At 35.2% G+C, this 144,179-nt stretch overlaps 7 protein-coding genes and 1 non-coding gene across 12 annotated transcripts; 5 read left to right on the forward strand and 3 right to left on the reverse strand.

The window, feature by feature from the left end:
* Window positions 1-17,327: 17,327 nt before the first annotated feature.
* LOC116142548 (phospholipase A1-IIgamma-like) lies at window positions 17,328-77,401 on the forward strand. 4 transcript variants are annotated; one of them, XM_031427985.1, is made up of 3 exons: window positions 17,328-17,392; window positions 75,838-76,452; window positions 76,551-77,401. In XM_031427985.1, exons 2-3 carry the CDS (start codon window positions 75,889-75,891, stop codon window positions 77,178-77,180), a joined length of 1,194 nt encoding a protein of 397 aa, XP_031283845.1. In that variant the 5' UTR covers window positions 17,328-17,392; window positions 75,838-75,888; the 3' UTR covers window positions 77,181-77,401. The 4 variants fall into 4 exon arrangements, with proteins under 4 accessions (XP_031283845.1, XP_031283844.1, XP_031283843.1 ...); XM_031427984.1 differs by having other exon boundaries at window positions 75,841-76,452; XM_031427983.1 differs by lacking the exon at window positions 17,328-17,392 and adding an exon at window positions 75,517-75,579 and having other exon boundaries at window positions 75,841-76,452.
* On the forward strand, window positions 43,876-45,820 carry LOC116142549 (phospholipase A1-IIbeta-like). The gene is made up of 3 exons (XM_031427986.1): window positions 43,876-43,939; window positions 44,227-44,848; window positions 44,992-45,820. The coding sequence occupies exons 2-3, from the start codon at window positions 44,282-44,284 to the stop codon at window positions 45,610-45,612; spliced, it is 1,188 nt and encodes a 395-aa protein (XP_031283846.1). The 5' UTR covers window positions 43,876-43,939; window positions 44,227-44,281; the 3' UTR covers window positions 45,613-45,820.
* Window positions 51,969-53,060, reverse strand: LOC116142591. The gene is made up of 3 exons (XM_031428021.1): window positions 53,013-53,060; window positions 52,814-52,919; window positions 51,969-52,471 (listed from the first exon to the last, which is right to left on the reverse strand). Exons 1-3 carry the CDS (start codon window positions 53,058-53,060, stop codon window positions 51,969-51,971), a joined length of 657 nt encoding a protein of 218 aa, XP_031283881.1.
* Window positions 56,695-58,498, forward strand: LOC116142550 (phospholipase A1-IIgamma-like). 2 transcript variants are annotated; one of them, XM_031427988.1, is made up of 3 exons: window positions 56,695-56,731; window positions 57,031-57,648; window positions 57,796-58,498. In XM_031427988.1, exons 2-3 carry the CDS (start codon window positions 57,082-57,084, stop codon window positions 58,414-58,416), a joined length of 1,188 nt encoding a protein of 395 aa, XP_031283848.1. In that variant the 5' UTR covers window positions 56,695-56,731; window positions 57,031-57,081; the 3' UTR covers window positions 58,417-58,498. The 2 variants fall into 2 exon arrangements, with proteins under 2 accessions (XP_031283848.1, XP_031283847.1); XM_031427987.1 differs by having other exon boundaries at window positions 56,705-56,731; window positions 57,027-57,648.
* Window positions 77,402-78,674: 1,273 nt separating the features above from the next.
* Window positions 78,675-80,362, reverse strand: LOC116142560 (berberine bridge enzyme-like 13). Its single transcript, XM_031428001.1, has one exon. It carries the CDS (start codon window positions 80,350-80,352, stop codon window positions 78,790-78,792), a length of 1,563 nt encoding a protein of 520 aa, XP_031283861.1. The 5' UTR covers window positions 80,353-80,362; the 3' UTR covers window positions 78,675-78,789.
* Window positions 80,363-90,345: 9,983 nt separating this feature from the next.
* LOC116142592 lies at window positions 90,346-90,915 on the reverse strand. Its single transcript, XM_031428022.1, has one exon. It carries the CDS (start codon window positions 90,913-90,915, stop codon window positions 90,346-90,348), a length of 570 nt encoding a protein of 189 aa, XP_031283882.1.
* Window positions 90,916-91,462: 547 nt separating this feature from the next.
* Window positions 91,463-91,569, forward strand: LOC116142599. The gene has a single exon (XR_004130012.1). It is a non-coding gene; the product is annotated as a small nucleolar RNA R71 (small nucleolar RNA).
* An 18,983-nt stretch (window positions 91,570-110,552) lies between these two features.
* LOC116142593 (probable LRR receptor-like serine/threonine-protein kinase At3g47570) lies at window positions 110,553-134,285 on the forward strand. Its single transcript, XM_031428023.1, has 6 exons — window positions 110,553-110,660; window positions 112,204-112,356; window positions 130,986-131,064; window positions 131,452-131,673; window positions 131,827-132,930; window positions 133,930-134,285. Exons 1-6 carry the CDS (start codon window positions 110,553-110,555, stop codon window positions 134,283-134,285), a joined length of 2,022 nt encoding a protein of 673 aa, XP_031283883.1.
* Window positions 134,286-144,179: the final 9,894 nt, after the last annotated feature.

Below are 144,179 nucleotides of genomic sequence, written 5' to 3' on the forward strand. Positions count from 1 at the left end.
TCTCTCAATTTCCATGTCCAAAATGCATGAAACACAACAAATATCTCTCTAGGGTTGGCAGCGGCTAGGATTTTTGGGAGAGTTAATTTTGCTATTAAATTTGCAAAATTAACTTCATGAGAATTGCTCTTTACAAATAAAAAAAAAAAAAAACTCTCCTCATTTTATAGTGCTATTCCAAGTAGGAATTCAACTAGGATTGCAATCCTTGAATTCCTATCATGGAAGGATTCCACTAATCCTAAAAGGAAATGATAATATCTCTATCCTATTTAAATATTAAATACTAAATTAAATAAATAATACTATTTATTTAATTCCATAAATATATATAAACTAATTAAATAAATACATTTATTTAATCCATATATATAAAATATTTGGGTTTTTAATATATATATATTAAATTAAATATATTTCCATATTAATTAAAATTAACATGATTCCAATTTTGCTAAATTCTCTTCCAATAAATTGGATAATGGCATCAACCCCTTAGCAAAATTACCAAAGTGTCCTTTTTGCCCATAATAAAGAAAATGCCCCTGGACTCCCAAATTACCAAAATACCCTTTTTGGCCCAAGGACAAGATTGTCCTTTTATTTTCGTTTCTCACTTAACTATCTTCTATGTGTGTGACCCGAAGGCTTTTTATTTTGTCAGTAGTGTCCTAATAACTAATTAAGCATCAAGCAATTAGTTTTTTCGTACACCAATCAAGATTGGCCTCTAGCAAGATATCATAATTCCTCGGTAATTAAAGAATCAGCAATTTAAGCTTACCTTTTCTACGGTATGATTACTGTGCAATTCGATCCATTTCATCATCTTATATCTCATCAAGGTTTGAGGTATAGAAATAGTGATTACCTCAAAATGCTACCTTGACATATTCTATATTTGGTTCTCGAATCTAACGACTATATAAAATTGGATTTGAGCACCAACTCGATTTTACCGTGGCCACAGATTTGAGGTCGTAGTTCTAAGCTAAATATCTCGCGAAGATAGAATCTCCTATAACCAGAGTGATAAATCTTTTGTTGATCCACCATAGCCATAAATTCTCTTTTATCACCTTCTCACTATATGAAAAGATAAAGAAAACAATATCATACATAGCACCATCTCAAGAAAATTTGTGACTCTAGACAAGAGTTACTTTAGGGCCTTCTAATAATATAAGCATGTATTAAAAAAAAATATTTCAAATTTACTTTTCTTGCCTTTTGAGATGCAAAATCACTAATTAAATTTTTGTATTCAAATTTGGAAACCAAATCTTTTTCAATTGATAATATAGCTAAATTACCTAATCTTTCTTGTGACATTATTGAAAGTAAATAAGATTTTATTAACCTTAATTTGAAAAACTTCTTTCTGCTAAAGTTATAATAACAGGAATAGTTAATAATATTCTATAAGCTATCCATGCATTTGGAAAAGAATTCACATTTTTTACAAAATCTAATATCTCAAGTGATGTTTTAATTTCCATTTATAATTTCTTTTAAATTTTTCTACTCTGAATATAAATCTAAACTATCAATATCAGATATCATGTCATGTTTTAAAATTTTTTCAAGATTTAAACAAATTTTCTTCAAATTATCATCATCAAGCAATTTTAACTTTTGTATATTATAAAGGAAACCAAAATTATCACTATATATTTCAAATTGTTCAAACATACTTTGAAGGGAAGAAATGACATGATCAACTAAATATGTGAAATAATTTTAACTTTTGTATATTATAAAGGAAACCAAAATTATCACTATATATTTCTTTTGTTGATTCAGTTTTTGTGAAGATTGGAGCTACAGAGAGTTCTCTGTGATTCTGAGAAGCAGTTGTTGATTATATTTTTGTGAAGATTGGAGTTACAGAGAGGTGATTTTGAGAGGTGTTTATGTGAGGTGGTTGGTTTTTGTTTATGCAGTTCTCAAGTTTCTATGACTTTTCAGAAGTGGTCTGTAATTTTTTTTTTGGAAGAAATGTGTTAGAAGATTTATAAGAGGTGGCTTTAATTCGGTTTAGTTTTGGTGTTATTGAGAAATGACTTGTTTTGATTCAGTCAAAAGTTGAAGCTATCGAGAAATGATTCAGAGTAGTAATTCAGCTAAGCAGATCATCTATCATTGTCAATCTTTCAGTCAATGTTTCAGCTCAGCTAAGCCAGGGTGCTGTCAACTTTTCCCTGGTCCAGCTTAAGGGAAGATGTTAGTAAAGGAGTGAAAATGTGATATCTTCACCCAGGTTCAGCTTAAGGGAAGATGTTAGTAAAGGGGTGAAAGTGTAATCTGTTAATGTTGGTGGTTAATATTGTTAGATGGTTACGTTTCTGTTAAACGTTTGTTAAGTTGTAACAAGGTTAGTTAGAGATTATTTTTACTCATGTAAACACACTATAAAGGTGTACAGTACAGCAAAAAGAAATAATAAGGAAAAACAAAGAAGTATTTCAGCTTTACTCTTTCACTCGTGTTTACTTTATTTTCTCTCTGTTTTCTTTACGTTCTTTACTCAAAGATTTACAAGCCAAGATATGGTTGTTATTGACCATCAACGACTAATAACCAAACGCGACAAGATCTAGCCATAGATCTGATTGGAAAAGGCCATATCGGTGCACAACTGGTCAGATTTAGCAGGTCGTGTGCCGATACGATGACTCTGGCCACCCTTTGATAGTGGTGGCCAGTTGCCGATATTTAATGGATGAATGGGGGTGTTTTTGTTAATTTTTAATATTTTATTACAAGGGTGTTTAGTAAATTAACAAACCTATGGGGTGTTTTTGTTAATTTTTAAATCCTACCTCGTAATAACCACCCAACTCTTATTTTTCAAAAATTCTATCAAAAATAATAAAACAAACAGTACTATCTGTTGTTGTTGTTATTATTGTTGTTATTGTTATTATTTAACAAAATTAGAGAGAGGAAATAGGAAGAAGTCAATTCTAGAATTCAATATGTTGACCAGATTTTTGCCGGGCCTCAGTTAACATTGTTTGGGCTAGGATGGACTACACTTTGGGCTTGGTCCACAATGAAGAACGTAGATATTGGAGATTGTGTGGGCTCAAATGTCTACAAATGAGTTAAAAGAGTAAGGCTCTAATGTCTGCAAAAGAGTTAGAGTGAGTCAGTGGTTTTTCTCACAAAAGTCTTTGCAATGTAGTGTATATATTGTGAGAATTACGTTTCGTTTTTATTGTTCTATTTTCATTTAGAATAAGGTTATGGTGGAAATGATAATTAAAGCTTGATTTTCCATTATGATGCTACCATGCTAATGTTTAGTTAAGTATATTTCTTTGATTAGCATTCTAGTCAATGGTTTTTTTATACCTAGTTTATTAGTTTATTAATCAATGCTGGTTTATATTAGTTAAAAGAGGTTTACTAAAGAACCTAAGTCTAATAATAACTCCAATTATAGTCCATAAATCAATTGGCTTATTCTTTTAATATTGTAAGGAAACATTGTCATAAACCATTCCAGATTTTAAAGCTTCTAAGGTCAATTTTTGTTATATGCTCAAAATAAAGTTCTTTGTGATTTTAGACTTTTCAAATGGAAAGTGTTATGACAATCAATTACTCATAAACACAAATAAATATAACATTAAGATAAAGAATTGAGGGATAAGAAAGGCAAACATGCAATGTGTTAGAGTAGGTGCACTAGAGCCAACATTTTAGCTCTTGTAAACTCATTTTATAAATGAATAAAAGGCATCGCTTATTTATGAGCATATATACTATAACATCTATTTACTGTGCATAAAGAAAATAGTATATGTCTTTAGAAAGGTTGAAACCAATGACGACGGAATTAAGCATTATAAATGGTGGCCCTTCTGAAACCGTTCATAGTCATAGTATAAATCTAACCAATGACACAAATTATACGAAGAGAATATCATCGCGCTGAACGACCCTACCGAAACGTAGTAACAGATCTCTTATGTCAAGGTTGTGGGCATCAACCTAGTGCAATGCATGGATGCTTGCTTTTGCAAGTCTACTAGATTGACCCATCGAGGATTTCATACAAGATGGTAAACCTAGTATCTATGGAATGTATCCTCTTACGAATGGTGGTGCATGTGGTTCTTCGACTTGAGGTAAATATCGATGTGATTTGACACCAACCCAATGTCGTCTCTCTTTGGGATTACCAGAATGGTGATGATTGGTTACATTGAGAAGTACACTATGACTATGGTTGATCAATAAAAGATTCATCACTATTGGTTACAAGAGATCTTATCTCGGCGAGATATTTGGTTAAGAACTAAGACCTCAAATCTGTGGCCATGGTAGAATTGAGTTGGGGCTCGAATCCAATTTTATATAGTCGTTGATTCAAGAGCCAAATATAGAATACATCAAGGTAGCATTTTGAGGTAAACACTATTTCTGTACCTCAAACCTTGATGAGATATAAGATGATGAAATGGACCGAATTACTCGATAAACATACAGTAGAAAAAGCATAAATCGTTGATTCTTTACTTGTTGGGAAGTCATGATGTCTTGCTAGAGGCTAATCTTGATTGGTGTACGAAAACACTAATTGCTTGATGCTTAATTAGTTATCGAGGCATTGTTGGCAAAGTAAAGAACCTTCAGGTCACACACATAGAAAATAGTTAAGTGAGAAACAAAAATGGAAGGACAATCTTGTCCTTGGGCCAAAAAGGATATTTCAATAATTTGGGAGTCCAAGGGCATTTTCATCATTATGGGCAAAAATGGTACTTTGGTAATTTTACTAAGGAGTTGATGCCATTATCCAATTTATTGGAAGAGAATTTAGCAAAATTGGAATCGTATTAATTTTAGTTAATATGAAAATATATTTAATTTAATTAAATATATATATTAAAAACTCAAATATTATATATTATATATATATGGATTAAATAAATATATTTATTTAATTAGTTTATATATATTTATGGAATTAAATAAATAGTATTATTTAATTTAGTATTTAATATTTAAATAGGATAATATCTCTAGATATTATTATTTCCTTTTAGGATTAGTGGAATCCTTCCAAGATAGGAATTCAAGGATTTCAATCCTAGTTAGATTCCTATTTGGAATAGCACTATAAAAGGAGGAGGATTTTTTGTTTGTAAAAAACAATTCTCATAAAGTTAATTTTGCAAATTGAACAGCAAAAGTAACTCTCCCAAAAATCCTAGCCGCCGCCAACCCCAAAGAGATATTCTCTCTCTAATTTCCGCCAACTCTCGAAGCCCTTTGATTGGTCTAACAATCAATCCTAGGGTGATCCCAAGCCTATTTTCGTGTGGATACCGTCGTGCTCGATCCTACTTGGGATTGATAGCAAAGTACTTGTGAATAGTACTCGTGAATAGCACTCATGAACAATACCCATGAACAGTGTTGGTAAACAGTATCTCATAAATAGTAACAGTGAAAAGTACTCGTGAACAATGTCATGAATAGTGCCAGTTAACAGTGCATGAACAATACTGAAAATTCTAATCCAAACAAAGAGTTGCCAATGGGAGGTAAAAATACTATTCTTGTATGGTTTAATCTAAATATATTGTGGATTAATTTATTGAGTCATGATCTTGGGTAAGGGGATCTTGCTATGGCAAGATTTTTTTTTTTTTTTTTGTTATTTTTCGCTTGCCACAACACGATTCCTACAAGTGGTATCAGAGCTTCGATTAGATAATTAATCTCCTATATGTGATTGTGTGCTAGTATGCGTGTTTACGGTTTAATTTTATTATATTAAACCTGCTATAATTTTAATTTAATTTTTTTGAATGAGTTAATATAAAATTGGTTGGGATTAGGGTTTGAAAAACCCTAAAAATTGGTGGCTCAAATATAGAGGTTGTGTGCAGTCCCTGGCTGCATGCTATTGCATGCAGTCGCGTTGCCTTGCACAGCTAGGTCTCACCCCTGGCCCTTGGCCATGCATTGATGCATGTTTGGCCTACCACAAGGCACGCGTTTCACCGCGTGCAGCTCTGTCCAGATGCCTGAGGTAGGTGCCTATCCCAAGCACCTGGCATTGGCCACACGCAACCAAGTGTGCCGCTGTGTAGCCTACCACACGCTGCCTTGCCACTGCAAGCTAGGGGTGGGCATTAACGTGTCGAGCTGCCCTTGCACTATGTGCACAGGCCTGGTGGGAGTGGTCCGTTTTGGGCTACCATGTTTCAATGGTCATTGCCATTAATGAGGAATCCTTGTGAGCTTTTGTGTGGGAATTAGAGGGTTGAAAACGTATTTCCTGTTGTTGCGGGATAAGGGTGTTTTAGGGATTCTTGTAAGTGTTTTGAACTTTTACTCTAAGCCAATAAAGAAAGAATAAGTTGCCACTATTTTGGACTGTTTAGTTAGTTTTAAACTAGATAGGGACTAGGCTATAATTTTACAAGTTTAGGGACCAATAGAAACTCTACAAAATTAAAGGGGTAAAGCAAAATTTACCCAATAATTCAAGTGGTAAATTTGACTTTATGCATTATATGATTGGTGTCTATTTTGCATGGTGTTTGGTACTTGGCCATTAACCTTAGGATTTTATTATTTTATGGATTTCTATTTTAAAATAGAACCTGTGTGTCCTGCCACTCTCTAATCTCTCAATGTAATTCTTTTCTCATCTAAATCCTCTCGAATGTAACTCGAGGTTTCTATGTATTTAAATATAAAATAGAATAGGCGTTGAAGATGAATTGAAGACATGACGAATCCCGAGGATTTATTTTCCTTGTAATAGAATAATAAACCTAGGGTGACCTACCAACTTCCTCTAAGCTCGACGAAATTGGTGTTAGAATGGTCATGTACCAACACAAGTTTATTTCACTATCTTATTTGTAGAAGCATGTTAAGGTTGAATGTCAAACGATAACATGCTAAATAAGAAAATAAAATGGTGAGAATATTAAGGCTTCGTTTGGTTCACATATTGGGAAAACTATTCTAGTTTTCCCAAAAAAGTTAACTTTGGTTCACCTATTTTCAAAATATAATTCTAAATTATTTAATTTCCTTTAAACCCTATAAATTTGTTAATTTAACTAAACAACCCCCAAAAAAATTTTAAAAATTGACAAAAACACCCTAACAACCCAAATTTACCAGATTCCGGCCACCACTGTTGGAAGCTAGTCGGAATCTAGTGTAATAGCGCACTACAGGCTGAATCTGGCCAGTAGTGCGCCGATCTAGCCTTTTTCGACCATTAGATTGTGTAATTGATTTGTTTGCTTTACTTACATTTGAGTTTAATAAGTTGGTGCAGTTAAATGGTGTAAGCTAAAGTTTGTGGCCTACCTACTCATCCTAATTTGGTCTATTAGTCCCTGTGAGAAATCAAATTAGAATGATGGGATTTCGACCCACTAGTAAGACCAACAGGCCTTCCCAAGTTTAATAGTGAAGGCTATAACCTTAAGTAAAAATAGTGGGAGCATATTAATTAATAAAAGGCCTTATTAATTAATAAAAAGAATTTTAACTCTGTAAATTTTGTAATTGTAGAAATCCATTTAATGGGTTGACGCCCATAGCGATCGATCATCAAAATGAAACATGCCAGATGGTAGTAATTTTATGGACATGTATTGATTGTACTGAAATTATACGATTGGGCAGGCTCTGCCTCAAGAGAAAGGTGATGATATCACTTGGAAACAACAAGATAGATAAGGGTGCCAAAGTTGGTCCTCATGTACTCAACATGATTGGGTATAACGAGAGATTTGAGACTCTGGGTTCTGGTTTGGACAGTGACTTGACAGTTGATTTAGTCCTTACCAGATTCTCAATTCATATATAACATGAGCATGAATGAGAGGTCCCTCCCTGAGCTCGTTTAAGGACTATAGAGCAAAAGGTTGAAGCCAGTAGTGATAGTAGTCGCTAACACTTAATAAGGGGCGGACAAGAGTAAGGGTGAGGCTAACACCAATCCCAAGCTCAAATCCAAACCTTAGGATACTCTAAAGTATGTATGCAAAGATGGAAAGGTTGTTTGCTTCCATTATGACAAGCCTGGCCACTAGAAGAAACATTTAAGGCTTTCCTAGCAAGCAAGCAAGAGGAAGAAGCCTATATCTTCCTCTAAAAGTATGTACATGATTGAAATCAATGTTGAACTTGAGCTCCACTGAGTTTAAGTCGAGCTCAAGCCGGCTTGCGAGCCCTAATCGAGCCAAGCTCTTTAAGGCTCGATCAAACCCAGGTTTGACCGAGCCAATTCCATCGCTATAGCCTATCTTTTTGGTCATGATTCTGTTTTAATATAGAAATTTGCATCAAAAAAATGGCTATTCCATATTTTCAACCACATTAACCATGATAGTTTCAGACTTTACAAAAATGGCTATTACTTTACAAAATCAAAAAACAATTCTGAACATATACAAATAATAGTCCAAGACATGAAAATTCAATCCAACAATCAAAATAATTGTCTAGTGGTAGTCTATAGTAGGGCTATCTTCTACCAAAACCACCATTTCCCCCTGTAATGCCCCACTTGAGATACGTAGCCATTGTTTAAGGTATGGCCTAAAGGGTTACTGAATTGTTCCTAAATGAGTTGGTATATTGTTCATGTTGTTTGGTTGGCCTTTGGTTGAGTTTATGTTTCAGGTTTGGTTGAGTGTGTACCATGGAATTGATCAAGACTTGGCAGATTTTGGAGTTGCAGCCTTCACCGAGGCGAGGGAAAAGCTTCACCGCGGCGATGTTGGTTTTGTGTTGGCGGTGTCGGTTCTGGAATGTTTCGCCGGGGCGACGGAAAGTTCTTCGCCGCGGCGACGGAAGGCAGAAAATTTTCTTGAGTTTTCTAGAGAATTCTTCATAGGGGTAAAATGACCATTCTACCCCTAATTAGCAGGAAAAGTGGGGAGTAAAATGTAAGGAAATTTCATGGAGAATAGTGTAAAATGGGGGTGAGTTTGTAAAGAATCAAAGGATAAAAGTGGAATTTTCAAAAAAGAGTAAGGGTAAAATGGGAAAGAGTGTTTATTATATGAGCTAATAAGGGTTGAATTCTCTTAACCCATTCATTTTCACCCATTTCCACCGCCTCTTCATCTCCCATTTTCTCTCAATTTCCTCACTCAATCTTCCAAGGGATTTGTAAGAGTTTTGAGTTGGAATTTGACAAAGAAGTGATCCTAAGCAAGAAGAGGTAAAAATCCCTACTCTAGAGATGAGTTTTATTTATGTAAGGGTTAAATTCTTACTAAGTTTATGCTTAGGAAACAAGGGAAAGTTATGATCCAACAAGAGTAGAGAGCTTTAGTGGAGACTACTCAAGTATGAGGTAAGTAAATCCAACTCAAGCTAAAGTTTAAGAAATTCTTAAGTAGAGATTTATTTATGCATGTATATATGATGCTTATTGAGAAATTGAGTAGAGATGTATGTCTATTTGTTGAGGAATTGAGTTGAGAAGAGTATTTATGTTATGGTTGTTGGATATTTCCTTTATGGGAAGTGTTAATGTGTGATAAGTTTGAGATGAAGTTGGAGGAGATTGAGTAGATATTTTGAGAGTGTTCTTCTATGATAGGAACCATGTCCATAGAAGGGAGTTTCTTCCCATTTTGGATGGTTAAAAAGAGAAGGAGAGTGGTAGTTAGAGAAGAGTTTTTGTATGCACATGAGTTGCTTGATGAAATGCCTAAGTGAAATCTGCCCTGTCACAGCCGTGACTTTCTAAGTGAATTTTGGGCATCTTAAGGATTGAACTGTTCTGAGACCAAAACATAGAAGTTGTAGCCCTATCTCTAAGATTTAATTTGAGACCAAAACCGTAGCAATCCGAGGTATATAACGCAAGTTATGTCCTTTTTAGTGTGATCTGTGCAGAATGACCGTTTTGATGCAATATTGCGTATTTGGCATTTCAAAAGTGCATTAATGAGTATGAACCATCCATATGCATTAATTGTGCATTGAAACGTAGCTTGAGAAAGAATAGAGAGTGTTGAGTATGAGCTACATTATGAGTACTAGCTTAAGAGTAGAGAATTTTGAGTAAAAGTTATACTATGAGTAATAGTTTGAGTGAGAAAGAGTAGAGAATGTTGAGAATAGCAACTCCTAAGAGTAAAGAGAATGAGAACACTCTGATAGTAAAGAGAAAGAGGGATTGAGCACTAGTGAATAAAAGAGCGAAAAGTGCTAAGGAAGAGCATAGAGTAGGTTATGCGATAGGGAACCTGTGAGTGATGAGTAGAGTCACGAGAGTGGGTGCTTTGTGATCCCCAACCGTGCCTCTGGTAAGATAAGGCCGTGACCGTCATGCAGAGTGGAACATGAGGTTCCAGCCGTGCCTCCGGTAAGATGGGGTCGTGACATTTAGAGAGAGAGAATACACTCACATGGCCAAAGGTTCCGAATCCATGCATGACCAAATCCGATTGGTAGAGAAATGAGCGGAAGTCACGTAGAGTGGTAGCGCCCAGCCGTGCCTCCGGTCAGATGAGGTCGTGACATTCCAATGAGTGAGAATGAGAAAGAATAGAAATAAAAAGAACAGAGATGAGAAAAGCTAAGAGTTAAGCTATATTATGAGTACTAGCTTGAGTATGAGTACTAGCGTGAGAAAGAGATGAGCAAACATGAGAAAGAATAAGAAAGAGATAAGAGCATAGAGTAGGTTATGCGATGGGGAACCTGTGAGTGATAAGTAGAGTCACGAGAGTGGGTGCTTTGTGATCCCTAGCCGTGCCTCCAGTAAGATGAGGCCGTGACCGTCACGCAGAGTGGAACATGAGGTTCCAGCCGTGCCTCCGGTAAGATGGGGCCGTGACATTTAGAGAGAGAGAATACACTCACATGGCCAAAGGTTCCGAATCCATGCATAACCGAGTCCGATCGGCTAGAATGAGTAGAAGTCACATAGAGTGGGAGTGAGTCCCGGCCGTGCCTCCGGTAAGATGAGGCCGTGACTACTAAAGAGCGAGTTAGTAGAAATGATTTATGAGAAATGAGAATGAGATGATAGAGAGAATTACAGAATGAGAAAGCTTGAGAAAGCTTGAGAAAGAATGAGAGAGAAAGAGATAGAAAGTATGAGAATGAAGGCGAAAGTTTGAGCTAAGAAGAATAGAGAGAAGAAGAAAGAAACATGCAGTTCTTTTGTATTAATTGCATGTAGAGCTTATATAGGCGAGAACCATGATTTTCCTTCATGGTGAGTATGATGAGAATAAGAGAGAACCATGATTGTCCTTCATGGTGAGTAAGAATAAGAGAAAAAGAACAGAGAATAAGAACAGAGAGAAAGAATAAAAAGAGCAAAACAGAGTTAAAGGAGAATAAAAGTATCAGAAAGAAAGAGAAACAGTGAGAAAAAGAAATAGAAGAACGGTAGAGTAAGGAAAGAACCAATGAGTGAGTTACGGGGATAGGTAGTAGAGGACTTACTTATTGAGCATTGTTGTGCTCACCCCGTTGTTCTTCTCTGTTTTGCAGGAAATAGGAGTAGTGGTTTGATGGACTTCGAGGAGCGAAGAGTATTGGCACCACTGTCCACCAGCTATGATATTTTGTATTAATTAGAAAGTTTTTAAATACATAGTCTTTTGTATTTGTAAAGAATTTTATTTTATGAGTAAAGAAAAAGAAAAAAAAAATTTGAGCCCACTATTTTCCATACGCTATGTATATTTATAATTTACGTAGTATGCATTTTAAAAATAGTAGTAAATAGGAGGTGTTACACCCCCTGGCTGCATAAAATGTTCAATTTAGTAAGTATCTTTTAAGGTAACTATGACAAAAGAAAAATATGCATAATCATGAAACAAAAGCAAAATGAATCAAACTTTTACTTGTGCATGCCTTCTGCCACAGCCAAACCATGTACTGAATCCCAAGAACTTACGGGATAGGAAGGTTGATCTCTAACGATTGCTGCTCTTCCTAAAAATGACAAAGGAGGAGTAATTGAAGTTTAGTTAGTATGAATATAAAGTAATTATTAAATTTAATAAAAACAATATTCAATGTAAGTATATAACCTACTTTGCATCCTTTCTTCACCTCATTCAAAGTCCGACACCAATCACATCAACATAAGAGCATCTCCACTGTGTCGGGGGACAACGATGATCGATACATGTCAATAACTCTACTACCAACATTGAAAGCAGACTCAAAAGCAACCATAGTAATAGAGATGGCTAATAAGTCATAAGCCATGGTAAACAAGATAGGGAACTTCGTTGAATTTGCCTTCTACCACGTCAAAGAATCAAACGCCATAGGGTCCCCCACACATTTATGGCATCCCTCTCCCAAGTAACAGTCTAACTCTGATTTACTTGGCTCAACCATCTCGACCACGTCCAAACTGACTAAAATCATCCCAATCCTCTGCCCTCTTTACTGCTATCCCCGACCCCTCACCAACAACCTCAACTTCATCCCCTCTAGATGTAGAACCGCGGGCAGCAATCAATACTTTATTAGCATCAACATACTGCTTATATACCTTATACAAGACATCTCGAACAACATCAGTATTTGCCCGCACTTCAGGCTCAGAATATATCTTAGGGAATGACCACTGAATCACCCTCATCTTCTGTCTGGGGTCCAAAACAACAACATAACCATCAACATATTACATTCCTCCTAATATCTGTCAAACTTTTCTTTCATTTTCCAAATCATGGTCTATATAAATTCATCTTCATCCTCACTCTTACTATCCAACCTAATTTTGATTATACAAACTGTTTTAGAAATAAGTTTGATTTCAAATAATCACTCCTTGATATGAGATTCATTGCACCACTAAATACCTTCAAAATTTCACAAATTTTCTCTACTTTGTCCCAATTTTCCTCTTTGGGATAATAATGATAACTCAAATCTCTCTACTTCAAATAAGGAAAAACACGTCTAAACTTCATTGTTGTTGCCAATATATCATATGTTGAATTCCACCGTGTTTTGCAATCAAGAATAAGCTTGCGAAATGGCAATCGCCGATGCTGAACAATCTCTGCAAACACCTTTAGCCTCCTCTCTGATGAATTGATATATACCACGTTGTCACAGATGTCCTCAATAATGTGTCTAATCTGATAAAGACCATCTTGAACAACCAAGTTCAAGATGTGTGCACAACACCTCACATGAAACAACTTGCCCCCACCTATGAGCTTCCCCGTAGTTTGGAAATTTTCTTTCAACACTTTGATTGCAACATCATTGCTTAAAGCATTGTCCACCAAGATCTTGTGGACCTTAGCTTCAATTCCCCACGCCATCAAACACTTGAAAATTGCATCAACAATGGCAACACCAGAACGGGGAGGAGGGAAAAATGAATAAAGTTCAAGATCTGTCTATTCAACTTCCAATTATCATCAGTCCAATGCCCAACCAACATCATGTATTCCATCCTCTGATTGCTTGAATTCCATAGATCTGTGGTAAGTCTTATCTTCCTAATACCTTTCAATATGATCTTCAACTTTTGCCTCTCATTTTCAAACACTTTCACACAATCATTCTTATAACGATTATGGAAAATTGGAGTCCATTCAGGAATCTCGTACTTCATCATGTTGTTCAGGGCCTTTTTCTGCACAATAGAAAATGGATGCTTGTGCATCAGCACCCAATGCGCAATAAGCTCCCTCATCTTAAGGATATCGAATTAGCCCTATAGAGCAGGCAAGATGGTAGAGGTACCCTAAGAACTGGAAGCAGGGAAATTTATTTGTTGTTGCCTCAAGTTAGTAGTTCTCTTCGCATAGCTCTTCAAATATCTATTGAATTGTGTAGTGCTTCCAATGGTAGTCTTTTGTAGCTTTGTTTTACAATTAATGCTCTCTGCCTTCCTTGTACCACCAGGGAGAACCACCTCCCTAAATTCTGACTACATAGTTGATGTCTTAGCTCTCTTCTTCCTCCATAATGGATTGTCATTGTCCTCTACATTTTTGGGGCTACTCACACTTTGATTCGTACCACCTATGCTTGCATAAATGTTACGGCGATTGACTACTCTTACTGTAACACAACCATCGACATTATCCAATGTGGGGATGCTTGAGGAACTGTCTCTCCAGGCCATACCTATAATTGAAAAATAAGACACCATTAATAAGGGAATATAGGCATATAGCAAGTAAATATCATCAGGATGAGGCCATAATTAGCGAGCTGTGTGCAACTGAAAATAAATTTTTCATGTACTCAACAAATTACAAATGAAATGTTTGAGTTATACTTTGTCAGATTCCAAAAATGACTCAAAAAAATATGTAACTACATTATGGTAGGACATTATAAATTCAAGTAGGCATTTTATAGTATACTTAAAGCATCACATCAAGATAATAAAAACTTCATACTGATCCTAGCAGGGAATCTATATAAAGCAAAAGAAGAGGCAAAAATACACATGAACCAACTAGTTGATCTAGATATAGCAAATTAGAAGTAGTTTTCTTTCTCAAAGCATATTATCTGCACTATCCTAGAAATGAAGATAACTACCAAGATCACAATACATCCCAATACATTATACATCCGAAGAATCTTTTATTTCTCAATTAGTAAGTAGTTAGGACATATGAATCCCATAACCTTATCCATTAGCAGAGATAATCGACATCCATGCCTAAAGAAGAGAAGCCATAATACCAAATAAGGTATAGTTTAATGCTTAGCTGAATGGTTGCTAATGAGGTTTTTATATTCCATAATCAAATATGAATTAAAAAGCAAAACAACTCATAAGCGTAAAAAAACAACTCTAAAAATATTGTGGCAAATAAATGAACTTCTTAATCCTATTTAATGCAGCGTGAAAGGAATGAAAGAAGAGATATAAAATTCATCGATTACTGCAAGAACATAGGATGAAGGTTGTCACTTTCACGGTGATGAGATTTCTTGATTTGAGGGTTTAGGCTTCGGTGGTTTGAGGGATGAAATTGCTGTTTGTGTGAGTGTTTTCACGATCGACGAGATTGGTGACGTCACTAGTTTGGGGTTAGGATTCTTCGTGTGAGTGTTTGCGATTTGGGGGAAACTGATTTGGGGTTAAATTATGTCGTTTTACTATTTTGCACTTTGGGGGGGGGGGGGGGGGGGGGGGGGTAAATGTCTGTTTTTTAAATTTTTTGAACTGCTATATAATAGTTCAGTCCCTCTTGGTTTATAAAACTCACCAAAAGCACTCTTCTTACGCTAGCCAGCCCGAACTCGCGAGCTCACGAGCTAAGCCCCCTAATGATCGAACTTTACTCGATTTATATATTGAGTTCAAGCTGAGTCAACTCGACGATCGCCGAGTCGAGCTACAAACAAGCTTCAGACAAGTCAAGCCAAACCGGCTCGCGAGCAGCTTGACTCGTCTGACAGTCCTAACAGGGATTGCGATAGAGTAGACTGCTCGGTCGAGCAAAGGTGGACCTACGAGTTGGGAATGGAGCACACATTGCTAAATTAGCCGTAGGGGATTATTATTTAAGTTTGCCTTTAGGCCTTGTACTAGAACTTTTAAATTGTTTTTATGTACCTTCGATTTCAAAGAATATTATTTTTGTGTTGGCTTTGGAGAACATTGGATATCAATTAATGATAACTAATGGATTGCTTTCAATTAGTTTGAATAGTATTCAATATGTAATTGCGATATTACATAATAGTTTGTATGTTCTAGATTTAAATAATAATGAGATTTTCAATATAGAGAATAAGAAAGCCATGGTTGATGGCTTTAATCAAACTTACCTATGGTATTGTAGGTTTGGTCATGTGAACCAGACTGCATAGCAAAAATAATTAACAGACCTAGAGGGTTTAAAAATAATTGAATAAAATATAATCGGATTTTCAGAATAGAGAAACAAATATGTATTTTGGGTAGGATAGGGATAGGATAGTGCAAAAATACTTAAATAAATGCACTCAGCCTATTTTGTTTTTCTCTCCAAATTATAGAGATTTAATTTTTATAGCTTAAATACTGCTGTTAACAGTGCTCCTAAATTATAAAATATCATCACTAAGAACTTTTTAACTTCTTGGACTAAACATGCATTAATTCAAAGAGTAGAGAAAAAAAAACCAATTTTGATATTTCTTGAGGGGGTCTGAAATTATTTTAGGCAGAATTTTTATAATCAAACCGAAATCTTAGGGTATTTGTAATTTTTTTTTTAAAATGTTGATGAAATTAAATACTTCCCATTTTATTATTCGAATGCTGTTTAATGGAAGGCGGATCAGGTTTTGGTCAAATAATAACCTTTTCCTGGGCACCAGAAGCTTGGAAGAGTATCAGGATTTTTTTTTTTTTTATTTTTTATTATTTTTTATTTTTTACACGTAAAGAAAGTTCAATCAAACACCAAATAGAATACTGAATATTCCGCACGTTTGTGTTTAATTTTGTGGCTGCATGTATCCGAATATGAATATTGAATATTACAAGTCAAACGAATAGGATTATGAATAAGTATTGATCTTTTTTTCAGAGCCGAGTTGCTTACTAAATCAAAGAGTGAACAGAAGAAAGAAAATTACTGACAGAGAGACTTATTCCAAAACAAATTCAAAGGAAAATGGAAGAAACAAATAAATTAAGAGTCTCTCAGTTTTAGGTATAAAGACGAAAAACAAACATTTTATGCATGCGGAACTTTGAGGGAAAATGATAACCAAAGAAGCAGAATAAAGCAAAAAAAGATTATTCTTTGGTTTTGTGAATTCTAAGAAAAAACGAAAATTCCACACGTTTAAGTTCTTGCCACTGCTTGTATACAAATGTCAACTTTTTGAAGCCATGCTTTATCTTGGTAATAAATCGAAAGGCAATAACATTTGAACTCAATTAAGGAGATATTGTTTATTTTGGGTTTACAATTTTCTTATTTGGACTTTATGTAATAGTTTTAATTCCTGAGTGGTTGAATCTTTGTATGCATGTGCATGGACATTGAAAAAGTTTAATATGAAGCACATTAAACTCCTGTTGACAATAAGTTGAAGCTTATACGAGAGCACATACAGATGAGTTAACAGCGGCGGTTAATTTGATTATTTTGACACAACGACAATTCTTTTGACAGAGACAGCTACCTACTCGGCCACTTAATTCCAGACTCTCGATTACTTTACCAAGATTTTCAAAGCAACTTCCTTCTAAGTAATTATCGTCTAGCTTTTGTTTGAATGTGTCAATGATTAATAGTCTCTTGGTCAATTTGACTGAAGTCTATAAATATCAGCTGGCCTCTCCTTGAAAGAGCACATTACTGCATTCTTAATTCTAAAAAAATTTCAGCTTCGAAGTCGCATTATTGTTTTCTTTTGGGCACCAAAAGAGGTGAGGGATTTCATCTAAGTTTCTGTTGTTATATACTTTCAATACCGCCTGCTAAAATATTAAAATTTTGGTTATACTAATTCATGTTAATATCATAAAATCACCTCACACTTAAAGACCAATTTTGATTAATTTATAATAACCACTTGACATTATATTTTTAATCATACCAATTTTCCATTCAATGATGCAAGGCTAAGTGCTTGTAGTCCTTGGAAATTCTATTTCCAGTTTACTAATCATCAGCTGATGTTTCTTTCTTGCATTTTTATTTATTTATTTATTTTTTTTTATAGATAGCAGGCACTATAAAATTCTTCACTAGATCGTTGCAAAAGAAAAAGTAGAGTAATGGGTGACATAGCAAAGAATTGGAAGGAGTTAAGTGGCGAGAATGATTGGGAAGATCTATTGGATCCTCTCAACATCAATCTCCGCCAGTATATAATTCACTACGGCGAAAGGGTTCAAGCTGTTTATGACTCCTTCAATCAAGACAAGTCCTCTCAGGTGTATGGATTTCCTCATCTCACCCAAAGGTCTTCCCAGTGTCGGGCCTAGAGAAAGGGAATCCTTTCAAGTATACCTCACCAACTATCTGTACGCAATGACAGATATCGATTCCGCATTGATTGGATTGTCAAGGACCAATCTTCTTGGATCGGTTATGTTGCTGTGGCCACGGATGAAGGGAAGGCTGCATTAGGAAGGAGAGAGATTCATTTCCTGGAGAGGGACTCTTTGACCGGCGAATGGTTGAAGGATGTCAATTGGCTCTAACTTCAGCTTCAAACTTACTTGGGGAACTCATCCGGATCCTCAACCTCATGTGCACCAGGGATTTCTTCGCTCTACACATCGCCAACCCCAAATCACAATACAATAACTTAGTGCCAGAGATCAGGTATCCAGAAAAGCTCAGATCATGAGAGATTAATCCTAATCTTAATATATAGTCGTCTTGTTTCAAGTCATTAATGAGTAGTTTATTAGTTAACAAGGAGTTTTTTTATTTTTTTTTTATTTTTTATTTTAATTATTTTTTTTTTTTTTAATCTAATAAGCATATGCAGGTTCTGAGGTGCTGTTAGAAAATTGGTAGATAAATACAAAGACGGGAAATCAGGATAATAAATAATAGGTCATAGTTGGGTTCAGCGCTTGCGACATTGAATGCAGCAGACATAGTTCCGGAGGATATAATAAGCCCACGGGATCGGATAAAGCATGCATTGTTACAGCTTTTGTGTTTGCGAGTCCCAAGGTTGGAGACAAAGGCTTCAAGACTGTATTCAACAAAACTCAGCATCTTCATCTCTTGCCATCAGAAACATCAACGACATAGTTTCCTAAATTGCCTTTATTTTCTACTGTAAAGTGGGGGAACAGGTAAAATTTGATTCTACCAAGTCAACGTACTTAAAGGCTGAAAATGCTAAACAAATAGCTGATCTGCATAATTTGGAGAATTATCTTCGGAATTGCAGGGACGACGTCTGAGGGGAGTGGTAAATTGAGTGATAATTAAACGTGATTTGCATGGTGAACAAAGGATTAGATATTTTGAAGAGCGAATTTGGTTGTACCACCTAATGGTGGGATCCAGTTGTAAACAAAAGAATGGTTTAAGACAACAATGGCTATTGGAAGCTCGAGTATTATGTTCCAGAGTGTCCTAGTGCTTAATTATCCTGGGAAATACAAGCACTAATTAAGAGCCTGAATTTATGTGGGAATTATAAAAGTAGATAGGACTCAACGGCTTAGGGTACCTTTGCTACTTAAAGCTTTGTTTATTGTAATTTTTTGCTATTTATATTATTTATTTATTTTTTGACTATATTTGGTGTAACATTAACTAACAAATGGCCATTTGTCTTCTCCTACGGTTATTAGATGTTATATTAATCCAAAGGTTCTCTTTTACAATTACAAATATGGCTAAGAATTGGGATCCCACAACTTTTGGAAACAAATTTGGCCATTCATTAAATTTTCAGATACTACATTTGCACCACTGCCATATGTGACCATTAAATGTGTAAGCTAATGGCTAGTGACTACTCCAATAAGAAATTTATACGTATACATTCCCATAATTATTTTTTGAATTTCCTACTTAGATATGCTTTTTTCTTTTCATTAAAATTCCATAATGTCAAAACTCTCAAATTTAAATCCTAAATACCGAAATCTAAAATTTTAACTCAAAATGCGTAAAGTTTTACATGTACAAAGTCCAAAATCCATCAACGGGACTCTTATCATTGAACTCAATGGTGGCTCAACACCAACCGAGATTGTGGCATGATTATAAATTGTAATAAAGATTGTGGTGGTTATCTCGAATAGCCCAATCTCCGGTAGCCTCTGTTAAAGAAATTCCGCAATCAAACTATGATTTGTGATAGCTTCAATCTAGTGGCCAAATAATAAGGTACCGATTTTTCTTTTCCATTTGTGGTTTTGACCTCAGAGAGAGAAAAGCGGAATATGGGTTTTTTTTTTTTTTGTTGCAGATGAGGAAGATAATTTAGAAATATTTTATCTTATAAAATTTTCAATTTGCCAAATCTATTATTCTATTTTAACCTTCCTCTAATTAATATCAATGGCCTGAGAAATTGAGAATAGGTGATGCTACTGGTAATATAAAATACCCCTATGGTAACATCAATCGTTTCTGGTGTATTGATAGCAGAAATATATGGTCTCATTATTTTTGCTGCTTCTGTAAATTCATCAAGCATTTGATTGGCAATATTTTGCAAATGTGTTATTATTTGCACTTCATTTTCAAATTGAGATGTGCGAGGATCAAAATGAGACATAGAATCACTTTCCAAGAAAGTTCAAGCCTCACTTCAGGAGGCTTTACCTTTTTATGTAAAGACGGGAATGTTGTCTTGTCAAAATGGCACTCCGCAAAACGTGCGATAAACAGATCGCTTGTTAGGGGCTCAAGATATTTGATGATGGATGGTAAGTCATAGCCAACATATATTCCCAAATGACATTGGGGTCCTATTTTGATGCATTGAAGGGGTGCAATTGGAACTTGCACAATATAACCAAAAGTTCTTAAATGGGATATATTAGGCTAGTGTTCAAATACAAGTTGCGTTGGAACGTATTAATGATATATAGTGGATATTAGGCGAATTAATGTCGTAGCATGTAAAACAACATGAGTCTAGGAAGATTTCGGTAATTACGTACGTAATAGCAAAGTTCTTCCAATTAATTGGATATGCTTTATGAATGACTCTGCATGCCATTCTGGGTATGTACATGCGGTACTGGGTGCTGAACATCAATTCCCATTGCTGTACAATGGTCATCAAATGTCTTTGAGGTGAATTCACCAGCATGGTCCAAACGGATTGATTTAATTGGGTAATCTGGAAAGTGTGCCTGTAATCTGATAATTTGTACCAACAATCTAACAAAAGCAAATTACAGGTAGATAGTAGACAAACATGTGACCATCGTGCGTCGTGCTGATGAATCAATCAATACCATAAAGTAGCGGAAAGTCCACTTGACGGACGAATAGGTTCACATGTGTCCCTATGAATCCTTTGTGAAAATGATGGGGATTCTATACCAACGTTTGTGATAGATGACTTAAGTGCCAATTTGCCTTGTGATCAAGCAGTACAAGCACTCATTAGGCTAAAGAATCTTCAAGTTCTTTAATGGGTGCCCATGTGAGTTTTCTATGATTCTATGCATCATAGTAGATCCTAGGTGACCAAGACGGTTGTGCCAAATTTAAAAAGTTCAGGATCAGTGAACTTATGGTTCATGACTACATATATTTTAACATTCTTCAGGAATGTGTTATATAACCCTGGTGAGAAAGCAGAGAGTTTCTCCAGTACATACTTCTAGCATGAAATATTAGCAATGATGCATAGAAACTCTCCATCCTTTTCACTTATAGTTTCAATGTGGTATCTATTGAGCCGTATATCTTTGAAACTAAGCAAATTTCTTCAAGATTTGTTAGAATATAAAGCATTATGGATACTTAATTTAGTTCCACTTGGTAACCAGAGTGTTGCTCTTCCAGAGCCCTCAATTATGTTTGCAGATCTTGATACGGTATTTATTTTAACCTCAGTAAATGTCAAACCTGAGAAATATTTTCCATCCCGAAGGATGGTGTGCGATGTTGCATTGTCTACTATACAAATGTCTCCACCATTTCTGGATATCGTTTTCAGGGGTCTTATCAGATTAGAACATTATTGAGGACATCTGTGATAGCGTAGTATATATCAATTTATCGAAAGTAAGCTAAAGGTGTTTGTAGAGATTGTTCAGCCACGGCGGTTGCCGTTTCGCAAGCTTATCTGATTGCAAAACACGGTGGAATTCAACTATGATATGTTGGCAATGACAATGAAGTTTAGACGTGTTTTTCCTTGTTGAAGGAGAGGGATTGGTATCATTATTGTCCCAAATAGAAGGATTGGGACAAAGTAGAGAAAATTTGGGAAATTTTGAAGGTGTTTAGTGGTGCAACGAATCTCATATTAGGGAGTGATTATTCGACATCAAACTTGTTTCTAAAACAAGTTTGTACGATCAAAATTATGTTGGATAGTAAGAGTGAGGATGAAGATGAATTATACAGACCATGATTTGGAAAATGAAAGAAAAGTTTGACAGATATTAGGGGAAATGTATATGTTGATGGCGGTGGCTGTGGCTGTGGCTATTGTTTGGACCACCCTAGACTAAAAATAAGGGTGATCAGTGGTTTCCATAAGATGTATTAAGCTTGAAGTTGGGCAAATACTGGTGTTGTTCAAGATGTCTTGTATGAGGTATATAGGGAGTATGTTGATGCTAAAAAGTATTGATTGTTGCCGCGCTTTTACATCTAGACGGATGAAGTTGAGCTTGTTGGCGAGGGGTCAGGGGCAGCAGTAAAGAGGGCAGAGGATTGGGATGATTTAGTTAGTTTTGACATGGTTGAGACGGTTGAGCAAAGTAAATCGAGTTAGACTGTTACTTGGGAGAGGGATGCCATAAATGTGTGGGGGACCCTACGGCGTTTGATTCTTTGACGTGGTGGAAGGCAAATTCAACGAAGTTCCCTATCCTGTCTACCATGGCTCATAACATATTAGCCACTCTTTCACTACGGTTGCTTCTGAGTCTGCTTCAGTGCCGACAATAGAGTTATTGACACGTATCGATCACCATTGTCTCCGACACGGTAGAGATGCTCTTATGTGGATATGATTGGTGTCGGACTTTGAATGGGGTGAAGAAGGATGCAAAGTAGGTTATATACTTTATTGAATATGTTTTTATTAAATTTAACAATTATTATATTTATACTAACTAAACTTCAATTACTCCTCCTCTGTCATTTTTAGGAAGAGCAGCAATCGTTGGAAATCAGCCTTCAATCCCGTATGTTCCTGGCATTCAGCATGGTTTGGCTGTGGCAGAAGGCATGCATGTAAAAGTTTGATTCATTTTGCTTTTGTTTTATGATTATAAATTTTTTCTCTTGTCATAGTTACCTTAAAAGAAATTACTAAATTGAACATTTAATGTAGCCAGGGGGAAATGGTGGTTTTGGTAGAAGACAGCCCCACTATAGACTACTGCTAGACAAATATTTTGATTGTTGGACTGTATTTTCATGTCTTGGACTGTTAATTGTATATGTTCGGAATTGTTTTTTGATTTGTAAAGGAATAGCCATTTTTAAAGTCTGAAACTATCATGGTTAATGTGGTTGAAAATATGGAATAGCCATTTTTTTGATGCAAATTTTGTATTAAAACAGGATCAGGACCAAAAAGACAGGCTACAGGGGTGGACTTGGCTCGGTTAAACTTGGGTTTGATGAGCCTTAAAGAGCCTGGGTCGATTCGGGTCGTGAGCTCGAGCTCGACTTGAACTCAGTTGAGCTCGAGTTCAAGTCACTTTTCCCTGGCTCGACTGGCTCAAGCTTGAACTTGAGCTCGACCTTTTAGCAAACGAGCGAAGCTCGATAAGTCGAAAACTTGACTCGGCTTGTCGTTTATAGGCTAGTCCCTGCACAGAAGTGCAAATATGAGAACCAAATCATGTGTCAATAACCCAAGATGTAACAGGAGATACATTGATTTCAATCATATACATACCTTTAGAAGAAGATATAGGCTTCTTCTTCTTGCTTGCTTGCTAGGAAAGCCTTAAATGTTTCTTCCAGTGGCAGGCTTGCCACATGGAAGCAAACAACCTTTCCTTTTTGCATAAGACTTTAGAGTATCCTAAGGTTTGGATTTGAGCTTGGGTTTGGTGTTAGCCTCACACTTACTCTGTCCGCCCCTATTAAGTGTTAGTGACTTCTATCACTAATGGCTTCACCTTTTGCTCTACAGTCCTAAACGAGCTCAGGGAGGGACCTCTCATTCATGCTCATGCTATTTATGAATGAGAATCTGGTAAGGACTAAATCGACTATCAAGTCACTGTCCAAACCAGAACAACCAAAGTCTAAAATCCTCAGTATACCTAATCATGTTGAGTACATGAGGACCAACTTTGGCACCCTTATCATCTTGTTGTTTCCAAGTGATATCATCACCTTTCTCTTGAGGCAGAGCCTGCCCAATGGTATAATTCAGTACAATCAATACATGTCCATAAAATTACTACCATCTGACTTGTTTCCTTTTGATGATCGATTGCTATGGGAGTCAACCCATTAAATGGACTTCTACAAGTACAAATTTTAGAGAGTTAATATTCTTTTTATAATTAATAAGGCCTTTTATTAATTAATATGCCCCCACTATTTTACTCAAGCTAATAGCCCTCGCTATTAAACTTGGGAAGGCATTGTGGTCTTCTTAATGGGCCGAAATCCCATCATTCTAATTTGATTTTTTTACAGGGGCAAGTAGACCAAAGTAAGATGAGTAGGTAGGCCACAAACTTTAGGTTACACCATTTAATTGCACCAACTTATAAACTCAAATGTAAGTAAAGAAAACAAACCAATTACACAACCAATGGCACCAACCATTAGCCTCAAGTGTAAATTGTGGATAGGTGAGTTTGGACAACAGGCCTACTTGTGCATTTTAACTATGCACTGCTCTATCATGCCTCTGGTTTTCTTATCAACCTTCAAGGAGGCGAATCCAACAAGTACGACTAGTCAAGTCATAACCCATCACCATTAAGGAAAAGCTCCGATGAGATTAACCTCCCAAAGTTAGAAGTGGCTCCTTGTGGGGGCAAGTGAGACTACGACGAACGATGGTTTGAAATCCCATTGGATGAAAGACTCGATTTATTTTTACTTAATATTTTATAAGGGGTTATGCTTTAATATTCTCACCATTTATTATCTTATTTAGCATGTTATCATTTGACATTCAACCTTAACATGCTTATACAAATAAGATAGTCAAATAACTTGTGTTGGTACATGACCATTCTAACACCAATTTCCTTGAGCTTAGAGGAAGTTGGTAGGTCACCTAGGTTTATATTCTATTACAAGAAAATAAATCTTCGGGATCCGTCATGCCTGCCTTGTCTTCAACGCCTATTCTACTTTACATTTAATAAATAGAAACCGAGTACATTCGAGGGGATTTAGATGAGAAGAGAATTACATTGAGAGATTGGAGAGTGGCAGGACACACAGGTCCTATTTAAAATAGAAATCCATAAAAAATAAAATCCTAAGATTGATGGCCAAGTACCAAACACCATGCAAAATAGACACCAATCATATAATGCATAAAATCACATTTACCATATTTGAATTATTGGGTAAATTTTGCTTTACACCCTTAATTTGTAGAGTTTCTATTGGTCCCTAAACTTGTAAAATTATAGCCTAGTCCCTATCCAGTTAAAACTAACTAAATAGTCCAAAATAGTGGCAACATATTCTTTCTTTAGTGGCTTAGAGTAAAAGTTCAAACACATTACAAGAATCCCTAAAACGCCTTATCCGCAACAACGGGAAAAACTTTTTCAACCCTCTAATTCCCACACAAAAGCTCGCAAGGATTCCTCATTAATGGCAACGACCATCAAAACATGGTAGCCCAAAACGGACCACTCCCACTAGGCTTGTGCACGTAGTGCAAGGCCCACAAATCCCGGTAGCTCGACAAGTTAATGCCAAGCCCTAGCTTGTAGTGGCAAAGCAATGCCGCACGCAGGAGCGCGCGACAAGCCATACAGCGGCACACTGGGCGCGTGTGGCCAGCAGCAAGCGCTTGGGATAGGCACCTGTACTAGGCATCTGGACAGAGCTGGACGCAATGAAGCGCGTGCCTTGTGCTAGGCAGACATGCATCAATGCATGGCCAAGGGCAGGGGTGGAACCTAGCTACGAAAGGCAACGCGACTACATGTGGTAGCATGCAGTCAAGGACTGCGCGCAGCCTCCAGATTTGAGCCACCAATTTTTAGGGTTTTGAAACCCTAATCCCAACCAATTTTATATAACTCATTCAAAAAATTAAATTAAAATTATAGCAGGTTTAATATAATAAAATTAAACCGTAAACATGCTACTAGCACACAATCACATATATGAGATTAATTCCAATTGAAGCTCTGATACCACTTCTAGGAATCGTGTTGTGGCAAGCGCAAAATAACAAAAAAAAAATCTTGCCATAACACGATCCCCTTACCAAGATCACGACTCGATAAACTAATCACAATATATTTAGATTAAACCATACAAGAATAGTATTTTTACCTCGCGTTGGCGGCTCTTCTTTGGATTAGAATTTTCAGTATTGTTCATGCACTATTAATTGGCATTGTTCACCAACATTGTTCATGGGTACTATTCACTAAAACGTTTTTGAGATACTATTACCAACACTGTTCATGGGTACTATTCACGAGTGCTATTCATGGGTACTGTTCACAAGTACTTTGCTATCAATCCAAGTAAGATCGCATGACGGTATCCACAAGAAAATAGGCTTGGGATCACCCTAGGATTGATTGTTAGACCAATCAAAGGGTTAAGGGAGTTGGCAGAAATTAGAGAGAGAATATCTCTCTAGGGTTGGCAGCGGCTAGGATTTTTGGGAGAGTTAGTTTAGCTACTCAATTTGCAAAATTAACTTTGTGAGAATGTTTTTTTACATCTTCCTCCTTTATAGTGCTATTCCAAATAGGAATTAATAGGATTGAAATCCTTGAATTCCTATCTTGGAAGGATTCCACTAATCCTAAAAGGAAATAAATATCCAGAGATATTATCCTATTTAAATATTAAATACTAAATTAAATAAATAATACTATTTATAATTCCATAATATATATAAACAAATTAAATAAAATATTTTTTAATCCATATATATTGTATAAAATTTGAGCTTTTTAATATATATATATAGATATAGATTAATTAAATTAAAATATTTCATATTAACTAAAATTAATATGATTCCAATTTTGCTACGATATGATTACCGTGCAATTCGATTCATTTCATATTGGCCTCTAACAAGACATTAGATTTCCAACAAGTAAAGAATCAACGATTTATGCTTACCTTTCTACGGTATGGTTACGTGCAATTCAATCCATTTCATCATCTTATATCTCATCAGGTTGAGGTACAGAATAATGTCTACCTCAAAATGCTAACTTGATGTATTCTATATTTGGCTCTTGAATCTGATGACTATATAAAATTGGATTCGAGCCCCAACTTGATTCCACCTGGCCATGGATTTGAGGTCTTAGTTCTTAACCAAATATTCACCGAGATAAGCTCTCTGTAACCAAGATGATGAATCTTTATTGATCCACCATAGCCATGGTATACTTCTCAATGTAACCATCATCACCGTTCTGGTAATCCCAAAGAGAGATGACATTGGGTTGGTGGTCAAATCACATCGATATTTACATACAACGCTTTGGTGATCTCAAGTCGAAGGACCACATACAACCAATCTGTGAGAGGATATATTCCATAAACATTAGGTTTACCATTTGTATGAAATCCTCTGATGGGCCAGTAGTGGACTTGCAGAAGCAAGCACCCATGCGTTGCACTAGATTGATGCCCACAGCCTTGACATGTGAGATTTGTTACTACGTTTCTGAGGGTCGTTCAGCGCAATGATATTTGTCCGTATAATTTGTGTCATTGGTTAGATTTATACTAGCATGGTAGCATCATAATGGAAAATCAATCTTTAATTACATTTCCACCATAACTTATTCAAATGAAAATAGAACAATAAAAACGAAAAGTAATTCTCACAATATATACATACATTGCAAAGACTTTTGTGAGAAAAATCACTGACTCACACGATCTTTTGCAGACATGATAGCCTTACTCTTTTAACTCTTTTGTAGACATTTTAGCCCCACACAATCTCCAATTCTACGTTTTCATTGTGGCCCAAGCCCAAAGTCTAGTGACCCATCTAGCCAAACAATGTTAACTGAGGCCCGGCGGAAATCTGGTCAACACATTGAATTCTAGAATTGATTCTTCCTAGTTCCTCTCTCTAATTTTGTAAATAATAACAATAACAATAATAATAACAACAACACAAATAGTAGTGTTTGTTTGATTATTTTGGATGAATTTTTGAAAAAGTAAGAGTTGGATGGTTATACGAGGTAGGATTTGAAAATTAATAAAAACAACCCCTAGGTTTGTTAATTTACTAAACACCATTGTAATAAAACATTGAAAATTAAAGAAAACACCCCCACTTATCCATTAATATCGGCAACTGGCCAAACAGCCAGACGGTGGCCGGAGTCACCTTATCAACGTACAATCTACTAGATCTGGCCAGTTGTGCACCGATATGGCCTTTTCCAACCAGATCCACCATGGATCTGACCAGAAAAGGCCAGATCTATGGCTAGATTTGGCCGCGTTTGGTCATCAACCGTTGACGGTCAATGACGATCATATCTTGGTTGTCATTGACGACTAGCTACGGCCAAAATCTGGTCTTTTCTAGCCAGATTCCGCGTACTACCGGCCAGATCCAACCGATAGTGCACATTATATCAGACTCCAACCAACTTCTGGCAGTGGTGGCCAAAATCTGGCAAATGTGGGTGGGTGGGGGTGTTTTATCAATTTTTAAAGCTTTTTTTGGCGGTGTTTAGTTAAATTAACAAACCTATGGCGTTTAAAAATAATTGAATAAAATAGAATGAGATTTTCAAAATAGAGAAACAAATGTCTATTTTGGGTAGGATAGGATATGATACTGCAAAAATACTTGAACAAATCTACCCAGTCTATTTTGTTTTTCTCTCCAAATTATAGAGATTTAATTTTATATCTTAAATAGTGCTGTTAACAGTGCCTGCTAAATTATAAAAAATCATCACTAAGAACTTTTTAACTTCTTGGACTAAACATGCATAATTCAAAGAGTAGAGAAAAAAAAAAACAATTTTGAATTTCTTTAGGGGATCGAAATTATTTTAGGCAGAATTTTTATAATTAAACCGAAATCTTAGGGCATTTGTAATTTTTTTTTTAAATGTTGATGAAATTAAACTTCCCATTTTATTATTCGAATGCTGTTTAAGGAAGGCGGATCAGGTTTTGGTCAAATAATAACCTTTTCCTGGGCACCAGAAGCTTGGAAGAGTATAAGTTTTTTTTTTTTTACGTAAAGAAAGTTCAACCAAACACCAAATAGAATATTGAATATTCCACACGTTTGTGTTTAATTTTGTGGCTGAATTTATCCGAATATGAATATGAATATTACAAGTCAAACAAATAGTATTATGAAAAAGTATTGATCTTTTTTCAAAGCCGAGTTGCGTACTAAATCAAAGAGTGAAGAGAAGAAAGAAAATTACTGACAGAGAGAGACTTCTTCCAAAACAAATTCAAAGGACTCCGAGGGAAAATGATAACCAAAGAAGCAGAATAAGGCCAAAAAAGATATTCTTTGGTTTGTGAATTCTAAGAAAAAACGAAAAAAACGAAAAATCCACACGTTTAAGTTCTTGCCCATGCTTGTATACAAATGTCAACTTTTGAATCATACTTTATCTTCGTAATAAACGAAAGGCAATAATATTCCAGAGACAAGCTATACATTTGAACTCAATTAAGGAGATATTATTTATTTGGGTTTACAATTTTCTTTTTTGGACTTTATGTAAATATTTTTCACTCGAAACACATTTATTTAATTAAAGGACCTAAGATTCATAAATTAAATTGACACAGTTTTTCATTCGATAAATGTAATGTGACAAAAGTTATACATTAATCTAAATTCATTTATTTGTATTGAACTAATATAACATGAACCCTAATTTATTACCTTAATCTTTTCAGTAGAATGACAATTTAACAGTTTGTTTATATTTCGGAAAAAGTCTTTACTGCTTTCCCAAGTTTTAATTCCTGAGTAGTTGAATCTTTGTATGCATGTGCATGGACATTGAACAAGTTTAATATGAAGCAAATAAACGCCTGCTGACAATAAGTTGAAGCTTATACGAGAGCATGTACAGATGAGTCAACAGCGGCGGTTAATTTGATATTTTGACACAACGACAATTCTTTTGACAGAGAAGATACCTACTCAGCCACTTAATTCCAGACTCTCGATTACTTTACCAAGATTTTGAAGCAACTTCCTTCTAACTTCTAAGTAATTATCGTCTAGCTTTTGTTTGAATGTCAATGATTAATCGTCTCTTGGTCAATTTGACTGAAGTCTATAAATATCAGCTGGCTCTCCTTGAAAGAGCACATTACTGCATTTAATTTAAAAAATTTCAGCTTCGAAGTCGCATTATGTGTTTCTTTTGGGCACCAAAGAGGGGAGGGATTTCATCTAAGTTTCTGTTGTATATAACTGCCAATACCGCCTGCTAAAATATTAAAATTTGGTTATACTAATTCATGTTAATATCATAAAATCATATTTATTTTTATAAACTCACACTTAAAGAACAATTTTAATTAATTTATAATAACCACTTGACATTATATATTTAATCATACCAATTTTCCATTCAATGAAGCAAGGCTAAGTGCATGTAGTCCTGGAAATTCCTTTTCAGTTACTAATCATCAGCTGATGTTTTTTTTTTTTTTATAGATCGCAGGCACTATAAAATTCTTCACTAGATCGGTGAAAAAGAAAAAGTAGAGTAATGGGTGACATAGCAAAGAATTGGAAGGAGCTAAGTGGCGAGAATGATTGGGAGGATCTATGGATCCTCTCAACATCAATTCCGCCAGTAATAATTCACTACGGCGAAAGGGTTCAAGCTGTTTATGACTCCTTCAATCAAGACAAGTCCTCTCAGGCGTATGGATTCCTCTATATGCAACCAAATATCTCTTCTCCAGTGTCGGCCTAGAGAAAGGGAACCTTTTCAAGTATACCATCACCAACTGTACGCAATGACAGATATCGATCCAGCATGATGGATTGTCAAGGACCAATCTTCTGGATCGGTTATGTTGCCGTGGCCACAGATGCAGGGAAGGCTGCGTTAGGAAGGAGAGACATCTCATTTCCTGGAGAGGAACTCTTTTGACCGGCGAATGGTTGAAGGATGTCAATTGGCCTCTAACTTCAGCTTCACAACTACTTGGGGACACTCATCCTGATCCTAACCCATGTGCACCAGGGATTTCATTCGCTCTACACATCGTCCAACCCCAAATCACAATACAATAACTTCAGTGCCGAGATCAGGTATCCAAAAAAGCTCAGATCATGAGAGAATCCTAATCTATATATAGTCATCTTGCTTTTCAAGTCATTAATGAGTAGTTCAATATAGTTAACAAGGAGTTTTTTTTTTTTTTTTTTTTAAACTAATAACTCGCATATGCAGGTTCTGAGTGCAGTTAGAAAATTGGTAGATAAATACAAAGACGAGGAAATCGTAAACAATAACAGGTCAAGTTGGGTTCAGCACTTGCGACATTGAATGCAGCAGACATAGTTTCCGGAGGATACAATAAGCCCACGGGATCGGATAAAGCATGCATGGTTACAGCTTTTGTGTTTGCGAGCCCCAAGGTTGGAGACAAAGGCTTCAAGACTGTATTCAACAAACTCAGCAATCTTCATCTCTGCACATCAGAAACATCAACGACATAGTTCCTAAATTGCCTTTTATTTTCTACCGTAAAGTGGGGAAAACAGTTAAAATTGATTCTACAAGTCAACGTATTAAAGGCTGAAAATGCTAAACAAATAGGTGATTGCATAACTTGGAGATTATCTTCATGGAATTGCAGGGACGACGTCTGAAGGGAGTGATAAATTTGAGTTGATAATTAAACGTGATATTGCACTGGTGAACAAAGGATTAGATATTTTGAAGAGCGAATTTGGTGTACCACCCAAATGGTGGGATCCAATTGTAAACAAAAGAATGGTTCAAGACAACAAGGCTATTGGAAGCTGGAGTATTATGTTCCAGAGTGTCCTAGTGCTTAATATCCTGGGAAATACAAGCACTAATATAGAGCCTGAATACTTATGTGGGAATTATAAAAGTAGAGTAGGACTCAACTAGCTTAGGGTACCTTTGCTACTTAAAGCTTTGTTTATTGTAACTTTTGCTATTTATTATCATTTATTTATTTTTACTAGTATCTTGGTGTAACTTAACTTAATCAAATGGCCATTTGTCTTTTCCATTGTTAAGATGTATATTAATCCAAAGGTTCTCTATTACAATTACAAATATCGTAATGAATTGGGATCCCACAAATTTTGGAAACAAATTTGGCCATTCATAATTTTTAGATACTACATTTGCACCACTGCCATATGTGACCATTAAATGATTAAGTGATGGCTAGTGACTACCCAATAAGAATTATTACGTATACATTCCAAATATTTCTTTGAATTTCCTACTTAGATATGCTTTTTTTTTTTTCATTAAAATTCCTTAATGTCATAAACTCTCAAATTTAATCCTAAATTACCGAAATCTAAAATCTTAACTCAATGCGTAAAGTTTTACATGTACAAAGTCCAAAATCCAATCAACGGTGACTTTATCATCGAACTTCAATGGTGGGCTCAACATCAACCGAGATTGTGGTGGTTATCTCGAAAAGCCCAATCTCCTAGCCTCTGTTAAAGAAATTCCGCAATCAAACTACGATTTGTGTTAGCTTCAATCTAGTGGCCAAATAATAAGGTTGCCGATTATTTCTTCCCAATTTGTGATTTTGTACTAGAGAGAAAAAAGCGAATATGGGATTCCTTTGTCTATAAAGTTTTTATTAGTTTTAATTGCACTATTTCATTATTTGCATTTAGTCTATTTAGTTTCATTAATCCATTGCCAATTTCATTTTCGCTACTTAAAATACATTAGGTTGTTAGTCTTGCTCCCTGTGGATTCGATCCTGCTTACCGCTAACTACGGTACTTAGGTTTAATTTTTAGACTGTGACGATCGGTCTAACAGCAAGCCGGCTTGGCTCCACTTGTCTGAAGCTCGTTTGTAGCTCGACTCGGCGATTGTCGAGTCAACTTAGCTTGAACTTAGTATATAAACCGAGCCAAGTTTGATCATTAGGGGGCTCGGCTTGTGAGCTCGCGAGTCTGGGTTAGCTAGCGTAAGCAGGGTGCTTTTGGTGAGTTTCATAAAGCAAGAGGGACTGAATTGTTATATAGCAGCTTAAAATTTTTTAAAAACTAACATTTACCCCCCCACAAAAAAAAAGTGCAAAATAATAAAACGACATAATTTACCCCTAAATCAATTTCTCCCAAATCGCAAACACTCAAACGAAGAACCTTAACCCCAAACCAGTGACCTCACCGTGAAATCAATGATCTCTGTCGCAGTCGCCGATCTCACCAATCGTAAAAATACTCACACAAACAACAATTTCATCCCTCAAACCCCAAATCTACCGAAGCCTAAACCCTCAAATCAAGAAATCTTATCACCGTGAAAGTGACAACCTTCATCCTGTGTTCTTACAGTCATCAATGAGTTTTATATCTCTTCTTTCATCCCTTTCATGCTACATTAAAAAAGATTAAGAAGTTCATTTATTTGCCACAGTATTTTCAGAGTTGTTGTTTACGCTTATGAGTTGTTTTGCTTTTTAATTCATGTTTGATTATGGAATATAAAAACCTCATTAGCAACCATTCAGCTAAGCATTGACCTATACCTTATTTGGTATTATGGCTTCTCTTCTTTAGGCATGGATGTCGATTATCTCTGCTAATGGATGCAGTTGTGGGATTCATATGTCCTGACTATTTACTGATTGAGAAATAAAAGATTCTTCAGATGTATAATTTATTGAGATGTATTGAGATCTTGGTAGTTATCTTCATTTCTAGGATAGTGTAGATACTATGCTTTGAGAAAGAAAACTACTTCTAATTTGCTTTACCTGGATATCTAGATCAACTAGTTGGTTCATGTGTATTTTTGCCTCTTCTTTTGCTTTATATAGATTCCCTGCTAGGATAAGTATGAAGTTTTTATTATCCTGATGTCATGCTTTAAGTATACTATAAAATGCCTACCTGAATTGATAATGTCCCACCATAATGTATTTACATATTTTTTTGAGTAATTTTTGGAATCTGATAGAGTATAACTCAAATATTTCATTTGTAATTTGTTGAATACATGAAAAATTTATTTTCAGTTGCACATAGCTCGCTAATTATGGCCTCATCTTGATGATATTTACTTGTTGTATGCCTATATTCCTTTATAAATGGTGTCTTATTTTTCAATTGTAGGTATGATCTCGAGAGACAGTTCCTCAAGCATCCCCACATTGGATGATGTCAATGATTATGTTCTACTAAGAGCAGTCGATCGCCGTAACATTTATGCAAGTACAGGTGATACGGATCAAAGTTTGAGTAGCCCCGAAAATGTAGAGGATAATGACAATCCATTATGGAGGAAGAAGAGAGCCAAGACATCAGCTATGTGGTCAGAATTTAGGGAGGTGGTTCTCCTTGGTGGTACAAGGAAGGCAGAGAGCATTCATTGTGAAACAAAGCTGAAAAAGACTACCATTGGAAGCACTACACAATTCAATAAACATTTTAAGAGCTGTGCGAAGAGAACAGCTAACTTGAGGCAACAACAAATAAATTTCCTTGCTTCCAGTTCTCAGGGTACCTCTACCATCCTGCTTGTTCTATGGGGAAAATTTGATATGCTTAAGATGAGAGAGCTTATTGCGCATTGGGTGTTGATGCATAAGCATCCATTTTCTATTGTACAGGAAGAGGGGCTGAACAACATGATGAAGTACGGGATTCCTGAATGGACTCCAATTTTCCATAATCCTGGCAAGAATGATTGTATGAAAGTGTTTGAAAATGAGAGGCAAAAGTTGAAGATCGTATTGGAGGGTATTAGGAAGATAAATTTGACCACATATCTATGGAATTCAGGCAATCAGAGGATGGAATACATGATGTTGACTTGGCATTGGACTGATGATAATTGGAAGTTGAATAGACGGATCTTAAACTTTATTCGTTTCCCTCATCCCTGTTCTGGTGTTGCCATTGTTGGTGCAATTTTCAAGTGTTTGATGGCATGGGGAATTGAAGCTAAGGTCCACAAGATCTTGGTGGAAAATGCTTCAAGCAATGATTTTGCAATCAAAGTGTTGAAAGAAAATTTCCAAGCTACGGGGAAGCTCATATGTGGAGGCAAGTAGTTTCATGTGAGGTGTTGTGCACACATCTTGGACTTGGTTGTTCAAGATGGTCTTTATCAGATTAGACACATTATTGAGGACATCTGTGATAGCGTAGTATATATCAATTTATCGAAGAGTAAGCTAAAGGTGTTTGTAGAGATTGTTCAGCCACGGCGGTTGCCGTTTCGCAAGCTTATTCTTGATTGCAAAACACGGTGGAATTCAACATATGATATGTTGGCAATGACAATGAAGTTTAGACGTGTTTTTCCTTGTTTGAAGGAGAGGGATTTGAGTTATCATTATTGTCCCAAATAGAAGGATTGGGACAAAGTAGAGAAAATTTGGGAAATTTTGAAGGTGTTTAGTGGTGCAACGAATCTCATATTAGGGAGTGATTATTCGACATCAAACTTGTTTCTAAAACAAGTTTGTACGATCAAAATTATGTTGGATAGTAAGAGTGAGGATGAAGATGAATTTATACAGACCATGATTTGGAAAATGAAAGAAAAGTTTGACAGATATTAGGGGAAATGTAATATGTTGATGGCGGTGGCTGTGGCTGTGGCTATTGTTTTGGACCACCCTAGACTAAAAATAAGGGTGATTCAGTGGTTATTCCATAAGATGTATTCTAAGCTTGAAGTTCGGGCAAATACTGGTGTTGTTCAAGATGTCTTGTATGAGGTATATAGGGAGTATGTTGATGCTAATAAAGTATTGATTGTTGCCCGCGCTTTTACATCTAGACGGGATGAAGTTGAGCTTGTTGGCGAGGGGTCAGGGGCAGCAGTAAAGAGGGCAGAGGATTGGGATGATTTTAGTTAGTTTTGACATGGTTGAGACGGTTGAGCAAAGTAAATCAGAGTTAGACTGTTACTTGGGAGAGGGATGCCATAAATGTGTGGGGGACCCTACGGCGTTTGATTCTTTGACGTGGTGGAAGGCAAATTCAACGAAGTTCCCTATCCTGTCTACCATGGCTCATAACATATTAGCCATCTCTTTCACTACGGTTGCTTCTGAGTCTGCTTTCAGTGCCGACAATAGAGTTATTGACACGTATCGATCACCATTGTCTCCCGACACGGTAGAGATGCTCTTATGTGGATATGATTGGTGTCGGACTTTGAATGGGGTGAAGAAAGGATGCAAAGTAGGTTATATACTTATATTGAATATCGTTTTTATTAAATTTAACAATTACTTTATATTTATACTAACTAAACTTCAATTACTCCTCCTCTGTCATTTTTAGGAAGAGCAGCAATCGTTGGAAATCAGCCTTCATATCCCGTATGTTCCTGGCATTCAGTACATGGTTTGGCTGTGGCAGAAGGCATGCATAGGTAAAAGTTTGATTCATTTTGCTTTTGTTTCATGATTATAAATATTTTTCTCTTGTCATAGTTACCTTAAAAGAAATTACTAAATTGAACATTTAATGTAGCCAGGGGGAAATGGTGGTTTTGGTAGAAGACAGCCCCACTATAGACTACTGCTAGACAATTATTTTGATTGTTGGACTGTATTTTCATGTCTTGGACTGTTAATTGTATATGTTCGGAATTGTTTTTTGATTTTGTAAAGTAATAGCCATTTTTGTAAAGTCTGAAACTATCATGGTTAATGTGGTTGAAAATATGGAATAGCCATTTTTTTGATGCAAATTTCTGTATTAAAACAGGATCAGGACCAAAAAGACAGGCTACAGGGGTGGACTTGGCTCGGTTAAACTTGGGTTTGATTGAGCCTTAAAGAGCCTGGGTCGATTCGGGCTCGTGAGCTCGAGCTCGACTTGAACTCAGTTGAGCTCGAGTTCAAGTCACTTTTCCCTGGCTCGACTGGCTCAAGCTTGAACTTGAGCTCGACCTTTTAGCAAACGAGCGAAGCTCGATAAGTCGAAAACTTGACTCGGCTTGGCTCGTTTATAGTCCTAGTCCCTGCACAGAAGTGCAAATATGAGAACCAAATCATGTGTCAATAACCCAAGATGTAACAGGAGATACATTGATTTCAATCATATACATACCTTTAGAAGAAGATATAGGCTTCTTCTTCTTGCTTGCTTGCTAGGAAAGCCTTAAATGTTTCTTCCAGTGGCCAGGCTTGCCACAATGGAAGCAAACAACCTTTCCATTTTTGCATATAGACTTTAGAGTATCCTAAGGTTTGGATTTGAGCTTGGGTTTGGTGTTAGCCTCACACTTACTCTTGTCCGCCCCTTATTAAGTGTTAGTGACTTCTATCACTAATGGCTTCAACCTTTTGCTCTACAGTCCTTAAACGAGCTCAGGGAGGGACCTCTCATTCATGCTCATGCTATTTATGAATTGAGAATCTGGTAAGGACTAAATCGACTATCAAGTCACTGTCCAAACCAGAACCCAAAGTCTAAAATCTCTCAGTATACCTAATCATGTTGAGTACATGAGGACCAACTTTGGCACCCTTATCCATCTTGTTGTTTCCAAGTGATATCATCACCTTTCTCTTGAGGCAGAGCCTGCCCAATGGTATAATTTCAGTACAATCAATACATGTCCATAAAATTACTACCATCTGACTTGTTTCCTTTTGATGATCGATTGCTATGGGAGTCAACCCATTAAATGGACTTCTACAAGTACAAATTTTAGAGAGTTAATATTCTTTTTATTAATTAATAAGGCCTTTTATTAATTAATATGCCCCCACTATTTTTACTCAAGCTAATAGCCCTCGCTATTAAACTTGGGAAGGCATGTTGGTCTTCTTAATGGGCCGAAATCCCATCATTCTAATTTGATTTTTCACAGGGGCAAGTAGACCAAAGTAAGATGAGTAGGTAGGCCACAAACTTTAGGTTACACCATTTAATTGCACCAACTTATTAAACTCAAATGTAAGTAAAGAAAACAAACCAATTACACAATCCAATGGCACCAACCATTAGCCTCAAGTGTAAATTGTGGATAGGTGAGTTTGGACACTACAGGCCTACTTGTGCATTTTAACTATGCACTGCTCTATCATGCCTCTGGTTTTACTTATCAACCTTTCAAGGAGGCGAATCCAACAAGTACGACTAGTCAAGTCATAACCCATCACCATTAAGGAAAAGCTCCGATGATGATTAACCTCCCAAAGTTAGAAGTGGCTCCTTGTGGGGGCAAGTGAGACTACGACGAACGATGGTTTGATTAATCCCATTGGATGAAAGACTCGATTTATTTTTTACTTAATATTTTTTATAAGGGGTTATGCTTTAATATTCTCACCATTTTATTATCTTATTTAGCATGTTATCATTTGACATTCAACCTTAACATGCTTATACAAATAAGATAGTCAAATAAACTTGTGTTGGTACATGACCATTCTAACACCAATTTCCTTGAGCTTAGAGGAAGTTGGTAGGTCACCCTAGGTTTATTATTCTATTACAAGAAAAATAAATCTTCGGGATCCGTCATGCCTTCGCCTTGTCTTCAACGCCTATTCTACTTTACATTTAAATAAATAGAAACCTCGAGTTACATTCGAGGGGATTTAGATGAGAAGAGAATTACATTGAGAGATTGGAGAGTGGCAGGACACACAGGTCCTATTTTAAAATAGAAATCCATAAAATAATAAAATCCTAAGATTGATGGCCAAGTACCAAACACCATGCAAAATAGACACCAATCATATAATGCATAAAATCACATTTACCATATTTGAATTATTGGGTAAATTTTGCTTTACCCCTTTAATTTTGTAGAGTTTCTATTGGTCCCTAAACTTGTAAAAATTATAGCCTAGTCCCTATCCAGTTTAAAACTAACTAAATAGTCCAAAATAGTGGCAACATATTCTTTCTTTAGTGGCTTAGAGTAAAAGTTCAAAACACTTACAAGAATCCCTAAAACGCCCTTATCCCGCAACAACGGGAAATACTTTTTCAACCCTCTAATTCCCACACAAAAGCTCGCAAGGATTCCTCATTAATGGCAACGACCATCAAAACATGGTAGCCCAAAACGGACCACTCCCACTAGGCTTGTGCACGTAGTGCAAGGCCCACAAATCCCGGTAGCTCGACACGTTAATGCCAAGCCCTAGCTTGTAGTGGCAAGGCAATGCCGCACGCAGGAGCGCGCGACAAGCCATACAGCGGCACACTTGGGCGCGTGTGGCCAGCAGCAAGCGCTTGGGATAGGCACCTGTACTAGGCATCTGGACAGAGCTGGACGCAATGAAGCGCGTGCCTTGTGCTAGGCCAGACATGCATCAATGCATGGCCAAGGGCCAGGGGTGAGACCTAGCTACGAAAGGCAACGCGACTACATGTGGTAGCATGCAGTCAAGGACTGCGCGCAGCCTCCAGATTTGAGCCACCAATTTTTAGGGTTTTTGAAACCCTAATCCCAACCAATTTTATATTAACTCATTCAAAAAAATTAAATTAAAATTATAGCAGGTTTAATATAATAAAATTAAACCGTAAACATGCATACTAGCACACAATCACATATATGAGATTAATTATCCAATTGAAGCTCTGATACCACTTCTAGGAATCGTGTTGTGGCAAGCGCAAAATAACAAAAAAAAATTCTTGCCATAACACGATCCCCTTACCCAAGATCACGACTCGATAAACTAATCCACAATATATTTAGATTAAACCATACAAGAATAGTATTTTTACCTCGCGTTGGCGGCTCTTTCTTTGGATTAGAATTTTCAGTATTGTTCATGCACTATTAATTGGCATTGTTCACCAACATTGTTCATGGGTACTATTCACTAAAACTGTTTTTGAGATACTATTTACCAACACTGTTCATGGGTACTATTCACGAGTGCTATTCATGGGTACTGTTCACAAGTACTTTGCTATCAATCCCAAGTAAGATCGAGCATGACGGTATCCACAAGAAAATAGGCTTGGGATCACCCTAGGATTGATTGTTAGACCAATCAAAGGGTTAAGGGAGTTGGCAGAAATTAGAGAGAGAATATCTCTCTAGGGTTGGCAGCGGCTAGGATTTTTGGGAGAGTTAGTTTAGCTACTCAATTTGCAAAATTAACTTTGTGAGAATTGTTTTTTTACATCTTCCTCCTTTTATAGTGCTATTCCAAATAGGAATCTAACTAGGATTGAAATCCTTGAATTCCTATCTTGGAAGGATTCCACTAATCCTAAAAGGAAATAATAATATCCAGAGATATTATCCTATTTAAATATTAAATACTAAATTAAATAAATAATACTATTTATTTAATTCCATAAATATATATAAACAAATTAAATAAATATATTTCTTTAATCCATATATATTGTATATAATATTTGAGCTTTTAATATATATATATATATATAGATATTTAATTAAATTAAATATATTTTCATATTAACTAAAATTAATATGATTCCAATTTTGCTACGATATGATTACCGTGCAATTCGATTCATTTCATATTGGCCTCTAACAAGACATTATGATTTCCCAACAAGTAAAGAATCAACGATTTATGCTTACCTTTTCTACGGTATGGTTACGTGCAATTCAATCCATTTCATCATCTTATATCTCATCAAGGTTTGAGGTACAGAAATAATGTCTACCTCAAAATGCTAACTTGATGTATTCTATATTTGGCTCTTGAATCTGATGACTATATAAAATTGGATTCGAGCCCCAACTTGATTCCACCGTGGCCATGGATTTGAGGTCTTAGTTCTTAACCAAATATCTCACCGAGATAAGATCTCCTGTAACCAAGAGTGATGAATCTTTTATTGATCCACCATAGCCATGGTATACTTCTCAATGTAACCAATCATCACCGTTCTGGTAATCCCAAAGAGAGATGACATTGGGTTGGTGTCAAATCACATCGATATTTACATACAACGCTTTGGTGATCTCAAGTCGAAGGACCACATACACCACCATCTGTGAGAGGATATATTCCATAAACATTAGGTTTACCATCTTGTATGAAATCCTCTGATGGGCCAGTCTAGTGGACTTGCAGAAGCAAGCACCCATGCGTTGCACTAGATTGATGCCCACAGCCTTGACATGTGAGATTTGTTACTACGTTTCGGTAGGGTCGTTCAGCGCAATGATATTCTGTCCGTATAATTTGTGTCATTGGTTAGATTTATACTAGCATGGTAGCATCATAATGGAAAATCAATCTTTAATTATCATTTCCACCATAACCTTATTCTAAATGAAAATAGAACAATAAAAACGAAACGTAATTCTCACAATATATACACTACATTGCAAAGACTTTTGTGAGAAAAATCACTGACTCACTGACTCTTTTGCAGACATGATAGCCTTACTCTTTTAACTCTTTTGTAGACATTTTAGCCCACACAATCTCCAATATCTACGTTCTTCATTGTGGCCCAAGCCCAAAGTCTAGTGACCCATCCTAGCCCAAACAATGTTAACTGAGGCCCGGCGAAAATCTGGTCAACACATTGAATTCTAGAATTGACTTCTTCCTAGTTCCTCTCTCTAATTTTGTTAAATAATAACAATAACAATAATAATAACAACAACACAAATAGTAGTGTTTGTTTGATTATTTTGGATAGAATTTTTGAAAAAGTAAGAGTTGGATGGTTATTACGAGGTAGGATTTGAAAATTAATAAAAACAACCCCTAGGTTTGTTAATTTACTAAACACCATTGTAATAAAACATTGAAAATTAAAGAAAACACCCCCACTTATCCATTAAATATCGGCAACTGGCCAAACAGCCAGACGGTGGCCGGAGTCACCTTATCAACGTACAATCTACTAGATCTGGCCAGTTGTGCACCGATATGGCCTTTTCCAACCAGATCCACCATGGATCTGACCAGAAAAGGCCAGATCTATGGCTAGATTTGGCCGCGTTTGGTCATCAACCGTTGACGGTCAATGACGATCATATCTTGGTTGTCATTGACGACTAGCTACGGCCAAAGATCTGGTCTTTTCTAGCCAGATTCCGCGTACTACCGGCCAGATCCAACCGATAGTGCACTATTATATCAGACTCCAACCAACTTCTGGCAGTGGTGGCCAAAATCTGGCAAATGTGGGTGGGTGGGGGTGTTTTATCAATTTTTAAAGCTTTTTTTTGGCGGTGTTTAGTTAAATTAACAAACCTATGGCGTTTAAAAATAATTGAATAAAATAGAATGAGATTTTCAAAATAGAGAAACAAATGTCTATTTTGGGTAGGATAGGAATATGATACTGCAAAAATACTTGAACAAATCTACCCAGTCTATTTTGTTTTTCTCTCCAAATTATAGAGATTTAATTTTTATATCTTAAATAGTGCTGTTAACAGTGTCTGCTAAATTATAAAAAATCATCACTAAGAACTTTTTAACTTCTTGGACTAAACATGCATAATTCAAAGAGTAGAGAAAAAAAAACCAATTTTGATATTTCTTTAGGGGATCTGAAATTATTTTAGGCAGAATTTTTATAATTAAACCGAAATCTTAGGGCATTTGTAATTTTTTTTTTTAAATGTTGATGAAATTAAATACTTCCCATTTTATTATTCGAATGCTGTTTAACGGAAGGCGGATCAGGTTTTGGTCAAATAATAACCTTTTCCTGGGCACCAGAAGCTTGGAAGAGTATAAGTTTTTTTTTTTTTTTACGTAAAGAAAGTTCAACCAAACACCAAATAGAATATTGAATATTCCACACGTTTGTGTTTAATTTTGTGGCTGAATTTATCCGAATATGAATATTGAATATTACAAGTCAAACAAATAGTATTATGAAAAAGTATTGATCTTTTTTTCAAAGCCGAGTTGCGTACTAAATCAAAGAGTGAAGAGAAGAAAGAAAATTACTGACAGAGAGAGACTTCTTCCAAAACAAATTCAAAGGACTCCGAGGGAAAATGATAACCAAAGAAGCAGAATAATGCCAAAAAAGATTATTCTTTGGTTTTGTGAATTCTAAGAAAAAACGAAAAAACGAAAATTCCACACGTTTAAGTTCTTGCCACTGCTTGTATACAAATGTCAACTTTTTGAATTCATACTTTATCTTCGTAATAAATCGAAAGGCAATAATATTCCAGAGACAAGCTATAACATTTGAACTCAATTAAGGAGATATTATTTATTTTGGGTTTACAATTTTCTTTTTTGGACTTTATGTAAATATTTTTCACTCGAAACACATTTATTTAATTAAAGGACCTAAGATTCATAAATTAAATTGACACAGTTTTTCATTCGATAATTATGTAATGTGACAAAAGTTATACATTTAATCTAAATTCATTTAGTTTGTATTGAACTAATATAACATTGAACCCTAATTTATTACCTTAATCTTTTCAGTAGAATGACAATTTAACAGTTTGTTTATATTTTCGGAAAAAGTCTTTACTGCTTTCCCAAGTTTTAATTCCTGAGTTGTTGAATCTTTGTATGCATGTGCATGGACATTGAACAAGTTTAATATGAAGCAAATTAAACGCCTGTTGACAATAAGTTGAAGCTTATACGAGAGCATGTACAGATGAGTCAACAGCGGCGGTTAATTTGATTATTTTGACACAACGACAATTCTTTTGACAGAGATAGATACCTACTCAGCCACTTAATTCCAGACTCTCGATTACTTTACCAAGATTTTCGAAGCAACTTCCTTCTAACTTCTAAGTAATTATCGTCTAGCTTTTGTTTGAATGTGTCAATGATTAATCGTCTCTTGGTCAATTTGACTGAAGTCTATAAATATCAGCTGGCCTCTCCTTGAAAGAGCACATTACTGCATTCTTAATTTTAAAAAATTTCAGCTTCGAAGTCGCATTATTGTTTTCTTTTGGGCACCAAAAGAGGTGAGGGATTTCATCTAAGTTTCTGTTGTTATATACTGCCAATACCGCCTGCTAAAATATTAAAATTTTGGTTATACTAATTCATGTTAATATCATAAAATCATATTGTATTTTTATAAACTCACACTTAAAGAACAATTTTAATTAATTTATAATAACCACTTGACATTATATATTTAATCATACCAATTTTCCATTCAATGAAGCAAGGCTAAGTGCATGTAGTCCTTGGAAATTCCTTTTCCAGTTTACTAATCATCAGCTGATGTTTTTTTTTTTTTTAATAGATCGCAGGCACTATAAAATTCTTCACTAGATCGTTGAAAAAGAAAAAGTAGAGTAATGGGTGACATAGCAAAGAATTGGAAGGAGCTAAGTGGCGAGAATGATTGGGAGGATCTATTGGATCCTCTCAACATCAATCTCCGCCAGTATATAATTCACTACGGCGAAAGGGTTCAAGCTGTTTATGACTCCTTCAATCAAGACAAGTCCTCTCAGGCGTATGGATTTCCTCTATATGCACCCAAATATCTCTTCTCCAGTGTCGGCCTAGAGAAAGGGAATCCTTTCAAGTATACCATCACCAACTATCTGTACGCAATGACAGATATCGATTCCAGCATTGATTGGATTGTCAAGGACCAATCTTCTTGGATCGGTTATGTTGCCGTGGCCACAGATGCAGGGAAGGCTGCGTTAGGAAGGAGAGACATTCTCATTTCCTGGAGAGGTACTCTTTTGACCGGCGAATGGTTGAAGGATGTCAATTGGCCTCTAACTTCAGCTTCAAACTTACTTGGGGACACTCATCCTGATCCTCAACCTCATGTGCACCAGGGATTTCATTCGCTCTACACATCGTCCAACCCCAAATCACAATACAATAACTTCAGTGCCAGAGATCAGGTATCCAGAAAAGCTCAGATCATGAGAGAATCCTAATCTTAATATATAGTCATCTTGCTTTTCAAGTCATTAATGAGTAGTTCAATATAGTTAACAAGGAGTTTCTTTTTCTTTTTTTTTAAACTAATAACTCGCATATGCAGGTTCTGAGTGCAGTTAGAAAATTGGTAGATAAATACAAAGACGAGGAAATCAGTATAACAATAACAGGTCATAGTTTGGGTTCAGCACTTGCGACATTGAATGCAGCAGACATAGTTTCCGGAGGATATAATAAGCCCACGGGATCGGATAAAGCATGCATGGTTACAGCTTTTGTGTTTGCGAGTCCCAAGGTTGGAGACAAAGGCTTCGAGACTGTGTTCAACAAACTCAGCAATCTTCATCTCTTGCACATCAGAAACATCAACGACATAGTTCCTAAATTGCCTTTTATTTTCTACCGTAAAGTGGGAAAACAGTTAAAATTTGATTCTACCAAGTCAACGTACTTAAAGGCTGAAAATGCTAAACAAATAGGTGATTTGCATAATTTGGAGATTTATCTTCATGGAATTGCAGGGACGACGTCTGAAGGGAGTGATAAATTTGAGTTGATAATTAAACGTGATATTGCACTGGTGAACAAAGGATTAGATATTTTGAAGAGCGAATTTGGTGTACCACCCAAATGGTGGGATCCAATTGTAAACAAAAGAATGGTTCAAGACAACAATGGCTATTGGAAGCTGGAGTATTATGTTCCAGAGTGTCCTAGTGCTTAATTATCCTGGGAAATACAAGCACTAATTAAGAGCCTGAATCTTATGTGGGAATTATAAAAGTAGAGTAGGACTCAACTAGCTTAGGGTACCTTTGCTACTTAAAGCTTTGTTTATTGTAACTTTTTGCTATTTATTTATTCATTTATTTATTTTTTTACTAGTATCTTGGTGTAACTTAACTTAATCAAATGGCCATTTGTCTTTCTCCTATTGTTTATTAGATGTTATATTAATCCAAAGGTTCTCTATTACAATTACAAATATCGCTAATGAATTGGGATCCCACAACTTTTGGAAACAAATTTGGCCATTCATTAATTTTTCAGATACTACATTTGCACCACTGCCATATGTGACCATTAAATGATTAAGCTGATGGCTAGTGACTACTCCAATAAGAAATTTATACGTATACATTCCCATAATATTTCTTTGAATTTCCTACTTAGATATGCTTTTTTTTTTTTCATTAAAATTCCTTAATGTCATAAACTCTCAAATTTTAATCCTAAATTACCGAAATCTAAAATCTTAACTCCAATGCGTAAAGTTTTACATGTACAAAGTCCAAAAATCCAATCAACGGTGACTTTATCATCGAACTTCAATGGTGGGCTCAACATCAACCGAGATTGTGGTGGTTATCTCGAACAGCCCAATCTCCGGTAGCCTCTGTTAAAGAAATTCCGCAATCAAACTACGATTTGTGTTAGCTTCAATCTAGTGGCCAAATAATAAGGTTGCCGATTATTTCTTCCCAATTTGTGATTTTTGTACTTAGAGAGAAAAACGCGAATATGGGATTCCTTTTTCTTTTTTTTTTTTTTTTTGTCAGATGAGGAAGATAATTTAGAAATATTTTATCTTATAAAATATTCAATTTGCCAAATCTATTATTCTATTTTAACCTTCCTCTAATTAATATCAATATCCTGAGAAATTGAGAATAGGTGATGCTACTAGTAAATACCCCTATGGTAACATCAATCCTTGCTAGTGTATTGACAGCAGGAATTTATGGTCTCATTATTTTTGCTGCTTCTGTAAATGCATCAGGCATTTGATTGGCAATATTTTGCAAATGTATTATTATTTGCACTTCATTTTCAAATTGAGATGTGCGAGGATCTAAATGAGACATAGAATCACTTTCCAAGAAAGTTCATGCCTCACTTCAGGAGGCTTTACCTTTTTCTGTAAAGATGGGAATGTTGTCTTGTCAAAATGGCAATTCGCAAAACATACGATAAACAGATCACTTGTTAGGTGCTCAAGATATTTGATGATGGATGGTAAGTCATAGCCAACATATATTCCCAAATGACGTTATGGTCCTATTTTGGTGCATTGAAGGGGTGCAATTGGAACTTGCACAACATAACCAAAAGTTCTTGAATGGGATATATTAGGCTGGTGTTCAAATACAAGCTGTGTTGGAGAGTGTTGATGATATATAGTGGATATTAGGCGAATTAACGTCGCAACATGTAAAACAGCATGAGCCTAGGAAGATGTCGGTAATTACATACATAATAGCAAAGTTCTTTCAATTAATTGGATACGCTTTATAAATGACTCTGCATGCCATTCTGGGTATGTACATGTGGTACTAGGTGCTGAACATCAATTCGCATTACTGTACAATAGTCATCAAATGTCTTTGAGGTGAATTCACCAGCATGGTCCAAACAGATTGATTTAATTGGGTAATCTGGAAAGTGAGCCCGTAATCTGATAATTTGTACCAGCAATCTAACAAAAGCAACATTACAAGTAAATAGTAGACAAACATGTGACCATCGTGCGTCATGCTGATGCATTAATCAATACCATAAAGTAGCGAAAAGGTCCACTTGACGGACGTATAGGTTCACATGTGTCCCTATGAATCCTTTGTGAAAATGATGGGGATTCTATACCAACGTTTGTGATATATGACTTAAGTGCCAATTTGCCTTGTGAGCAAGCAGTACAAGCACTCATTAGGCTAAAGAATCTTCAGGTTCTTTAATGAGTGCCTATGTGAGTTTTCTATGATTCTATGCATCATAGTAGATCCTAGGTGACCAAGACGATTCTGCCAAATTTAAAAAGTTCAAGATCAATGAACTTCTGGTTCATGACTGCATATATTTTAATATTCTTCAGGAATGTGTTATATAACCCTGGTGAGAAAGCAGAGAGTTTCGCCAGTACATACTTCTAGCATGAAATATTAGCAATGATGCATAGAAACTCTCCATCCTTTTCACTTATGGTTTCAATGTGGTATCCATTGAGTCATATATCTTTGAAACTAAGCAAATTCTTCAAGATTTGTCAGAATATAAAGCATTATGGATACTTAATTTAGTTCCGCTTGGTAACCAGAGTGTTGCTCTTCCAGAGCCCTCAATTATGTTTACAGATCCTGATATGGTATTTATTTTAACCTCAGTAAATGTCAAACCTGAGAAATATTTTCCATCCTGAAGGATGGTGTGCGATGTTGCATTGTCTACTATACAAATGTCTCCACCATTCCTGGATATCAATGTCTCAGTTTCGAAGTTGATCATTAGAAAAAAAAAAAAATTATATTAGTAAGGATATTTACAAAACTTCATCTTCATGATGTGCAACTTCAGGTCCATCTTTTGTCTCTCTTTTGCTAAAACGATATTTATTCATGAAACTTCAAGTTTATTTATCATATATAAGATGGAAGCACAATTACTAACCTTGGTTGACGAAAATATAATAAATGCAGATCCAACCATTAAGGTTGTATTCAACGATAATAAACAGATCCGATGAAGGCGATATTCAACAATAATAAATAGATCTAGCCATGAAAGCGGCATCATAACAATGATAAATAGATTCGACCATAAAGATGAAGTTTAACAATAATAAGTAGATCCGACCATAGAGGTGGAATTTAACAATAATAAATAAATCCGACTATAGAGGCGAAACTTAATAATAAATAAATCCAACCATAAAGGTGGAAATAGAGATTAAAGAACACCTGTAGGATTGAAATACGTACTTTCAATAGGGTTCCACTGTTACACTTGTTAAGCTACTAGTTAGTAATAACTCAGAAAAAGTAAAGTAAATAAAATAAATAACAAGAACCAAAGTGAGAGAATTGAGAGATTTGATTGATATAACTTAAACCCTCAAAATTTTTAGATGTAATGAATGAAAAGGATAAGAGGGTATTTATAACCATCGCAACCCTCCACTTTCACTAGCTCTAGTTAAGGCGGTGGATGGGCATATAGTTTACAACACTCTTCAAGTCTGAGGCATCGCCTTCAAACACTTAAATGTCTTTTTATAAACCACATGTTTCTTGCCTTGAATGTTATCTTCCCAAAAATTGCAGTCCATGCTTTGAAGTTTTTAATGTAAATAGCTTAGAAAAAACTCCTACATGTTTCCTTGGTTTTTTCTTTTAATTATTTGATGCCAAAACAATAAGATCACTGAACAATCAAGGAACGATTGATACGATAAACCACCACCGAATTGTATCAAGTTCGGATACTGAATTGAATAAGCAACCACAAAAGGTTCTTAACTTTCATAAATAAAAATAATCATCTAAAAAAACTGCCTATTATGGCTATAACAACCTTTTTATAGTTTGCCCTAATAAAAAAAACCCTAGAAAAAGAACATTAAACAATTGTTACAAAAGGTCCCAAAACATTACAAAAGTTGTAAATAAACCCAAAAAACTCTAGAAGTTTGCAAATACGCCCCTAAAAAACATAAAAAAAGGCCTAAAAACCCAACTAAACAATTCTAAAAGGCTAAAAAATGACAAAACTCATGTCATTTGCATGAGCCTAACTTGTTTGACCATTTCAGAGTGCCATGCCAAAATTTGTTGCATTTTGGCATCATCGACACTATTTAGCATTGTTCGCTATTCATACGGCACTGTTCACTATTCATTACTGCATCATCCTCTCCCACCAAAAAAAAAGATTCGTCCTCGAATCAATGACCGCATGCTCCTCTGTGTCGCTATCTACCAATTCATCTACATGGTACGATGATAAATCCGCAACGTTGAAGGTGCTGGAAACATTATACTCACCCGGTAACTCAATCTTGTATGCATTGTCATTGATACGCTCTAGAACTTTAAATGGACTGTCATCTCTTGGTTGTAATTTTTCAAATCCGCTCGCTAGAAATCGTTCCTTCCGAAGGTGAATCCACACCAAGTCCTCTGGTTTGAAAACAATCTGTTTGCGATGCATGCCTGCCCACTGTTTGTACCTTTCATTTTGCTTGACAATACGTTTCCGAACCTGCTCGTGTAACTCCTTAATCAACTCAGCCTACTTGTCAGCATCAGAACTGAACTGGTTAACAATTGACAATGATGCCAAGTCCAAATGTGTGATTGGATTACAACCATTTACTATCTTGAACGGACTTTTCCCTGTTGTGCGATTTTGAGACCGATTGTATGCGAATTCTGCCAGTGCCAACACCAAGTCCAATTGCCTCGGGTTATCTCCAATCAAACTTTGTAACAAATTTCCCAAGCTCCAGTTTACTATTTCAGTCTGCCCATCTGTTTGTGGGTGGTGAGAGGAACTAAACTATAATTTGGTACCCATTTTTCGCCATAGAGTGTGCCAGAAATGACTCACAAATTTAACATCTCGATCTGAAGTCAGCGACATAGGAACTCCATGGAGCTTGACAATTTCCTGTAGAAACAACCTCACCACCTGTGAAGCATCGAAAGTTTTGTTACAGGAAATAAAATGGGCCATCTTCGAAAATCTATCAACAACCACCATAATGGAGTCTTTATTCCATTGTGTTCTTGGCAACCCCAAGACAAAATGCAAACTCACATCCTCCCACGGTGTTACTAGAATAGGTAATGGTGTGTATAAACCTGCACTGGTACTTCGGGTCTTTGCCAAATGACAAATTCTACAACACTCTAGAAGAGCCCTAACATCACACTCCATACAAGGCCAGTAAAAATGCTCAGACAGTAAAGCTAACGTCTTATCCTTCCCGAAATGTCCAGCTAATCCTCCAACATGGCTTTCAATAATCAGGGATTCCCTCCATGAACATTCAGGAATGCATAGCCTATTCCCCTTGAACAAATACCCCTCTTGAATCAGAAACTGCTCATAAGAACCACCCTTACACTTTTCCCAAATACCACTGAAGTAAGGATCATCTCGATAAAGGTCCCTAAATGTATCAAACCCCAGTACTCGCACCTACATTGTGGAGAGTAAAGAATGGCGCCTACTTAACGAATCTACTACTTTGTTAAGAGCCCTCGATTTATGTTTAATGGAAAATGTAAAAATCTGTATGAATTCCACCCATTTAGCATGTTTGGAATTGAGTTTGTGCTGCCCATTAATGTATTTCAGTGCCTCGTGATCAAAATATAACACAAATTCCTTTGAAAGTAGATAATGCATCCAATGCTCTAAACTCCTTACTATCACATAGAATTTCTTATCATACGTAGAGTACTTCCATTTTGCATCATTAAGCTTCTCACTAAAAATGGCAATTGGCTTGGTCTTCTGGCTCAATACTCCCTCAATCCCAACATTCGAAGCATCACAATGAACCTCAAACACCTCTCCAAAATCTAGCAGTGCCAAAACTGGAGCCTCTGTAACTTTGCTTTTCAAAAGTTGAAAAGCATTTTCAACTTCTTTGGTCCAGACAAAACATCCACCCTTCAAACATTCAGTAATTGGTGTGATAATGATGCAGAAATTCTAAATGAACCTTCTGTAAAATGATACCAGCCCATGAAATCTCCAAATATCATGAATGTTTTTCGGTGTTGGCCAACTCATTATTGCCTCAATCTTGGCTGAATCCATTCTAATCCCATCTACTGATACTATATACCCCAGAAACACTACGGAGTTAGTGAGAAAGTGGCACTTCTTCGAATTTGCATATAACTTCTGCTCACGCAACACCTTAAAAATCTGCCTCAGATGGTCTAAATGCTACTCCACTGAAACACTATAAATAAAGATGTCATCGAAATAAACAACAACAAACGTACCTATGAATGGCCGAAACACTTGGTTCATAAGTTGCATGAATGTACTCAGTGCATTAGACAGTCCAAACGGCATTACCATCCATTCGTACAACCCATTGCGAGTCTTAAATGCTGTTTTCCATTCATCCCTTAGTCGAACTCGTATTTGATGGTAGCCACTCCTCAAAGCTATCTTTGAAAAAATAGTAGCCCCACAAAGTTGATCAAGCAAATCATCAAGTCGATGAATTGGAAATTGGTATTTGACAGTGATTTTGTTGACAGCTCGATTATCAACACACATCTGTCAAGACCTATCCTTCTTTGACACCAATAATGCTGGAACAACACAAGGGCTCATACTTTCTCTGATTGCACCTTTTTCCAATAATTCCCGAACTTCCCTTTGTAACTCTTCATGTTCTTTTGGACTCATCCGATAGGTAGCCTTGTTAGGAATGATAGCTCCTGAAACAAAATGAATACAGTGTTGGATGTCCCTCATAGGTGGTAACCTAGGGGGCATCTCCTCCGAAACTACTTCACCAAACACATCCAATAATGTTTGAACTTGGGGCGAATTAGTGACAACCTCATCATTCTCTTCTAGTATGACCAAAGCAAAAACCTCTTGTGATTCTTCAATCGCGTCCATAATATCTGACTTGGGCAGTGGGTGATTCATATTACCCTTATTGTCTTGCCTCACATCCAACGGCCCTAACGTGATCGTAATACCATCTTTCTTGAAGGTGTAAGTATTTTTGAAGCCATCATGTTTCGTCCTCCAATCAAACTGCCAAGATCTCCCTAACAAAAGATGACAAGCATCCATTGGTATGACATCACACCACCCCTCATCCTAATGTTTTTTTTTTATTGAAAATTGCATAAGAAACCATTTGTTCACTTTTACTTCATTTCCTTTTCGAAACTAGGAAAGTTTATATGGTTTAGGATGTTCTTCTGTCTTCAAATTCAACTTTTCTACCATAGATACAGCAACAACGTTTTCACAACTACCCCTATCAATAATTACCTTACACACTTTTCCCTTCGAGGTACACTTTCTATAAAAAATGTTGTTTCTCAACCACAGCTCATCCTCTATTGCAGCAGTATTCAACAATCTACGAACGACTAAAGACTCACCTTCATGTGCATAGATGATTTTGTCTTCATCTGAATCTGTTTGTTCATGTTCTTTCCCCACATCACCATATATTGGTGCAGCATCTTCCTCAATCAAGGTCACAATCTATAGATTTGGACAGTCTACTACAAAGTGCCCAAGTCTTTGACATTTGAAACACCGTTTCCCCTTTCCTCCTATTGATCCAGCCTCAACTACCTGTTTACCCTTCCAGTTTGCCTTAGAATTACTACCATTCACTGCCATTGTCGTTGGTTTCATAGATTTTGAACTTCCTCAACCCCCTAAGTACTCTTTTCTCGAAAAACGATTTGAATATTGTGAACCGCCACTGTTTTTCACCTTAACTTGTTTTTCAACCTTTATGGCGAGTCAGCAAACATCTTCATACATCCAGTATTGTTGTAATTAGACAACATCCGAAATTTCATACCGAAGACCTCCCAAATACCAAGCAATTGTTTGTTCATCTTTCTCAGCCACTTCACATCTCATTCTAAGCCAGTCAAATTCATTTGTAAACTCTTCAACCGACATACCACCTTGTTTAACATTGTGATATTCTATAAAAACCTCCTATCGGTAATGTTCGAGAAGAAATTTATGTCGCAACAACTTTTTCATCTTATCCCAACTCACAATTTTCTATTTTCTCTCCCTGGACCATTGCTTCTTAATATATTCCTACCAAATCAAAACATGTTTCCTCAATTCTATTGGGACCAATTTCACTTTCTACACTTCCGAAAAATCCATTAAATCAAAAATTCTCTCAACCGTATTCATCCAATCAATAAACTCATCGGGATGAGCCTTACCATCAAACTCTGGAATCTCAAGCTTCATTCCAATATTTGGAGAAAATAGTTGGTTTCGTGGCCGGAATCCTTGACTACACGCACTGATGGAACCCTTAAAAGGATTGACGTCTTCCTCATTCTCATCGGTTTCTTTTACTGATTCCTCCTTTGTTTGGGTCTCGATTTGCTCAAGAAACTGTTGAAGATCTTGAATTTGTCTCCTCATATCGTCCATCTCTATATCTCCCTGGTTAAGTGGATGATCAGTAGTGTCCTCCCCAAGAGCAACTCCATAACCCCTGCCACGTCCTCGCCAACCTCTACCACGAGTTTGTTCAGCCATTGGTATTAAACCTAGCTCTGATACCAAATGATGCTGAAACAATAAGATGACTGAACAATGAATGGACAATTGATACGATAAACCACCACCGAATAGTATCAAGTTTGGATATTGGATTGAATAAGCAACCACAAAAGGTTCTTAACTTTCACTAATAAAAATAATCATCTAAAAAAACTGCCTATTACGGCTATAACAACCTTTTTATAGGTTGCCCTAATAAAAAACCCCTAGAAAAAGAATATTAAACAATTATTACAAAAAGGTCCAAAAACATTCCAAAAGTTCAATAAACCCAAAAACTCTAGAAGTTTGCAAAAACACCCCTAAAAAGCATAAAAGAAAAGGCCTAAAAACCCATCTAAACGATTCTATAAGGCTAAAAAATGAAAAAAAACTCGTGTCTTTGTCACCAGCCTAACTTGTTTGGTCGTTTCGGAGTGCCACACCAAAATTCGTCGCATTCTGATATCGTCAGCACTTTTTAGCCCTGTTCACTGTTCATATGACACTCTTCATCACTGTTTATTACTGCATGATTATTTACACTTCAATCGATTTGGGTCGTTCTGAAAAATATTTTCTTTTATACATTTAAACAAACTTAAATAATGACAAAGTGTCACTCGCTCAAGGTCTCACATTAAACTCCAAGAAGAGCTTCACCTACCAACTAGAGCAAGGGATCCTTTGAGACAAGAAAGAATGGCCATTGGATTTAGCAAAGACCAGGATTCGTTACATGTATCCCATCACACAAAAATCTATAGCTATAAATTAAGGAAGATCACGCGACCGAAAGGATCCAAACCTAAAATCCCTAACCTTCAATTCTTGAGAAAAGCAGACCTTCCTCTCCTTCTCAGAAGAATAAATACTTCATATATATACTACATTACAAAGACTTTTGTGACAAAAATCACTGACTTGAGTGTTGAGACACTCCAACAAACCGTCTTGCTAGCCCCTTTCTTACTCTATGGACTCTTCCGCAGACATTAGACCTTGTTCTTTTGCAGACATTCAAAGTCTCCAATATCTACGTTCTTCATTGTGGCCCAAGCCCAAAGTCTAGTGACCCATCCTAGTCCAAACAATGTTAACTAAGGCCCAGCGAAAATCTGGACGTCAACATATTGAATCATGGAATTGACTTCTTCCTATTTCCTCTCTATAATTTTGTTAAATAATAATAATAATAAAATAATAACAAAGACCAATACCACTATTTTTTTCTCTCCAAATTATAGAGATTTAATTTTTATTATCTTAAATAGTGCTGTTAAGAACTTGTTAACTTGTTGGTCTAAACATGCATTAATTCAAAGAGTACTAGAGGGAAAAAGAAAAAAAAACTTAATTTTCATATTTCTCTAGGAGGTTTGAAACTATTTTAGGCAGATTTTTTTTTATAATTAAACCGATCTCTTAGGGGATTTGTAATTATTTTTTAAATGTTGATGAAATTAAATGCTTCCCATTTTGTTATTGAAATGCTGTTTAAAGGATTTGTACGATCCTTTTGTTTTTACGTAAAGAAAGTTCACCCAAACTCCAAATATAATATTGAATATTCCACACGTTTGTGTTTAATTTTGTGGCTGCATGTATCCGAATATGAATATTGAATATTACAAGTCAAACGAATAGTATTATGAATAAGTATTGATCTTTTTTTTCAAAGCCGAGTTTCTTACTAAATCAATGAGTGAACAGAAGAAAGAAAATTACTGACAGTGAGAGACTTATTCCAAAACAAATTCAAAGGAAAATGGAAGAAACAAATAAATTAAGAGTCTCTCAGTTTTAGACGAAAAACAAACATTTTATGCATGCGGAACCTTGAGGGAAAATGATAACCAAAGAAGCAGAATAAAACAAAAAAGGATTATTCTTTGGTTTTGTGAATTCTAAGAAAAAACGAAAAAACGAAAATTCCACACGTTTAAGTTCTTGCCACTGCTTGTATACAAATGTCAACTTTTTGAAGCCATACTTTATCTTGGTAATAAATCGAAAGGCAATAACATTTGAACTCAATTAAGGAGATATTTTTTATTTTGGGTTTACAATTTTCTTATTTGGACTTTATGTAAATATTTTTCACTCGAAACACATTTATTTAATTAAAGGACCTTAAGATTCATAAATTAAATTGACACAGTTTTTCATTCGATAATTATGTAATGTGAGTATGTGACAAAAGTATCTAAATTCATTTAGTTTGTATTGGGCTAATATAACATTGAACCCTAATTTATTACCTTAATCTTTTCAGTGGAATGACAATATAACAGTTTGTTTATATTTGCGGAAAAAGTCTTTACTGCCTTCCCAAGTTTTAATTCCTGAGTGGTTGAATCTTTGTATGCATGTGCATGGACATTGAACAAGTTTAATATGAAGCAAATTAAACGCCTGTAGAGAATAAGTTGAAGCTTATACGAGAGCACATACAGATGAGTCAACAGCGGCGGTTAATTTGATTATTTTGACACAACGACAATTCTTTTGACAGAGACAGCTACCTACTCGGCCACTTAATTTCAGACTCTCGATTGCTTTACCAAGATTTTCAAAGCAACTTCCTTCTAAGTAATTATCGTCTAGCTTTTGTTTGAATGTGTCAATGATTAATTGTCTCTTGGTCAATTTGACTGAAGTCTATAAATATCAGCTGGCCTCTCCTTGAAAGAGCACATTACTGCATTCTTAATTCAAAAAAAATTCAGCTTCGAAGTCGCATTATTGTTTTCTTTTGGGCACCAAAAGAGGTGAGGGATTTCATCTGAGTTTCTGTTGTTATAAACTTTCAATACCGCCTGCTAAAATATTAAAATTTTGGTTATACTAATTCATGTTAATATCATAAAATCACCTCACACTTAAAGACCAATTTTGATTAATTTATAATAACCACTTGACATTATATTTTTAATCATACCAATTTTCCATTCAATGATGCAAGGCTAAGTGCTTGTAGTCCTTGGAAATTCTATTTCCAGTTTACTAATCATCAGCTGATGTTTCTTTCTTGCATTTTTATTTATTTATTTATTTTTTTTATAGATAGCAGGCACTATAAAATTCTTCACTAGATCGTTGCAAAAGAAAAAGTAGAGTAATGGGTGACATAGCAAAGAATTGGAAGGAGTTAAGTGGCGAGAATGATTGGGAATATCTATTGGATCCTCTCAACATCAATCTCCGCCAGTATATAATTCACTACGGCGAAAGGGTTCAAGCTGTTTATGACTTCTTCAATCAAGACAAGTCCTCTCAGGTGTATGGATTTCCTCTATATGCACCCAAAGATCTCTTCTCCAGTGTCGGCCTAGAGAAAGGGAATCCTTTCAAGTATACCATCACCAACTATCTGTACGCAATGACAGATATCGATTCCAGCATTGATTGGATTGTCAAGGACCAATCTTCTTGGATCGGTTATGTTGCCGTGGCCACGGATGAAGGGAAGGCTGCGTTAGGAAGGAGAGACATTCTCATTTCCTGGAGAGGGACTCTTTTGACCGGCGAATGGTTGAAGGATGTCAATTGGCCTCTAACTTCAGCTTCAAACTTACTTGGGGACACTCATCCTGATCCTCAACCTCATGTGCACCAGGGATTTCATTCGCTCTACACATCGTCCAACCCCAAATCACAATACAATAACTTCAGTGCCAGAGATCAGGTATCCAGAAAAGCTCAGATCATGAGAGATTAATCCTAATCTTAATATATAGTCATCTTGCTTTTCAAGTCATTAATGAGTAGTTTAATATAGTTAACAAGGAGTTTTTTTTTTTTTTTTTTTTAAGCTAATAACTCGCATATGCAGGTTCTGAGTGCAGTTAGAAAATTGGTAGATAAATACAAAGACGAGGAAATCAGTATAACAATAACAGGTCATAGTTTGGGTTCAGCGCTTGCGACATTGAATGCAGCAGACATAGTTTCCGGAGGATATAATAAGCCCACGGGACCGGATAAAGCATGCATGGTTACAGCTTTTGTGTTTGCGAGTCCCAAGGTTGGAGACAAAGGCTTCAAGACTGTATTCAACAAACTCAGCAATCTTCATCTCTTGCACATCAGAAACATCAACGACATAGTTCCTAAATTGCCTTTTATTTTCTACTGTAAAGTGGGAAAACAGTTAAAATTTGATTCTACCAAGTCAACGTACTTAAAGGCTGAAAATGCTAAACAAATAGGTGATCTGCATAATTTGGAGAATTATCTTCATGGAATTTCAGGGACGATGTTTGAAGGGAGTGGTAAATTTGAGTTGATAATTAAACGTGATATTGCACTGGTGAACAAAGGATTAGATATTTTGAAGAGCGAATTTGGTGTACCACCTAAATGGTGGGATCCAGTTGTAAACAAAAGAATGGTTCAAGACAACAATGGCTATTGGAAGCTGGAGTATTATGTTCCAGAGTGTCCTAGTGCTTAATTATCCTGGGAAATACAAGCACTAATTAAGAGCCTGAATCTTATGTGGGAATTATAAAAGTAGAGTAGGACTCAACTAGCTTAGGGTACTTTTTCTACTTAAAGCTTTGTTTATTGTAATTTTTTACTATTTATTTATTTTTTGACTAGTATCTTGGTGATGAGGACATGAGAAAAAAAAAAATTAATGCAATTTCTGCTTCCTTTTTTTTTTTTTTTTTTAATGTTAGTATACATATTACATTGGTTTAATCAGAATTTTTGTCGCTTTTAGAATTTTCCTTTAACTGACATTTTAAGGATACTTATAGTTATTAAGAGATGTTAAAGAGTTGGAAATGAGTGGTTTTTATGTGTTCTGCTTAGTTTTTGTGTATTTATAAGTTTATATACTAATTGGGGTGTTTTGGAAGTGGTTTCTGAGATGAGCATGATTGTTTTGGTATGGTTTTTACAGAAGTCAAATAGTAGTGTCGAAGAACTAGCGCGCGTTGTGGTGGAGAAAAAGGGTGTTCCTGATATTATAGGTACATGAATCCTCGATATCATTTCTTGCTTAGTTAAGCGTTTTTTCTAGCATGTGACTCAAGGTGTTGAATTACTTGGTTATTAAAGTGTGTTATTGGAGTTCTTTAACCAGAAACAATCATGTGCGTGTTTAGATTTGAATTTCAAAGTAATATTAGGCATCTAAACTTGATGGAGGTGGTATTTGAATTGTTATGATATGTGGGTATATATTAATCGTTGTTTTATTTCATCATCCACATGTCGCTGTAATTCAATTGCCATCCCCGTTGGGATTAAAGACTCAGATGTACAACATTCCATTTTGGAGAATTTCACTAAAATAGACTGGAACTGTCCACTAGATTTGTTAAGGCAGCTTAAATCTACTTATATTGATATGTGCAGGGAGGGCATTTTCTTTTTTTTCTTGGATTCATGCCCTTCTTTTAATAACAAAACTGACTTGAAGGCATTTCCAGTAAATAGTGCAGGTACCATTAACAAAAATATCAGGATATGGGAGGTTCCACCAGAATAATTTGATACTGTTATCGATACTAATGTTAAAGGGATAGCAAATGTGTTGTGTCACTTCATCCCATTGATGATCACGAAAAAGCAGGGGATTGTTGTTAATATGTCTTATGGTACTGCCCTGGTAAATTGACATGTTCACTGTCTCTGTTCTCAAATACACATATGTTTCTTGACTATGATAAATCATATTCATTATTGGTTTTTAGTAGTATCATTCTATATGGTTACTTATATGGAAATTCTCTCATAGAATTATCTTGCATTATTCTTCAGTATAAATTATAATTCTATTTCTCCGTGTTTGACAGCACTATGGGCAGACACAATAAATTATTAGTGCAACTGGTTATTGGGCTTATATATTAGATGCTTGGATGCATTGGTAATGTTTTTCTTTTTCCATGTATTTTTCATTCTCTTTAGTACTATAAAGTATCAACCTCTGAAGAACAGAAATTTTCTCATCAAGTTCTGTGTTCTAAATGAGACTCAAATCACATGAGTGTTGTCTGATAGCCTTATTCCTTTTATTTTCTGGATCATGATAATGTTGGTTTTCAGATTTCCTTTATTACTATGATGATCTGTGCTTAAAATGTTGCGCCTTATTGTGTATCGAAATGGGCTGTTGAAGGATTGTCCAGATCAGTGGCAAAGGAATTACTTGATGGAATGGCAGTTGTTGCTTTAAATCCTGTTGTCATAAACACTGACATGCTTGCATCATGCTTTGGCACTTCAGCTGCCTTATACCAGGCACCTGATGCATGGTATGTTATTCTCTTTTACTTTGGGTTTAAAAAAAAAAAAAAAAAGCAGTTTTCATTCTTTCTTGTTCACTGTGTGAGTATTTGGAAAACCAATGAACTGGCTTAACATTGTTCTAATTTAATTGGAAAATTTAAACTAGATTTCTCCCTGTCCGATGTGATCTAGAATTGATCTTACAACCCCAAGATATGCAAGTAGCTGAACTAGGAAATACGATTAGGTTATCTAGTTTTGATGTGATTAATTTTTCCCAGGATTAACACCCCATCCTTCAAAAGAGAGAAAAATGGAGTTTGTTAAATAGCCAATATGTTATGGCAGACAAAGGGAGGAACACATTAATAGCAGATTATTCTTATTTAAAAGAAAGAAAATCAATTCTAAAGTGTAGGATGTCATGGCACAGAGGTAGACGGATGAAAACTGCAATAGCAGGTTATTTCTATTTAAATTCAGTCATACTCTTTTGGATTTGTTCAATTTTCTGAAACTGGATGATACCGCAAGCTTGTGGAAAATTAAAACCTGTTTTTAAGCGCAGTGGTGTTTATTCGTAAAAACCTGCAATCATTCCGCAGAAAAGCTCTTAGATAATCATTTTTCTTCAGCAACTTTATGGATCTCTGTCACTGGCTTCTGCAATATTTGATTTTATTGGTTGGACTTTATATCATATTACTTTCCATTATTTTCTTGGAGATGTTTCTTTACCAGATCCTCTATAATTCAGGGCTTTGAAGGCAGCTACAATGATACTCAATCTTACTGGGGCAGACAATGGTGCATCTCTAACCGTATGATAAAAGCACCTATTTAACATTATTGACATCCATGTCAGCATGAGTAGCATATCATCAACCAAACCGGAGTTACTCTTCCTTTGTCGAAGTTGGAGGTAGAATGAAGTGAACCCTACTTTCCCATTTCTGTCACACCTCAATTGCCTGGTGAACCACTCTGCATTTTGATGCTGCTCTTTAGGCTAAGATAATAGTTTCTAAGCACTAGAAAGGCTTATGATTTTTGTAGGTAAGACCAAGCTATTGATTCCTCGGAGCCCTTCATTTAGAAATTAATTTCACTCATCTCTTGCAACCTCCAATTGTCAATTACACAAACAAAACCTTGTATCTTTTGGAAATTGTCATTCATATACGCTTTTGTTTTGCCTGATTGAAAGATTTTCCTTCTTTAGCCTTGAGTCGTCTTCTACGAAAGAAATTGCGTTCTTGTCTTCAAATGAGTTGAATTTAACTTATATTATCGAAAAAGTCATTTAACGTATACCAAGTTTTTGAATAAGATCCAGTTTGCGGTTGTTATGGTTTGAGAAATAAGTAAGTTTATCAAACACCTTAGATTATGGAATAATCTATTTTATAAAGGAATTTTAAAAGAACGTATTTCGTTTTTGTATCAGTTGTCACTTCTTTATTTAAAAAAAAAAAAAAAGAGAAAATAAGATTAGTGTTAGAATATTTTCTAAACACATTATTTGGTACTTCAATAAATTGCTACATTCATTATCCTAAACTTATAATCTCTGTTTTAAAACCTAGATCGGGTAACCTCGTTAGTCCGATGTTCTAGGGTTTTTTTTTTTTTTTTTTTTTCCTACTTTTCAAACTTGTATGGACTATTTTGTAATTTTTTGGAGGTGTTTTTACAATATTTCAAAAATTTAGGGACTAACGATTAAAATTTTAGGGGCCTAATTAATTTTTAGGGATATTTTTGTAATATATTAAAATTTAAGAATTAATTACAATTTCTTAAAATTATATATATTGTTGACATCACCGGTCCAATTGACCAATCGACCTGTGACCCGATCACCTTGTTGGATATCACAACGATAAGGTTTTAAAACGATGCTTATAATTACAAGATTCTAAGCAAAATAAATACATAGAGCATAAACAGAAAATGACTAACGTAATTAATAATAGCTCTTTGTTATTGTTGAACTTCTCCACATTATTAAATCTTTCAATAGATATCTGTAAAATTTAAGAATTAATTACAATTTTTTATTGTTGACATCACCGGTCCAATTGGCCAATCGACCCGTGGCCCAATCACTTTGTTGGGTATCACAACGATAAGGTTTTAAAACAATGCTTATAATTACGAGATTCTAAGCAAAATAAATACATGAAACATAAACAGAAAATGACTAACGTCATTAATAATAGCTCTTTTTTACTGTTGAACTTCTCCACGTTATTAAATCTTTCAATAGATATCTGAGCACCACATGCTACCATACAAACCTGAAAAAAGACAGTAATTACAAAACTTTATGTGGACACGAAAATTCTTAAATACGGACGTTTGTATTTATTTAAATACAGATTTCCATAAATATTAAAAGAAAACCTTTCGACAATTCTCGACAGAAATTATGTTCGAAATTTTATGTTCTGGTAATTACAAAGGTTAATGAACGGATGCTTAAGAAGTAACAATTATAACCCCTGATGCTGGAAATTTCTGGCTGGAAATTAAAGCAATACCTAGATCAAGAGTTGGAAAAAAACAGAAGAAAAAAATGCAACTGTACGGTCTATACTGTTGATTTGACTTATCATTCACGCAATCCAGCTAGATCAAAAATGGCAGATAAGGTAATGCAACATTATTTTCTTCTTGCCGAAAGCCAGCTAACATTTGCAGCATGTGCGAAATTAAATTGAACTTTTATACCAATCATTCAACGATTTCTTTTTGTCTCAAACGGGCTAGGGAAACACTGTTGCAGCCAAAGACTCTTCTTTGTGGGGTCTACAAGAAATATAAAATGGAAACAATAATTACCATCGAGGTTTCGCTTAAAAATACTTTTTCCTCCATCAATTCAGGGAAACCACCCTGAATGAAGGTTTTGTGTCAGTCGAATGTAACGGTGTATAAATGGTAGAAAAGATAATATGAAATAATCGTTGGCCATTTGCAGGTTAGATAAATGCAATATTATCAAAAACAGTCAACAATGTAACTATCCAAAATCATCATATGTTTATTTAAAATACTTTTTTTTTTTTATCACTTATACCGTTATATTTTCACTCACAGTAACACTTTTCACCTTAGTTTTTGAAAACAAAGGTGAAAAGTGTTTACGCCAAACCTTAGAGTGGCAGATAATAAACCTTAATAAATATGATATAATAAATTATTCCATTTAGTTGATTTCAGTATTCAACGGACAATTTTATGATCAAGTCTTTTTAAGTCAACATGGTCTTGGAAAATATAATATATCTTCACATACTAGCTAGCTACATGAAATTGAGGACCATGTTGACTTAAAAAATACTTGGCCATATTGAGGACTTAACTATATGGTCTTGGCAAATAGCATTAATAATTTTTCATCTAGTGCAAACATGATTAATTAGTAACGTATCACCTTATCTTTATATTAAAGTGAAAACTTATATCAGTACATATAATTTTCTCTTTCATTTATACTAATGTTTCTATCCAATTAGTGTGTAAACCCGTCGTATCTACCGTCTATATATATCTTAAGCAATATTGATTCTATGTGATAGTAACTTAGTAAGACATTCAAGTCAAATCCAACAAAGATTGAGAACTTAAACAAAATTAAATAAACTAAAATTTGTTTAAATTCATACCTTGATCATCACCATGAGTAAACTCTTCATCTTCCTTTTCAAAAACAAAGGCAACGAGAACTATGGCAAAAGCTAGAGGAAAAATGGATACATTGTTATTCTTCTTGATGCCAACGGCCGCCAATATAAGATGAACAAATGTAGCAACCAGCTGAACTATTGAGAACACAATCTCCACCATCTCAAGTTGCCTCGCAGATTGTAATTTTTGTTTCAAATTTTTTGTTCTTCCCATAATTCGATTGTAAACAATCATAACAAAGCTAGAAGCCGACAATAAAAATGCAAAAAGAAGAAAAATACATTTGTTTTTCCCAAAGAGATCTAGTACAAATGATACCATCTCCAACAAAAGAAAAAACGCCGTGTTTGTTTTTATTTTTGGTTATATAACCTCAAACCCTACAATTTAGAGCCCAAAGTTACAAAAATATATCGTTGGTATTGAAAAATAAATCAAATTAAATAAAGAGTGAATTAAAATGTTACCGTGGCGATGATGGATGAAATAAATTTCTTTGCTTCTACTACGTTCATTTTATACATGACAGAAATGCTGCTAAATGATTTTCTTCATTGTTGTTATCAAAAGTAGGAGACGTTGAAAAATAGTTCTTACATACTGACTAACTAGAAAGCTAGAGAGAGAACGAACGACATAAAGTTGTAATATAATTTTTAGTTTGTCGGGTCAAGTAAAAAGAAGAGTGACCTCAAAGATCCAGTTATAAGGCATGCACATAGGTAATTTCGATGTGTTTCAGTGGTGTCAGAAGAAATTGCTTCATGAATAGATTTTTTCTAGTGGTGGACACTGGACAGCGGCGGAGTTTATCCATACACCCTAAACCTTAAATTCGGAATTTTTTTTTAATATTATAATTAAAGCTAAAGAGTGCTTTTATTTTTCTAAAAACAAAAATAGACCCTCAATTCTAGTAATAATTTTACTTCGCAAACATTTTTGTTATAATTTAATTGTACAATCTTCTTCTTCTTCTCTCTCTTTTTTTTTTTTTTTTTTTTTCTGTTTTTTAATCACATATCTTTTCCTATATATTTTTTAAGTTCTTAAATTAATAAATTTTGTTTCTTTTCTTATAAAATTATAATAAGTTTAATTTATTATGTGAATATTGTTTTCATTTCTCTTCTTTTTTAAAACAAATTATACAGTTTAAGATAAACCTCATTAAATGATATAGTATATACTTTTCTAATAGCCACTTTCCTATATTAAAATGTGCGATAATTTTTCATTTTTTATAACCAAAAAAAATTCATAGAATATAATATTACAACACATTCACTTATATTTTATGCTATATTGATGTAATACAATAATAGAAAAAACATTGAAGCCATCTGTATAAAAGTAGAACCTATTTGAAATAAAATCAACTCTGCGCCATTTTCTTTAGTTCAACCACGCATTCATGTTCATGCATTTGATTTTCCATAAAAATTTTCCCATCTAACTTTCAACCCAAGGACTTTGGAAAAACTTTTTTTTTTAAATTTCTCTTGTTTGATACAATTCTCCTAATTATTTATGTCTCTTTAAAGTATTGAAGTGTTAAAATATTTCTATGCTAGTTTATAAATTTGATTTAACCCTTTTATACGTTAGACACCGTTTTATGATTAAGTTTAAAGTTATATCTCAAAACCTAGCCCAGCCGGTTTAACTGGTTGGACTGTCACTGATGACTAAGTCGGGTTGGTTAGGGTCGAAAATGAGAATTGCAATTAACCCATTTTGACCCGTGGTTGAACCGGTCTTAATGTCGCGAACCACCAGTCCAATCGGTTTTCTGTCAAAATCGAGTTAACTCAAATTCCCAAATATTCGTGGACGAGTTTTAGTTGGTAGGGAGGTGCCGTCAACCAGGAAAACACAACCAAACAAGCACAGGAAACCAGGAAGCCAAAACCAATAAAAAATCAGCCGAAATCCAATCAATCCCACACCAAAATAATCAAATTATGGCTACTAGAGGTGCTCTTCGCCGGTGTTCAGTGAGCAAACGAGAATCAGGGTTAAGGGGGTTTCGAAGGGTGGATCATAGGGAGTCGGGAGGCGCTGTTGGATTAAATGCTTGTCATCGGAGTCGCCACAATTTGGCCAAGAAACGACGAAACCCTAGCTTTTGAGTGTCGGCAATTAGTGGGTGGAATGGCTTGGGAACTTTGGGGGTTTTTAGGGGAGTAGCTGGTGAGTCTAAGGTGTGTTGGTTGGTTTGTTGTCACTCAAAGCGGCTGAAAACCGGCAAAGGACAATTGCTCGATGCAGTGGTCGTGGCCGACGATTTGCGAATGATAGAGGGAATAAAGGGTATGTTTTGAAGAAGACAGGGCGGGGTTCTAATGGTGGTGACAGGCGTGATTTGGGTTAGAAAACAACTAGAAAGGGGAAAAGGTTGGCACCGTAATCTGCCAAACAAAGAGGAGATGAAGGAAACGAGAAAAAAGAGAGGAAAAAAAGGAGAAAAAGAGGTAAAAAAAAAGTATAGATGCTGCAGGGGTGTGGTTCTTTATTTTAGACCCAAGGACTAACGATGTTTGCAGGGGTGGGGCGTGTTTGTTGGGTTTCAAACTGGTAGGGATTTTTCAGAGATGTGTTTGATGCACATCGGTTGAAACGGTTGGACTAGTCAACTCAGGAACTGACCCTTGACCGAGTTGACCAACGGTCCTGCTTTTAAAACATTGGCTTAAAGAGCTCTTTACTTTTATTGGAGTAAATAATTAATTTTATTGTAAAAGTATTATTTTCACAAGATTTACTCTAATAACTTATTTTAAAAAAAAAATTATTTGAATAAGTTAATTTAAACGGACTTTTAGAAGAACCCATATCAACGTTTGTATGTATTAAACGAGAAAACAATCTTTAAAAAATGATATAATAGGGAATAGCATATTTAGCATTTATAAGCAAAACTTTGATTGTATTAATACATATTATTCACGAGAAATAATGAAATAAAATAAAATTTTCAATAGTTAATATTTATTTTGAAATATATTAATTTAATGTTTGAAGAGTGGTTTCTGTAACTGAAGTCCATTTTATAATAAAAGAAAGCTAACACTTAACACAGAAGTATACAGAAAAGTTAAAGGATAGGTTGAGCATGGGAATGGAAATAGATTCAGAAGAAGAGTTGGACGGCTGTTATGGTTGCAAGGGGCGTCGGCGTGGATGGATTAGAGGTAAAAAAAGAATGAGAAGAAGAGTGGAGCAGCGTGAAAAACAGAAAAAGAGTGGAGCGCGGGTGGGGAGGGAGATGGGTCTAACAATATCTAATATTGTCAGAAGCTAAAGAAGAAGAAGCAGTAAGGAGAAGAAGAAGAAAGAGGCAAAAGAAGCAGTAAATCTACCAAGACTGCCTACGAGAAGAGAAGAGAAACAGAATACTGAATTCTGTATATTTGTACATTATGTAATGTTCTGTACAAAAGGGTTATTTTACCCGTATAAGAATCTATAAAAACAAATCATATATTATGTGGTAATGCTGTAATCTCACATAATAGGGATGTGATTAGCATAAAATCTGCTATGTAATAATAATATCATATTTTGACATTATGACAAATATTAGTTTTCCTATTAATAATATTCATATTTCACAAATATCAAAGACAAAATGTAGTCAATATCCATTCTATCTCTGTATAGAAAATGTCGTATGTGGTCTTCTTTATGCTCTATCTTCTGACCCAATTGTTATAATAATATGCATTCAATTAAAACTCTAGATAAAGAAAAATTTTCTCTAATCAATCTAATTAACAACAATAAATCCCTTAAAATTTATATTAATTAACTCTATAATTACAAAGTAGCAGGATATCAAATCATAATCCCTTTATATCACTCCTTAATTGTTACTTCTATTTTGACAGCTACAGAGTGGATCAACACTGGAGGTATGTTGCCTCCAGAGATTGCAGCTGTTGCTTCAGAAAAAGGTGAAAAAATTTTCAGAATGGGTGATCGTGTGGTTCGACTTTATATGACAAGAAAAAGTTGTTACTCCACTACATATCTGGTTCGGCAGGCAAATTGATCGCCTGCTTGGAGATTTGCCTGCATATGACAAGAAAAATATTTATATTAATATTTTAAAATTTGATGCTATCATTTACATTTTTTTTTTTCCTTACATTATCAAGTTAGTTACATTCCAACTCACTTTTTTTTAGAATAATATTAAATTATTTCTCTTACCCCCCATAATATATTTCTGGTCTGTCCCCACAAATAATTAGTTGGTTGATTGTATGGTACTGATTTAGGTTATAAGACACCATGCGTGAATCAACTCCAGGCTTGAGGTGTACTTGTTCCAATGTCCAGACGTAGAATTTTTTTTTTTTTTATGACCAAGAGTGTTTGGTCCAGTTTACAACACATTTAATTCATCCCTATGACTCTATAACTATTGGTCGGGTAAGACTTTGTGACCACCCTTATAGCAACGGAAAGACTTATACTCATGACCTCTTAATATACCTAAGAGTCATTATCGAACGAGGCTACCTAGAGTTGGTTAAATTGGTTAAAGGTATATATTCTTTTCTTCTGTTTCATATAGGATAAGTTTTTCAATTTCTCTTATAGGGAAACAGAAAAAAATATAAATATGTGTTTCCTTATTTTTTCCGGGTTATTTTGTTTACACCTTTGTGAATCAATTAGAATTAAACTCATATATTTGTTCAAAAATTTAAAAACACTCCTGCTATTAGGGTTCTATCCAATTTAAATTCAAAAGTCTGATTTACCCCTCCCATTACTTACCAACTTAAAACAATTTTTTTTATTCCTCGTTACTTTATAAATCATTTAAACTCATTTAATGCTAGATAGTTTTCACATAATTTATTATTCATTTATAATTTTAATTTAATTATTTTTAAGGAAAAGACTTATTACCAAAATATTTTTATTTTATTTTTATTTGTCTTAATAATAATTTTTGTGGTTGATTATAACTTTTCAAACTTGTTTATCTCATATAATAATTTTAACATTTGACTTCAAAACATTCATCTTTACATATTTATTAAAATTTTTTATATTACCAGTTCTTTTTTAATTAATTTTTTTTAATTTTTATTAAATTCTTATTTAGATTTGTTATGTAAATATAAACCTTGAAAGATATAATGGTAAGTTATTTTTGTGATTCGGATATTTGAGTGAAGAATTTAAGAAATTGCTTTAAATTGGTAAGTGATGGAAGAGGTAAAACATGTTTTTAAATTTAAATTGGATGGAATCTAATATATAGGATGGGCACTGCCGAGGACCCTAATCTTCGCTGGCGGCCCGAGGCCCAAGGAGATTACCTGAACCCACCCCGTCCCCAAGATGGGGATGTAGGGGAATCCCCAAGCCTTACTCGCGGAACATTTGGGGATTTACTTTTACTTTTACTCTATTTAATTTTTTGATCCAAGTTTTTTATTTGCAAGAATATATATATATATATATATATATATATATATATATATATATATTATATATATATATATATATATATAAAACTTATGACTTATATTAATTTATGTTAGGAAATAATATATTGTTTTAATTTGCTACCCGAATATTTAAAAAATACCTTGATAATTAATTCTAATGATTCCATGATTACAAGATTATCTCCTTATTTTAATTTATAAAAAAAGATTTTTATTGGTGGATTTCAAGATCTATAATTAACTTATTTCAAAATCTTCATTATTAAATTTTTTTTCTTTAGACTCTCCTCATTTAAAAAAAAAAAAAAAATCTTAAAATTCATTTTTATTGGTTTACTGAGTAATATACTTTTTGAATTAAAATAAGAAAAAAAAAATTTACTAATCATCCACTGTATATATATATATATATATATATTTGAGCTGGACTGGGGACATGACCACCTTCCTATATATATGTAGGAAAAAAAAATTACTAATCATCCACTAAACTATATATATATATTCCGGCCAGACCGGAGATATGACCACCTTCGTCCCCAAGTTTGAGAGAATGCCATTGGGCCTAGGCCCGTCAGAACCCCGATTGATTCCGAGAATCTGCGTCCAATTTTTAATATTTTTTAAACAAAATGGATAAATTAATATTAATCGTTCTCATAAGGGTGTAAATTAAATAATCCCTTATTTTTGCATTTACTAGTGATAAAGACCAAACAGAACTTTTGTGCATCCGGGACTCAAAAACAAAACATTTTGCAAAATTATAAACAAAAAGATCCAATTCTTCATTTTTATGAAGAATTTTGTAAATGTATGTATCCAAATGTCAAAGTTTTGAAGTGGTCACATATTCTCTTAGTCTTAATCAACTGAAGGAAAATTGTCTTCCTCCAAATACATGTCGCTTCTATTTGCAGAAAAGTCTTTACACCCAAGTCTTCAATTAGTAGCCAATACATTTCATGTGTGCTCGATATTAAACAAGTTCTATATAGCAAAGTATTAATTGATAATTAATAAATCATCAAAAATGTCTCAGAAAATACTTAATATATATATATTATTTTATTTATTGACAATAACTAAAAATAAAAGAGAAAAATTTGAAGTTTTAGGTAAGAAAACTATAAACTGAAAATTTATTTTAGAATATGCTAATGAGATTAGGGGTGAGCGGTTCCTGGTACCCTATATTTTTTGGGAGAACCAGAACCAGAACCGCACAGTATAGGTTCCAAAAAAAAGAAATCAAAACCGGAACCGCACAATACAAGTTCTTAAATTCAAGAAATCGAAACCTAAAATGTAGGTTCCGGTTCCTTTTCTTGGTATCTATAAAAAATAAATTACCTCCTATTAGTTTAAAAAATGACAAAAATACCTTAAAAGTTTACAAATACACCCGTATTAAATTTTGATTACTCATTTCATTTGTGTCCAATGTGACTCATAAATCCTCTAATCTCTGGGCAACACTTAAATTCAATCAATTCATCATAATTCACATAAAATTCAAAACCAAAATACAAACAATTAATTAAATTAATTAAACAATCATACTATGAATCTATAATTTAATATTATAATTAATTAAATTTCTAATCATTTAATTAAGTATTGTACTAATGTTTACAATGAAATATTATAATTAATTAAGTAATCATACTACAAATCTATAATGTAATGTTATAATTAATTAAATTTTTAATCATTTAATTAAGTAATGTACTAATGTAGTAAATTATAATGTTTATAATGTAATGTTATAAATTTATAATTAATTAAGTAATCAGTTAACAATATAATGTTATAATTAATTAAGTGATTATAATATAATGTAATGTTATTATTAATTAAGTAATTATTTAATTATAATATAATGTTATAATTAATTAAATTTCTAATCATTTACTTAGATATTGTGCTAATGTAGTAAATTACTAATGTTTATAATAGAATGTTATAATTAATTAAGTAATCATTTTATTATACAATGTTGTAATTAATTATGTGATCATATTATAATATAATGTTATAATGAATTAAGTAATCATACTATAAATCTTTAATATAATATTATAATTAATTAAAATTTTAATTATTTAATTAAGTATTGTACTAATGTTTATAATGGAATGTTATAATTAATTAAGTAATTATTTTTTTATAACGTAATGTTATAATTAATTAAGTAATTATACTATAAATTTATAATGTAATGTTATAAATAATTAAATTTTTAATAATTTAATTAAGTATTGCACTAATGTAGTAAATTATTAATGTTTATAATTAATTATGTGATCATATTATAATGTAATGTTATAATGAATTAAGTAATCATATTATAAATCTTTAATGTAATATTATATTTAATTAATTTTTTAATTATTTAATTAAGTATTGTACTAATGTTTATAATGGAATGTTATAATTAATTAACTAATCATTTAATTAAGTAATCATTTTTTTATAATGTAATGTTATAATTAATTAAATAATTATACTATAAATCTATAATGTAATGTTATAATTAATTAAATTTCTAATTATTTAGTAAAGTAATGTACTAAATTACTAATGTAATGTTATAAACTTATAATTAATTAAGTAATCATTTAACTAGTAATGTATTAATATTTATCAATTTATTTTATATAATTAATTAATTACTAATTCACCACACATATACTTAGAACTTGATAATTGAACTAAATAACTAAATATTATATTATTATTCAATCAAATATACTATTGTATTTAAAAATAATTCTTTTTATAACATTAAAATACTTTTAATTGGTCCTAATTCAATTATACAGTTAATCGGTCAAAACTTCAATATTAATATATTATAACATATTAAAGTTTTTTATATGGTGCAGTTTATATGTAATAAGTATAATTGTATATTTATTTAATTAGGTTATTGTAAAAATTTAACTTTTTCCATTTCAATTTTTTATGTAAAATTACAATAGATCTCCCATTCTTCACAAATATTTCATTTCAATCTAGGTTCCAAAACAAGGTACTCGTTGCAGGTTCCAACCTAGGTACCAGCTGCAAGTTCTATTTTCTAGGTTCTAGAGGAATCAGAACCGCACAATGTCGGTTCCAAAAAAATGGACTCGGAACCTACCTACACAGTGTTAGTTCCAAGTAGGTTTCTATTCCGATTATGGTTGTACCTGCTACTCGTGCTCACCCTTAAATGAGAGAGGAGACTAAGTAAAAATCCCTATTACGAGTAGATATATAAGTGGTCCAGATTGACGGTTTGAGAGAGGACTAAAATTCTTTAACAAAGACAGCTTTCCACTATTGCTTACTTGCCCACTTACTTCCAAGTATAAAGGCTGCTTGGCTTCTGAATAACATTAATATACCCATTTTCAATGAAATTTCCTCCTTGTTTGAATTTGTCTCTTTCTCAATTGAGTCCAAGTTTATAAATACCATCTGGCTTCTCTTTGAAAAAGCAAAATACTACATTGTTCATTTCCAGCCTTTGAGTCGCATTATTTCCCCTTTTGGCAACAAAAAAGGTAAGTCTTAGATCGAAGTTTATTTTGTAATATGCAGCCTGCCACTGCCTGCCACTGCCATTATCATGGTTATGAGTCATTAGTTTGCTTGTTATCATAAAAACAAAATGAAAGTTTAACCTTATAAGCATATTTTTTGTATACTAGTTCGACAAATATATATTTCATGAAATATGATAAAATCTTATATAGCACAGTCTTATTTTCTTTCTTGTATTTTTCAGTAAGTAGGAATTGTGTAAGTTAATCCTTACCATACCGATTGTGTGGTGTGATAATCAGAGTGCTGGATCTCTTGCCTCAAATCCAGTATTTCATGCTAGGACCAAGCATATTGAGCTGGATGTTCACTACATCAGGGAACAAGTTATTGCTAACAACTTAAAAGTCCAATATGTTTCAACTGAGCACCAAAAAGCTGACATCTTCACCAAATCACTGTCAGCCTCACGATTTGAAATTCTTAGAGAAAAACTGACAGTAGCTGCTTCTCCTGTGAAAGCTGATGAGAAAGCTGATGTGAATTTGTGTAACTCTGAAAAAGAAACTGAAGAAAAAAAAAAAGTGATAGTGTTCTAAAGTATTCTGATGATCTTTAGTTGCTAAGTTGAAAAATTATAGTGATTAGAGAAGATGTGATATTGTTCCAAATGGTCTGTGCTGATATGTGCTCTGCTGTGTTCTGCTGGTGTCCAAATGGTCTGTGCTGATCTGTGCTCTGCTAGTGTCCAAATGGTGTTGAATGATACTGCTTGAATGTTGCATTAGTACTTGGCTGGTGACTGTTACTCCAGTGCAGAAATGTACTGATATGTGGGATGTGCAGTTTTGATTCTACTTGTATTCAGTGCTTTGCTGGTTGGTGCTCTACTGGTTGGTGCTCTGCTGGTTGGTGTCTCTACAGAGAAGAAATGACTGATATGTGTGGTTTGTAATTGCTTGAATAATGCTTGCAGGTGTTGAATGAAAATGCTTTGAGCAGGTGTATACTGTTAGTTCTAGTAAGTGTGCAGAAAAACAATCTGGAAATTGATAAGTGGGCAGCTGAATGATAATGCTTTGACGATGTGGTGTGTATTGCAGGTGTATACTGCTAGTTGTAGTAAGTATGCAGAAAAACAATCTGGAAGTTGATAATGTGGTGTGTATGGCAGGTGTATATTGTCAGTGTAGTTATTATGACAACTTGGAAGTGATAAATTGGCAAAACTCCCAGTTCAGTTTATGGAAGTTGATAATGTGGTGTGTATTGCAGGTGTATACTGTCAGTGTAGTTATTATGACAACTTGGAAGTGATAAATTGGCAAAACTCCCAGTTCAGTTTATGGGAGGATGTTAATGTAGTTGACTAAGTAAGTAATGAGAACTCCCAGTTTAGTTTACGGGAGGATGTTAATGAAAAAGGAAAATGTGTTTAGTTATTAATCTGCTACAGTTAGGATTGTTCAGTTTACTAAGTTGTTAGCAATTTGTTACAGCAGTTAGATTCAGTTACACTTTAGTTACACTTCAATGCTTTTGTTAACAGAGCACTATAAAAGTGCTACCTACTGTACAGTTATTTTTTAAGCTGAATAATAATACAATTCACGTGAGCTTCTTTGGCTTTCCTTCACTTTACTTTTTCTTTTCTTCTCTCAAGTTTAGTTGAAGAACTGATATATCCGAATATGAATATTGAATATTACAAGTCAAACGAATAGTATTATGAATAAGTATTGATCTTTTTTTCAAAGCCCAGTTGCTTACTAAATCAATGAGTGAAGAGAAGAAAGAAAATTACTGACAGAGAGAGACTTCTTCCAAAACAAATTCAAAGGAAAACGGAAGAAACAAATAAATTAAGAGTCTCTCGGTTTTAGGCATAAAGACGAAAAACAAACATTTTATGCTTGCGGAACTTTGAGGGAAAATGATAACCAAAGAAGCAGAATAAAGCCAAAAAAGATATTCTTTGGTTTTGTGAATTCTAAGAAAAAACTAAAATACGAAAATTCCACGCGTTTAAGTTCTTGCCACTGCTTGTATACAAATGTCAAATTTTTGAGGCCATACTTTAAGATTCTTTGAGATTCATAAATTAATTGACACATTTTTTCATACAATAATTATGTAATGTGACAAAAGTTTAACGTTTAATCTAAATTCATTAGTTAATATCGAATTAATATAACAGGTTGTTACGTTAATCTTTTAGGTGGTATGACAATTTAACAGGTTATTATATTTGTGGAAAAAGCCTTTAATTCCTGAGTGAATGAATCTTTGAACAAGTTTAATATGAAGCACATTAAACGCCAGTTGACAATAAGTTGAAGCATATTCGAGAGCATATACAGCTGAGTCAACAGCCGCGGTTTAATTATTTTGACACAACCACAATTCTTTTGACAGAGATAGCTATCTACTCGGCCACTTAATTCCAGACTCTCGATTACTTTACCAAGATTTTCAAAGCAACTTCCTTCTAACTTCTAAGTAATTATCGTCTAGCTTTTGTTTGAATGTGTCAATGATTAATCGTCTCTTGGTCAATTTGACTGAAGTCTATAAATATCAGCTGGCCTCTCCTTAAAAGAGCACATTACTGCATTCTTAATTTAAAAAAATTTCAGCTTCGAAGTCGCATTATTGTTTTCTTTTGGGCACCAAAAGAGGTGAGGGATTTCATCTAAGTTTCTGTTGTTATATACTAATGCATGTTAATATCATAAAATCATATTGTATTTTCATAACCCGACATTTAAAGACCAAGTTTAATTAATTTATAATAACCACTTGACATTATATATTTAATCATACCAAATTTCCATTCAGTGATGCAAGGCTAAGTGCATGTAGTCCTTGGAAATTCTTTTTCCAGTTTACTAATCATCAGCTGATGTTTCTTTCTTGCATTTTTTTTTTATAAATAGCAGGCACTATAAAATTCTTCACTAGATCGTTGCAAAAGAAAAAGTAGAGTAATGGATGACATAGCAAAGAACTGGAAAGAACTAAGTGGGGAGAATGACTGGGAAGGTCTATTGGATCCTCTCAACATCAATCTTCGCCAGTATATAATTCACTACGGCGAAAGGGTTCAAGCTGTTTATGACTCCTTCAATTACGATAAGACTTCTGGGTCGTATGGATTTCCTCTATACGCCCCGAAAGATATCTTCTCTAACGTTGGCCTAGAGAAAGGAAATTCTTACCACTACACGGTGACCAACTATATCTATGCAATGATAGATATTGATTCCAATTTTGATGGGATTGTCAAGGGCCAATCTACTTGGATTGGTTACGTGGCTGTGGCCACAGACGAAGGAAAGGCTACGTTAGGAAGAAGAGACATTTTGATTTCTTGGAGAGGAACTCTGTTGGCCAAGGAATGGTTAAAAGATATTGATTGGCCTCTAACTTCAGATTCAAACATACTTGGGGGCACTTATGATCTTCAGCCTCAGGTGCACAAGGGATTTCACTCGCTCTACACATCACATGACACCAAATCTGAATACAATAAATTCAGTGCAAGCGAACAGGTATTTATTTTCCGCGATATATTAAATGATAATATTTAACTTTTACCCAATATTTTAATTTTTTTCGATAACCAATTAATAATTTATTATACATGCAGGTTCTGAGTTCAGTAAAGAAACTAGTTGATAAATACAAAGACGAGGAAATTAGTATTACAATAACTGGACACAGCTTGGGTTCAGCGCTTGCCACATTGAATGCAGCTGAAATAGTTTCGAAAGGATATAATAAGCCCACAGGATCAGATAAAGCATGCATAGTGACAGCTTTCGTGTTTGCAAGCCCTAAGGTTGGAGACAAAGGCTTCAAGACTGCATTCAATGGACTTGAAAATCTTCATCTCTTGCGCATCAGAAATATCGACGACATAGTTCCGACGTTGCCTACTAAATTTCCTTTCTTCTTCTACTTTGAAGTGGGAAAAGAGTTAACAATTGACACTACCAAGTCCACATACGTGAATGTTGATAAGGCTAAGCTAATAGAAGTTTTGCATAACTTGGAGAATTATCTCCATGGAGTTGCAGGGACAACTGACGAGAGTGGTGAATTTACGTTGATAATTAAACGTGATGTTGCACTGATGAACAAATGGTCAAATATTTTGAAGAGCGAATTTGGAGTACCACCTGAATGGTGGCATCCTATAATGAACAAAAGAATGGTTCAACAGGGCAATGGATTTTGGAAGTTGGAAAATTATGTGCCGGAGCAACCCAGGGCCTAAGATTAATGGAGATTTGTGTCACTACTTAAGGTTGCTCAAACACTAATAAAGAGACGTGGATCTGTGGCGGGAATAATTAATTGCCATTGGAGGAGTCAGCTGGAGGTTTCCTTAGCTCATTAAAGATTTGTTTAATGTCCTTTTTTGTTCATTTTTTTTTTTTCCTTAAATATATCTTTTTTATGTGAGTAATGTTTGATTTGTGATTAAATAATTTTGTGATGGAGAAAAAAATAATAAAAAGTAATTATTTTAATATAATCACAAATAATGAACTATTTACCATGAGCAACATACAGATAGTAGCTATCCACGTAAAATAAAATAAATCGTATCAAATGATTATACGACATCGTAAGCGACAACAAAGATATATAAGTGAAAGAAATTAAACATATATTATTTATTTACAATAAAATAGAAGATCACAAATTAATTATTTTTTCCATTTGTAACTTAGAATACTAATAATTTTGCTGAGAAAATCCAGACCTGGCAAACTGGTGGGCCGGGCGGATATGGGTTCAATAGTTACAGATAACGGGTAAAACGGATCTGAGTTTACGGGTAAAAATTGTTTACAGGTACGAAAATACATGACTCGTGCAAGTACGGGCCGGCCCGCAGTTCACCCCTTTATTCTACTTTTTAAAACTTTTTTTCTCCTATTTTTATTTTTAAGTTTTCCTCTCGTCTATTCTTTACTCCAAATATTTCTCTTTCATCTTCGTCTTCTTCCTCCTCCTCTCTCCAATTCTTCTTCGTCTTTTTCTCCCTCTCCACTTTTTTATATTTCTTCTTCTTCTTCTCCCTCTCCCCAATTCTTCTTCGTCTTTTTCTCCCTCTCCACTTTCTCATATTTCTTCTTCTTCTTCAGTCTTCACCCTTCAATTCTTCTTTGTCTTCTTCTTCTTCCTCTCTCCTACTTTAAAGAGATTCAAGTTTTTTCCTCTTCCATTTTTTTTCCTTTGTTCTTTGTGTCTCATTTTCCATTTTCCCTTTGTCTTTTATAAACTAAATATATTATAGATCTATAATCTCTACTGTCGCCACTGGTGAGGGTAAGCATGTGTTGGCGCCGTGGAAGGCTGCCGGCGAATGGCAACCACTTCACGGCTTGATCCATGCCTTCTCTTGTTGATATGTGGTTTATATTTGTTGGTTTGAATGTTGATTTGTGGATTGTGGTTTATTTTTATTGGTATGAATGTTGATTTGCAAGTTTTTCTTTGTTAATATTATTGATTTGTTGTTTGAGATTTAAAGATTTCTTTCTTCTTCAGTCTTCATTTCACCTTTGTTTTTTTGTTTTGTCCGGGTACCCGCGGGTATCATCCGACCCGTTCGTTATTTTTCACAAGCGGGTCGGGTACAGATAAACCTTATACAGGTAATTATTTTGGTTACCCGTACTGGGTACCCGCGGACCCACGGGTACGGATCCAAGTTTGCCGGGCCTAAATTGATATCTGGAGCGGTATCAACACACCAAAACCAATATATTATTGTCACAAGATTTTTAAATTAATAACTACCAACTACAGTCATGATAAAAGATGGATGAACATAATATTTCAATATTATTTAACATGTTTTCTAATTTTCTTTTTCATTTTAAGGGAAACACTGGGACACTTTGTTCATTCCAGAAAAAGTTACCAGGATCAACTGCAGTCTTTACCTGAACCAGTCTTCTGAAATTCTTCTTGAAATACTTCAAACCCCAAATGTTTGCCCGTGCATAGCTTGTATTGCCATTCTTATTCCTTCCCAAATCAAGATCTCTGTAGCCGAGGTATGCAGCTCTCGGAGCCTTTGAAACATAAGGTTTCATATATTCATAAAGCCTTCTGATCCAGCCGGTGTGCTTCGCTGATTCATCTTCAATACTCCATGTCACCAAATACTGGATTTTGTATAAATTTCCAATCCTGTGCGGAAATGGGATTTCCGTATCAGAAATCTCACTCATTTTTCCTCCATAAGGTGTCAAAATCAGATATGATGTCTCTTCTTCAAGAAGCCTTTTGTATAGCCCGTCCAACCCAGTTTCGGAAATCGGTTCTTCCACATAATCAGATTTCGCCTTGAAGAACCCCTTGAATTGCGTAGTTCTATCAAGCAAAACTTCTAGAGAATCATGAGTTGAGAAGCCGGCGAAATAGAGAACAGACTGAATCCAATCCATTTCAGTGCAGTTTTCACGCATTAAACCCAATTCAGGGAAACTTTCTTGCATCAAAGGTATGAGATTTTCAGCCCCACCAAGATACAAGGACACAAATGAAACTCCGACAGTCTTTGCGTCAGTAACTTCCAACACAGCATGAATGAAGAGATCTTCATTAAGCTCGTTTCCAATGGTTTGCCATTTCTGAAGAAGCCTGCTGGCTCCTTGTTCTAATGTGTATCTAACACTGAATAAAGTTAAAGTTGAGGGAACTGGAACCAGTCGAAGTCTCCAGGAGAAAATTACTCCAAAACTTGCTCCACCGCCGCCTCTAATCGCCCAGAAAAGATCTTCCCCCATCGTTTTTCGACACAGAATTTTTCCATTAACATCCACTATCTTAGCATCAATTACATTATCAGCAGCCAAACCATATTTTCTGAATATGGTACCAAATCCGCCGCCGCTGATGTGTCCTCCAACACCAACAGTAGAACAACTTCCAGCAGGGAAGCCATAGAGCTTACTTTTCTCCGCAATTTTGTAGTATAATTCTCCAAGAGTTGCTCCGGACTCCACCCACGCACTTTCATTTTCAATGTCAACGCTAATGGATCGAAGATTGAAAAGATCAATTACGAGAAAAGGAACATCAGCTTCACCAACATAAGATAGTCCCTCATAGTCATGGCCTCCACTTCGAACTCTTATTTGCAAGCCATATTCTCTCGAGCAGATTACGGCAGATTGGATATGAGACACATGAAATGGAGTTATAATAAACCTGGGAAGGTTTGGTGTTGAAGTGTTCAGGAATCTGGCGTTCCGAATGGAAGATTTCCAGACGGATGAGTAATCAGAACTATTCCGGGTGATTAAAACTTGGGAAGTTTGATTAGACTGCTCTAAATGAGATGAAAAACATTGTAAAAAGCCTTTCTCTTGACCAGAATATGAAGTTACTGAGTCAAGTGAGATGAAAAGAATAAAAATCAACAACATCGTGTATGAATTTGCGAAACCCAATTTGATTTGTGCATTATATAAATTGTTGTTCTTGATCATTGTCAATGGAGAGGATATGGAACATAATTTTGCGAGAGAAATTATAATAAGTGTTAGAAAGTGTATTATTGCTCAATAAAAAATATAGAAAGTTAGGTAGAACTCTAAAATCTGTGGGGTGGTCAAAACGACGACCTTTACGCAATATAAATAAGTGGTTGCCTTACTCTTGTAGTCTTGTGTCATTCGAAGCAAATAATAATAATGAAAACTTTCATCAAATCCATTCAAGCTCTTTACTATTTCCTATAGCCTATAGCCTATAGCCTATAGTCCACTTTCTCTTCTTCCCAAAAATCTTCACATCCTTTCACTCCTCTTCATCAATAAACAAACTATACTATTTGAAACTCTTTTTCCAACACTCAAAACAGGACGCATCCCAATATCCTCTATATTTTCAAAACAAATAATCAAACTCCACCAACTCTTTTTCAAACACTCAAAATAGGACGCATCCCAATATCCTCTATATTTTCAAAACAAATAATCATGAGTGATATTGGAGCTGTGTTTGGCCATTTATCGAGCATAGTAAAATTATGACCGAGCATAGCCGTCCTACTATTCTGCTTCTCTTATTTAATGGAAAAAACAATAGCCCGTTTGGCATATTATTTTTACCTATATTTCTAATTTTATTATCAAAATATTTATTTTATTATTTAAAACATATTAATATATTTTTTAATTACTTTTAAACTCATTAAGTTTATTAATTTTATTAAATACCCTAAAAAAAGTTTAAAATTTAATAAAAACACGCCCAGCCATCCATACTTGCTAGATTCTGATAACCACCGTCGATGGTAGTCGAAATATATTACAACGGCCTACAAAAGACCGAAAATTGGTCGTCGTTGACCGACAACAACGATCATATCTTTGACCGTCGCTGACGACCAAATCTAGACTTTTTCCACCGTCGACGGCCAGATCTGGCCAAAAAAGGTCATATCGACGCCTTACCTGTCAGATCCGACCAGTTGCATCGTAACGCCATTTTTCAACCAGATTCTAGTGGTGGTGGCTAGAATTTGGCACTGTGGGTGGGTGGGTGGGTGGGGGTGTTTTTGTCATTTTATAAAATTTTTATATATTGGAGTGTTTAGTTAAATTAGCAAACCTAGGGGGTTTTTTTATAAATTTTTTTAATTTCGCCTCGTAATACTCTCGTTCAACTACCCAATATTATTCTCAAAATCTTATCCAAAATAATAAAACAAATGACCCTGGCTTCGTTTGGTTGGATTTTGGGAATACTACTTTTAGTATTCCCCAAAAAGTTAAACAGTAAAATACCCAAAAACTCACAATATTATTCAACTTTATTCAACATTTTTTAAACCCCCTAAATTTGTTAATTCAATTAAATACCCTTAAATATTTTTAATATTTTTGTTACGGCGACTCCGGCCACCCTCCGGCGGTGGTGGCCGGCTGTCCGTATTTGAGGGTGGATTGGGGGTGTTTTTGTTAACTTTTAATATTTTATTATAAGGGTTTTTTTGTAAAAAAACAAACATAGGGGGTATTTTACAATTTGTAAATCTAAATCGTAATACCCGCTCAATTCAACTTTTTTTTTAACTTTTTTCAAAAAACTTTTCCCAAAAACACAAAATTGTGAACCAAACGGAGCCTATGATTTTTGATCCATCAAAATGAGAACCTTTTTCCTCCCAAAATTTGAGGAAAGTAATAGTAATTGAAAAGGGACAAATTGTTCCTGAAGACACTTCCACTCTCACAACTACTCAAAAGAAAGCACTTGATGAGAGTTTATAAAAAGACTCCCAAACATTATTTTCTCTTCAGCAAGCAATGTGGAAGAAATTTTTTTGCGAATTATGGGTGTGACAATTGCCAAAGAAGCGTGGGATACGTTGCAGGAAGAGTTTTAGGGATCTGAAAAGGTACTTACTATTAAACTTCAATCTTTTAGAAGAGATTTTGAAAATCTTAAAATGGAAGATAATGAGTGTCCTAAATATTACTATTCAAGAATAAAAGAATTAGTAAATCAAATGAGAGCCTATGGAGAAAATATAATTGATAAGGAAATAGTACGAAAAATACTAATAACTTGCACTGAAAAATATGATTTGGTAATTTCTGCTATTGAAGAATCTAAAGATTTTAGAAAAATTAACACCCACTGAACTAATGGGCTCTCTTGAAGCACATGAAAAAAGATTAAATAGGTGAAATAAAAATACTACAGAAAATGTGCTTCCATCTAAAACAAATATGCGGTCTCAAAAATTGAAAGAAAGTGGGAGAAAAACCATAGAAAACTTTAAAAATCAAAATCAAAATCAAGATAAACACTTTGAAAATAAAAGAAATTTTCCTCTATGTGGAATTTGCAATAGAAAAAGTCACTTGGAAAAAGATTGTTGGTTTAAAGAAAAATCACAATATAGAAACCGTAAAAAATTAGGGCATGTTGAAAAAGAGTGCCAATCTAAAAGAAATCATCAAGCTAATTTTTCTGAAGAAAAAGAAGAAAATTATCTTTTCCATGTCTCCCAAACTTTAACTAAAGAAGAAAATTGTTGGGGATTGGTTAAGACTACTTTGGTTTTGGATTACCCATTTTAACGTGCAACGGAATATTACCAAGTTGATTAAAAGATTTTCCCTTTTTTAGCACAACAAACATAAGCGCAAAAAGTAAAGAACACGGCCATATACATGGTTCGACTAAATCCACTTTTAGCCTATATCCATAAGACCTTGTCTAGATAAAAGCAATCCACTAAGTTAAAAACACATTATAACATATAGTTCAAAGCTAATCTAAGTGACAGTAAAAAGAACTCCTTGTTCAACTTTACACTTAGCACTACACTCTGAATCCTTAACGTGTAGCAACTCCTTAGAGCTTCCTCTTGTCAGGAACACACCCCAAAACAGCTTGTAAACCACCAAGCTTCAAGCATCGACACCACGCACCAGCATCAGCAGAGGAACCACATTCCAGTAGTCATCAAGTCTATGTTTGATATGGTGAGGTTTTGGCACAAAATGGAAAATGAACCTTGAACCTTAAGAGAAAGAATACTCTAAGAAATTCAGAGTAAAATGAAATAAGAGATCAAGGTTAGATTCATTTACGCAAGAAAGAGTATTATATAATGAATGATTTCTTGCTCAACACTACAGTGCCATGTCAACCAACAAGGAGTTATCCCATGTTTGTCCAAATAAGGAAAGTATTCCTTCTTTTGGTTTGGACCACAAAATAAATTGGGAAAGATAACTTTATTCCCTAGGACCACTTAAGGAAAATATGACACATGTAAAGAGGTCCTGAATATCAAGAGACAAAGATAAACATAATCTTTTTCTCTTTATCAGATATACAACTCGTGTCGGGTTGCAAAAAGTTTGAAGCAAGAGTGTAAGCACAGACCGTTGTGCACACACACTCGAGACAAAACAAGCCAAGACACATGTTTGGAAAACTATGTGCACTAAGAATTGATGTGCATACAGACAATAGATGAGACAAGCCAAATAAAAGGATTGGCAGCTAGTTGCACCACAAATATAAGTTGGACAAAAATAAATATTCTACATTCGCACACCCCTTGCAAACTTATGATTGTGTGTGTGTACAATAGTTATGTGTCCACACAAACTTATGAACAAAGAACATAATAAAAGAGATCAAGTGCAAACCTGTTTAAATCAACCATTTAAGACCTGTAGATTTGCACACACAAACATGAAAACAAAATAACCAAAGCAACACAAATGTAAACACATGGTTAGTAAATAAAACTAATAAAAAAATCAAAGCAAGATAACTAAGGAGTTTTAAAAAGTAGCAAAACAAACTCCCCCATGGAGAGATAACAGAAGATTCTAAGTTTATCCAAAAGACATAACAAAAACATAAATAAACTATAAACTCCCTCATGCTTCTTACTCCCGCTCTTTGTTCATAAGTCTTGATGACTTTCGGGGAGGGTCGAGAAGAGCGACCAACTTTTCTCTTGGTTCTGCGTTGTGAAAGGGCAGTGATGGTGACATGTGAGTCCTCCACTTGAACTTCTAGAATGGTAGTAGGGCCAGTACACATAGGAGAATCTGTTTGAGTAACTGCACCTTCAGGAGGTTCTTGTTCATCATCATCAGCACCTTTTTCTTGTTCCTCATTGCCAACCTGTTCTTCTTCCTCATCAACACCTGTTCTTCTTCAACTTGAGTCTCACGAGCAGCATTGGCATCATCAGCAAGATCAACTGGAGGAGCGAAAGGTACCACATTTTGAACAACCTTCTTTTCTTCTTTTTCAAACCAGCCTCCATTTTGTCCATCTGTGAGCAGAGAAAAATGTGAATTTCCTTCACATATTGAAGGAAAGACTCCATTGAAGTCTCCAAATCCTGCATGGCAACAAAAAGCTTGGACTACCAAGTGTTAGCCCTTGCGTGATCAGTTAAGGAAAATGGTGGCAAGCTCCTTATAGGCTATCTAAAAGACTTCTTGGTGACAATCTTTATCTTCAAAACAGGTTCCACTCCATAGGATTTAGGCTTGTAAGTGGAAATGATTTTGTAAAATAAGGAAGGAAAGCATAGAATCTGCAAAGAGTGAGTTGATTGCGCTGCGACTCTAATACTAGTGAAAATCAACTTAGCCAAGTCAATGTTTTTCCTTTGAGCAATTCCATAAAGGAGTTGTGCTCGTTCAAGTCTGATAGTCAAATTATGCATTGAAGAGGACCAATTTGTCAATGAGATTTTAAATAGCAATATGTAAAATGGTGTGAGCACACTAGGCTTAAAAACACCAGTTCCTGGCCAAATAACAACTGACCCACCAGTGATGACTTTGACAATTTTGTCTACGTCTAAGCTTTTCAAATCGAAGTTCTTTTTGCTCTTCTTCAAACCAAGAGCATCCCTTACAACATTTTTCATAAACAGGACACAATGTCCTCTAACATAAACTCTATCATCATGTTTTTTCGATTTTAAGTTAGCATTGTCAAAGCCAAAATTGGCATAAAACTCTTGGACAAGAGTTTGTAAAGGGGCAATCAACCCAGAGGCAGTTCCTAACCAGTTTCTTTCTTTTATCAAAGCATGAAATTCATCAAAGTCTTCTAGTTTAACATTTGCTTCGCTCACAATTGTCTTCTTGACAATGTGGCTTCTAAATCTATTCTCAGCAGCAGGTAAAAAAAAATGAGAAATTTTACCAAACGAAGGCTCCTCCATGATTGCTTTTCTTTTCTTTTTCGCCAACTCTGATGGAGTCAAAGACTTTGAAGGCATGCCCTTTGATGAACCTTCTTTACACAATTTCAAACCACCAATGACTGTTCTCTAAGATGTTGTCTGACCCAAAGAGGATTTTTCAAGCATCTTCTTCATTGAGGCAGGGGTAGACTCAATCTTGTGAGCATTCCGAGGTTTGGTGGTCACTGGAAATAGGGGGAGTTGAGTGATTTATTTTATCTCTTGACTTCACTCTTAAGAATTGAATCGTTTACTGGAGAGAAGGGTTTTTCGGTGGCATTGATCCGCAATCTGCTTCTTCATTGTCAGGAATCCCCTCCCAAGGATTCGTCTTTTCTTATCAAGGCCTCCATTGCTTCTTCCTTGATTCCATGTGAGAACAAAAAAAATGAAAAAAAAATTGAGAGAAGAAAATCATAAAGAACAGAGGAAAAAGTCAAGATATTAGGGTTTTAGAAAAAGAAGGCGGACTCAATGAATAAAAGGGGCAACACATTTAAGGCATCGCGATTTTGAGATGCTGGAAAAAGAGTTTTCCAAAAAAGAACTCTATCCTAAATGAGTGTACATATGCAATCTGTGTGAGCACACAACAGCCCAAAGAACATCAGAAATTTTCAAAAGACTAAACTTATTGAGCAAAAATTAAAGAGCATAACATTAAAATTATGAAATGCTTCACATGAATTTTTGAAGGTCAAGACAGTCAATTTCAAAAACAACCTAAGAGTCAAATTTTCAATCTTAAAAGCACAAAAATCATACGGAAGTTGTCAACATGTGCAATCAAAACAAACACTTCCTTAATCACACACAGGTGAGAAAATCTCCAAGAGCTTGTCTTAGTGCGTGATAGTGTCCTCAAAAGGGTAAAATGACACATTGGTCAATTTTAAATTTTTGCAAATAAGCTCTCCTTCCCTCATGCCAACTATAGTTTGCATTTTTTTTCTTATTAGCATAGTAAATAAAGATTTTTTTTCTTTCTTTGATCAAAGGGCAAATAATCTCATAAACATAACCAAAATGTAGCTTTCACACTTGCACAAAGGTAGTCCTCTTAATGGTAGATTTTTCAAAATATAAGGGTCTTTACAAGTCAGAAAATTACTCAAAAACAACTTTCACACTTCATGCAAGGTAGCTCTTTCATGATGGTGAAAGAATGGACAATCAACTCATGATGCAATAAGGTCATGTTATAGAGAAAGTCTCAATAGACACAACATACAAAGTTAGAACACAGATAAGAGAAAATAAATGACAATTAGAGTGCTAACAAGATCAAGGAATCTTGACAAACAAAAATAAAAGTAACATGTTCATGCTTTTATCGACTAAAATGAAAAACTATTCAAGTTGAATTAGTCAAATGGGTTTCCTCAAGAAAACAAAAGTATCATAGTTAAGTGCTTTGTAAATAAATCAGCCAATTGAGATTTTGTGTTCACATGAGCAAGAGCAATGATGTTCTGCTTAACTAACTCTCTAATGAAATGATGTCTTATGTCAATGTGCTTAGTCCTAGAATGCTAGACTGGATTCTTAGAGATGTTAATGGCATCCTGTTATCACAAAAAATAGTCACACAATCTTGATCAACACATAATCATCAACATTGCTTTAACCAAAAATTTGAGTGCTACAACTCTCGCAATGTACTCAGTCTCGCGCAGTGGAATAGGGAGATTGCATTTGCTTCTTGCTGTACCATGTCACAAGATTTTCCAAGATAGAAATATCATCCTGAAGTACTCTTCCTATCATCCAAACTTCCTGCCCAATTTGCACACTATATCCAACCAAAACAACTTTTAGAATCAAATGAGTACTAAAGGCCAAATTCACACATACTTGAAACATATTTCATGATTATTTTCATTGCATTCAAGTGCAACATCAAATGAGTATTTTGAAACCTAGCACAAACACCAACACTAAGACAAATATCATGTCGGCCTACAGTTAAGTAAAGAATACTTCCAATCATGCTTCGATACATCTTATGTGTCTACCTTTTACCATTTTTGTCTTTGCACAACTTTAGGGTAACATCATAGGGGTTCTGCTAGTCCTTAGCTAGCTAAGCGATAAAACAAGTCTTTTAGCTTGAAAACAAAAACAAAATAAAAGTCTATATCTAAACTATCCTAAATCACTTTCGTAGATTGTCACGGTGCAATTAGCATATGCAACAAGCTTTTAACACCCTAGGCAGCCCTAGTTGGACGAGTTGTAGTCTCGGAGGGGTTCTAGCGATGATACCCAAAACATGCAAACCTAGCCTCACCTAGACTCAAAACCAAGACTCAAAACAAAAATTTTAGGAACCATTCATTAATCGTCTCAAAAATTGTGTCAATGTGAACAAATCAAATAATCAACAACACGCAATATTAAAGAATACTCAAATTTCAATTACACTCTTGTTTTTAACTCTCTCATAATCATTCACAAACCATTCATCCAAAAACCCGGATGATTTATGCATAGCTTCCATAGGCAAAGTAAGAAAAATAAAACAAACATACAATCATACTCCATAGGCTCACTTTTCAAACCACTCTTACTAATGTAAAATCTAATCACTACCTTGGATCATTAGGTCTTTACCATGGTTGTAACGTTAGGCTAGGATAATGGTTTATGAAAGAACGGAAATGAATTTTAACAAAATGTAAGAGACTAATATTTTGATAATTTTCAGTAAATGACCATGAACAATCTCTTTCTTACTTCCCTCTCATTCACCCTCTACCATTTCACATTGATTGAACTTCTCCTTCCAACATTAGCATAAACCCTCATGTAATGTACCTCATTTCAAGTTCTTCTCCCCAGCTACTTCTTCCTATTTTTCTGTAAATTTTCTTTTTTTTTCATTTTTTTTTTAAAGGAAGATAGTAACTCATAAAAAAATTCATCTACCCCACCTTGCTTTCTACTATCATTTTTTTTCTTTTCACAACCCCCAACCTATCTCATTGCACATACTCAGGTTGTGAGTCCAAAAATATATTTATTTTCTTCTACCAAACTTCTTTTCATGAGTTTTCTTATAAGGTCACCCTAAATTAAGTCTCACAATAAGAGGGTTGGAAAATGTTTTAGGCTTCATCATCAAGGTGAGATATAGTAGGTTTACAACAAAAAAATAAGGCTTACCAAGTGTATAATAATAGGCTCAAAGGGTTAAATAGGGATAAAGTAATATAGGTTGGTGAAAGGCTCAATTGTTCCAAAGAAAATTGCCTAAATCATATCCTAAGTAATGCGGATTCTAGGATTTCGCCTCAAGTGGGTATCAAATGAGTTTTAGAGTTATGCACAATTTTCACAAAAAAACATATTGCCCATAAAAACACACATAAATCATCTCAAGTTTCCAAATATTAAACCAATCAAACCCTTCCCAAGAAAGTCTAACTAAATGCAATGTCATCCACTATCATCTTACACTACGCGAAAGTTAAGAAATCCAAGTCACAAATTCACAATCATGGTCTTATCACTGACTTATGTATGAATTCCAAAACAAAACAAAATACGTTAACTCTTTGACCCTACAACACACCTAAAACAATTCCACCAAAAGCTTTTAAAGAGATATTTGAAGCAAAAGATATTCAAAGATGTCCATTGAATGAAACTAAAATTGGCCATAAAAAAAATATTCCTTACCCCAACATTAGAGATGAACATTGTACTCAATGTACAAAGAGAACAACTCAATGCCCTTCTGTTCAAGATGAATGTGGAGATAATCGCGTGAAGACATGCAAGTTTGCCATGTACATAGTCATTGGAAATCTAGTAAAAAAAAAAAAAAAAAAAAAAAAAAAATTATGTCCTTTCTTGGCCAATTTAGTGTGCATAACAGAAATAAATGGGTGAAACAAACATAAAACATAAATCAAACTAAACCAAAGTTATCACAACTTACACATTAAATGAAAATCTAAAATAAATTCAAAACAAAACTCAAAATTAAAGTAGAGAGCTTGGGTTGCCTCCCAAGAAGCGCTTTATTAGAGTCGTAAGCTCGACTTTCAAATCCTTCAATCTGGATCATCTAGGAAAATCCAAAACTTCTATCCTTCAATCCACCATACATATAAGGCTCCAATTGTTGTTCATTACCTTCTCAAATTCAGCCTCCATAATCCTAGAGTTGACTAAACAATTTTCTAAGGGGTGAGCTAAGGTAGTTCTTCTAAGGTTTTCGCTACTTTGTCATCAAGGATGTTAATCTTAAAGCAAGTATCTAACGGGTGGACATTCATCGTGTTAAAAACATGAACTCACTGTTCGTCTTCCACCTTAAGATTAGTTTACCTTGGGTACATCTATTAAAGTCTACTTGTAGCTAGAAAAGGTCTTCCTAATATGAAAGGTATGTTCCGGTCTGCTCCATATCAAGAACTACAAAATCTACTGGAAAGATAAATTTGTCTACCTTTATTAGGACATCCTCCACCACTCCCCTAGGATATTTTATGGATCTATCCGCCAATTGAAGATGAATCGTGGTTGGCTTCACCTCTCATAAACCAAGTTTCTTGAAAATAGAAAATGGCATCAAGTTAATGCTGGCTCCTAAATCACATAAAGCTTTATCAAAATAAAAAACTACCAATTGTGCGAGGAATATTAAAACTCCCTGGATCTCTTAATTTCAGTGGTAGTTTCTTTGAAGCAACGCACTACATTCCTCAGTGAGCATGATCCTCTCATGTTCTCCTTTATGTGTAAGGATCTCCTTTAAGAACTTGCATACTCGGCGATTTGCTCTAACATATCTACAAGAAGGAATATTTATGTGTAAGCTTCTAAACATATCCATGAACTTACCAAATTGCTTGTCTAATCTTTGTTTCTGTAGTCTATGAGGATACGGAAGAGAGGCTTCATCTTTCTTCACATCTTGGGCTTTGTTCTCAAGTTCTGGTTTTGTGCCTAGGCATTGTGCTGAGGCATTATTGGTTCTGTCCAATTTCATGTCTTCAGCTTTTCTTGATTCTTTCAACTCCTTACCACTTCTCAACATGATGGCATTGAGTTGCTCCTTTGGATTCTTCTTGATATCACTCGAAAACATTCCTTGAACTCTTCTCGCTAAGATACTATGAATTTGTCCCATTTGAGTTTCAAGGTTCCTTATGGAAGCGGATTGATTTTGCAACAAGATTTCATATTTCTGAAGTTGAGCTTCATTCTTGTCAAATCTTTTACCCGATTCCTCCATAGACTTTGTAAGCACATCCTCCAAATTTAATTTCTCCTCTTCAACTTGAACACCAAGAGGTGGTTTAGGATAATTGTTGTTACTCCAAGAAAAATTTGGATGGTTTTGCCGTGTTGGAGTATATGTATTAGAGTATGGATTTTGTTGCTCTCCTTGAAAATTGTTGATATAATTTGCTTATTGAGGTGGAGCAAATGAATTCCCTACTTGACAACCTCTTGACAAATGATTCCCTGCACAAAATTCACAAGTTAGAGAATGAGTTTCAATAGCATTTACCTTTAAGGCAACTCCTAATTGCTTTTAGATGGTTGAAAGTTGAGTAGCCAATGCGGTGTAGCCATCAACTTCGTGCACTCCCGCTGCTTTCCTTGTTGAATTTCTCTCTAAAGGTCTCATGTAGTTATTGCTTGCCATCACTTCAATCAGATTATAGGCTTCCTCCGATGTTTTGTTAGTCAAGGCTCCCTCACTTGCAGCATCTATCATGGCTTGTATATTTGGCATCAACCCATTGTAAAATGTTTTCACTTGCGACTATATTGGTAACCCATGGTGAGGACACCTCCATAAGAGATCCTTATATCTCTCCCAAGCTTCATAAAGCAACTCCATATCTTGCTGAAAAAAATTTGTGATGTCACTCCTCATCTTGGCAGACTTGATCGGTGGAAAATACTTCACAAGGAACACTTGAACTAACTCATTCCAAGTAGTGATGCTTCCGGATGGTAGAGAAATTAACCAAGCCTTAGCTTTATCCCGAAGAGAGAATGGGAAAAGCCTTAACGTAATTGCATAATCAAATACCCCATTGTGTCAAAATGTATCGCATAGCTCCAGAAAATTTGCGATATGCAAATTAGGATCATCGCTAGACAACCTTGTGAATTGAATCGAATGTTGTATCATATGAATAATGTTTGGTTTTATCTCGAAGGTATTTGCTTGAATCGGTGGTCTCCTAATACTAGAAGCACATCCCTTAATTGTAGGTCTTGAGTAATCCTTAAATGCCCTTTGAACTTCTTCTCCTCCTGTATCTGCCATTGAACCTAAGTCCTCTGTATGGTCCAACACTAAAAATAAAGAAATAAAAATTAAAGCACTAAAAACAAAAACAAATAAATAAGTAATGAAAATAAGAATGAAAATAAATTACTAGCCAAATTAGCAACTAAATAGCTTGTATTGATATTGATAATATAAAAGCAATTTCTCGACAACGGCGCCAAAAACTTGTTGTAGATTTTCACAAGTGTATGAAATCGTGCAAGTAATAAAGTATAAAATTATGGATATCAAACCCAAGGGAATTAATCTTATCAATTACCTGTTAAACTATCCTATTACAATTTGATCAATCCAAATTGTATCAAGGAAAATTTAAACTAAATTAACAATTGAATTTAAAAAGAGAACTAAACAGAGAACAATTAAAATAAACTTTTGGGTTAAAATAAGATGACTAGACCTAGGGCATAGACTTCACACCAACTCTTACTCATATGTATCAATCACTTATGCTAATTTTATTAAGCTCTTCCTACAGGTCAAACTCCCTAAATTTCCAATAAATTTCTCTCAAATAATTATCGAATTAACTCCTAATTACTAACCTGAATTATCTCTAATCAGATTTAAGCAATTGAAGATCATTATGCTCTATGGAGTTTACCAAAACCTTACAAGTCACAGTAACCTATCTCTAGCGTTCGCTCAACCTATGGTTTCACTACCATAGACCAACTAAGTATCATCTCTTGATTTCAACCTAGTCCATTAGTTCATTCAATTCAAGGGCCCTTAAGAATCAAAAGCATTAGGTATAATAGTAAAACTTTAGGAAGAATTCTTAATAAAAATTAACAAGCATAAATCAATATATAATCAAGAGATTGGGCTACATCTTAGCCCTAGAGAATAAATTTAGTTCATAATAAACATGAAAGAAACAATCATCTTTATTAAAACAATCATCGTAGTTTATAAAAGGAACAACAAAAACTTCTCTATATTGTAATCAAGCTCTAGAACTTCTGTTACTTTTCTTCTCTACAGGTTTTCCTCCTCTATTCTCCCCAAAGAATCCCCAAAATAATGCTAAAGACTTCTATTATATCCACAAGGGTTAGGTTTTATTTTCCTTAATTCTATTTGGTTTAGACTCTTAACCCTATTTCCTACATAAAAATAGATGACAATTTCTTAACTGTCTGACTATCCCCCGCATTGTGCTGCATGGTAGCTATGGACAAAGTGGTGCCACGGCAAGTAATACTCTTCTTCTTCCATATTATTCTACTGTTCTTCGAGATGGTGATTTATGAGCTTGATAACGATGACATTTGGAGAAATGGAACATATGAAATGTAAACTTTGAATTAGCTTTTAAACAATAAAATTGTCTTAATCCGAGTTCTATAGCTGAAGATATTCTCAAAAGACTAAGGCATGCTCAAGCTAGAGCATAATCTAGAATCTTCCTTTACTTCAAACTTCCATAACTTCTTCAATTCAACTCCGATTCTTGATCCGTTTATTTCCACTCATCACAATTCTATTGCCGACATGATTTTCATCTAGCATAACATTTAAGCACTAGTGGCCTGAAAAACACTCAAAAACACCCGTTTCTTAAAACAATTATGAAAATATGCAACTTTACCAATTAGCCTAATTCCCAAAAATAATCCCCATAAACCACTAACTAAATATGTATTTTCAAGCTCTTATCAGGTTCTAGCATGCTTTGCATTCTCAAGGCAAAATCTTTTTAACATGTTTCTAGCATACTTTGATTGGGAAACAAACATGCCATTGTTTATTTGTTTAATTTGAAGACCAAAAACATATTCGATTCCCTACCATACTCATCTCAAACTCATTTCCATCAACTAATGAATTCGAGAGCATGTGAATGAGATGTAGAACCAAACACAATATCGTCAACGTAAATCTATGCACATATAATTTCATTGTTAGCGCTCTTAATGAAAGGGTTTTGGCAGCATACCTCGTTCTATTATGCTCAAGAAGGAAATTTCAACCTTTCATACTAGGCCAGTGGGGCTTGTTTCAAACCAAGAGAGCTTTCTTCAATCTGAATACATGATCATGTTTGTGGGGTTCTTGAAAGCCAATAGGTTGTTCAACATATACTTCTTCAGTGAACATTCCATTCAAGAAGACACTTTTGACGTCCATTTGGAATAATTTGATCTGATAGCAGGCAACAAATAGAGCAACCGGATTGACTCAAGTCGAGCAACAGGGGCAAAGGTTTCATCAAAGTTGATTCTTTCAACTTGTGTATCCTTGAGCTACAAGCTTAGCTTTGTTCTACAACATTACCAAACTCATCAGTTTTATTTTTGAAAACCATTTGGTACCTATTAGTTGATTCCCCCTAGTCTTGGTACAAGTGTCCACACATCATTTCTCGAATTGTTCCAATTCTCTTGCATCGCCTTAATCCAATTTCATCTTCCAAAGCTTGTTTGGCATTCTTTGGTTTTGCAAGAGACACATAACAAAGATGGTTAATTTCATTTTGTCTTCTCCTTCTTGTGACCATTACTTCATTTGGATCTCCAATCATGGTTGAAGGTGGATAGATTTTTGAACCCATGTTGGTGGATCTTTTCTTTTTCATTTCTCCTTTGAAGGTTTTCATCAAAAGATCAACAACTAGCTCTATCCCCTCATTTTGCAATAATGAATCAGTAAACATTCTTTGCATGGAGCAAATCCGTTGCTGTAGCACCAGTAGTAGGTGACAACACATTTGTCAAAGGTTTAGGTTCAGAGATTCAGCAGTGTTCACACCATTTGTTGTGGGCACATAAGGACACTATATGTCTTGAATTTCACATTCTTGAAAATATTCTGAAAAATCTTCTACATCACTAAATACAACATTATGGATTCTAAGACTTTTTGAACGCATGTTATATCCTAAATGCATGGCTATTAGAAGAATATCCAATAAAAACTCTTTATCACTCCTAGAATCAAACTTACGTAAATTCTCTCTATCATTCAAAATGTAACATTTGCATCCAAACACGTGAAAATATGAGAGATCAGTTTCTTACCTTTCCATAGCTCATAGGGATTTGAACAGTACCTTTTCTAAGGTAAACTCTGTTGGAAATATGACATTTCGTGTTAATGGCTTCTGCCCAAAGTCTTGCAAGAAGCTTTTGGGATTAAGCATTACCCTAGCCATCTCTTGAAGTACTCTATTTTGCCTTTCCACAACACCATTTTGTTGAGGTGTTTTTGGTGCTAAAAATTCATGAATTATGCCCTGCAATTCACAAAAATGAGCAAAATCAATTTCTCAAATTCCTTTCTATGGTCACTCCTAATTCTCACAATCTTTGTAGCTTTAGAACTCTTCTCAACAAGCAACCTTTTAACCAATTTCTAAAAAACATTGAACGAATCAGATTTCTCACACAAAAATCAACCCAAGCATACCAGAAAATCACAACAAACAACAAACACATACCTCTTACCTCCCAAACTTTCAACTTGCATATGACTCATTAAATCCATATGGAGCATTCCAAAACACATGAGGTATTGAGATTTGACAAGGTTTATGAGATATCCTGGTATGCTTACCAGTTAACATGAGACCACACACATTCCTTTTGGAAGTTCAATTTTGGTAGTCCTTTACTACTTCCTCTTGAGAGTGTTACAAGTCTTTGAAGTTCATGTTACAAGCTTCTCATGCCACAGTTAGTGGAATCTGTTTTGAACTAAAACATGCACACAGTTAGAAAGCAAGTAACAATTATCATTTGACCTTTTTCCCTCAAGGAGAGAAACACCTTCACCATTCAAGATTTGACACTTGTTCTTTGAGAATTGAACCACTAAATCTTTTCACAAATTTGACAATACTAATCAAATTAGCTTTCAAACCATCAACAAGTAAGACATCTTTCAAAACTAGAAAATCAGGAAGCACAATTGATCCTTTGCCAAGAATTTTACATTTCTTCCCATCTCCATAAGTGACATGTCCACTATCAACCGATTCAAGTTCAATCAAGAGAGATTATTACCTATCATATGCCTTGAACAACCACTGTCTAGATATCAAAGATCATTTTGAAATGCAAGGAAGGAAGTATAGACACAAAACAGCTCACATCAGCCTTAGGTTTCCAACTCTCTTGGAAAAAAACCATTGTTAGTATTATGATTACACTAGCAACAAAACTATGGTTTAAAAACTTTCTTCAAATAAGCAATGAATTTGAAGCATTTGGTTCTGATGTGACCTTTCCTGTTACAAAAATGACAAATAGGAAAGAATTTTGATACCTTTGGACCTGTCTCATAGCAAAGTTCCAGTGGCTTTCACAAACATGTTAGCACCAGGGCTGAAGCCCAAACCACATCGATCTCGAAGGATTTTCCTTGACCAAGAACTTCATCAAGGTTAAAGAACCTGTTCAACTTATCAATGATGGCCTTAGCCTTAGTCGTTCAGCTGTAAGCACAACAATTTTTTCGACAAGGCTTTCTTTTGTTTCAACAAGGAAGCATTCTCAATACCAATAGATTGCAACTTTTTCACAGCCTTTAGCTATTGGTCATACATCTTATCATATGCTTTGTTGCTCAGCATAGATTCTTCAGTGTCGTTAGAAACTTCACTCTTCTATCTTCTTGATTCACAATGAAGGCTAAAACATTCTCATCATCACTCGAATCATCATTATCACTCTCATCATGCTCACTCTCACTCAAAGTGGTAGCCATGACTTTACCTTTCTTCTTTTTCAGCGTGTTAGCACCTCAGATTGTATGTGCCCAAAATCCTCACATTCAAAACACTTGATACCTTTATTTTTCTTTCTTTATCTTTAAAAATTTCTTTATAAGGTACTAGGGTTTTGATGGTCATAAGCTTTTCCCGAAAGGTTTTTGGCCATAACCACTATTTGAGGCTTTTTCATGTTTTTCTTTAAAAACTTTGAAAAATTCTTTGTAAGTATAACACAATTTTCATCATCCAAAGAGCTTAAATCACAGTCATCAAAAGGATCAGAATCAACCTCATGTTGCAGCCAAACCTTTGCTTGGTTTCTGTTTTCCCATCGTTGTAGATTCAGCTCATAGGTTTGGAGAGAGCTAATGGTTCATCGATATCGATAGCATCCAAATCTCGATATTCTTCAATAGTGGTGACCTTTGACATAAATCTCAAGGGCAAAGACCAAAGCACTTTCTTGACAAGTTTAGCATTAGAATAGTTCTTTCCTAAAGCAAAACATTCATTAGAAATATCACACACTCTACCATAAAAATAGTTATGTCTCATCTTCTTCCATGTTCAAATTTTCAAAATCAGTGACAAGTCTTCTAAGCCTATTTGTTTCACAGTACTAGTTACCTCATTCTTGACTTAGAGTCTATCCCAAGCATCTTTAGCAAGCTCACAATTAGCTATGACTTTCATTTGGTTCACATTAACAACATTAAAAAGAGCATGAAGGGCTTTAGAGTTATAACTTGCCAAAGTTATTTCATCAGCAGTCCAGAAACAACAGGTTTGGTCTAGACACTTCATTTCAACAATAACTAGGGTTGTCCACCATTCACAATCGTGGACCAAACTCTTTCATTACTAGACTTAAGGAAGGTACACATCCTAGGTCCATGTGTAATAGTTAGGCCTTTTAACAGAGGAGGTCTATGAGCAGATCCATCTCAGTGAAAAATCTCAAGACAAAAAAAAATCAGACATATGCTAACACACAATGGAAGTGCACACACAAACAAACAGCAGATCTGAAGTAAAAAAAAATACAGAGTAGATTTCGTCCACCAGCCAGATCACTCAATGCAAACGAAAATAAGTAAAATGTAAGGATTACTGAAGTAACTTATCAGAACTTGCTCTGATACTAGTTGTTGGGAATGGTTAAAACCACTTTGGTTTTGGATTACCCTTTTTTAAAGTGCAATGAAAAAATTACCACGTTTATTAAGAGATTTCCAAATTTTAGCCAAATCAAACACGGTGCAGAAAGTAAAGAACATAGTTATATACATGATTCGGCTAAATCCACTTTTAGCCTACATCCTGGGACCTTGTCCAGATGGAAGTAATCACTATGTTAAAAACACATTACAAGATATAGTTCAAAGCTGATCTAAGTTACAGTAAAAAGAACTCCTTGTTCAACTTTACATTAGCACCACACTCTGAATCCTTAAGGTGTAGCAACTCCTTGGAGCTTCTTCTCGGTGGGAACACACCCAAAAACAACTTGGCTAATATGCACTATATGTTGGCTAATATGGCACTATATCAATCACGAGTTTATTGATTAATTGAGTCAATACATTTGGTTTTGTGTGTTTTTGTAGTTAAGCTCAACTAATAAAAATACAATTAGGTTTGTGAAAGAGAAGAATCAGGACTTGAGTCTTGTTGTATCGAATGAATTGGAGAAAATAAGTGGGAAAGAGAGAAAGACTTTGAAAAAGATTGACGAGCTTCAACTTATTTTATAATAAAGAATGTGAAAAGAAACTCCTTTTAATTTTATATAATTGTAGACCACTTGGCTTACTAATACGGCGCGACTCGTATGTTTGTCCGGTCAACCCCAATTGATTTTGTTTTCGTTTTCTTTCCATTAAAATCTAAAAACTCCTTCGTCGTTTTTGTTTTTTGTGTTTTCAGACAAACATGCCGAACACGGTTTTCATCTCTCATATTTTCAAATACATTTTCTGACAACATGGCCAACACATTTTAATTTTCATATTTTTCAATCATTTTCAATATTATCAAAAAACAGAAAACAAAACATAAAATTCATAAAATTACACACCCATGTTTTCAAATTTTGTTTAAATAACCAATGGTTATATTAACAAAGAAGACATCAAAGCCTTTAGAGTTACTTAAGTCATTAATGAAATATGGACTTCATTTTAAGCCCGTCAGTGATAACAAGTTGAACAGTCACGTTTTGATATTAATGAGTCAATACAATTCGGTGATTCTAAATCTTGCATTTCTATAAATACAGTGCTATCAAATCTTGCATTGCATATTACTCTTGTTGTTGCATCCCATTGGTCCTTAAAAAAATATAAAAGTTCGTGTTTTTTGCTTGAAGGAGGAGAAGAAAAATGAAAAGTAGATAGGAAAGGGGTTGTCCCATATTGACGAAAAGTCTAGCAAACAAAGCTTAGATTGTTTTCAAAATTTCTCTTTTCTCGTCTCTTTTATTCTCATGCTTGTACTCTACTCTTGGCTAATTTTTTAGGTTGATTTCGTCATTTTCTTGAGCTCATTTCTCACCCTGTATCCTGAAAATTATTGTATTATGTGTGTTTTTAATTGGGCGGAATTAATAAAAATATAATTAGGTTTGTGAAAGAGAAGAGACAGGACGCGAGTCTTGTCATACTGAATGAATTGGAGAAAGGGAAGTGTAAAAGAGAGAAGACTTTGAAAAAGATTGAAGAGTTTTTCATCTTATTTTATAACAAAGAAATGTGAAAAGAAACTCTTTTTAATTTTATATAATTGTAGACCAATTCGGCTTAAATAATACGGCATGACTCATGTGTTGTGTCCGGCTAGCTCCAAGTCGATTTTATTTTTGCTTTCTTTCCATTAAAATATGCTAAAAATTTGTTTGTTTATGAATTCTTTAAATTTGAGTCTCACAAACATTGAAAATGGAGAGTAGAAAGCAGCATGTGGAGCTCCCATTTTAGTATACAAAATCTAAATTGGATTAAAATAGTAGTTTATTTTTTATTTATTTTAAATATTTTTTTCGCAATGTTAGGATACAAATTTGTTTTAATCAAGATTTTTAACATAAAATTACAATAAAAATCAATCATTGATATATTTAATATAAACTCTTCGAGACAACAAAATAAATGATATTTTAAAATAGTTTTCAAGACAAATATATCGAAAATGTTTTCATTTATCACATTTACAAATATTTTCATATATGATGATCGGTGTCGTTTTAATATACAAGACAAGAATGAAAAAGCCAATGTTTCCTGATTAAAGAAGCCTTTGTTCCAGTAAAATTAGAAAATATTACTTCAGTCCTTGTCAGATCACCATGGCCGGAACTATGAGTGGGCTTTCGAAATTTTTTTCAATAGAATACCCTAAAGATTATACTTTATATAGTATAACCCAACATATTCTAAAAGTCACAATACAACCCTTTAATTTTCTTTCACTTTATTTTTACCTTTTACTTTCTGCATATTTTTCTTTTTATCTTTTCCATTTATTTTATCTCTCGCTCTAACTTTATTCAATGTAGAATCTTACCGTTTTCAAAATATATCACATAAAATTCAATTTTGATTTGTGGGTTTTATTAATTTTCTTTCCAAAAGATCAAATAGCTTGGATTTTTAAGGTAATTAACTAAATTTCAATAATATTGATTTATTTATATTTTAGATATGAAGTTATTAGATTGAGATAATTGTGTAAATTTCAATAATATTTTGAGTAATGTTTTAAGGTTCTTATATAATAGGTTTAGATAAATTTTCTTTTTGTTTTGTTTATGAGATTTAAAAGTAATGTTTGATTTCTTATATTTGAGATATGAAATTATCGTATTCCATTTCATTGATGATGAATTATATTGAGANAGCTTTCTTCAATCTGAATACATGATCATGTTTGTGGGGTTCTTGAAAGCCAATAGGTTGTTCAACATATACTTCTTCAGTGAGCATTCCATTCAAGAAGACACTTTTGACGTCCATTTGGAATAATTTGATCTTGAGGTAGCAGGCAACAAATAGTAGCAACCGGATTGACTCAAGTCGAGCAACAGGGGCAAAGGTTTCATCAAAGTTGATTCTTTCAACTTGTGTATATCCTTGAGCTACAAGCTTAGCTTTGTTCTTGACAACATTACCAAACTCATCAGTTTTATTTTTGAAAACCCATTTGGTACCTATTATGTTGATTCCCCCTAGTCTTGGTACAAGTGTCCACACATCATTTCTTTCGAATTGTTCCAATTCTTCTTGCATCGCCTTAATCCAATTTTCATCTTCCAAAGCTTGTTTGGCATTCTTTGGTTTTGCAAGAGACACATAACAAAGATGGTTAATTTCATTTTGTCTTCTCCTTCTTGTGACCATTACTTCATTTGGATCTCCAATCATGGTTGAAGGTGGACGAGATTTTTGAACCCATGTTGGTGGATCTTTTCTTCTTTCATTTCTCCTTTGAAGGTTTTCATCAGAAAGATCAACAACTAGCTCTATCCCCTCATTTTGCAATAATGAATCAGTAAACAATTCTTTGCATGGAGCAAATCCCGTTGCTGTAGCACCAGTAGTAGGTGACAACACATTTGTCAAAGGTTTAGGTTCAGGAGATTCAGCAGTGTTCACACCATCTTGTGTGGGCACATAAGGAACATATATGTCTTGAATTTCACATTCTTGAAAATATTCTGAAAAATCTTCTACATCACTAAATACAACATTAATGGATTCTAAGACTTTTTTAGAACGCATGTTATAGATCCTAAATGCATGGCTATTAGAAGAATATCCAATAAAAACTCCTTTATCACTCCTAGAATCAAACTTACGTAAATTCTCTCTATCATTCAAAATGTAACATTTGCATCCAAACACGTGAAAATATGAGAGATCAGGTTTCTTACCTTTCCATAGCTCATAGGGAGTTTGAACAGTACCTTTTCTAAGGTAAACTCTGTTGGAAATATGACATTTCGTGTTAATGGCTTCTGCCCAAAGTCTTGCAAGAAGCTTTTGGGGATTAAGCATTACCCTAGCCATATCTTGAAGCACTCTATTTTGCCTTTCCACAACACCATTTTGTTGAGGTGTTTTTGGTGCTAAAAATTCATGAATTATGCCCTGCAATTCACAAAAATGAGCAAAATCAACTTTCTCAAATTCCTTTCTATGGTCACTCCTAATTCTCACAATCTTTGTAGCTTTAGAACTCTTCTTAACAAGCAACCTTTTAACCAATTTCTAAAAAACATTGAACGAATCAGATTTCTCACACAAAAATCAACCCAAGCATACCTTGAAAAATCATCAACAGAAACAAACACATACCTCTTACCTCCCAAACTTTCAACTTGCATATGACTCATTAAATCCATATGGAGCAATTCCAAAACACATGAGGTATTGAGATTTGACAAGGTTTTATGAGATATCCTGGTTTGCTTACCATGTTAACATAGACCACACACATTACCTTTTGGAAGTTCAAGTTTTGGTAGTCTTTTAACTACTTCCTTCTTTGAGACTGTTACCAAGTCTTTGAAGTTCATGTGATCAAGCTTCTCATGCCACAAGTTAGTGGAATCTGTTTTTGAACTAAAACATGACACACAGTTAGAAAGCAAGTAACAATTATCATTTGACCTTTTTCCCTCAAGGAGAGAAACACCTTTACCATTCAAGATTTGACATTTGTTCTTTGAGAATTGAACCACTAAATCTTTGTCACAAATTTGACTAATACTAATCAAATTAGCTTTCAAACCATCAACAAGTAAGACATCTTTCAAAACTAGAAAATCAGGAAGCACAATTGATCCTTTGCCAAGAATTTTACATTTCTTCCCATCTCCATAAGTGACATGTCCACTATCAACCGATTCAAGTTCAATCAAGAGAGATTTATTACCTATCATATGCCTTGAACAACCACTGTCTAGATACCAAAGATCATTTTGAAATGCAAGGAAGGAAGTATAAGACACAAAACAGCTCACATCAGCCTTAGGTTTCCAAACTCTCTTGGAAGAAAAACCATTGTTAGTATTATGATTTACACTAGCAACAAAACTATGGTTTAAAAACTTTCTTCAAATAAGCAATGAATTTGAAGCATTTGGTTCTGATGTGACCTTTCCTGTTACAAAAATGACAAATAGGAAAGAATTTTGATACCTTTGTGACCTGTCTCATAGCAAAGGTTCCAGTGGCTTTCACAAACATGTTAGCACCAGGGCTGAAGCCCAAACCACATTGATCTCCGAAGGATTTTCCTTGACCAAGAACTTCATCAAGGTTAAGAGAACCTGTGTTCAACTTATCAATGATGGCCTTAGCCTTAGTCAGTTCAGCTGTAAGCACAACAATTTTTTCGAACAAGGCTTTCTTTTGTTTCAACAAGGAAGCATTCTCAATACCAATAGATTGCAACTTTTTCACAGCCTTTAGCTATTGGTCATACATCTTATCATATGCTTTTTGTTGCTCAGCATAGATGTCTTCAGTGTCGTTAGAAACTTCACTCTTACTATCTTCTTGATTCACAATGAAGGCTAAAACATTCTCATCATCACTCGAATCATCATTATCACTCTCATCATGCTCACTCTCACTCAAAGTGGTAGCCATGACTTTACCTTTCTTCTTTTTCAGCGTGTTAGCACACTCAGATTGTATGTGCCCAAAATCCTCACATTCAAAACACTTGATACCTTTATTTTTCTTTTCTTTATCTTTTAAAAATTTCTTTATAAAGGTACTAGGGTTTTGATGGTCATAAGGCTTTTCCACGAAAGGTTTTTGGCCATAACCACTATTATGAGGCTTTTTCATGTTTTTCTTTAAAAACTTTGAAAAATTCTTTGTAAGTATAACACAATTTTCATCATCCAAAGAGCTTAAATCACAGTCATCAAAAGGATCAGAATCAACCTCATGTTTGACAGCCAAACCTTTGCTTGGTTTCTGTTTTCCCATCGTTGCAGATTCAGCTCATAGGTTTGGAGAGAGCTAAGGAAGTTCTCGATGTCTATAGCATCCAAATCTCGATATTCTTCAATAGTGGTGACCTTTGACATAAACATCAGGGCAAAGAGAAAGCACTTTCTTGACAAGTTTAGCATTAGAATATGTTCTTCCTAAAGCAAAACATTCATTAGAAATATCACACACTCTACCTAAAAATTAGTTAGTCTCATCTTTTCCATGTTCAAATTTTCAAAATCAATGACAAGTCTTCTAAGCCTATTTTGTTTCACAGTATAGTTACCTCATTCTTGACTTAGAGTCTATCCCAAGCATCTTTAGCAAGCATCACATTAGCTATGACTTTCATTTGGTTCACATTAACAACATTAAAAAGGCATGAAGGGCTTTAGAGTTATAACTTGCCAATTTATTCATCAGCAGTCCAAGAAACAACAGGTTTTGGTCTAGACACTTCATTTTCAAGAAAACTAGGGTTGTTCCAACCATTCACAATCGTGGACCAAACTCTTTCATCTATAGACTTAAGGAAGGCACACATCCTAGGTCTCTATGTGTAATAGTTAGGACCTTCAACAGAGGAGGTCTATGAGCAGATCCATCTTCAGTGAAAAATCTCAAGACGAAAAAAAAATCAGACATATGAACCACACAAATGGAAGTGCACACAACAACAAACAGCAGATTGAAGTAAAAAAAAACAATACAGAGTGATTCGTCCACAGCCAGATCACTCAGACAAACGAAAATAAGTAAAATGGGTAAGGATCTACTGAAGTAACTTATCAGAACTTGCTCTGATACCAGTTGTTGGGAATGGTTAAAACCACTTGGTTTTGATTACCCATTTTTTAAGTGCAATGAAAAAATTATCACGTTATTAAGAGATTTCCAAATTTAGCCAAATCAAACACGGTGCAGAAAGTAAAGAACATAGTTATATACATGATTCGGCTAAATCCCTTAGCCTCAATCATGGGACCTTGTCCAGATTGAAGCAATCTACTATGTTAAAAACACATTACAAGATATAGTTCAAAGCTGATCTAAGTTACAGTAAAAAGAACTCCCAGTTCAACTTTACACCAGCACCACACTCTGAATCCTTAAGGTGTAGCAACTCCTTGGCATTCTTCTCGGTGGGAACACACCGAAAACAACTTGGCTAATATGGCACTATATTGTTGGCTAATATGGCACTATATCAATCACGAGTTTATTGATTAATTGAGTCAATACAATTCGGTTTTGTGTGTGTTTGTAGTTAAGCTCAACTAATAAAAATACAATTAGGTTTGTGAAAGAGAAGAATCAGGACTTGAGTCTTGTTGTATCGAATGAATTGGAGAAAATAAGTGGGAAAGAGAGAAAGACTTGAAAAAGATTGACGAGCTTCAACTTATTTTATAATAGAAATGTGAAAAGAAACTCCTTTAATTTTATATAATTGTAGAACAACTTGGCTAACTATACGGCGCGACTCGTGTGGTGTGTCCGGTCAACCCCAAGTTGATTTTGTTTTCGTTTTCTTTCCATAAAAAACTAAAAACTCCTACATCGTTTTGTTTTTTGTGGTTTCAGACAAACATGCCGAACACGGTTTCATCTCTCATATTTTCAAATACATTTTCCACAACATGGCCAGCACATTTTAATTTTCATATTTTTCAATCATTCAATTTACAGAAAAACAGAAAACAAAAAACATAAAATTCATAAAAATACACACCCATGTTTTCAAATTTTGTTTAAATAACCAATGGTTATATTAACAAAAGAAGACATCAAAGCCTTTAGAGTACTTAAGTCATTAATGAAATATGGACTTCATTTAAGCCCGTCAGTGAAACAAGTTGAAGTCACGTTTTGATATTAATTGAGTCAATACAATTCGGTGAATTCAAATCTTGCATTTCATATTAAATACGTGCTATCAAATCTTGCATGCATATTACTTCATGTTGTTGGCATCCCATTGGTCCTTAAAAAAAATAAAAAGTTCGGTGTTTTTGCTTTGAAGGTAGGAGGAAGAAGAAAAATGAAAAGTAGATAGGAAAGGGGTTGTCCCATTTGACGCAAAGTTAGCAAACAAAGCTTAGATGTTTTCAAAATTTCTCTTTTCTCGTCTCTTTTATTCTCAATTTCTATGCTTGCTTACCTTGGCTAATTTTTTAGGTTGATTTCTCATTTTCTTGAGCTCATTTCTCACCCTGTATCCTGAAAATTATGTATTATGTGTGTTTTAATTGGGCGGAATTAATAAAATATAATTAGGTTTGTAAAAGAGAAGAAGACTTTGAAAAAGATTGAAGAGTTTTTCATCCTATTTTATAACAAAGAAAGTGAAAAGAAACTCTTTTTAATTTTAATATGTGTAGAGGCTTAAATAATACGGCATGACTATGTGTTGTGTCCGGCTAGCCCCAAGTCGATTATTTTTGCTTTTTTCCATTAAAATATGCTAAAAATTTGTTGTTTATGAATTCTTTAAATTTGAGCCTCACAAACATTGAAAATAGAGAGTAGGAAGCAGCATGTGGGGCTCCTATTTTAGTATACAAAATCTAAATTGATTAAATAATAGTTTATTTTTTATTATTTAAATATTTTTTTCGCAATGTTAGGATACAAATTGTTTTAATGAGATTTTTAACATAAAATTACAATAAAATCATAAGATATAATTTAATAGGGGTTCTCTGGACAGGATATCCTTTTCAGTTAACTGGTATCAGAGCCAGGAGGTGAAAGTAAAGGATTTGGTTTAACTTTATTCTTATTTCTTTGAATAAACGTTTAACTCTCTATACCTGATTAATAATATTCTCTTTGGATAGAAAGGGTAATAGAGTTGTTGGGACATCGTTGCTGGATGTTAGAACACTCTATAATGAATTTTCAAAAGAAATATTAGAATAATGATTTAAATGATACAAGGTGCTTTAATCAAACTTGTTTTCTAGATCATGGACTTGAAACAAACCGGAAATCGGTTTGTTGAATACTATCGTTGAAAAAGTAGAACAGATTAATCTTCAGTTCGAAAATCTCAGAGGAAGGTAAACTATACGGTTTATCGTATATGCCTTACAACAAGAATTAACCCAGATCCAAGAAAGGATTGAAAAGGTAATTCTGATTACAGAGGATTATACTTGGAACGTGTTCTTACTTTCTTTTGAATAGGTAAAGAATCACGGTAACTCTGGCTTCAGAGGTTACTATCATTAAGATAGGTAACTACCCTATGTCACTGGTCCTTGTGATATAGACAAGTGTGTCCTATAGAAGGATATACTGAAGAAGAGATTAAGAAGTGTCTCTTAGATCTCTGTAATGGAAATCCAGATATCGGAAAGACTATCTGGAATGGCTAGGTATTAAAGACTGAGGGATGCGATTCATACTGCTTTGCAGCAGGGAGCAACTCGCTTTTGCAGTTTGTAACTAGTCAACTTACAGTCATAGAAACTTACGAACTGCAGTTTCGGAATAAGTGGCTGGAAAAAGTTGAAGCTGTAATTGGATATGGTTTGGAGAATCTCAAGATCCAAACACTGAAGGTTCTAGCGATCAGCCCAGCTAGAAGAGAGTAGAAAGTCTTCGGGTAAAACGACTCAGGGAATCTGGATCGGGTTTGGATCAGATTAAAAGATTTAAAACCTATCCCAATACTGAGGACAAAGCATGGCAGACAAGGATACGCTAAAGCAGTTTGCTGCCAGTTTACAAAATAAATTTCCTGGTCTTCCCCCGTTATGACAGATTTTGTAGCTCAGGAATCCCAAGGCGATTGGGAAAAAAAGCTGAAAATTTGTATCTTAAGGCTATTAAAGAGGAATACTTGTTTCAAAAGCGGAAGGTTAAAAGATTGAACTTCCGGAAATTACTCCTCGGATGCTATGAAAATTAGCAAATATTACGAGGAGGAATTAAGTAAACAAAGGAGGTCGGGAAGGGCAAGACCCCCCCAGGACCAAACTAGCGGATTGGAAAATTTAATCTCACAGCTCAGAGAATCTGAGTTAAAAGATGATCCTCTAGATGGGATGAAAAAATCGTTACACTCTTTTGAAGGATTCCTTAGGGAAATCTCAAAGCCTGAATTTAAACCCGACTTATCCTACAACGATAAAGTCGGAATTCACACCCAGACCAATCCACGGTTAGTGGAGATACCGTCGAGTGGAAGTTTCTTAAATTTAGATTGCGTCAGTAATGTAACTGAAGCAATTGAGAATTGGGAAACTGTTAACTGGGTTCATGTGCAAAATAAGGCATTTGACCTAGGCCAAATTACAGTTTTTACGGTCTACACTGCAGGGATTGCAGGAAGCTTCTGGATGAGTTTAGAAGCTAGTACCGGTATTCTTGATACTGTAAGGGACTTAAAAAGTTGCGAAGGAATTTTTGCACTTTTAAGGACATGCTCTGTCGAGAATTTACTGGAATAACTATAACAGTAGAAATCTTGCCGAGGTAGTAGCTTTGGACGCTTTGACATAAACTTCGTCTTTGTGACATGTGCCAGTTTGAAAACTTGTCTGTGAATACAGGAAGTATTTTACCAGTTACCTGGTGGCCACAGGAAGTGATGAAGAATGCTTTCTTCGCAAAGCTGCCCAATGGGTGGGACAAAGTGCTAACGAGGCGTTCAAGCTTCTACTAGAGAAAAACCAATAGTTGACTCTCTAGGAGGTAGAATCGAAGCTGTACGACAACTGTGAGAACAAGGTGTTTGAATGCCAAGCTGATAGGGAAGCTAAAAAGCTTGACTCAATGACGCCTGTGTTACAATTTTGGAGGAGTCCCCGGACAATATGGGCTGTGATTCTAAGCCAGGAAAACACAAAATGGAATACATAAGAAAAGAGGAAATACGTGGAGGTTTAATAACCAAAACGGTTTCGTTCTATGAGGAAGAAACCTGTTTCAATAAGTCCAAACTTCCAGATCATGGAAGGTTTATTCGAAAAAAAGGGAAGACTTCGAGTTCTTCGAAGGAAAGAGGTGCAAGGAAATTTTGTGGCTACTTGCCCTTCGGGAAAAGATGCAAAAGATGTAATTGCTGCTGGAGATTTGTGGTAGCAAAGATCATTTTGCAAACAAATGTCCAAACAAAGTAAAAAGAAGGCGAGTGTTAAACTTCTGAACATGATTTAGGAACTCAAACTTCTTTGATGAGCCTGTTTGGGGATACGAGGTTATCGGATGACGAATCAGTTTACGAATGATTTAAGATACTCAGAACAAGTTCAGAGGACAACTCGGCAGTTCAATCTGATGAGGAAACTTATCATCGTCAAGAACATTCATGATAAGATCGCACCGTCTTAATGAAAGTTCTGAAGATCTTTACGTATGATGAGGAACTCATTCCTTTACATGAGAGGAAAAAACTCCTAACCGGTCATAAGTTCTTCTACGAGTTACGGGATAATTCAGGAAATCCCAACTTGGAAAATTCCAAGGCTTACACCTAGGGAAGTTTTCGAAAGAAAACATAGGTGGTCATTCAAAGCAACTGGCTTGGAAGATGTACATGAAAAGCCTATTAAGGTAGCATTGTCAGAATCGTTGAAGAGAAATAATCTTTCAAACGATGAATGGCTACTAAGGTTCGTGATTTGGCTCGTCGGGCGAGCGAGATATGACGATGTACACTTGGCGCGGTACAAATACGCGTTAATAGGTGTTATTCCGGAGAGGAATGAATGACCTATCAGGTCGCTTACTGGATAGGAGATGGACCACGTTTACTAAACCCTAATGGCGGTTTTCACGCTAATTTAGCTTTAGGGGATTGTTATGGGACAATTCGACAGGTATATGGTCAGTCTCAAGATCCAATCTTAACGGATCATGGTTCTTCGATCTACTTCTGGCCTAGCGATCTTCTTCGTTCTAGGAACGGAATTACTATTCAATATAGGTAATTTACCGATTGGTCAATTCGGTAAATCCCTGAATGACACTAATGTGCAAAGGACTGAAGTTCTGGCCCAACAGAAAACTCAATCATTCCTATCTGCGCCTGCAGTGATTATCTAACGCACTCCGCTTGGCCTAAAAGTGGATTCTTCATCATTACACAGCGCAACCCAGGCGTGGTGTGGAATTAACTCATGTCGGGAATTCAAATTGCTGAACTTGGTGATCAGGGAATTTGAGGTACTCTTCCTAACTCCCCGAATATATTTCGTATCGAGGTAAGAGGTTATCGACCACAACCAAGGATTAATATGTTGGAAAAAGATAAAACGATGATACTGCTAGCAAGCAGGAAGTGCTCTTCTTTCCAAGAAGGATAATCGGTTATAAATCTGTTCAAAATCCAGTATATGAAGATGATACTGCCAACAACGCGATGATAAAGAGTCGAACGGTTCATTGCATGCATAGTACAAGGAAAAATATTGAATAATTTTATTAGAAGGAACTTTATTCCCGGAATCGGAACGATACAATTGGATATTTTTTTTTTTTGGTAGATACAGGTGCAACTAAATGTATGGTGTCGGCCCCCCCCCGAAAGCAATGTTTCCAGAAGATTATGGAACAGCTCTGAAAAGGCCTATCATGAATACAGTTGCAGATGGAGGTCAAAAATATGATTACGGAATTTGTCCAGGAAGTAGTCATATTGTTTTAAACAAGAAAAAATTTACTCTAAGGGAAGTCTTTCTGATTGGAATTACTTACGAAGTTGACTTTATTCGTTGGAAACTCATGTCTGGAGGACAAGCAGAAGTTGAGGCCGTTCGTCCCAGATAATGATTATATATGATTGGAGGCCTTCAATCAATCCTTGCAAAGCCGGAAATTAATACAGTTCGGTTATGGGTTTCGACACGAACGAAAACGGGCAAGAATCGATCACAGAATTTTTCCTGTTAGTTCACCGGAGAACGGGGGTGCAAAATTCCAAGGCTGTGGATGAAGAGCTTGTAAGTATTACGAGAGGTTATACCTTGTCATCTTTCACCACGGATCGCACGAGGTATATCGCAGGAGGAAAACCCTCGGGTGCAGGCCTGAGGCACGGATGAATTAACACAGAAGAATTCCTTGTAAACAAGAGCTGTGTTAACTCTTTAAATTCTTGATTCATGAAATTCAAAGAATTAAAGAGGAACTTTCTCCATGTTTCGATGATCAACAATTGAAACTATGGGAAAGGAACGGTTCTTTGATGTCTAAAATACGGACACTGATGATCTAATTAAACAGAATCTCGTTAGGTTCTCTCCTGATGTAGAAGAGGAATTTAGAAAGCACATACCGGAGTTACTTGAAGGGGACTAATACGGAAAGTAAAAGTCCACAATCTTCGCCAGCTGTTATGGTTATGACTAGGCTGAAGGAAGATTAGAGGAAAAGCTTCGTATGGTAAGCGACTATAGGCAACTCAATGATAAACTCTATAAGCGATGGATATAAAATCCCTAACAGAGCAAGCTTTGTTAATAAAGCTAGATTTGGAAAATCTTCTCTCGTTTTGATTTAAAGTCAGGATATTTGGCAAATCAGATGCAGAAGATTGCATACCTTAACGGCATTTACCTGCCCTAAGGGTTATATGAATGGTTAGTCTTGCCATTTGGACTTAAGCAAGCGCCATCCATAATTCAAAGGAAATGGATAAGGTTCTTTGACTGATCGGGATTTTGTACTGTCTAGTAGATGATGTTTAGTTTTTAGTAAACTAAAGTAGCACATCAAAATAAATCTTAGGCAGGTAATCAAAAGGTTCCTGATCATGAATGCTCTATCTGAACGAAAGAAGAATGGTTCCCAAACTAAGATTAAATTCTTTAGGGGTGAGTTTGGAGACAGGAGGAATCCAACGCCAAGGACACATTTCAAAAGAAATTGTGGTTTTACATATATGCTGCAGCTAAGCATATGTTTACAACAGTTTCTTGGACTCGCTAATCAAATGAGGGAATAGTCCCTAAATTAGCCGAGGTTTTAAAAGGATGAAAAAGAAAAGGTAGCTCGAACGTCCCTGGACTTGGAACAAAGAAGATACTAACGTGTTATCCGGACAAAAGACTTGACTAAGCACTAAAAACCCTTATCATCCCTCAAGATGAAGACGCTTGATTATTGAAAAGTGATGCATCGGAATTATATTGGGAGGTGTGCTTAAAGGCCAAGGGAACTGATAATCTTATTGAACGGATGTTCGATAGGAAATCAGGAAAAATTCCTTCAGCTGAATCAAGATATCCGCTCCTGAAAGGGAGGAAGATTTTAGCTGCGAAAGAATGTTATCCGGATTTCGATATATCGTAATCAGTCAGGAATTTACTTTAGAGGAAGATTCGTTAATAGATATTTAGACTGACAATTTATGAAAGGTTTTAAAAGGATGAATAAAACTAGATTAATTAGGTGGGCAGAATTGGTTTGCGGGATATCGCATTAAGATTGAAGACCTAACTGGTAAATCTAATTTTATCGCGGACTTTTTGTCTCGTTATGCAGGAAAATCGCATATTTAAATGGACAGAAAAGGAAACTGGAAGTCTCTTCTCATTGCTTCGAAAGAAAACTGAGAGGTCATCTAGGAGAATTGCCTTCCAGGAAAGACTTGAAGAAGGATACTCCTATGGAGGAAACGAATATGTGATTAAACAGGTAACAACTGCTCAAAGGAAATCTGTACACACAGGTTTACTATTTTTACGTGCAAAAATGCTAAAAATAAGCAGAGTTCAAATGTTTGATAGCAGGGAATAATACGTTCCAGGTCAGCTATACACGGGCTACGGATACTTCGATCGTAGAAATCTAAGTATCAGAAGGCCCACGCAGCCAGCATGTGGATTTCACCAAGGCTTACGCGAACTTGCTACTGGTGAATCTAGTAAAGAAACTATCAGGAAAAACAGAGGAAGAGGACTGTTTAAACCACAAACAGGGTTGTTTGTACTGCCTAAATTCACATCAGGATGACTTCCATGGATCATTTACTTCCACTGAAGGTAATTAGCTACTCAAGACTATGTGAACGTCTTGGAGAGAATTAGAAAGCCCATGTGCGCGTTGCTCCTAGCGATAGGAAAAGGACTTAGTCGAGCTTGTCTACTCTACTTCAGGATTTATGCAAGTGAGAACTCGTGGCTTGAAAGAAGAAAGCTGTATACTCGAAGCAACTGAGAGAATACATTTGGAAAAACCAATTCTCGTGAATATTAATCACAAAGTATGGACGACATGGATCATATATCCATGTTTGAGAAGCACGTATTCTGAAAGTAAATGTCACTGGGATGGAGTTAATGGCTCGTTTTGAGAAAGCAGATTTGAAGGAATTATCAAGGACATCCTCTGTTTCTAAATGTGTGCCTATAGGAATGCTTCGTTCCATGGGACTCTTTAAACGAGGTTTCTGTAGCGAAGTCTTTTAGAAAGATGGATCGATACTTCTAACAAGTTGACGTAACCGAAAGCATATGGTGGACCCTGTGAATTTCCAATGCGGTAATACATAACCGCGCTGGTAGTACTTGAGCAGGAGGAATTAAACGCCTTGGTACTCGCATAATAACTTCCCATTGTAGGGATGAAGCTATCCAACCTGTCAGGATATGGGGATTACATGTAGGTGATCAAGTTACGTAAGGATTTGCAGACGAACCCACATTAAAATAAGGAGTGCTGGACTACATGAATTAAGACAAGAAGTTGGACATAGTGAAAATAGGATATGGATTTGGACAAACGCATATTTACGTTAAAAGATGCAGGGTAAAATCCAAACTGAACGAACTCCTTCAGAAATGACGCATTAGTTCACTAGACTCATTACAGGAATTTGTCGTTTTCTTCTATCAAATATGCCAAAGTTTAGATACTCTTTTTAGACAAAACCAAGGCTGGATTAAAGTTTTGGCGGAGCTTTGAGCTCGCCTACTTAAGCAAGCCTGAGGAAGGTACGAAAGATACTCTATCAGGCCATTATAGCAAGAGAAGCTCAGAGTGGACTCAGAAGAAACTCTTTCGGTTTTTACTGGACTGTTGGAGCAGCCACGTCATCTTACAGAGGCCGGAAAAGGGAGATTGTCAACCCTAAATGAATCACACACGCCAACGCGTAGTGTATCAAAAAGCGGAATATTTGTAAAGATTAATTTTTGGCACTTGGAGACAGAAGACCCAAGTCTTTGGTCGGTTTTGTTGTTTGTTTGTTTTGTTCAAAACAGTAAAAATAGACTTTTTGACTTTTGTAAAAGATGTGCGCGGAGTTCAAACGTTGAAATCCATGCCTATAAACTCCTGACTATAGTAACGAGCGGTGATCGTATTTTCAGGGAGAGAACAATAAAATCAAATTTCTTAGAAAGAATACTCTTTCACTCTTACATCTTGAGTTTGACAAATGCCAGAGGTCTTAAAGAGGTTCTAAAAGAGGTAAATTTATTTCTTCTATTTAATAACTTGTTTATGTTCTTGCATGTTATAAAATTACTTGATCAGTGATGTAAACATAGCAATGACTAATCTGTAAAACGAAATGGTACAGATTGAACTGAAAGAAGGACTATCCTTGTCGCAGAAAGGCCCCCAAACTACCTATGCAACCCACCACCCAAGCATGGCGTTATCTTGGGCGCTTTAGCGTTATGATCCGACCGAATGCTTAAGTTGTTACCTATCGTGTCGGGAAACCTTTCAGCGATTGAATACCAGGCCGCGGGGGATGTCAAATTGGCTCTATACAATTTTTTTACAGGAATCATCATGCTATGTACACACAGGACAAGAGATTTGAATACATTCAAGAACATAAACGTGTATCTAAATAGAAGAGAAATAAATTACCCTTTGAACCTCTTTAAGAACCTTGCAGTTTGATCAAGATGCAAGAGTAAGAGGTGAAGAGTCTGATCTTTCTATGAAAGTTTGATTTTATTTCTCCTCACTGAAAATAAGATACAACTCTCTTATCTAGTACGAGAGTTAAGGCTGGATTTCAAAACGCGTTGAATACCGCCGACAGTCTTTTACAACAAGTCAAAGAAGTCTTACAGTTACTTTTGACAAAAATAACAACAAAAACAAAACGACAAAGACATGGGTTCTTCTGTCTCCCAAGTGCGCAAAAATTAATTATTACAAATTCGCCTTTTTGATAAGTAAGCGTTTGCGGTTGATCATTTTATGGGTTGATTAAATCTCCCTTTTTCAGTGGATGTAAGACTGAGCTGGGCCTGCGCCCAAACAGCTCCAGTAAAAATCCGAAAGAGTTTTTTCTGAAGTCCATCTGGCTTCTTCTTGGGCTTAGAAGGAACTTGCCCATGAGAATATCTTGTACCTTCATCAAGGGCTGTTAGAAAGTAGGCGAGCTCAAAGCCGTTTCGCCAAAATCTGTAATGCCGAAGGCCTGTTTTGTCTAAAAAGAGTATTCCTGAACTTTGGCATATTGAGTAGGAAACGAAGGACAATATTCCTTGTCAAGTGAACTAATGCGTTCTTCTGCCAAAGGAGTTCGTTAGTTTTGGTTTACCTGCCATCATTTTAAGTAATATGCAGTTTGTGTCCACATATCCATTCTACTTTTCCAGAATTCTTTTTACATCATGTAGTACTCTCAGCTCCCATTTTAAGTGTTGTCTGCAAATCCCATCGTACCATGGATCACCTACAATGACATTCCCATATCTGTACAGGTTGATAGTGCTTCATCTTCTGAACATGTGGAAGTAATTATGCAGGAAAGTGTGTAATTCTCTGTCAAGTACACAGAGATGTTTGTTTAACCGCAATTCTGGAATCAGGGTCCACCATAGCTCCGTACGTCAATTGTTAGATATCGATCCATCCTTCTGTAAAATCGATCCTTACGAGAAACCTTTTTAAAGATGGTTCCCATGAACGAACAATTCCATTAGCACCATTTAAGAATTACAGATAGTCTTGAAGTAATTCCTCAAATCTGCTTTCTCAAAAACGAGCATTAAACTCGTCCAAAGTGATTAACTTGGAGATAGTGACATTCAAACATGGAAATGTATGATCCATTTGTGGTCATCTTTTGGATATAGATTTCCGAAGAATGGTTTTCCAAAGTTTTCCTCTTGTCGTAGTACAGATTATCTTCTTCAAGCCACGCAAGTCTACATTGCTAAATCCTGAAAGTAGAGAATCAAGCTCGACATGTCCTTTTCCTATTGGCTAGGGCAACGAGACATTGCTTTCTAATTCTCTCCAGAGACTTTCACTAGCTGAGTAAGCTTAATCCTATCAGGGGAATGTAAAAATTGATTCCATGAAGTCTCAGCTGCCTGTCATTTAGCGAGTACAACAACCTGTTGTGGTTATTTTACAGTCTGCTTTCCTACGTTTTCCTGATTGTTTCTTGTACTAGAGTCAAACAGTAGCAGAGTTTCCCGTAGAATTGTGAAATCACCATGTGGCTGCTGTGGTCCTTCTGATAACTTGGATTTTCTACGATCAGAAGTAACGTTCAGTGAATGATAGCGTGACCTGGAACGTATTATTCCCTGCATTATCAACAAGTTGAAACCTGCTTATTTTAGCAGTAACCTGTTGGCTGTACAGATTTCCTTTGAGCAGTTGTTACCTGTTTAATCACAGTATTCGTTTCCTCCATAGGAGTATCCTGCTTCAAAGTCTTCCTGGAAGGGCAATTCTCCCTGAGATGACCTCTCAGTTTGCATTCGAGCAAGAAGGAAGAGACTTCCAGTTCTTTTGTCCATTTAAATCTGCTGATTTCTCTGACTAACGAAGACAAAAGTCAGCGATAAAACTTAGATTTACCAGGTAGGTATTCAATCTTAATGCGATATTCCGCAAACCAGATTTGCCAACATTAATCTAGTTTTATCATCCTTTAAAGACAATTTCTAAATGAGTTAAATATTTAGAATCTGTCCTTAAAGTAAATTCCTGACTGATTACGGAATAATTGAAATCTATCAGTACTTCTTCGCAGCTAAAAATCCCTTTCATGAGCGTGGATATATGATCAGCTGGAAGGAATTTCCTGATGCATATCGAACAATCGTTCAATATTATCAGTTCCTGGCTTTAAGCACACCTCCCCAATATAATTCAGATGCATCACTTTCAATAATCAAGCGATCTTCATCTTAGGGGAGTGATAAAGGGTTTTAAGTGCTTAGCTAAATCTTTTGTCGGTAACACAGTATTATCTTCTTTGTTCCAAGTCCATGGGACATTTAGAGCTAACTTTCTGTTAATCGTTTTAAAACCTCGGCAATTTAGGGACATATTCTCCTCATTTGATTAGCGAGTCAAGAAACTGTGGACACATAGTTATCTTCAAGCATATTAGGAAAATCCAACAATTTCTTTGAAAATGTGATCTTGGAGTTGGTATTCCCTTTCTCCAAACTCAACCCCTAAGAATTTAATCTTAGTTTGGAACCATTCTATCTTTCGTTCAGATAGAATCATTCCATGATCAAGGAACCTTTTGATACCTGCCTAAGATGATTTTGATGTCTTCTTTAGTTTTACTAAAAACTTAAACACATCATCTACATAGACAGTACAAAAGTCAGATAAGGCAAAGAAAACCGATCCATTTTCCTTTGAAATATGGATGGCGCTTGCTTAAGTCCAAATGGCAAGACTAACCATTCATATAACCCTTTAGGGCATGTAAATGCGTTAAAGGTATGCAATCTTCTGCCATTTGATTTGCCAAAATCCTGACTTTAAATCAAAAACGAGAGAAGATTTTTCCAATAATCTGCTTATTTAACAAAGCTGATCTGTTAGGGATTTTATATCCATCGCCTATGTTTATCATTGAGTTGCCTATAGTCGATTACCTACGAGCTTTTCTCTAACAATGCTGCTCAGTCTATTCATAACCATAAAAGCGTGGCGAAGAGTGTGGACTTTTACTTTCCCGTATTAATCCCTTAGAAAGTAACTCCGGTATTTGCTTTCTAAATCCTCTTACATCAGGAGAGTACCTACGAGATTTGATTTAATTATATCATCAGGGGTGTCGGTTTTAGAACAGCAAAGATACCGTTCCTTCCCATAGTTTCAATGGTTGATCATCGAAACATGGAGAAAGAAAGTTCCTCTTTAAATCTTTGATTTCATTATCAAGAATTAAAGAGTTAACACAGCTCTGTTTACAAGAGTAATTTCTTCTGTTAATTATCCGTGCTCTCAAGGCATGCACCAGAGGGGTTTTATCCTCCTGCGATATACCTCGTGCGGATCCGGTGTGAAAGATGACAAGGGTATAACCTCTGTAAGTAAAATTACAAGTTCTTCATCCACATCCTTGGAATTTGCAACCACCATTTTCTCCGTTGAAATAACAGGAAAAATTATGTGATCTGATTCTTGCCTGTTTTCGTTGCGGTCGAAAACCCATAACGAACTTATTAATTTCCGGCTTGCTATAGGATTGGGATTGAATGTCCTCCAAGCATAATATAATCATTATCTTGGCACGAACGGCCTCATTTGCTTGTCCTCTCAGAAATGATAGTTCCAAAATAAAGTCAACTTCTAAGTAATCCATAAGTAAGACTTCCCTTAGAGTAAATTTTTTTCTGTTAAACAATATGAATACGTCCTGGACAAATTCCGTAATCATATTTTGACCTCCATATGCCAAAAGTATCATGATAGGCTTTTCAAGTGTTCCATAATTCTTCTGGAAAACATTGCTTTCGCGCTATACATTAGTTGCACCTGTATCTACCAGAAATCAATGTATATGGTTTATATTCCGGGAAATAAAGTTCCGCTCTAATACAAGTATCAATAGTTCCTTGTACTAATGCATGACAATGAACCTTTCGATTCATTATCATTCGCGGTGTTGGAGTATCATCTTCATAACTGGGATTTGAACAGATTTAAACCGATTATCTTCTTGAAGAAGATTCACTTCCTGACGTGTGCTACAGTATCATCGGTTTTATCTTTTCCAGCATATTAATCCTTGGTTTTGGTCGAATAACCTCTTTACCTCCGATCCGAAATAGAATTTCGGGGAGTAGGAAGAGTAACCTCAACCTGATCACCAAGTTCCTCAATTTGAATTCCCGACCGATGAGTAATTCCACCACGCTGGGTTGCGCTGTGTAAGTGAGAATCCATCGTTTAGGCCAAGTGAGTTGCTTAGCATTAATCACTGGCAGGCCGAATAGGAATGATTGAGTTTTCTGTTGGGCCATGAACTTCAGTATTTGCACGAGGTCATTTTCAAGATTTACCGAATTGACCAATCGGTAAATTAACCTATATGAAATAGATTCCGTCACTAGAACGAAGAAGAGAAGTCGTCTAGGCCAGAAGTATGAATTCGAAGAACCATGATCCGTTTAAGATTTGGATCTTTGGACTGACCAATATCCTGGTTGAATTGTCCCATAACAATCCCCTAAAGCTAAATTAGCGGGAAAACCGCCAATTAGGCTTTAGTAAACGTGGTCCATTCCTATCAGTAAAGCGACCTGAATAGGTACATTCATTCCTCTCGGAATAAACCTATTAGCGTATTTGTACCGCGCCAAGTGTAACAAGTCATATCTGTCTCGGCCCGACGAGCCAAATCACGAACCTTAGAAGCATTCATCGTTTGAAAGAATTATTTCTCCTTCAGACGTTCTGACAATGCTACCTTAATAGGCTTTCATGTACATCTTCAAAGCCAGTGGTTTGAATGACCACCTATGTTTTCTTTCCGAAAACTTCCTAGGTGTAAGCCTTGGAATTTTCAAGTTCGGGATTTCCTGAATTATCCTCGTAACTCGTAGAAGAACTTATGACCGAGTTAGGAGTTGTTTCCTCATCCGGTAAGGAATGAGTTCACTCATCTCGTAAGATCTCAGAACTTTCATTAAGACTGTGCGATCTTATCATGAATGTTCTTGACCGATGATAAGTTTCCTCATCAGATGAATCTGACGAGTTGTCCTCTGAACTTTGTTATGAGTATTTGAAATCAATTCGTAAACTGATTCGTCATCCGAGTAAACCTCGTATCCCCAAACAGGCTCATACAAAGAAGTTTGAGTTCCAAATCAATGTTCAGAAGTTTAACACTCGCCTTCTTTTTAGCTTTGTTTGGACATTTGTTGCAAAATGATCTTTGCTACCACAAATCCAGCAGCAATTACAATCTTTTGCATCTTTTCCGAAGGGCAAGTAGCACAAAATTCCTTGCACCTCGTTCCTTCGAAGAACTCGAAGTCTTCCTGTTTTCGAAAGAAACCTTCCATGATCTGGAAGTTTGGACTTATTGAAAACAGGTTTCTTCCTATAGAACGAAACCGTTTTGGTTTATTAAACCTCCAGTATTCCGTTCTATTGAGTATTCCAATTTTGGTGTTTTCCTGGCTTAGAATCACAGCCATATTGTCGGGGACTCCTCCAAAATTGTAACAACAGGCGTCATTGAAGTCAAGCTTTTTAGCTCCCTATCAAGCTTGGCATTCAAACACCTTGTTCTCACGAGTTGTCGTACAGCTTCGATTTACCTCCTAGAGAGTCAAATATTTGGTTTTCTTAGTAGAAGCTTGAACGCCTGTTAGCAGCTTTGTCCACCCATTGGGCAGCTTTGCGAAGAGAAAGCATTCTTCATCACTTCCTGTGTGCCACAGGTAACTGGTAAAAATACTTCTGATTCACAGACGAAGTTTCAAACTGGCACATGTCACAAAGACGAAGTTTAGTCAAAGCTTCCAAAGCTACACCTCTGCAAGATTTCTACTGGTTATAGTTATTCAGTAAATTCTCGACAGAGCATGTCCTTAAAAAGTGCAAAAATTCCTTCGCAACTTTTTAAGGTCCTTACAGTATCAAGAATACCGGTACTAGATTCAAACTCATCCAGAAGCTTCCTGCAGATCCCTGCAGTGTAGACCGTAAAAAATGTAAGTTTGGCCTAGGTCAAATGCCTTATTTTGCACATGAACCCAGTTAACAGTTTCCCAATTCTCAATTGTCAGTTACATACTGACGCAATTCTAAATTAAGAAACTTCCACTCGACGGTATCTCCACTAAACCGTGGATTAGGTCTGGGTGTGAATTCCGACTTTATCGTTGTAGGATAAGTCGTGGGTGTAAAACAGGCTTTGAGATTTCCCTAAGGAATCCTTCAAAAGAGTGTAACGGATTTTCATCCCATCTAGAGGATCATCTTTAACTCAGATTCTCTGAGCTGTGAGATTAATTTTCCAAATCCGCTATTTTAGGTCCTGGGGGGGTCTTGATCCCTCCCGACCTTTTGTGTTTACTTAATTCCTCCTCGTAATATTTGCTAATTTTCATAGCATCCGAAGGAGTAATTTCCGGAAGTTCAATCTTTTTACCTTCCGCTTTTGAAACAAAGTATCCTCTTTAATAGCTTAAGATACAAGTTTTCAGCTTTTCCCAATCGCCTTGGGATTCCGAGCTACAAAATCTGCATAACCTGGGGGAAGACCAGGAAATTATTTTGTAACTGGCAGCAAACTGCTTTAGCGTATCCTTGTCTGCCATGCTTTGTCCTCAGTATTGGAGATAGGTTTTAAATCTTTTAATTGATCCAAAATCCGATCCAGATTCCTGAGTCGTTTTACCCGAAGACTTTCTAACTCTTCTTCTAGCTGGGTTAGATCTCTAGAACCTCAGGTGTTTGGATCTTGAGATTCTCCAAACCAATATCCAATTACAGCTTCAACTTTTTCAGCCATATTCCGAAACTGCAGTTCGTAAGTTTCTATGACTGTAAGTGACTAGTTACAAACTGCAAAAGCCGAGTTGCTCCCTGCTGCAAGCAGTATGAATCGATCCTCAGTCTTTAATACTAGCCATTCAGATAGCTTTCCGGATATCGGATTTCCGTTACAGAGATCTAAGAGCATTCTAATCTTTCTTCAGATTATCTTCTATAGGACACCACTTGGTCTATATCACTAAGGACCAGTGACTAGAGGTAGTTACCTATCTTAATGATAGTAACCTCTGAAGCCAGAGTTACCGTGATTCTTTTCCTATTCAAAAGAATAGTAAGAACACGTTCCAGAGTAATAATCCTCTTTAAATCAGAATTAGCCTTTTCAATCCTTTTGGATTGGGTTAATTCTGTTGTAAGGCAAATATACGATAAACCGTATAGTTTACCTTCCTATCGAGATTTCGAACTGAAGATTAATCTGTTCTACTTTATCAACGATAGTATTCAACAAACGATTTCCGGTTTGTTTCAAGTCCATGATCTAAATGAAAACAAGTTTGATTAAAGCACCTTGATCATTAAATCATTATTCTAATATTTCTTTTGAAAATTCAGTATAGAGTGTTCTAAACATCCGCAACGATGTCCCAAACAACTCTATTATCCTTTCTATCCAAAAGAGAATATTATTAATCAGGTATAGAGAGTTTAACAGAGTTATTCAAAGATAAAGAATAAAGTTAAAATAAATCCTTACTTTCACCTCCTGGGCTCTGATACCAGTTGAACTGAAAAGGATATCATTTTAAAATAGTTTTTGAGAAAATATACCGAAAGGTTTTCATTTATCACATTACAAATATTTTCATATACGATGAACGGTGTCTTTTAATATACAAGACATGAATGAAAAAGCCAATGTTTCCGATGTAAAGCAGCCTTTGGCCGTAAAATTAGAAAATATTACTGCAGTCCTTGTCAGATCACCATGGCCGGAAAACTATGAGTGGGCTTTCGAAATTTTTTCAATAGAATACCCTAAAAATTCTAGTTTACAATAAACCAACATATTCTAAAAGTCACAATACAACCCTTTAATTTTCTTTTCACTTATTTTTACCTTTTACTTTCTGCTATTTTCTTTTATCTTTCCATTTATTTATCTCTCGCTCTAACTTTATTCAATGTAGAATCTACCGTTTTCAAAATATATCACATAAAATCAATTTGATTTGTGGGTTTTATAATTTTCTTTCCAAAAGATCAAATAGCTTGGATTTTTAAGGTTATAAATAAATTTCAATAATATTGATTTATTTATATTTGAGATATGAAGTTATTAGATTGAGGTAATTGTGTAAATTTCAATAATATTTTGAGTAATGTTTTAAGGTTCTTATATAATAGGTTTAGATAAATTTTCTTTTTGTTTTGTTTATGAGATTTAAAAGTAATGTTTGATTTCTTATATTGAGATATGAAATTATCGTATTCCATTTCATTGATGAGATTATATGAGATGTGTTTAAACTTTGATAATTAAATGTTTGTTAGTTTAGATAAATTGTTTTAAATTCAATAAAACTATACTTATAATTTTTTCTAACAATTTTTTTATATAAACTGATATGGTAGTTCGTGATTGGTCAGCTCGCGTTTAGGCAAAAGAGACATACTGCAAGTTGATCAATCACAGACTGTCACATCATGGTTGCATGAAAAGATTGTACAAAAGTTGTAAATGTTTTTTTTTTTTTTTACCAATTGATTTGGATTAATTCTCTCTCTCTCTCTCTCTCTAACAAAATGTATATCTTTTTTTTATATTTATATCGAAAAGTTGTAAATTGTCACAATTTAGTTACTATTTTTTTTCTTTTTTAATATTTTTTTCATAAGAATATGCAATTGGGGATAAAATTCATTATGTCCTCTTGTGGGTATATTAACTTCTTTTTTTTTTGTTAATTAATTTTTTCTGGTACCGAGTTGAAAAATTTCTAGTTATGCCACTACAAACACTATTTATGGATGAATAAAGATAGATGACAAACACTTATCATAATTTTCACTCACAAACGCGATGTGGTAGCTCGCATTTGGTCAGATGAGATCCATAGCGAGCTGACACGTCACGTTTGTAAGAGAAAGTTGTGAGAAAAGTTTGTTAGTGTAATAATTTCTTATGGATTTAGGCATTGTAAAGTTTCACATATAAAACGCCCCATTATATTTTAAAATTAAAATAATATAAGATAGTTAAAATAAGTGTCTATGATGTCACCACTGGCTGTCGACTACCTTGTTTTATGTTTACTTTAACATTTATGTTTATTTTAATTTATTTTAATATATAAATTATTTTTAAAACAATTTTTAAAATTAATAATAGCAACAATATTTGATCCAATACAGGTGAAGGGATGAGATTTGTGTAATGTGATTAGAAGGGTTGAGGTTTGAATGAAAAATTCTAAGTAATAATAAAATTAAAAATGCAAATGTATATGTTATATGTAAATTTCTATAATCAACTTCATGCGACATAAAATAAATGGATACGTATAAAACTATATAAAAGGTTAATACCAATATATAGTTATAAATATACTTAAATCATGAAAAAATAAAAAAAGAACAACATATCCCTTTTACTTTATATATGAGTTTATATTCATAATTATATATTCAACATCTTTATCAAGAAATGGGAGTAGATGGTGACTTGTAGTCAAAACGAACCATGCAGTGGAATCTGATTATGGTCTCCTTGAAATAATTAATTAATATGCAATTCTTATCATCACATAAATTCTTATCAATCCATCAACATATCTCACTCATTTTTTACGACCACCATTTCACTTATCAATGAGAAACAGTGCATCTATTATGTTGCAGTGTGTTTGTCACCATTTCATGTCTAGCTTGGCTGTGCCCGCCAAAAACCTAAACAACCGATCAATATGTCTTCTTCAATTCAAAGCACATATCACTTCCGATCCCGTCGTGTCTTGACGTATAATTGGGCATTTCTAATCCAGTCGCGATGGTTGGAATTTTGTGATGCTCGCCATGGAAGAGTCACAACCTTGAATCTTTCATCAATGGATCTTGGAGGCACCATTCCTCCAAACCTAGGCAATCTCTCATTCCTCGTGAATCTTGACCTGGTGACAATAATTTCCATGGTCATTTGCCAAACGACTGGGACAATTATGCTGATTGGAGGCTTTTCTATCAGCGACAATAAAATAGGTGGAGTCATTCCAACATGGATTGGTAGCTTATCTAAAATTCACTTTGTTAAATGTGAAGCCCCATTATGACACCGTTTAACTTAAGACAAGAATTTCCAAAACGACACCATTGTGGCTTGAACGACGCTCAATCCTGATCGTGGTTTGAATCCAAATCTAACGGCTGAGGACTAAGGCGAGTCAAACCTATAAAGCTGATGACTCTTCAGTTTTCATTAACGCGTTTATACTCTCTGTTTAATGTCTCTCTGAGTTACAAATTAGGTTCAAGATTAGGGTTGTTCATGTGGGTGTAAATCTGCGGGAAATCTGTCCATTGAGTTGTGTTTCTTAGTAGGAAGGGAACACTAGTGTAGGTTCTTATCTCAGATTGTAGGTTTACGTTGTTGGTTCAAATCCTGTTTGATCCTGGTTGAATCTTGTAAGAGAGAGAGATTGAGGGTTGTAATCATTCTTGATAAAATAGAAAGGTGCAGGAGCATCATATTCTGGAGCTCAGACGTAGCTTGTTCATATTGAACAAGTGAACCACGGTAAATACTGTGTGTTGAATCTATTTGGTTTGCGTTGATTGTGGGTTTGTTGGTTGATGTTGCTTGATTGGTTTATGATTCTCAAACGTGGTATCAAAGCTTGTATAGGTGTAAGGTGTATCTAGGTTTAGGAATCTTGATGAATTCGAAAATTAGGGTTTGGCAAGAATGGGGGTTTTTGATTTAAAGGTTCCTAGACATTAGGACTTCAAAATTGCTAAATAGTGGGCTAATTCTTGAGATTGGGTCACAAACACAAGGGATTGATGGTTTTTTGGCAACAATCAAAATTAGGGTTTCGTTAGAATTTGGGGGTTTTCTTTCATCAATTAGGGTTTCGAACATACTGCATCTGTTTAAGAGTATTTCGGCTGGAACACCAATGACACCTTAAAAAACACTAGCAGTACTTGGCAACTCTGGTCTAACAACACCACGTACTTCTAAATTGTTTTACTTTTTTTTTTTTTTTTTTTTTGCCCTGTCATTACAGTATAATGAGCACACTCGTATAGAGATCTCCCAATACGATGGGAGATTGACTTCAATACATGGAAAAAGAAAATGAAGGCTTTGTATTCACACACAAAGTCGAGATCGCACTTGAAAAGGATGAGTCCAAATGGCTAGAAGAAAGAAAAGAAAAAAAGGCAAAAATGGACAAAGAAACATATAATTTGATCATTATGAACCTGTCAGACACCGTGCTGCAAAAGGTGGATGGTGTGGAATCTCCAATTCCACTTAGGGTAAACTCGAGTATCTATATGTCTTTAATCTACCCCTAATTTAGCTTTCTTGAAAGGTGCTTTATTTTTTAAAGATAGATATAGATAAATCACCAGGTGACAATCTTGATGAATTCTTAAAAATGACCCCAACCCTAAAAGGTACTAACCAGGAACTAGGAGACTCAAGCCTTGCTATGATTCTGTTGAATTCACTATGAAGAATATTTAGTAGTTAAGATGCACTCCAGTATAATGGGACAGTACTGTGTGGACCTGATAGTTTGGACTAAAATCTAGGGAATTAGATATTAAGATCCAGAAGCATAATGGTAGCAATTGTTTGTAAAAGGGAAAGTTGAGGTTGGGCAATCTAGTAAGAAAATGGAAAGACTCACCGAGAAATGTAGGCTTTAAAAATAAAGAACAGTAAAGGAAATGGTAGAAATAAAGGGGAACTAGGAAATGTTTCTTCTGTAACAAGGTAGGACACCTAAAGAAACATTACTATGATGGATTAAAAAGAACAAATAGAACAGTACAGAGACAAACCTAGCCAGCTCTAGTAAACCTAGAAATATCAGAGACCCTTACCATTTCTAATACATCTAGAGGCAGTGATGGGTACTAGACATCTAGTTGTAGTTTCCATATGAGCCCTAACAAGGACTGGTTCCAAAGACTTAAAATTGGGGAGCAGGAAACTGTTTTATGGGGAATAACCACTCCTATGAGGTTCAAGGGATAGGTGATATAACATTAAGCTAAATAATGGTAAGTTAGTATTACTTACTAGGGTCAGGTTATACCTGAATTAAAACGAAACCTAATTTCCTAGGAACCTTGGATGAACAGGTTGTTCTTATAAGGCACAAAATGGTTGTATGGAAGTCTACAAAAGGAAATGTGTTAATGAAGGGGGTTAAGAAAATGGTCTCTATATAGTGGTGGACAGTTCTATCCTGATGTTTCTAATTCTGTTTTATTGTCTACTAACATATCTGCTGCAGCAAAAGGCACTTGAGATTAGGCCATATAGGCCAGAATGGTATGAATGCATTGAAACAGCAAGGTTATTTGGCAGTAGTGATGTTGTACAACTTAGATTTTGTTGAAACCTGCATCCTTGGAAAACAGCATAGGATGAGTTTTCAAAAGGGGACTCATCTTGCTGCAAACTATCTAGACTATGTCCATGCTGACTTTGGGGGCAGAAAGGTGAAGTCACATGGAGGGAACATTACTTCCTCTCCATTGGGATGATTACAGTAGAAAGGTAGTGGGTTATACCTCCTTAGGACTAAGGATGAAGCCCTAACCAAGTTCAAAGGTTGGAAACACTTGTAGAAACACAATTGGAGAAAGGTCAAAAACCCCTTAGGACTGATAATGGCCTGGAGTTCTGTAACCTAGAATTTGACACCTACTGCCAAAACCAAGGGCTACAAAGGCATAGAACTATCCGGGCAACCCTCAACAGAATGGGGTTGCAGAGACAATGGATAGGACTCTCTAGAAAGAGTCAATGTCTTCTGTTTATTGCTGGGCTACCCAAGACCTTTTGGGGAGAAACCCTAACTACAGCTACTTATTGATCAATAGAAGTCCATCCATTACTAGGTTTTAAATGCCTTGGAGAGAGATGGCTAAAAGAAAACCTAACCTAAATCACCTAAGGGTTTTTGGGTGTGCAGCATATGCACATACCAGAGAAGGTAAACTTGAACCCAAGTCTCTAAAGTGTGGCTTCCTAGGGTACCAGGATGGTAAAAAGGTTATAGGTTGTGGGAGAAAAATGCACTAGGAGTTAGGATCATTATAAGTCGAGATGTAGTCTTTAATGAGCTAACCTCCCTTGTACAGGGTTACTGATAAGCAGGAAACTCAAAAAAAGATTCTGAACTACTTGATCAAACAGAGAGACACAGTTGAGGTGGAGCCACAAAACCTGCCAGAGCACTTAGAACAACCGAACAAACAGAAACAGAAAATGACAAACTACAAAACATTGGGGATCAATATGAGAAAAACTGTGCAACCTTGAATAAAATGAGAAGAACAGGATGAGAACCTAGCAGATACCAACTGGCTAGAGACAGGGTCATAAGGGAAATAAGGTCTCCAAACATATACAGCTATGCAGATTTGATCTACACAACCTTGGTGGCTGGGATAGAAACACTGAGATATGAACCAGAGACATATCAGGAAGCTGTGAGTTCAAAAGACAGTAAAAGTGGCTGGAAGCAATGAAGGAGGAGATGAAATCCTTAAGACAAAACGCACTTGGACTCTGGTCCCAAACCTACAGACCAGAAGCTAATTGACTGCAAATGGATTTATAAAATGAAGGAAGGTCCAACAAGGTCAGACCCTCCAAGATACAAAGCAAGAATGTGGCAAAGGGCTACACACAAAGGACAGGTATAGACTTTACAGAAGTTTTCTCTCCTGTGGTTAAGTTAAAACATTAGACTTATGCTAGCTGCAGTAACTCAATATGATCTAGAACTGGAACAGTTAGATGTTAACAAGCCTTTTTAACATGGTGAAATGGAAGAGAAAATTTATATGAGTCAGCCATTAGGGTTTAGAGATAGAAACCTACCTGAGCATGCCTGCTGCCTGTTGCACAAGTCCTGTATGGAATCGACAATCCCCAGGCAGTGGTACAAAAGATTTGACTCCTTTATAGTGGGAATTGAGTTCATTAGGATTATGATAGCTGTCTGTATTATGCTTGTTTTAATAACATACCCATGTATTACTGCTATATGTAGACGATTGCTAATAATCAGTAAGTCAAACCTCAAATAGATGAATTAAAAGAAAAATTAAATGCTGAATTTGAGATGATAGATCTAAGATGCAAAAAGGATATTAGGATGATGATTGATAGAAATAGAAAAGAAAATAGACTGAAACTACACCAATCCATATCTGCAGAAACTATATCCAGGTTTGGTTTGACTGGGCTTAAAACTGTAAATGTACCATTAGCAAGTCATTTCATCTAAGCAAAGTTCAATCCCCCAAACTGATGTAGATAGGAAAATGGATAACATCCCTACTTTAGTGCCATGATCAGTGATGTATTCAATGATAAGCACTAGGCCTAATCTTTCATTTGCAATATCTCTATTAAGTAGGTTTATGTCAAATCCAGGAATAGAGCATTGGGTTGCCTTAAAATGGACACTTAGATACATTAACACTACAATGCATGTTGGATTAGAGTATTGCAAAAGAACTCCTGCACTTGATCTTGTTGGGTATGTGGATTCTGACTTTACAGGAGATCGTGATTCAAGGAAGTCCACACAGCTTATTATTTCACTTTAGGTGGAAACTGCATTAGCTAGAAATCCCAGCTTCAACCATTAGTGGCACTATCCACAACAGAAGCTAGTATGTGGCAGTAACTGATGCTTTCAAAGAGGCAATTTGGCTACAAGGGATTTTGAAAGAGATAAACTTGATGAATGGCCCTGTGACTGTATATTCTGACAGTCAAAGTGTCATTCATCTAAGTAAAAACCCAGTATACCATGAGAGGACGAAGCATGTGGATGTAAAGTATCATTTTGTCCGAGATCAGATTTCAAAGGGAACTGTCAACCTGCTGAAAATTTCAACTGAAGAAAATCCATCTGATATGGGAACCAAAGTTGTAACTGCTATAAAGTTCAAGCACTGCTTGAACATTCTTCACATCAACTGAATTCAGCAGAGCAAAGAAGGAGTATGAGTACTGCTTGCTGCACCTACTGGTTACTGACAAAGGAAAGAATAAGGCTTCAAGGTGGAGATTGTTAAATGTGAAGCCTCATTACGACACCGTTTAACTTAAGACAAGAATTTCCAAAACAACACCGTTGTGACTTAAACCGACGCTCAATCCTGATCGTTGGTTTGAATCCAGATCTAACGGCTGAGGACTAAGGCTAAGTCAAACCTATAAAAGCTGATGACTCTTCAGTTTTTCATTAACGCGTTTTTCCTCTCTGTTGAATGTCTCTCTGAGTTACAAATTAGGGTTCAAGATTAGGGTTTGTTCATGTGGGTGTAAATCTGCGGGAAATCTGTCCATTGAGTTGTGTTTCTTAGTGGGAAGGGAACCTGATGTAGTGTTCTTATCTTAGATTGTAGGTTTACTGTTGTTGGTTCAAATCCTGTTTGATCTTGGTTGAAATCTTGTAAGAGAGAGAGGTTGAGGGTTGTAATCGTTCTTGATCGAAATAGAAAGTGCAGCGAGCATCCATATTCTGGAGCTCAACGTGGACGTAGCTTGTTCAATATTGAATAAGTGAACCACGGTAAATACTGTGTGTTGAATCTGTTTGGTTTGCGTTGACTGTGTGTTTTTTGGTTGATGTTTGCTTGATTGGTTTACGATTCTTTACAACTCACTTCTTGTATCTTTATAATAACAATTTTACCGGTACCATCCCAAATTCACTATTCAATTTAACAACGCTTGAGGTCTTGAGACTACAAGGCAATAATATCGTCAGAGATTGGGAAGCTCACCAATTTGAAAATTTTCCACGTGGCAAGAAACCACCTTTCGGGCACCATACCTTGGAGTAGCATGGGCAACATTTCCTCATTACAAAGTCTTAGTTTAACCAACAATAGCTTGCCTGGCAGTCTGCCCGATGATGTTTGCAATCATCTTCCAAACCTTGAATCGCTTACTTTATCCCTCAATGGACTTTCCGGCCAGCTTCCGGCGAGTTTAGGTGATTGCAGCAAGCTTCAAATATTGTCATTGTAATATAATAAATTCACAGGACACATACTACAAACTGTTGGAAATTTGAGTGAGCTTATCCTTTTGTATCTTAATGACAACAGCCTAGCAGGTACACGATTCCACTTTGGTATTTTTAAAGCATATAGCTGATGTGTCCATTAACATATATATTAATATCATAATATTTTCTTCAATTAGTATAATCTTATAAAAGCAATATTTAATTTTCATATTTAATGTCTTGTAACTGTAAAAGTTGGCCAAAAGCTCGAAGTTTTAAGCACCAACGTTTTTCCTCTGGCAGGTGAAATTCCACGGGAGATTGACAATTTGCAATTTGCAAGGTCTACAGTTTCTAGCTCTCGGTTCCAATAGTTTAACTGGTAATATTCTTCTCTCAAAATTTAATATTTCAATCATTACTTTATTTATAGTTAATATTATATATGATAATACATCATCTGAAATGTCAAATTTTAACAAACATATATTTAAAAATAACCTTAAGTTAGAATATTGTGGTTCAAAAAAAAAAATTGTATATATAAAGAAAAATTAGCTTTATATTTAATACGGAGAAAATAAATATGTTCAATAAGTTACAACTCAAATAATCGGTAACCAAACTTTTAACAAAAATGAGTAAAATGTTGAGTTAGAATTGACTAAACCATTTAGCAGCTGGTGAGAGTTTAAATTTTTTAAAATATATTTAATGTAAATGTTTGTGTGAGGTTGATTATTTTTTACGTTGGATCTTGAATTTACAGCTGGTCTCCTCCCGTCAAGCATCTTCAATATTTCTTCTTTGGAGTTAATTCATCTTGGCAACAGTGGCCTATTCGGTAGTCTCCCAACGGATATCTGCAATCATCTTCCAGCACTTCGGCACCTTAGACTTTCTCGTAATATGATCAGCGGCACTATTCCAAAGAATATCAACAACTGTACTTCTCTAGAATTTTTATGTCTGGATGAAAATCGCCTGACAGGTACTATCTTGGCTTCAGTTTATGTATTTTAGGTATTAATAGTACTGTTTCTTAACTAAACATTTATTTTTATTTTATAACTGAATCTCACAAACTCCTTTAAGGTATCTCAAAGGCTAAAGGCTTTATGCATCAATGTTTGCATTTTGGCAGGTGAAATTCCAGACGAGATTGGGAATTTGCAGAGTCTACGAGACTTGGCCCTAGGTTCCAATGGCTTAACTGGTATAATTCCAGCATCAATCTTCAATATTTCAACCATAGAAAAAATTTATCTATCCCTGAATAACCTTTCGGGCTGTTTACCATCAAGCTTTGGCCAATGGCTTCCGAACCTCGTGCGTCTTACCATAGGGCACAATAAACTTACTGGAACAATCCCCAACTCCATCTCCAATGCTTCCAAACTCACTTTCGTAAGTCTAGACGGAAACTCATTTTCTGGCCTTTTTCCAAATACATTTGGCAACTTGAGACTCCTTAAATTGCTTAGCCTTGCGGGAAATAACTTGACCACTGAATCACCCACTACAGAATGGAGTTTTCTCTCTTCTTTGACAAATTGCAGAGAACTTGAAATTCTTTACTTAGATTCTAATCCATGGTATGGCGTCCTTCCCCTTTCAATTGGGAATATATCTGCAAATCTTCAATATTTTGGAGCAAGGAATTGCAAAATCAAGGGCAGCATTCCTGTAGAAATTGGTAACTTGCATAGCTTGTTGGTTTTAGACCTTTCGATGAATGACTTTAATGGATATATGCCAACAACTGTGGGAAGATTACCCAACCTCCAACGTCTAAATCTCAGAAATAACAATTTGCTGGGATCCATTCCATATGAGCTTTGTATCTTAGAGAATTTCTATGAATTATACTTAAGTGCCAATGATCTCTCCAGACGCATACAACCGTGCTTGGTGAGATTGATTTCTCTAAGATATCTTTACTTGGACTCCAATAGATTGACTTCTGATATACCATCGGCCTTATGGAGTCTTAAAGACATCTTGGAAGTAAATCTGTCATCAAATTCTTTAAGTGGTTCCTTCTCTTCAGACTTACAAAATTTACATGTCAGAGTTCTTGATTTATCAAAGAATCAATTATCAGGGAATATTCTTGTCACTCTCGGGCACATTGCAACTCTAGAAACTCTATCTTTGGCTGACAATAAATTTGACGGGCCTATCCCTACCACATTTGGCATTTTGATAAGCTTGGTATCACTGGATCTCTCAAACAACAGTCTCTCAGGTGAAATTCCTAAGTCATTAGAGTCGCTCTCATTTCTCAAAAAGTTTAACGTCTCTTAATAGGTTAGAAGGAGAAATTCCAACCAAAGGACCTTTCAGAAACATTTCAGCTCTATCATTTTTGTTAAATCAAGCATTATGTGGATCACCAAAGCTAGGCGTACCTCTGTGCGCGGGTGGCACCATCAAACGATCTAAGACAACCACTACACTTGTATTGAAATATATTTTTCCTTCGATCTTGTCAATTTTATTGATAGTGATTGTCATCATTGTCTTCATAAGGTGTCGGTGTAGAAGAAAAAATTCTCCAATTGATGAAGTTGATTTGTTACCTTTAGCAAAATGAAGAAGAACATCATATCTAGAAATTCGACGAGCAACTGATGATTTTAGTGAGTGCAACTTGCTTGGTACAGGTAGTTTTGGTACAATATTTAAAGGGATACTTTTAGATGGGACTAATGTTGCGATAAAGGTCCTTAATTTGCAAGTAGAGCGAGTACTTAGAAGCTTTGACTCTGAATGTGAAGTGTTGCACAACATTCGTTATCGAAATCTCATAAAAATCCTGAGCAGTTGTAGTAATATTGATTTTAAGGCCTTGATACTTGAATTTATGTCAAATGGTAGCCTTAAAAAGTGGTTGTATTCTCACAACTATTTTCTAGATTTGCTGCAAAGGTTGAATATAACACCTATCATCCACTGTGATTTGAAGCCCAACAATATCCTACTAGATGAAGATATGGTTGCACATGTGAGTGATTTGGTATTGCAAAACTCTTGAATGATGGAGATTCTAAGACACGAACCACAACACTAGCCACTATTGGGTATATGGCACCAGGTGATGTTTCAACTCTAAACCTCAAATTTATATTTTAACTGTTCACATTTAATATCCAACCACACACATACAACATATGGTCTATCACCAATTATAATCTTATATACCGATCATTTATTTTTATGATGAAATTAAATTTAAATTTTGTAGAGTATGGATCAATGGGGATTGCTTCCACAAGAGGTGATGTCTACAGCTTCGGTGTTTTATTGATGGAAACTTTCACAAGAAAGAAGCCTACAGATGAGATGCTTGTTGGAGAAATGAGTTTAAAGAATTTGGTAGAGTCGTCATTGCCTCATGCAGTGACTGAAGTTGTGGATGCTAATTTGTTGAGAGACCAGAATCCTTTTGATGCCAAAGTGAATTGCATGTTAAGCATCATGGACTTGGCTTTGAATTGTTCAATGGAGTCACTTGAACAGAGGATCAGTATGAAAGATGCATTAGCAAAACTCAAGAAGATCAAATTGCAGTTTCATAAAGATGTTGGGGCACCTAATTAAATAATGTTATATTGTTGTGTATGTTATTTATGAATTTAATTTCTTGTTTAAGATCATTCTAATTAGTAGTTATCTAGTCAAACATTGAATAATGGATTTTGAGCTAGCTTCAATTTCTAATATATGTAATGAAGAAGTGGCCATATATGTGATCTGCAAAATATTCAGTTTTATCTTACCTGCAGATATGATATTAAATCACTACATGCTTGAATAAAAATGCAGGAAAGGTTTGAATCAATTTCTATAACCTCGAAAAATTTGTAGTTTTATCAATAACTTTTATTTTACGAGACGTTCACAGACTGGAAATAAAGCAATAAATAGATAAAATACTTAAAATAATCTACTGTTTTATGAGAATACTTTAATTGATTTTTCTAGAATTTAGATGTGTGAATCTAATGTTTGGATGGAGAGAAAAACAAAGAAGAGAGAACTTCAAAGAATTCTAGAAAGATAATCGTATTTATTATTGGGCTTCGTTAAACGGACAGACTTATTCCTTCATATTTCTTGCTCTCTACATCTTGGGCCTTCACCCGGGCTTTTTGAGTACAGTTATCTACTTTCTAAGTGCACTCACCTCAGCCGAGAATCGTTTTTTGCACGAGCGGGCTTTAACTGAGTAACAATCTATAATTTTAAAATCTAATCAAATGAGGACCAAAACACAAACGACATCCCAATTTTGTTAAACGAACAAGGTGAAAATGCTCTTTTTCTCTATTCTCCTCNTAGTCATCAAATATCTTTGAGGTAAACTTACCAGCATTGTTTAAACAGATTACTTTAACTAGGCAATTTGGAAAGTGTGCCCCTAATCTGATAATTTGTGCCAACAATCTAGCAAAGACAACATTACGGGTAGATAGTAGACAAGCATATGGCCATCGTGCTGATATGTCAATCAGTACCATAAAGTAGTAGAAAAGTCCACTTGGTGGATGAATAGGTCCACATAGATTCTTTACAAAAATGATGGGGTTCTAGACAATTTTAGTGATGGACGGCTTAAGTGCCAATTTGCCTTGTGAGCAAACAATACAAGCACTCTTATAGGTGACAGAATCTTAGGTTCTTTAATGGGTGTCCATGTGAGTTTTCTATGATTCTACACATCATAGTGGATCTTAGGTGACCAAGACGGTCATGTCAAATCTTAAAAAGTTAAGGATCAGTGAACTTCTAGTTTATAATTGCATAGACTTCAACATTCTTCAGGAATGTGTAATATAACCCTGATGAGAAAGTAGGGAGTTTCTCCATTACATGCTTCTAGCATGAATTCTTAGCAGTGATGCATAGAAAGTCTCTATCCTTTTCACTTAAAGTTTCAATAAGGTTTTCATTAAGTCGTATATCTTTAAAACTAAGCAAATTTCTTCTGGATTTGCTAGAATATAAAGCATCGTGGATACTTAATTCATTTATGTTTGGTAACAAGAGTGTTACTCTTCCAGAGCCCTCAATTATGTTTGCTATGATATTTATTTTAGCCTTAGTAAAGGTCAAACTTGAATAAAATTTTCTATCCCGAAGAATGATGTGCGTTGTTGCACTATCTACCATATAAATGTCTCAACCATTATTGGATATCAATGTCTTGATTTCGAAGTCCATCCTTACAATAAAAAATCTACACTAGTAAGGATGTTTACAGAACTTCAATTATATATATATATATAAGGGCTAGCTTAATTACAACACACCGCCATGACCCTCCACTTAAATTTTGGATGCTCAGATGGAGAAGCATACCTGAGGCCGTATGCGTATCCACACTATCGTCAATTCGTTTTAATCATCTAGACTACCCACAGATGGATCATATCAAAATATTGAAGTTGGGAAAAGAAAATAAATATTAAAAACATATACTTTGATGCATTATTTTAAGGGGTTGAAACATAAAAGTGAAATTACAACAAAAGTTATAATATTTTACTATAAAATCTAGATAAATCTTTGAATATTTTATTAGTAGAAATTTTATTGTAGTTTAATGTGGAGGTGTTGATTGGTACTTGCATTAATTAATTTGTAATTAGGAAATTTTCTTGGTTTTGTTTTTACACTGTTAAGTATTATAAATTTCCATATCATCAACACCAATCATACATATTTAATATAAAGGAGCCTTATAAATAACTACTCTATTTTTGCATAAACTTTATACCCACTATTATATTCGTATTAAGTTTATGTAACCGTTGTGTGAATAAGTTTCCTTCCCGTCGCCCTGTAGCCTCGTTTCTGGCTCCGCGTTGTTTCTTGCTCCCCCGTTCCTTTCCTCTCTACGCGGGCAGTCCCTTCCTCCCCTGGTTCTGCTACATCATCCCCGTCGCTCTCGTCTCCCTGTGTCTGCCCCCCCCGCTCCCTGCTCGCCCCTCGCTGCGACTAGCTTGCCGCTCCCGGTGCCATTCCCCCCCCCCCCGTCGGTCTCCCCCTCCCTTTCCTTTCCCCCTCCTCCCTCCCTCTCCCTCCCGTGGCCCAGCGCTTCCGCCCGCCCCCCGAGGCTTGCCGTGCCTTCCTTTCCTGCGGTTCCCCTCCCCCTTCTTCCGCTTTCCGTTGCTCCCCGCTCCCCTCACACCCGCGCCCGTCCCGCATCCCCCTGCTAGTTACGCCGTCTAGTTCCCAGGCCCGGTCCCTTCCCTGTCGCTTCCCCTCTCCCCTCTGCCCTCTGTTTGCGACTCGCGACGCACCCACGTCCCCCCCGCACGTCCAGCACGGCGCGCACGCATCCCCACGTCCTGTACACACCTTGGGGCCGGCCCCCCCGACGAAACCCCCCCCACGATCGATTCCTTTCTTATTTCCCTGCCCCCCCCCCAACTATCCTTTCACCCCTTCCACTTCCCTCCTCTTCTTCCCTTCCTTAGTCCTATCGACCTGGCCTCGAGCAATGAATGAGCTTCATAGAGCGACAACTTTCGGACAATGCGGGCCTTGGACCATGGCACTTACACCACGCGCCTTGGATCAAAAGCGATGTCGATGTGACACCCGCCCATTACCGACCAAGACAACAATAGGCCGCCATCTGGGGCTATATTCAATCCCGCAATATAACATACCAATCCCCAGCTCCTCCCTTGTTTGTGATTTGTAAGTAGCGTCCCCTGACCACATCCCCAGTGCCAGGATTGTACATTTTTTCTCTTTTTTAGATCCTTATCATTCTCCCTTGATCTTGTTATAGGCCCTTTCTCTCCCTCCCCTCCGCTTTTTTTCCTTCTCCGTCTATCACTCATCCTATTTCTAAGGTAGATCCCGCACCGCGCTGACACAATAAGTGGACAAGCTCCACTACAGCTCGGAGTAGCGCGAGAGGACAGATCGGAAACCCAGCACCCAGAGAGACACAAAGAGGGGCGGTACGTGTTATTGTAGTGGTACAGTGTAATTTAAGAGGCGGCCAAATATTAAGAAAGTAACGCGAACGGGGATGTTAAGTCTGTTTTTCCCATTGACTGTCTGAAAAAAGTAATGTTACTGTAGAATATACCCGAAGAAATCTTCCCTTTCATGCTCATGAAGCGGCGATGGCCACCATTTCATAACAATCTTCTTTTTTATCAACACCAAAGAGTTTTATATTAATTGAGTCAGTACATTCGGTTTGGTGTGTGTTGTAATGGGCTAATATAAAAGCATTAAATGTTTTGTGAAAAATAAGAGACAGGACTCGAGTCTTGTGTATTGTATGAATTGGAGAAAAGAAGTGAGAAAGAGAGAAAAACCTTGAAAAAGATTGACGAGTTGACTTATTTTATAACAAAGAAACTCCTTGTAATTTTATATAAATAATTTAGACCAACTTGGTTTTAACGACACGACTGTGTGACGAGCACCAGTGCGATTTTAAAATATGCTAAAAAACTCTTCGTTTATGAATCTTTTAATTTTGAGTCTCACAAAAATGCAAAGGGAGAGTAGAAGGCAGCCTGTGGGGTCTCATTTAGTATAAAAAAATCAATTTTATTACTTTTTTCTCATTATTACGATATAAAATTTCATTTGAATCTAGATTTTTAACAAAACAATTACAGTGAGAACTAAAAACTGATATATTTGGGACAAGCTTTTTAAGAAAAACAAAAAAAGTAATATTTGACAGAGTTTTATTCGCTATATGAGCGATAAATTTCGTTTTTTTTTTTTCAGAATATACTGAATGCGATTTTATTTCTTAAATTTTCAAATATGTTTTCAAACAAACATGTCCAACTTGTTTTTATTTTCTATTTTTTCAATCATTTTAAAATTCTAAAAAAATAGAAAACAAGAACAAAATTCATTAAAAACCTTATATTTTCAAATATGTTTAAAATAATGAACGGTTACTAACAAAGAAGCCCCAAATCCGTTAAATGTACTGAAGGCATTAATGGAATATGGACGTCATTTTAAGTCCGTGGTGAATAAGTAAACGGTGTCGGTTCGATATGCAAGACATGAAGTAGCGTTTGCAGCGCCTTCGGTCCAGTAAAATTAGAAAATGTTACTGCAGTCCCGTCAGTTAGCATGGGCAGAACTATGAGTGGACTAGCCGGCCAGGCTTTTGAAAAGATTTTCAATAGTATTACTGCAGATACCCTATAAAATTATAATAAAAATACAATCAATATAACCCAACATATTCTAAAATCACAATCAACCTTAGGCTGTGTTGTTTCAGTTTTGGGAAATACTTTTAGTATTTCCAAAAAAGTTAAACAGTAAATACCCAAAAACTCTAGATTTTGGGAATAATCCCCAAAATATATTCAACTTTTTTAAACCCCTAAATTTGATAATAATTAAATACCCCAAATATTTTTTTAAATTACAAAAACACCTCAATAATCCACATTACCAGATTCCGGCCACCACCACCGGAAAATGCGGGAATCTGGTAGGATGGCGACTACCGGCTGAATCTGGGGTGTGCACCGATCTGGCCTTTTCTGGCCAGATCCACCGTGGATCTGGCCAGAAAAGGCCAGAACTAAGGCCAAAGATCTGGCCGTAACAATCGGGGGTCAACGACGACCGTTTGTTTGGCGTCGTTGAGAGCATCTACGGCAATTGGCTTGACGCCAGATCTGGGGTTGACGGCCAGATCTGGCGGTTGAAGGCCGAGCTGGCAATATCTGGCCTTTGCGGAAAAGGCCATATCGGCGCATGACGGCAAGATCCAGCGGTCATGAGCCCATAAGACGATTTCGGCCACCTCCATGGTGGTGGCCGACTGGGGGTGTTTGAGGGTGGGTTAGGGGTATTTTGTAAATTTACTGCTGTATATTACGATAATTGATAGTAGGTGAACAGGTAGTGGGATCGAGCTCTAACTGTTATCTCCTGATGCAGAGAACAGAAAGGGTGGGCGGCTATTATAATACTTTTGAAAGCTGCTTATATGTACGATTACTGTAAAGACGTTTTTAAGGGTCATGAAAGTGGTAGGTGCAGTAGAAATTTATGAGAAATGAATAGTTAGTCAAGTTAATTTTCTCTTAATGCACGGCACTTGCCAAAGTTAGTCCGTAATTAAGTTCGGTGACGTCTAGCATTAATCTGAATGGACAACCCAAGACCTACATAGTACATACTAGTGTTAATGAGAAATGGATTGCGAAGTCAAGTTCAAACAATGGGGTATGAGAATGTGAATGACTTTTGAAGAGATTTGAACAAGACAAGAAAACAAGAAAAGATTGAGAACGCAAGAACAATTTGCTCAGTGTCTGATAATGCCTGTCTCCATCCCTCACCCAACACAGCCACTATCGTCATGAGTCCCACCCCCAAATTCATCTGAAACCAAATAAGATCTTGTTCTCACTTTATAAAAGGGGTGGGTACTAATTTGCACCATTTAATAAAAAATATATATTTTTCTTTATTGGTAATGTGAATGATAGACTCTTGGACAAATTCATGAAAGTTTATTAGTTTAATAGTTGCCAAAAAATAAATAAATAATAATTACATTTAGTATCTCTTATGTTCACCTCTACTTGGAGTTCTTACGTACTTCAGGCTTCAAAAATTTGGCATAACAATCTACATCCTTCCGCTGGTTTAAACACATCAGCTATTGTTAGAGACTTTATTTGTTTTATACTAATTGTTGCATTTTTTTATTTTAATATATATAAAAAATTGAACGTCAAAAAAGCTTCTATTTTATTCTTTGACACGTAAACAAATCAAGTTTTTTTTTTTTTTTTTTAAATAACTTTTCACATTATATTTATAGCTTTACAAAAGCTGCAAAATAAACAATTAATTCAATTAAATTAAGAAATTTTGCATTAAAGATGTCTTTATCCTATTCTAATATTCTTTAACTTGGAAGTAAATAAAGTGGAGGGGTCATCCACGGGTCAAGTCAATATTGAGTTAGCATTATCTTCCCTTTTTATCAACCAAGAGTTTTATATTAATTGAGTCAATACAATTTGGTTTTCTGTGTGTGTTTGTAATTGGGCTGAATTAATAAAAGTATAAATAGGTTTGTGGAAAAGAACAGACAGGACTGAGTGTTGTTGTATTGTATGAGTTCAAGAAAAGAAGTGAGAAAGAGAGAAATACTTTGAAAAAGATTAACAAGTTTCAACTTCAATTCCCATTGCTGTATAGTAGTCATCAAATATCTTTGAGGTAAACTTACTAGCATTGTTTAAACAGATTACTTTAACTAGGCAATTTGGAAAGTGTGCCCCTAATCTGATAATTTGCGCCAACAATCTAGCAAAGACAATATTACGGGTAGATAGTAGACAAGCATATGGCCATCGTGCTGATATGTCAATCAGTACCATAAAGTAGTGGAAAAGTCCACTTGGTGGATGAATAGGTCCACATATATCCCAATGGATTCTTTACAAAAATGATGGGAGTTCTAGACCAACTTTAGTGATGGACGGCTTAAGTGCCAATTTGCCTTGTGAACAAGCAATACAAGCACTCTTATAGGTGACAGAATCTTTAGGTTCTTTAATGGGTGCCCATGTGAGTTTTTTATGATTCTACACATCATAGTGGATCCTGGGTGACCAAGACGGTCGTGCCAAATCTTAAAAAGTTTAAGATCAGTGAACTTCTGGTTCATAACTGCATAGACTTCAACATTCTTCAGGAATGTGTAATATAACCCTGATGAGAAAGTAGGGAGTTTCTCCACTACATGCTTCTAGCATGAATTCTTAGCAGTGATGCATAGAAAGTCTCCGTTCTTTTCACTTAAAGTTTCAATGAGGTTTTCATTAAGTCGTATAGCTTTGAAATTAAGCAAATTTCTTCTAGATTTGCTAGAATATAAAACATCATGGATACTTAATTTATTTCTGTTTGGTAACAAGAGTGTTGCTCTTCTAGAGCTCTCAATTATGTTTGCTATGATATTTATTTTAGCCTCAGTAAATGTCAAACTTGAATAAAATTTTCTATCCCGAAAATGGTGTGCGTTGTTGCACTATCTACTATATAAATGTCTCAACCATTACTGGATATCAATGTCTTAATTTCAAAGTCCATCTTTAAAAAAAAAAATTTACACTAATAAGGATGTTTACAGAACTTCATCTTCATGATATGGAACTTTAGGTCCATTTTTTTGTCTTTGTTTTACAAACTTTATGTTAGTAATTAGTATTTATAACTTCAAGTTTTAAAACGATAATTATTTGCAGGGGCGGAGGGATGGGGGGTCAAGGAGGGTCAACTGACCCTCCTTGACTTTGCAAAATGATCAAATATATATATGAAATTAACTTTCAAATTCATCAAATATATCAAATTAAATTCTTCCTTTTTACAAAAAAAAAATCCCGCAAATACATTTGATAAATTATATATGAATTATATATATATAAAGAACAAAATGAAGAAAGTTTATATCTTTTCATATATTTTATAAAATAAATATCATTTCTAAAATTTGTTTGTCAAATTAAATTACTGTCAGTTGTTTTGTGTTTCAGTACTTCTATATATATATAAGGGCTAGCTTAATTACAACCCACCGCCATGACCCCCCACTTAAATTTTGGATGCTCAGATGGAGAATCAAACTTGAGGTCGTACGCCTATCCACACTATCCTTAATTCGTTCTAACCATCTAGACTATCCATAGATGGATCATATCAAAATATTGAAGTTAGGAAAAGAAAATAAATATAAAAAATATGTATTTTGATGCATTATTTTAAGGGGTCGAAATATAAAAGTGAAATTACAACAAAAGTTATAATATTTTACTATAAAATCTAGATAAATCTTTGAATATTTTATTAGTAGAAATTTTATTGTAGTTTAATTTAGAGGTGTTGTTATTTGTATTGGCTTAATAATTTGTTAATTAGTAAATTTTCTTGGTTTTGTTTTTACACTTGTTAAAGTATTATAAATTTATTTCATATCATCGAACACAATCATAAATATATTAATTATAAATAAATACTCATATTTTTGTATAACTTATACCCAATATATTATTTATTATAAGTTTATTTACAATTGTGCTATTAAGTTTAATTAACGTTTTGACCCCCGCAGAATAAGTTTTTGGCTACGCCCCTGTTTATTTGCTACAAGTTCATATATCTAATATAAGATGGAAGTACAATTACTAATGTTGGTTATTGATAATATAATAAAAGCAGATCTAGCTATAAAGGCTGTATTCAACAATAATAAATAGATCTGATTATAGATGCGGATTATAGATCCACCCATAAAGACGGAATTTAACAATAATAAGTAGGTCTGACCATAAAGACATAATTTAAAAATAATAAATAAATCTAGCCATAAAGGTGGAAACAGAGATTAAAGAACATATGTAGGGAGAGTAGAAGGCAGCTAGTGGGGCTCTCATTTTAGTATAAAATAATAATTTATTCTTAATTTTTTTAATACTTTTTTTCTCATTACTACGATATAAAATTTCATTTTGAATCTAGATTTTTAACAAAACACTTACGGTGAGAACTAATAATTGATATATTTGAGACAAGCTTTTTGAGAAAAACAAAATAAGTAATATTTTGATAGAGTTTTATCGGTTATATGAGTGATGTGATTTTATTTCTTAAATTTTCAAATATGTTTTCAAACAAACATGTTCAACATGTTTTTATTTTTCAATCATTTTTAATATTTAAAAAAAATAGAAAATAGAAATATAAAATTCATAAAAAAAACCTTATATTTTCAATTATTGTTTAAAATAATGAACGGTTACATTAACAAAAGAAGCCATCAAATCCGTTAAATGTACTGAAGTCATTAATGGAATATGGACGTCATTTTAAGTCCGCTGGTGATAATAAGTAAACTGGTGTCGTTTCGATATGCAAGACATGAAGTAGCGTTTGCAGCGCCTTCGGTCCAGTAAAATTAGAAAATGTTACTGCAGTCCTTGTCAGTTCAGCATGGGCAGAACCATGAGTGGACTAGCCCGGCCATGCTTTTGAAAAGATTTTCAATAGTATTACTGCAGATACCCTATAAAATTATAATTAAATAAATCACAATATAACCCAACATATTCTAAAATCACAATCAACCCTTTAGGCTGTGTTTGTTTCAGTTTTGGGAATACTACTTTTAGTATTTCCAAAAAAGTTAAACAGTAAAATACCCAAAAACTCTAGATTTTTGGGAATACTACTCCCAATATTATTCAACTTTTTTAAACCCCTTAAATTTGATAATTTAATTAAATACCCCTAAATATTTTTTTTAAAATTACAAAAACACCTCAATAATCCACATTTACCAGATTCCGGCCACCACCACCGGAAAATGGCCGGAATCTGGTAGGATGGCGCACTACCGGCTGAATCTGGCCGGTAGTGCACCGATCTGGCCTTTTCTGGCCAGATCCACCGTGGATCTGGCCA

Source organism: Pistacia vera, unplaced genomic scaffold, assembly GCF_008641045.1.
Source record: "Pistacia vera cultivar Batoury unplaced genomic scaffold, PisVer_v2 Contig412, whole genome shotgun sequence".
Taxonomy (NCBI): domain Eukaryota; kingdom Viridiplantae; phylum Streptophyta; class Magnoliopsida; order Sapindales; family Anacardiaceae; genus Pistacia; species Pistacia vera.

What these genes read in the sequence shown, in the direction of transcription:
- LOC116142549 (XM_031427986.1), top strand. Translation starts at nt 44,282, where the DNA reads ATGGGTGACATAGCAAAGAATTGGAAGGAGCTAAGTGGCGAGAATGAT. An exon ending in ACTTCAGTGCCAGAGATCAG is followed by an intron (nt 44,849 to 44,991) that starts GTATCCAGAAAA and finishes TCGCATATGCAG; the next exon opens with GTTCTGAGTGCAGTTAGAAA.
- LOC116142592 (XM_031428022.1), bottom strand. Translation starts at nt 90,915, where the DNA reads ATGGAGGAATCGGGTAAAAGATTTGACAAGAATGAAGCTCAACTTCAG.
- LOC116142560 (XM_031428001.1), bottom strand. Translation starts at nt 80,352, where the DNA reads ATGTTGTTGATTTTTATTCTTTTCATCTCACTTGACTCAGTAACTTCA.
- LOC116142593 (XM_031428023.1), top strand. Translation starts at nt 110,553, where the DNA reads ATGGGTTTCGACACGAACGAAAACGGGCAAGAATCGATCACAGAATTT. An exon ending in AGGCTGTGGATGAAGAGCTT is followed by an intron (nt 110,661 to 112,203) that starts GTAAGTATTACG and finishes CTCGTTATGCAG; the next exon opens with GAAAATCGCATATTTAAATG. An exon ending in CTCAAACAACAGTCTCTCAG is followed by an intron (nt 132,931 to 133,929) that starts GTGAAATTCCTA and finishes TAAATTTTGTAG; the next exon opens with AGTATGGATCAATGGGGATT.
- LOC116142548 (XM_031427985.1), top strand. Translation starts at nt 75,889, where the DNA reads ATGGATGACATAGCAAAGAACTGGAAAGAACTAAGTGGGGAGAATGAC. An exon ending in AATTCAGTGCAAGCGAACAG is followed by an intron (nt 76,453 to 76,550) that starts GTATTTATTTTC and finishes TTATACATGCAG; the next exon opens with GTTCTGAGTTCAGTAAAGAA.
- LOC116142591 (XM_031428021.1), bottom strand. Translation starts at nt 53,060, where the DNA reads ATGGCAGTGAATGGTAGTAATTCTAAGGCAAACTGGAAGGGTAAACAG. An exon ending in CAAACTGGAAGGGTAAACAG is followed by an intron (nt 52,920 to 53,012) that starts GTAGTTGAGGCT and finishes CCAAATCTATAG; the next exon opens with ATTGTGACCTTGATTGAGGA. An exon ending in AATCATCTATGCACATGAAG is followed by an intron (nt 52,472 to 52,813) that starts GTGAGTCTTTAG and finishes ATCTTTTGTTAG; the next exon opens with GGAGATCTTGGCAGTTTGAT.
- LOC116142550 (XM_031427988.1), top strand. Translation starts at nt 57,082, where the DNA reads ATGGGTGACATAGCAAAGAATTGGAAGGAGTTAAGTGGCGAGAATGAT. An exon ending in ACTTCAGTGCCAGAGATCAG is followed by an intron (nt 57,649 to 57,795) that starts GTATCCAGAAAA and finishes TCGCATATGCAG; the next exon opens with GTTCTGAGTGCAGTTAGAAA.